This window comes from Dysidea avara, chromosome 9 (assembly GCF_963678975.1).
Source record: "Dysidea avara chromosome 9, odDysAvar1.4, whole genome shotgun sequence".
NCBI lineage: Eukaryota > Metazoa > Porifera > Demospongiae > Dictyoceratida > Dysideidae > Dysidea > Dysidea avara.
This window is the reverse complement of record NC_089280.1, coordinates 7339680-7483858: the sequence shown is the minus strand read 5'-3', so window position 1 is coordinate 7483858 and position 144179 is coordinate 7339680. Positions and strand designations below refer to the sequence as shown.

General features: G+C 38.1%; 10 protein-coding genes and 2 long non-coding RNA genes across 15 annotated transcripts; 7 read left to right on the top strand and 5 right to left on the bottom strand.

The window, feature by feature from the left end:
* Positions 1–1463: 1463 nt before the first annotated feature.
* Positions 1464–3709, bottom strand: LOC136267447 (uncharacterized). Its single transcript, XM_066062609.1, has 3 exons — positions 3454–3709; positions 3227–3394; positions 1464–2215 (listed from the first exon to the last, which is right to left on the bottom strand). Exons 1-3 carry the CDS (start codon positions 3707–3709, stop codon positions 1464–1466), a joined length of 1176 nt encoding a protein of 391 aa, XP_065918681.1.
* A 7340-nt stretch (positions 3710–11049) lies between these two features.
* On the top strand, positions 11050–21422 carry LOC136267446 (uncharacterized). Its single transcript, XM_066062608.1, has 16 exons — positions 11050–11304; positions 11577–11731; positions 12203–12367; positions 12864–13100; positions 13533–13672; positions 13781–13887; positions 14293–14363; positions 15090–15266; positions 15327–15482; positions 15527–15553; positions 16783–16927; positions 18253–18393; positions 18756–18962; positions 19368–19439; positions 20109–20328; positions 20896–21422. Exons 1-16 carry the CDS (start codon positions 11053–11055, stop codon positions 21036–21038), a joined length of 2415 nt encoding a protein of 804 aa, XP_065918680.1. The 5' UTR covers positions 11050–11052; the 3' UTR covers positions 21039–21422.
* Positions 21268–26458, bottom strand: LOC136265737 (large ribosomal subunit protein uL13m-like). 2 transcript variants are annotated; one of them, XM_066060646.1, is made up of 6 exons: positions 26302–26458; positions 24434–24557; positions 22689–22782; positions 22582–22642; positions 21562–21583; positions 21268–21501 (listed from the first exon to the last, which is right to left on the bottom strand). In XM_066060646.1, exons 1-6 carry the CDS (start codon positions 26320–26322, stop codon positions 21362–21364), a joined length of 462 nt encoding a protein of 153 aa, XP_065916718.1. In that variant the 5' UTR covers positions 26323–26458; the 3' UTR covers positions 21268–21361. The 2 variants fall into 2 exon arrangements, with proteins under 2 accessions (XP_065916718.1, XP_065916717.1); XM_066060645.1 differs by having other exon boundaries at positions 21268–21583.
* On the top strand, positions 26415–46594 carry LOC136265736 (WD repeat-containing protein 43-like). Its single transcript, XM_066060644.1, has 4 exons — positions 26415–26763; positions 28819–28923; positions 28975–29084; positions 46224–46594. The coding sequence occupies exons 1-4, from the start codon at positions 26578–26580 to the stop codon at positions 46453–46455; spliced, it is 633 nt and encodes a 210-aa protein (XP_065916716.1). The 5' UTR covers positions 26415–26577; the 3' UTR covers positions 46456–46594.
* Positions 46595–46835: 241 nt separating this feature from the next.
* Positions 46836–52804, top strand: LOC136265735 (WD repeat-containing protein 43-like). Its single transcript, XM_066060643.1, has 10 exons — positions 46836–46959; positions 47478–47532; positions 47586–47690; positions 47876–47968; positions 48020–48124; positions 48336–48440; positions 50961–51047; positions 51100–51309; positions 51361–51442; positions 52587–52804. The coding sequence occupies exons 1-10, from the start codon at positions 46901–46903 to the stop codon at positions 52661–52663; spliced, it is 978 nt and encodes a 325-aa protein (XP_065916715.1). The 5' UTR covers positions 46836–46900; the 3' UTR covers positions 52664–52804.
* A 22427-nt stretch (positions 52805–75231) lies between these two features.
* Positions 75232–76728, top strand: LOC136267445 (zinc finger BED domain-containing protein 4-like). Its single transcript, XM_066062607.1, has one exon. It carries the CDS (start codon positions 75232–75234, stop codon positions 76726–76728), a length of 1497 nt encoding a protein of 498 aa, XP_065918679.1.
* A 955-nt stretch (positions 76729–77683) lies between these two features.
* Positions 77684–81662, bottom strand: LOC136267194 (uncharacterized). The gene is made up of 5 exons (XM_066062277.1): positions 81145–81662; positions 81035–81089; positions 78631–79222; positions 77857–77952; positions 77684–77806 (listed from the first exon to the last, which is right to left on the bottom strand). The coding sequence occupies exons 1-5, from the start codon at positions 81269–81271 to the stop codon at positions 77699–77701; spliced, it is 978 nt and encodes a 325-aa protein (XP_065918349.1). The 5' UTR covers positions 81272–81662; the 3' UTR covers positions 77684–77698.
* A 1682-nt stretch (positions 81663–83344) lies between these two features.
* LOC136267193 (uncharacterized) lies at positions 83345–90474 on the bottom strand. Its single transcript, XR_010706568.1, has 3 exons — positions 90349–90474; positions 88177–88303; positions 83345–83407 (listed from the first exon to the last, which is right to left on the bottom strand). It is a non-coding gene; the product is annotated as an uncharacterized lncRNA (long non-coding RNA).
* Positions 90475–90779: 305 nt separating this feature from the next.
* Positions 90780–92957, bottom strand: LOC136267444 (uncharacterized). The gene is made up of 6 exons (XM_066062606.1): positions 92757–92957; positions 92521–92695; positions 92392–92465; positions 92259–92347; positions 92077–92208; positions 90780–90996 (listed from the first exon to the last, which is right to left on the bottom strand). Exons 1-6 carry the CDS (start codon positions 92940–92942, stop codon positions 90780–90782), a joined length of 873 nt encoding a protein of 290 aa, XP_065918678.1. The 5' UTR covers positions 92943–92957.
* A 37-nt stretch (positions 92958–92994) lies between these two features.
* Positions 92995–110457, top strand: LOC136266387 (uncharacterized). Its single transcript, XR_010706101.1, has 3 exons — positions 92995–93083; positions 102999–103114; positions 110324–110457. It is a non-coding gene; the product is annotated as an uncharacterized lncRNA (long non-coding RNA).
* Positions 110458–114151: 3694 nt separating this feature from the next.
* LOC136265609 (uncharacterized) lies at positions 114152–121039 on the top strand. Of its 2 annotated transcripts, XM_066060494.1 has the most exons (3): positions 114152–114415; positions 115698–115800; positions 117593–121039. In XM_066060494.1, exon 3 carries the CDS (start codon positions 117599–117601, stop codon positions 120863–120865), a length of 3267 nt encoding a protein of 1088 aa, XP_065916566.1. In that variant the 5' UTR covers positions 114152–114415; positions 115698–115800; positions 117593–117598; the 3' UTR covers positions 120866–121039. The 2 variants fall into 2 exon arrangements, with proteins under 2 accessions (XP_065916566.1, XP_065916565.1); XM_066060493.1 differs by lacking the exon at positions 115698–115800.
* A 4757-nt stretch (positions 121040–125796) lies between these two features.
* LOC136267129 (zinc finger SWIM domain-containing protein 1-like) lies at positions 125797–133360 on the top strand. Of its 2 annotated transcripts, XM_066062196.1 has the most exons (13): positions 125797–126014; positions 127820–128081; positions 128309–130732; positions 130784–130942; positions 131010–131107; positions 131163–131276; positions 131325–131372; positions 131421–131507; positions 131564–131632; positions 131681–131818; positions 131872–131928; positions 131983–132030; positions 133205–133360. In XM_066062196.1, the coding sequence occupies exons 3-13, from the start codon at positions 130453–130455 to the stop codon at positions 133274–133276; spliced, it is 1170 nt and encodes a 389-aa protein (XP_065918268.1). In that variant the 5' UTR covers positions 125797–126014; positions 127820–128081; positions 128309–130452; the 3' UTR covers positions 133277–133360. The 2 variants fall into 2 exon arrangements, with proteins under 2 accessions (XP_065918268.1, XP_065918267.1); XM_066062195.1 differs by lacking the exons at positions 130784–130942; positions 131010–131107; positions 131163–131276; ... (5 more) ...; positions 131983–132030; positions 133205–133360 and having other exon boundaries at positions 127820–127906; positions 127981–128081; positions 128309–130445.
* The last annotated feature ends 10819 nt before the right edge of the window (positions 133361–144179 follow it).

Here is a 144179-nt window from a genome sequence, read left to right as displayed (position 1 = left end):
ATTCTGTCTTTGCAGTCCTTCTAGTACACTGTTCAATAGCTGGTGTTATCTGGCTGTCCAGTGCTTGATAGTTGGTACTGGGGAGGCGGGCAAGAACATTCCATGTATTTTAAGATTCTTCCAGACTCCTGTGCAGTATTCCATCAGTAGGTTAAGTCAGATTTTGGCGAACGTATAGTTATTTCCATTCTTTCTGACACAGAGTTAATTTACATTGACTTTGAAATATGCACTCTTTTAAAATTTTAGTTTTTACCACTTCTACAAAAGTTTCAAAATTGATTTGTTACGTGGTATGTATGTGTTTTGCTGTGTATATCTTATATGTGTAATTGAAATATGTGTTTATTTAGCGAAAGGTACGCTCTGCAAAACCAGTTGAGTGGGTTGCCATAGGAACTGCTAGTGGAGATGTGGTAATATGGGATATACTACAGGCGGAGTCGCGTGCTACCATGGTAATTACATAATATTATGTTGTAAGATGGAAGATTGTGGTGCTTCAGACTAAAAGAAACAATCAGATTGCCTTTCTTAGACGAATACACAACAAGCAAGATTGCACACCCAGAGTGGAGGTAATTATTATATGTATACACACATATGTAATTAATGTCCTTTGGTAGTTAGTATAAAATATACTGTATGCAGTATATCCTAGTCACATACATCAATATTATTTAGTGTTCACTTACAAAATTGCAGGCACCCACAATCATAATTATTGCAATCTAAATGTGATCATGAAATTTGTTTTATAGGTTGTATCAAGTTACAGTGATCCTGATTATGCAGAGCTAAACTATCATGCAGGAGCAGACGCACATTCTAATATTGGGTGCCTGGAAACAATTCATATTGGAGTACAAAGTAGTAAGGACAATACGAAGGCTGAAATTTTAACAGCAATTTTGCTACTATACACTTGTAAACACCCAGATGCACACTTAGGAAAGCTACGCATCGATTTAGTGAAAGGGTTGCCACAGTTGGGTAAAGTGCTGCTCGGAGATAAAATTGATGGCATTTCAGTAGTTAAAAAGGATTATCGCAAGAGACTGGAAGATAAAGTTCAGCTTTACTGTTATTGCAAAACACCTTAGGTAGATGGTTCAACATCTGCTGCTTTGTATGGTAATTTACAGTGAGACTTCAACATGTACAACTGTTACATAACAGTTATACAATGTGCAATTGTGCTCTGCCTGTATAAACGCACTCGTGCCCATTGTATAACTATATAATATGGTATAAAAGAATTATTAATATTAAAATTATATAATTTAAAATTGCAAAGGCATCCAAGATATACTACATCAAAAAAAGCAAGCAGCAAACATACTGATACTGTAACATCCTATAGCTAGTGCAAAATATAAACAACTAATATTGAGTGTGCATGTGTGAAAGTGTTCAGTAGTTACACAGTCTGATTTGCTGAAAAGGTGAGTTTAACTGTCTATTCAATTAATACAGTAGCTTGGATTATGATGAAGCTTGCTAATTGAGGTGCGTATCAGATTCAATAAGGCATTGATATCTTTTATGTTAAGTATATCATTTGGATTGCCGTTGTTGCCTCTTATACATTTAAACTCTTTCCAGTTAATGTTATAGCCAAGAGCAATTGGAAATACACTGACATTAGCAATTGAGTCAAGACATTTGGTGGCAGTGCATACATCTTCACCTGTGTTGGAATGACCATCAGTAATGAAAATTACATCAACTATTGGTGGATTGTAGATATTCCTGGAAAATCCACATGGTGAATTCAGCATGTAGTCACAGGCACAACGTATTGCATCACCAGTAGCTCTTAAGCCACCACGGTATTTGATGTTTTTTATTGTGTTTCGAAGAGTTATTATTGAACCCTGGTAACAGTCATAGCAAAATTCTCGGTACACATCAGTGCTGTAGGTCATGACTGCAACTTTAGCATTACAGAGTAAAGTAACCAAGTCAGCTATTGCACTTGTCACTTTGTTGAAATTGCGTGCTCCGATACTGCCTGATGTATCCAACATAAAAAGAACAAACCTTTCTTTTCCTGAACTCTGACGTTTGTTTCGATGTGTTTTAACATTTGTAAGATATTCTTCCAAATTGAACATCTCAGGTGTATTGACATTGTCCACTATATCATTATCATTATTTTCTTCAATAGTTGCAGGTTCATTTACTTCTTCCTTGAATGGAATACTTCTGCGTCCTGCAATAGATATAAGTGACACACACGCACACAGAGTGACACACACGGCACACACACACAGAGTGACACACACGGCACAGACACATAGAGTGACACACACGGCACACACACACAGAGTGACACACACGGCACACACACACACATGGCACACACACATGGCACACACACACACATGGCACACACAGACACATGGCACACACACACATGGCACACACACACATGGCACACACACACATGGCACACACACACATGGCACACACACACACACACACACACACATGGCGCACACACACATGGCGCACACACACACACACACACACACACACACACATGGCGCACACACATATACACACACACATGGCACACATACACACACACATGGACAGACACATGGCACACACACAGCACACACACACACACACGTGGGCACACACACACACACACATGGCGCACACACACTCATGGCACACACACACATGGTACACACACACACACACACACGGCACACACACACACACACACACATGGGACACACACACACACTCATGGCACACACACACATGGCACACACACACACACACACACGGCACACACACACACACGGCACACACACACACACACACACACACATGGACAGACACACGGCGCACACACACGGCGCACACACACACAGCACACACACACGGCACACGATACACACACAGCACACACACATAGCACACACACACACACACACACGCAGTATACACACACGCGCGCTATACACACACACGCTATACACACACACGTTATATACAAACACACACAGTAAACGCACACACACACAACACACACACACATAATATATGTGGCATATATAAATGTACATGTGTGGATTATCTGTGAATTTAACTTGCACATAAGATTTTCAGCTCGATTTTATAAGATATAAGTTTATGGTATATAGCCTTTAACATGTACATGCAGTAGTTACAGAAAATGGTATGTGCAGTAAGTTGCCGTACGGCATACCTTGTTTGCATATCTGACCACTTGACAATGAGCAAATACTTTTGCGTCTTTTATGATTGAACAAAGTATTGCTATAAGCACTGTATGCTGATGACTTTCCAGCTACACGTGCTTTTAAGCCTAAGGCAGTAATCATGATCTTTGCTTTTTCTTCTAGTGTTGCCTCACCTGTATGCCATACAATGAAAGCAAATACACTACTTCGTATGTAGTACATAGTTACTTACAATAAGATTTTGTCTGAGTCTCATCCTTACAGTTTCCATTGTTGTCTTTTCTACTTCGCTGTGCATTATAATGATACCCACTAGCACAGTTGGTAGAAGATATTACACCACTAGTTCGTGACCAACTGCTCCATGAACCATATAAACACGAGCATTGTGTAAACAGGTCAGGTCGGTCTTTTCTTAGCACAGAGTTACAAGGTAATGCAGCATCCGATATAGATGCTGCAGCAATGATGAGGAGAGCTTTCCACATGATCAACTGCTTGTGATAAAGTAAGGGGGAATGAGAGTCCTTTTATATTGGCTGCTTGCTATTTTTGGTAGCAGCCATGTATCTTGAGGTTTGAGATATTGTTGATAAACAAGTTAGTGGTTGCTGTATAAATAAAAGTTTATGCCTCCACTGTATTATGTCCATGCAGTTTCTTTTATATACACAGACATTGACATGCATGTGTAATAATATGTTTCATTATGAAAGCCTGTGTAACTGCTTAGATAAAAGAAAAATATGACAAATCCTATTGCTCACTTCATCAGCTATGATTGACAATCATCACATCATATGTAGATCTAAGCATACCTTTAATAGGTATATGTAGATATGTGGTAGTAGTCTCATTAATTAATTTTAAAATAACACTTGATTATTTGTGTGTGTACTTGGGATTCCTGTTCTTCATAAAGCATTGGATAGTTTAAATTTTATACTTTTGCACTCTTGATATGTAAACATTCATAGAATGTTAATATTATGAATGAAGTTCAGTTATAATTACTAGACATTTCCCTATTAGTTAATATCTGAATAGGTCTATTCAGATATGAGTCAACAACACAATTAAATTCTCAATAATATTATGTTGCAAGAAGTGTTTTTGTAGTAGGCCTGTGACTTGTACAGACCTCTGGACTAGATACATGTTATACTTGTAATGTTGAAAATATTTCACACAAACATACAACATACACATTAGGTATGTTTTGCTGGCTATTCCTGCATCTACATACATCACAATGATTTGGCACTGCACATGTGTATTCTATCCTACACAAATAAATTCTTACATCTGTCAAAGCATTAACTATATAATATGTTAACAGAGATTTTGAATGCTGTATAGAGCCGCTTTATTGTAGCTAACACTAAGTATAAACAAATCCAGTTCATCACACAATGAAATGTAATGTGCTGTGCCTTGAATCTCCTTCCCTATGCATGCATTTTGAAGTGCTGGTTTTGAACCCTGGTTATAGTTATAACAAATTTCTTGGTAAACCATCACTGCAACTTTAGCATTACAGAGTATAAGAACCAAGTCAGCTGCATGCCATCTCATTCAAAAGTCATCTAATACTAGCTTTAGACAAAGAGAATACTTGCTGGGTGAAACAAGTTACGTCCTTGATTGCATGGACAGACTTAGGTTGAAAGTGACCCAAAACACTGACTTCTATACAGTTCTATAGCAGGTAGAAATATTCAAACAATCCAGCTCAGCCAAAAGTTGTTGATATTCTGGTTTAAACTGTTTGCGGTCACAGGCTGATTCGATGTGCTGAACTGAGTCGAGTGGACATGTGAGTTCTACAATACCCATCAATGAGGAATGAGCATTGTAGATAACAACATCAGGTCTATAGGGGGTGACTAAGACAGATGAAGGAATAGTTTCAGGTGGAGAATCATTGGAGTGAAGGTCAGCGTGGACCTTGACATCATGACAGTCAGCGAAGAAGGTTGTTAGCTTGGATGCCAGAATATGTAAAACTTTATTATGTCTATAGGTGTACCGTTGCTGCGATAGAGCGACTGGACAGCCGCCACCCAAAATGTGTGCTGTTGTTGGATGGTTGGAATCACACAATGTACACTTGGCACCACATTGGATATGCCAACGGTGCAAGTTGACTGCTGTGGGCAATGTGTCAGAAGAAGCTCTTAACAGGAAGGAAAGTTGCCCAGGGTGAAAACCAGTCAATAGCTTTATTGCAACTATTCCAGCAATTAAATGTCTTTAAATGAAATGCTTTGCTATTGCAGTGATCCCAGCAATTACTAGCAATCTGAAACACCTTTAATGACAACTTTTTACTACTAACTTTTATCTATTATACAGTTGTAGCTATATACTCCCCTAGCTACACTGTCCACCAAAGCCAATTAGACTCGAAGTCCGCCTTGGATACTAGCTGCCTGGTCACTATTACTAGTGTTACATCAGTCGGTAGCTAAATCGTTGGAGCACTTAAGGTAGTCCAAGCATCGAGTCAGAGTTCAATGTTCGTCAAGTGGAAGGGATCACGTGGGTGCCAAGTAATTGTCACAAACTTTTACTTGTGGGTTCTCTACTTCGAGGGGTTAATGTCTCCTGCAAGAAATGTCTAGTATATCAGAAAATCAGTTTGTCGGACAAACGTTGTGTCGTTGGGATGGATCAGAACACGATGGCCGGTGGGGAATGAAGAGGTGAGCCATTTTATGCATGGTGTTGATTGGCGCGAAGATTGGTAACTATGAAACACTACGCTTCACACCTTTTACTTCAAGACATGCCTGACAACCAAACATTTGAATATTGCTCGATGGGATATGCTTAGGCGGAAACTGAAGGACGATCACCTCTTAACGGATTATTTCAACGCGTTCTTGAGAGTAGCAGTATGTGTGACACTGTATTGCATGCACATGAAGCTGTATAGATCCTTTATTAATTGTATACATCAATGCTGTGTATTGGGGTGCGCTAGAATTATTATTATTAAATACAGAGAAAAAGGCATTATGCCTGTGAGTCCTGCTCATTACAATAAACAATTACATTCAGAATAAAAGTTATCAATCAAAATTTTAAAATTGTCAGTAGAATTAGACGACACTACATAATTGGGTAAATTATTCCATGAATTGATGGTTCTTACTGAAAAGAATTTACTGCGAACATTCTTTTGGGCATGAGGTTTAAAAAGTTTGAAGTCATGTCCCCTTGTGGCACTTGACAAATTCAGGTGGAAAAATAATTCAGGTTGAAGATTAACATTCCCTTGTAAGATATTATATAGCATAATCATGTCAGCACGGTGCCTTCGATATGACAATGTAGGAAGCTTGAGGGTAACCAGACGTTCATCATACTCTAAATTGGACAGATCCTGAACACATTTAGTGGCTCTTCTTTGCACTCTCTCCATCCTGTTACAATCTCCAATATAATTGGGTCCCCATACAACATTAGCATATTCAAGGTGAGGTCTTACCAGAGCCTTGTAGAGTATTGGAAGGGTCTTTCTATTTAGAGTGTTAAATGATTTTTTGATCAATCCCAATACACGATTGGCTTTGTTTATAGCAGAGGTTGCTTGGCTATGGAACTTTAAGCTGGAATCCACTATTATTCCTAAGTCTTTATGTTCTGATACTACCTGTAGGGGTTGTCCATCCATATAATATGTATGACATGAGTTAGAGTTACCCAGATGCATAACAAATGTCTTAACAATGTTGAAATTCAGCAACCACTTCATTGACCAATCTTTTAGTAATAAGAGATCTTGTTCCAATTGATGGACTGTAAGCCATGCAAGGATTGTGGTACTGTGATAATACGTACCTCTGGTAATACAAATCAAAGTGTGACTAACTGTATGTAATCATTAATGTGTGTATAAGGCCACTCCAAATAATTTCTCTGTTTTCCGTCCACCGCCTGCATCTGGTTACTATCAGCTTTAAATTATTCCATTATTTTCTGGTTATTCTTACATACTGACAGACTCAGTAAAACCTACCTTGAACAGTGTCAGCAGTGCTATCACGTTGGCACAGACTTCACGTTTGTGCTATTTTGCAACTTTAAAAGGAAAGAACAAGCTTAAGCATGCTTTTATGCAGCTTTTTATGCTTTTGCCAGGCAAATAATGGCTTGAAAAGCTGCCAATATTATAATGAAACAATGGAAATGGGCCGCCTGCCCGCATGCAAATATGCCTGAGTCCAGGACAGGAAACAGATTTGGAGTGGCCTAATATCATACAGTACGATAGTACTGTATAGTAGGGACATCGAAGGTGTGGGGGCGATCCGTGATATAATATAACCCAAAAACCTGCCGTGATTTTTCCTCACAACGACATGACAGTATTGGTTGGGTAAAAAGTATCTTCAGATTAACCCGAAACGTTTCCGTCAAGTTGCTACAGAATTTTTTTTTAAATTTAGTCAATGGAATTTTCTACTGCCTGCCTGCCTGCCTGCCTGCCTGCCTGCCTGCCTGCCTGCCTGCCTGCCTGCCTGCCTGCCTGCCTGCCTGCCTGCCTGCCTGCCTGCCTGCCTGCCTGCCTGCCTGCCTGCCTGCCTGCCTGCCTGCCTGCCTGCCTGCCTGCCTGCCTGCCTGCCTGCCTGCCTGCCTGCCTGCCTGCCTGACGCCTTCAGTCAAGCGTAGCGGAATACTGGCTACAGCTACAGCCTTAATTCTTTCGCAGAAACGTTTCTAGTTCACTTAAGAAAAAACCTTTGGTATATTGATAAACATCCAATGCTTGCGCTATTGTCTTACCCTTCTATCCTTCTTTACCATGGCCATCTGTCAAGGTTCTACCGCTGAGTGTTAATAGACTACTGTACAGCTTCCATCTACTAGTGTGTATTGCATCAAACTATTCGAATACATGTGGTCACCAGGTGCACCAAACTATTTTTGAACACACGTGTATGTGACATGCTGTTGAGTGAGAGCAACTTGTGGTGAACTATATAGCAATGTGTAAGTCAATAAATAAGTTTATTTAGTAACACAAGTTGGGTCATCCAGGTCCCGCTTTACAGATTATTCGGGTCTGACCCCACTTGCTAAACTAAATGTGGACGTGTTACTACACGTCATAGTGTAGCCCTGCTTCTTTCGTGAGCCACGTCCACTTACGTAAATTACTGTCTGTAGACATATGCTAAATTAAATGTGGACGTGTTACTACACGTAATAGCATATCCCTGCTTCTTTCGTGAGCCACGCCCACTTACGTAAATTACTGTCTGTAGACATATGGTAGCCACACCCATTTATCAGTCTGTAGGCATGCACAAATCCATGTCCATTATTGTCTGCAGGCTTATGTTGAGCCACACCCACTGATCAGTTGTTATTGTATGAGTCATAATCTAGTATAATAGTGCTGTGATTAACTCTTAAAGTATTGTGACTGGTTTTGTGAAAAGCAGGTTATTTTGTGGTCATGAGCTTGCAAAAAAACTTCACAAACAAGTGTAAGAAAAAATTAGAATTTTAAATTAGAGATGGACAGTGTATAGTGCTGCAATAAAAAGTACTGAAACAAGCTGGATTGGAGTAGTACGTAATGTCCAAATGCTGTAAAACAATAAGAAGTGAATATCCTTACTGTGCAACACTTTTAAATTAGAGTAGGGACAGTGTATAATGCTGCAATAAAAAGTACTGAAACAAGCTGGATTGGAGTAGTACGTAATGTCCAAATGCTGTAAAACAATAAGAAGTGAATATCCCTACTGTGCATTGAGTGTAGCACAGTAGGGATATTCACTTCTTATTGCTTTACAGTATTCGGACATTACGTACTACTCCAATCCAGCTTGTTTCAGTACTTTTTATTGCAGCATTATATACTGTCCCTACTCTAATTTAAAATTCCAAATTTTTTCTTATACTTGTATATATAACTCCTAAGGCCACTCTATAATAAATTTTGTTTTCTGTCCACCACCTGTGTCTGTTTACTGTCAGAAATAAAATGTTCCGTTGTTTTCCTCCTACTGTACAGGCTGAGTATAAAAAGTGAGGTATCAGGTCACACGTCAGTGTGCTATCAAGTCGGCACAAATTCACATATTCCTGCATGCTTTATGCAGCATTCTGTTAAATATATGGCTAGAAAAATTGCCAACATCATAATGGAAATGGACTGCCAGCCCGGCTCACATGCAAATATTCTTGGGTGCACAACAGGTAATTTATTTGGAGTGGAATCAGAATGGGAGTGTTTCCAGCAAGGTCCAATTAAATAAACCTTGTGTAGGTTGTTCCATCCCAGAGCTTGATCAAGGATACTAAAAGGATTAGGGTGTGTCCTATGCCTAGTACTGTAGGTTGACAAATCCCCTCTGGGTGGGGTGGTATATGCTTAACTTCAAGTGTTTTAACATATGCGTATGTGAACTTGTATCAGATAGTACAAGTCTGCTATAGATCTCAAGTTATAATAAATGTAATCACAACCATTCACAAATGGGTCATTTTGTTTACTTTTGTTTTTGTATACTATAGTTGCTCCTAACTTGTATATGTTGCAGGTTTTCCCAGACAATGTTGAAGATGATACCTTCCTACACTCCTGTGATACTGCTACTGGGTCATTGCTATGGCAACCACTGGTGCTTTCCCCCAGTCAAAAAGACGTCATGTTTCAGTGGCTGGAAAAAGAACGATATGAGCTGTTTAAAAAGTAGGCCATACACTTATCTAGTATGTACCTTGTATATGCATGGTGTAAACTTTATTATCAACTTTACCAGTTGCACACTGGAGGGTGAACACAGAAGGTACAGCCTGTACAAGGTGTTTACTAGGAGCCTAAGTGAAATCGTTGAGTAAAGTGTCCTATTGTGAGACAGGATAAATACGTACCTAGAAGGGCTGATATTCAGCTGTTTGTGTACTCGATGTATTTTTTAAACATGCACAGCTTTATATTGTGTAACTTACGTTTTGTGCACACTTTCAGGGTTCTGCCCACACTGGTCAGCAGTGGTTCAAAGAGACCAGCACCTCTAATATTCAACCAGTACCTCTATAATCCGACCAGTACAATTCTTACATATATCACTGATGTACATACAATATACTCTAATATAACACACAAGTATTCTAATACAACACATAGCTTATCAGTTCATGTTAACTTTAGGCCACCACTCAGGAATTCCTGGGTAGAACCCTGCACTTTTTAATTGTCCTTTTTAAAACATATTTTAAAATATTTGTGTCAAAAAAATTGTGATGTATGGTTTTCGGTGTTTTAAATGTTGTCATGGTTACTTTTACAGCTCTGACCTATACTGTGAGTACACACTGTGTACCCAGTTGACTTCAAGTGGTGTGACCAGACCTGATGAGGGATTAAATCAAGAACACCAAACGTCATTTTCAAACTTACCCACTTTACATGTACCTACAGAAAAACCTACCTCGGGTCATAACAAGACGTCAACTTTTTCACATCTCATGTATGAGTCAATGATTCCACCATCAAAACCTTTAATTGGTGAAGATGATGCCAATTGTTCTGGTAGGAGACCTTCCATTAAACGCTCACCATCTCTACCCAAGATTGAAGAAGAAGGCAGTACAATTAGTAGCCCGTCAGTGCACTTGGAAGATGCTAATCGCTTTGTAACCTTACAACTACCAGCAGTAATAACCACATCTCCTCCAGTAGATTTTTCGCATCATCATTTATCCCCTGTGCTATCAAAAATTGAAGAGGAAGACGAAAGAAGTTTAAACAGCTCTGCTTCTTCTTCAGAAAATACTAGCATGTCTTGTAGTCCCACTACAGGGTATAATGCAGGCATTGATGGATCAGAAAATTGAGCATGCCTCAAAAGACTTCAATGGTAACACTACACCACCTTGTGATGTCAACAGTGACCTCAATAGTGTATCACTGGATCCTGCTATTTGGAGTGACAGTGAAGGGGAGTTGACTGGTGGACTGGATGAGCCTGGTAGTGACTTGAGAGACAATAGCTCCTCCAAACAAAGGAGTAAACAGAGAGAAAAGGAGATCACTCCAGCCATGAGAGCCATCGAAAGTGTAAGTTATCTCTGTGTAAATGTACCTTTTATTTGTTGACATAGGAAGTTGTCTAGGCCAGCCACCTGCAGCCCATAATTTCTTGGCCTCTTTAGCACACAAATGCTGCATAATAATTGATTGTGTATAAGTTTTCCAATTTAGTTGATCTGTGGCCACTAAGACGGGTTCTGCTGTATGTAGGCCATGACATTAAATCTAATATCTACAATAGTTTTTTTTGTCTGAGTGACTGTATATGTGCTAATGTTATTTGTGTGCTTTGTAACTAGGTGCAGGGGATGTCAGAATTCAAGTCATTCCTATATTACACTAATGGAGCAATCCTGTTTCACTATTGGATGGATGCTGAACATCTCAAACATCACCTTAACCCCCACACTTCTAACACCTCTGATGGCCTATGGAGTATTTCATCTGTATTTAAGTTAGTGATCCATGTACGTACGCATTTGTAATAGACTATTTTAGTAACGCGAAATTTGTAGGTGTGAATGTCTAAAGCAACTTCTCCAATTTTAAAAGGATAGTATTATATAGGTCATAAGATAGCTTCATAGCTTTCCCATACATTATCTAGCAACAGTTGTCCCATCACATACAAATAATGTAAAATTCAGGTTGCTGGGAGTGACAGTAAACTTTTCCTTGGTATAAAATTTGTTGAACATTCTTGGTTTTGAAGTAAACAACACCAGAAAACAAAGTTTTTATAACTTGTGAAAGCTATAAACCACAATCTATAATGTTTTTAACCCTTAAAATTGCTTGGTAACTCACCTAGCTATTAAATACAGCCACCTACCAGTATTTAGTAAGGCCCAGCGTAATTTGTGTGATGAAGTGGTTTGGTATTATGTATTTATGCTTTATGTATGTGTAATTGTGTTTATTTCAGGGAATTCCAAAGTAAATACTCCAGTTTGTTGTGCAGTCTTGGCTATCCTTCACTAGTTACGGGTACACCAGATTACACTTGGTTGACTAGTTCTCAGGGAGATGTGTTGAGTAAGTTGAGATCATACTGGCTACCTCGCTTCATGATTGGTAAACCAACTAGAAGGTTAGTGTGTGTGCGTGTGCGTGTGCGTGCGTGTGTGTGTGTGTGTGCGTGCGTGTGTGTGTGTGCATGACATTACTGTGAGGCAGCATATATAGCCAAGTGGCTAGAGCATTTTCCTGGGGTTCCAGGTTCAATTTCCAGTTGCTGTTGCTGTTGTTTCCTAACTTTACTCACATTGCTTCAGTCTTTAAATGGGGACCTGGTGGCCTTCTGAAGCAGCCCACCCAGCTGTAAGTTTGCCTGGTGTTAAATGGAGAAGCAAGCAAATACCCAACTGTCCTTGTCTAGCTTAGTGGTGTTTGGGTCCTTGTGGAACTTTGGGTTCCATGGTCTCTCTTTGTAAGACCTTCTGTGGGTTACTATACTAGTCCTGCCCCTGGAGAATTTGCCTGCACAAGATATGAGTGCTTGCTGGAGGCTTAGTATGTTGCTTATGTTAGTGCACCCATGTGATCCAGTCCCTCCTTTCATTACTACCAAATTACATATTCTACAGGTCCATTACACCACTTCCTCAACACCCCACTGCTAGTTATGAGCAGACCTCTGCTTACAACAAGAAGGTGAAAAGCAGACCAGTATTTAAGCCATATGGCAAGTCCTCAGGATGTTTTGATGTCAGTGCAATGAGCACACCAGACAACTCCTATGAGAAGTCTTCACAGGATCCATTCTATGCAGGAATGATCACCAACAAAAATGCCGGCAACCCATTCCAGAAATATTTGGCAGTGTAGGTTACTTGTGTTGAGTATGTGCAACATTGATATTTTGCTAGACTAGATATACTTGTGGATTAACCAAGTTAGGCGGGCTCAAGCACTCAAAGATTTTAACAATTTTTTTAGAAGTCAAATTAACTGTACAGTACGAATCATTATGATGTTGAGTTTTCCGACGGTCAAATATCTTCACCCTTGCTTGTATGGAAAATGATTGTTCAATTAGAGTATTTTGGGATGTATGATATGTTCTATTAGAGTATTTGAATGAAGCTCCTTATAAGTGGGTTTTAATTAAAACAATTCACTTATTTTTTTATTTGAGAACCGGAGTTCAAAGAACTGAAGGTCTACCATATAGCAGATGTTTAATATTCAAAATCAGCTTACAGCTTTGCACTAAAGTATTTCACTATTGTAGCTGTGTTTTTGTTGTTGTGTAGTGCTGGACTTCAGAGAGAGTCGTGCCTGTTAGAGTTTTGGGAAGCCATAGAAGACTACACTGGATTACTAGAACAACATCCACCACATTTGGTTGCTATGCAGAAAGCATGGTTGCTATGGAGAACATTTCTAGTGGAAGGTACTCTATAAATATACTCAGTGAACAAGTATGGAATTTATTCATATAACAAGAGTGTACTACTAGTGCCTCTAACCATATTAAGTATCATGTACCATCACATCACAGGGAGTCCAAAATGGATACAGCTCACAAAGGTTGAGACACAGTTGATATATACTGCACTACAATCATCTGATGTTGAAGAAATCACCAGAGTGTTATCTGAACAACAAGTGTGTGTGTGTGTGTGTGTGTGTGTGTGTGTGTGTGTGTGTGTGTGTGTGTGTGTGTGTGTGTGTGTGTGTGTGTGTGTGTGTGTGTGTGTGTGTGTGTGTACATGTTTGTCACAGAGTGCGGTGTAATGTGTGGTATAGTGGTACGAATACAATCATGTGTGTAGCGGTGTGGCATGATGCATGTGTGTGTCTGTACATGTGTGTAGTGTGCGTGTGTGTGTGTGTGTGTGTGTGTGTGTATGTGTGTGTGTGTGTGTGGTGTGTGCGTGTAGTGTAGTGTTTGCGTGTGTGCGTGATGTGTGTGTGCGTGCATGCAATGTGTGTAGCGTGTGTGTGATGTGCGTGCAATGTGTGTATGTAATGTGTGCACTATGTAGTGACCTGTTTTCTTACTGTTCACAGTTGAAAGTCTATTCTGTACTGAAACAACACTGGAAGACATTCCTACATAGAGACTATGAGAGTCTTAAAGAGTAAGCTGTAGTATATTTTGTATAGCTACAGAGAAGTTGTACAAAGCAATGCTGTAGTGATCTATCATTACTTATTTGACAATTACATAGAAGAAAAAAAAATTAAATTATGGTCCACTGGTGACATTCAAAAATGTATGTCCCTACATTCATGCATGCCTGCCTTCTGTTGTAGACAATTTTATATATTTCATAGGCAGCTCCAGGATTTGTGGTGACTGGTTTCTGATCAAAAGCACAGCTAGATTTTAGGTGAAGACCAAAAAAAAAAGAAGGTCAACATCTCCTAAGAATGGCTAAATAATGTTTGTATCACTGCTAAAGCACATAAAAATCTTTATTCACAACTTCATAGTTTGTTATACTACTTCTCTGAATACTGTGACTGCTATATTAGAGTGCCTGCTCTATTAGAGTATCTCGATCTAAATGTGACCGGTCTTCGGAAACCTCAGAAACTCCCCTGGAGCCACTCCTGTATTTTACAATGAAATTATCAGGGGAGTGCACAATTCGGGTATCCTTTACCATTGATCCAACTAGTGTCTTTCTGTGCTTTTTGTTTATGAATATAAAATTAGAGGCCACTTCAATACTAATACCTTAAAGTGAACATGTCAAGTGTACAAATTAATGCCAGTTTCCTTGCATGAAGAAGGCAACCATATTTCACTAAGTGCTGTCTTATATTTTATTTATTGTCATGTTCATTTACCATTTCTGCAGTTGTGTTACTACTGGTGATCAGCCATTCCATCCTGTTGCTATGGAGGATGACCAGCCTAAACCAAAAGCCAAGAAACATGTACGTATTAAAGCAGTAGCTGTGAGACGTAGGATACGACGGAAACCTGCTGATCTAGATAGAGTGGTATCCTTGGATACACTGGCACGAAATCAAAGGTATGTCTATTTATGGCACACCATTAAAATATTGCATAAATGTTCCATTTTATTCTGTAGGGCTATTGCTTCATTTGAGTCTTATCTTATTTCCATATATGGTTCATCATCACGTGAACTACATAGCCTGCAGGCATGGAAGGCAATTGGTACTTACCGTCGAATACCTGAGTCAAAGGAATCACAACGTATTGCCAAGGGCATTAAACTACACAAGTGCGTAGTTATTGTTGTTGTCTTATTTAATGTTCTACCTGCAGGACGTTCATCTATCAAAGTGCTAAAAAGTAAGATAATTGTCTAGCTTGTCGAATAGAAACTTGGCTGTCTTAATGTTCACTATTTTACCTGGCACTCTGCTCCTTCTATATTTTCTATGTATGTATACTGTGCTACTGTTCTTTGCTCACAGTAGTACTGTGTATGTTTTGGCAGCTGATGACCCATGTGACAAAAATGCTAAGGACTCAGTTGAATGCAAACTAACTTTGTTGTGGTCGACCCTATATAAATGCAAATAATTTGTGAGAACTATTATGTATATAATCACATAGTGATTTAGTTTGCCATACATTAGTCTCAATAGTAGGAGTGCAATTAATCCCAAATCGCATGGCCTTGTTTCTGTAATTGCACTGTAAAGTAGCCAAAAGTGATATAGTGAATAGCCATTCAAATAAGCTGACAATAGAAGCCTTTCAAGTGCAACATGTGTAGACATTTTGAGTAGCCAATCAGAATTGCTGATATGTGAAGCCTTTTAAGTGCAACAACAAATGATGTAATACAAAGAAGGATGATGCAATCACTTGGTAGAAGTTTATGGCCACATAGAACTGGATAGATGTGTACTACAAACCATGAAGGGTGGTCACTATGTGATTAGCGGGCAATCACACACATTTTCGTGCAATTATGGAATGATTGTACTCGTAACAATCAAAATTGCACTCAGCTTTGCCTCATGCAATTTTGATTGTTACTTGTACAATTTTCCCTAATTGCACTCAAATGTGTGTGATTACCTATACTAATCCAACAAGTGAATGTGTCACAATATAATACTCTCAATAGCACCTTGATGTATTATTTTGAAATACGCCAAGTGATTAACCAATAGAATCAGTGTTATACTTGTTTGTCAAGTCCCTTGGCTAAAATTTATAATACTAATCCAGTTGGCTTAAATAGTGTGGTGTGTTCCTATTGGAAATAAATGTCTGATTTGAAAACTAGTGTTACCATAGTGATAGATACCCCATAGCACAGTTGCTCAGCAATGGTTGCTAGGTAAAGTTTGCTAAGGTAAATATCATTTTGGGACCATAGCAATGGTTGCTAAGTGTAGTTCGTCTTTTGCAGTGGTTACTTTTTGAATTTCTGTTACTTAGTAACAGTTGCTATGGTTGTCGGATTACATATACTAATACATACAAACTAGCTGTGCATATATAGTAGTAAATTGAGTGTGAAAGCATTTTCCATAATTATTTAAATTAATACTTTAATTGTTTAGGGCAGTGATGGTACCTGATGTGTTAAGAGACAGTCTCCAAGTAGTGAGGGAGTTTAATACCCCAACTGCTGACGATCTGGTGGAGCTACAGAAAGCTTTAGTGCCTCAGTTTGAAAATGTGCTACAGAAATATATCCAAGGATCGGTAATGTGTATATTATTTGTAGTGTATCTGTTGGTCTGTATGTTTGTGTGTATGCATACATTGTTTTATTCATTGCAGTAAAGCAATTGAAATGCATCTCTCATTCTCAGGGGCTAAGTCATATGAAGAAGTTTGCGGACATTTGTCCATGGCAAAATGCCAGCTGGAACAGGCATGTCCAATACATTTTGATTGAAAAACCATTAAAAATTAAATTAATTATCGTGTACCGCCTACCTTGAGTCTGTTTAACAACTTTCCGAATTTGATACATGTAGAGAAACTCGCTGCGAGTACAATGATACCAAAAGAAGTCAAATTCATGGAAATTTAGGTGCATCAAAATGGCCTAAACCGATCGGGTGTAGCAAATTTCCCCATACATTTTGTATTGGGCGTTTTGGGGGCCTGCAATTTAAGACGTAATAACCCGCGACACGTGATAGATACCTCGGATTCCGAACCAGATTTGGAAAGAGCAGTGAATAGCGATTAAGATGAGCTATAGCAGAAGGAAATCAGAGGAAATTTAAGCGCGTCATTTTAAGGTTGAAAATCACTTACTTTTTCTATGGCGAATTGAATGGAGGACATTTGGAAGGGAACACTACGAGGTATTTCAATGTCTTGACAGCCATTAACCTTCACTACATTAGTGTTACAATGAAACAAAAGTACTGTGAATTAGTTCTGCAGGTTAGTTTGCGAAAATTACAGTGTTCTGTGATTAAGTCAAATTATGTCCATTCCATGTAAAAACCTCTTCATATGATTAAGCTAAGGCTGTACAAGTTTCTTCCTGTAAAGTTCTAATGAATGTAACAGAACATACAGCTGATAATACTCTAATTGAATGGTCATGTCATTATTTGTAATTTCCTGATAATTTGATATCTTGAGGCTTATTGAGGAACCTAGTAACTGTGACTGCTGTAGTTGTCACCGAAAAAACACGTACTTTTACACTGAGCTTACTTTTTTGGTACAAGACAGACATCATTGTGGTTAATAGGATTGATGGAAACAGTAATGTCACCAAACAGTGCCATCACACAAAGTTTAATGGTGGATGCTAGTAGCTATGGTTGACCACCTACTCTCATCTCATCCTTAGCTTGTTTTTTATCTAATTTGGTATAAGAATTTTCAAAGATATAAAATGTGGTAATTGCAGTAATTTGTAGGTAGTTTCACCCACATTGTCCTTGAGTCTAGTAGAAACCATCAACAATTATTTTAACTTAGAGCATGTGTGTATACAAGCTTACTATTTTATGCTATAATCAGTTTTGGTAAATGACGATTATGTATTCAATACCTTACAGAAAGAAGTGGTGGTCAGTCAGTTTAACTCATTCCCTTCCATGGACTGGGGTGACTCTAGTGGTCAGTCACTCAGGGATGGGTCTACGAAAGGTTCAGTGTTTGGGAGCGTTGCCCTGCTGCGTCTGAAGAAGAATAAAAGGGTATGTTGTGTATGGTATTCTCTTCTTTTACTTGAGATGTGCCATTCTTGTTCCATATTTACTATAAGTGTATTTTCATGTTCTGGTCAATGGTGTACATTTCATCTTTGATTGCTGCTGTTGTGTAGCTACAGCAAATGTAGTCATTCAGAATTGCTGCAAGGACTACAAATAATACAGTTTTGAATTTTGAATCAGCAATTCCATAATACTAAGAGTAGTTATTTCTTACCAGTCTTAGCTGCTAAGAAATTATATTGATACATTGTTGGGGCTTTCATTATTCTTAGCGTGTGTATGTACTCTGACTTAACATCTCTCCTGTCACTATTGTTAATTGTGATGTCATTTTGTTGCCACAGAACTTAAGTGTTGACGGAGACTCAGCTGGTAGCTTACAGAATGCCCTCAGGCAATGTCTCGGTCCTCTTAGCAAGAAGATGGCATCTTTCCTGGAATTCCTGCATTCCTACGGTCCCCAAAAGTGTCGGCCATTGTTGTACAAGAACCTGTTATTCTGGTTTGAGGCAGAGAGGTACAAAGTGATGTTCAAGTCCGACCCTGACCAAGTTAGTGTAGTGACCTTATATAAGTCACATATTTGAAATACTTTTACTGTTAAATAACGGCTGTGTGTTACCGTACAACAGGAAATATTGATGAAAGGAAATTTGACAAATTCACAATCAATCTGACAAAAAGCAATAAATCATAGATCTTAACACTGACTTTTGAGGCTGCTTGAAGAATTAAAATTTGACGAATATAACCGATTCGTCAAAATTTTCTTTTGACAAAATTTCCTGTTGTACAGTATAGACAAAGAATCATTTATGAGGGATACTCTGATAGCAGTATGTCATGGATGGAATTTATGCTCATCTACTTTTAAGATGTGGTTTTTGTACATTCGTATAGTAACAATACAATGCTGACGATACTTTATTTATTTAATTCACACTTTATTTTTTCAGAACGTGTTGAAGAAAAAGATTGAGGCTATTGTCGATTGTTACCTGGATACTGCCAGTCCCCCATGGTTACAGGTGAGGGATGCTGTAAACTGTTGAATTGTAATGTACTATGTGAAATGATTTATCCAAAGATAATTCAGCTAATAAAATGCTCATACATATAATTATTAATATGGCTAGGCTATTTGCTTTATATGTGTATAACTTCTGTATATCGAAATGTCAATTATCTGAATATTCAATATGTATTTTTCCAAGAACACTCCTCGGATAGTGTAGTTGAATATTTGTTGGGGAAATTTAACTTCTTAATGCCATCCACAATGCTTATACCCCTTCCACTCAGAGGTACATATGATTTTCAAGCTTCAAGTTAACCTATTCACAGTGTATTATTACATTGCTGAAAATGTTTGTAACTAGATGTATTACATATGTTTGCATCTGTATGAAGTTTGTAGTTACAGCGAATAATATCTCTATTTTTGAAATACATACGGTAGCTGTTCTGTTAATTGTTCTAGTGTAATTGTGTACTGTATGCTCTATTAGAGTAGTTCTACAGGAGTTGGTCACATCACAGCAGCATTTTTTTATGAATGAACTAGCTTGTATGGACACTTTATTTGAGTGTATATACTTTTCAATTGTGCGGACACTGTTCCCCCACTCCTCTGTACTCACTAGCTTGTGTCATACAGTACCTGAGGCTATAACTACCATTACTACATGCTGTATTAGGTTGACATACCGACAACTTTAGCTGGTCAGATTGTGGACTTGACTAGATCGTACCTGGATGGGAGACCGAATCCCACTCACTCAGTCTTTGTCAGGGAGTCGGAGCTACTTGGTGATGCACAGGACTTCATCTTTCAAGAACTGTTGCCATTTTGGTCCACTTTCTGTCACAAGAATGACTACAACACCAGAAATGTGTCAGCATCCAGTAAACCATCTGGTATGTACAATGTGTGTAATAGTGTGCTACACTAAAACCCTAATTTGTACTTGTAATACGATGAATGGCTATGGCCTCAAAATGACATTACCTTAGCAACTGTTACCCCTTATTTTGCTATGCCTTGGGGGGGTATCTATCACTGGTGACACTAGTTGTCAAGTCGGACATTTACTTCTAATAGAAACACACTACACTATTTTAGCCAATCAAATTAGCATTACAGATTTTTGTCAAGGGACCTTGACAAACAAGTGTAATACTAATTCTATTGGCTAATACGTAGCTTGATGTATTTCAATATAATTCGTCAAGCTGCAGTAGATATGTGCAGCTATACCCTACACATCAATGTAAGGCTTTGCAAACAAAATGTTTGTCCAATAAGGGTGAATGGGCTGGGGGGGAGGGGGGGTGTGAATTAACATAATGTGTGACATGCATGAGCAGATCTATAGTCACATATTATGTATATTTACTACTTATCCACATACACACACACTACACATAATAATACATATATATTTATGAAATTTACTAGTTACCAATCCTCTTGTTCTACTCTAGTGTTTCGTTCAAGAGCCACCAGCCACACTAGTGAAGTATCCCTCCAACTACCACCGATTACCACACCGATGTTTGGTCAACAGATGCTCTCCTATTCCATCCTGCAGGGACTGAGGTGGAAAGTTAGTGTGTCCACCACATGACTTGTTGCTATTGACTACCGCTGACATCATCATAACCACTTCTAACCTTATTGTTAGGCTGATAATAGTACTAGAACTTTTTGTTATAGGTTTAAATTTTGTGAGAAAAACTGCAATATACCAGATCAAGAGTTCATAATATTAAAAAAAGAGCCTCTTTTTTTTATATTATGAACTCTTGACCAGATGCATTGTGGGAAGGAAAGAGTTTTTGTCTAAAACAAAAGGGTACCATTTAAGAACAAACCTGTATGACATTTATTAGAAAGAAATACCAGAAATTTTGTAGTTTTACAATGACATGTAATACAAGTTGCACACAACTATTCGTTCCATTCAATCAGTTTAGGATAATTGTTTATTTCTTCTTGTGTGTATTCCTCTAATGCTCGTGGTACAATAGTGACTCCTAATATTTCATGCGTCACATTCTGGTTGTATGGGTGATCCTTATCCATGTCATCTGGGAACAAGTATAGACGTTTCATCCGTCGTTGTCGTTGGCGATTCTTTGGCAACATACCGTAAATTGCTTTTTTAATTACCTGAGGAAAACAGATATTAGTACATACATAGAACAGAACTAGTGGGTTTCTGAAAAATAGGACAATGGGAGTTGTCCGGGGAATCCTAGACGTTTATGCTAGGAGGGAATACTGCTACAGTGTAGAAGGCTGGAGCTGAGTGCACAGGACGTTAGGCACCAATTTTAATGTTTTCATTATATAGGTTTTACAAATAAAGTAAAACTAATCGTGTTTTGCAGATTTTGTAATTGCACAAATATCTGCTAGCACTGGATGTAGTTAACACACAAACCTGATACACAATATATGTACAAAGAAATTTGACATTAAATTTTATTGATCTACGTACACACACACACCATTGAAGTTCGCTTTCCACCACGAATGGCTAGCCACATCAATATATTACACATTTACTCCACAGCTATATGCCACTATTTTTCTCAGGTTGTTTTTCACAGAGATGAGTGCCAACCACTGGGAATGCTGTGGCAATGGCACTGACCAGCTAGAACACAACACTATAGAAATGAACACTCTTGAAAAGTTTCCAGATGTATTCTACGTGCTGTAAGTGTGGCTATTTCTGGTCAGGTATGTCATGAGAGACCTATATTAAAGATGGAGACCCAAACAACCTGCTCAGCCAATTTCTGTCAATGCACCAATAACAGTTTGCCCACCCACCATCAAGGGTTGTGAAAACAACTTTACTCAAAGCCATTTTATGCCATTAGATAGCATTACTGTGGACTAAACTATAAATAATGATCATATCATGGGCCCAAGTGATACGTCACCTAAGTTCAAGAACTACAGGCCAAAGGATGTAAGTGTACATACTGTAGTGAGTTAAATACTATGGTTGGCTGCCTTCAGTCAAGACTGTAGCTTAGTGTTCCTAAGCTACATGTGTTGTGTACAGTACAATACTGGTTGAAATCCTTACCAAAGTGTAAGTGTGAGTATTGACAATTTCCAAAATGGTCACCATTGCAGAAGATTCAATAGCTTACCAGTGTTGGGTCTTTATCATGTAACTTCTCAGCAGTCATAGTGTGTAACCCCCCTGGGTACCTGTAACAAGCTTGTCTGTAAAATATTCTAGCCAATCAGATCTCACCCAGTATGATGTCGGTACAACTTGTCTTTCCACTTATTACCAGTGAATGCCACATGTCTTGTGTTTGTCAGGATCACATGATCTCCTACATCAACTAAAGGAACACACGAGGTCACATCATTAGCAGTTGGGCATGCACCAATAAACACTTCAAAGAAAATTTTAGTACAGTGGACCCTCATGATCAGTTATCTGAACCCCTTTGTTCTCAGGCAATGATAAAAAATGTTCAGATAAGTGAATTGTTTGGAAAGCTGAAGTCCGTACATTTATAATACAGAACTCTGTTGAAATACTCTAATAGAACAGTCATTTCCAATTTCGGATAAAAGAGTGTACAGATAAACAAGGGTTGGATGACTGAGGGTATACTGTACATACTTTAGGGCTGATACTGTGTAACTTCACATAGGCTATGTGAGTGGGTTGTCAAGGAAAATCTATAGAACAATGCACAACTAAAATACTTACATGGTGAAACCTCATTTACGTAGCAACAACATTATAAACAAGACCACTTCATTATATTTACCATATCATGTCATGTACATTAATTTACTTCGTTTTCTTTGTAAATTAATTTTTATATGCAATCTTTTACAAACCAAATGTATCTTAGAGTAGTAGCCAAAGTCTCCAATCATTGTGTGTCTTGCTGCCTTTAACACTGGAGGTATGTACTAAGACACTTTAGGCCACTACAACACGTAGTTTCCTGTCCAGGTATTTTCAAAATTCAGTATGGGTGGGAGGCATGTTGTCTACATTTATTATATCAGCCCAATATAACTGTTTTTGTTAAGTGACTCTTCTATTAGAGTATTTTATTGCAAAAGTCAGTTATTGTTCACAGCACCTGAAAGTTATATAGAGACTACTAAGTGCAAAGTTTCACAGAAAGCCTTCAATATGGCAGCACAGGAAAAGTTTTCAAGTTTAAAGGAGGGCACTTAGGTGTGACGCAGGCAGAAGATGGGAAGCTATAAATTATTCTCATTTGAAGTTATCTTAAATCTAGCTAGTTGTTACAGTGACTAGCTACCAGTACTATACAAGATGGAGATATTCTCATAGGGCAGTCAAGTAAAAAATTTACACAAAAAGTTTCATCATGAGTTATTTGCATGAAAATAAAGCAAATTACAGTAGGTGTACTTCATGACCTCATTAATAAGACCACCTCATTGTAGTGACCATGTCAAGTAGGTCCCAACACGGCTAAGGTGTACTTCATGATCTCACTAATAAGACCACCTCATTATAGTGACCATGTCAAGTAGGTCCCAAACACAGCTAAGGTGTACTTCATGACCTCATTAATAAGACCACCTCATTGTAGTGACCATGTCAAGTAGGTCCCAAACACAGCTAAGGTGTACTTCATGACCTCATTAATAAGACCACCTCATTGTAGTGACCATGTCAAGTAGGCCCCAAACATAGCTAAGGTGTACTTCATGATCTCACTAATAAGACCACCTCATTATAGTGACCATGTCAAGTAGGTCCCAAACACGGCTAAGGTGTACTTCATGACCTCATTAATAAGGCCACCTCATTGTAATGACCATGTCATGTAGGTCCCAAACACGGCTAAGGTGTACTTCATGACTTCAGTAATAAGACCACCTCGTTATAGTGGCCATGTACCTTAATAGTCCCAGAAACACGTTGCTACAAAAGAAATTCCACTGTAGTATACATTTGCAATACAAACTCTCATAGTTATGTACAAATACAATTACCAGCAGGATGATAGATTGGTTTGGTCTTTCCTTGTAGTAGTTGTGACGCTTGGATTGCCAACCTCCCCACCACCTGTCCTCTGCAATCTATTTTGTACCACAGTCTGGTGAACGTGTGTATGGACTATATGAGGGGGACAATGGAACAATATGAGGAAAATGTAATCCTGATCTTTAAGTCTTGTTCTAGAATTTATGTAAAAAATCATTAAATATTCCTGTCTACTTAGCAGAAGGAATCTTGTGTTGTGCAACTCCATGTTCATACTGGAGCAGTCATTGTAAAAGACGATTCTGTGTTCAGCCACTATATGCTATAATAACAATCTTGTGAAAAAGTCTATCTTGTTTTTTTATCCTATTATGTTCATAAGATTTAGCTCAGCATTAATCGTTAATTTGGGCACCTCCAGAAATGTAGTGACTGTTCTCTAATCTCTATCTCAATTGTTCTAAGCAAACTTTATGTTCTCCAGTGTTGACTACTTAAACTCAACCCACAATCAGTTCTAATATGATACTGTATAAGGAATATGTAGCAGTTTTACCTGAGACTACAACTTCACATGTCAATTTGGAAGAAGTCTTTCTCAAACTGGGGAGTGAATTCTAGATAACTAAATTTTAGCCATGTAGTGCCATCTGGTGGACATTTAGAGTTCCATAACTTTATGTGCTCTGTTCACTATATATTACAATAACTTTTAAAATGTAACGGCCACACTTAAACCAAAAACCACAATCAGTACTAATATGGTGAATAAAATCTAGGAAGACGTTGATTTCCTGTTGGAAGAAGTCTACTCAACAGAACAGTGGATTCTGTAGCTGACTACTACAATAATCTATACTCAATATTAATGTGATCTGTTGCTGTTATACCATCTCATTAAGGACCCACAATAAGACAATTTTGAAGGCACAAACAATGTTGACCATTCCGAATCACTTGGTGACTCAATTCCCAGAGACAACTTGAAATATTGTCAAGTGTTATTAAGAGCTAGCTTGGGATCTTGAATTCTTCATGCATTGATATTCATCAACATACAAGATAGAACATAGCGCCTAAACAAAACCATTTTTTAATCAGACAGTCGTTTAGACATTTTATCCTTGAAATATTGTCAACTCTGATATATGTTTTTTTGTCTGGGTGAATCTTTCTACCTACAGGTATTCTGTCTGACCATTACTTCAACCACTGATATAACGAATGAAGTGATCAGTTAAACCAATCAGCATTAATATGGTGTGCTGTATAAATAAAATCTGGGAATACAGAAGTTAGACGTTGATTTCCTATTGGAAAAAGCCGATCTCAACAGAACAGTGGACTCTATAGCTGACTACAATAACCTTTACTCAATATTATAAAATGTTGCTGTTATACCATCTCATGAGTGGTTTTCTTATGGCCGACACAAATGATTGCACTCGAAAGGTACATACCAAGTAATGGAATATAGTGAACAAACTGCAATGCCACCCACATGCAAGCTGCAGGTCGAGGAACAGTACTGGTGGCCTAAGCAATTTTACACACCATTAAATCAATAACCTGAGTGTCCATAACAGGAAGATATTAAGTCAAATTAACTGATGAAACAGTCTACACACTGCACACATGCAGTCTACACTACACATGTACATAGACACATAGACATTGTGACTATAGAGTGACTACTAGAGCAGGAGTCTGGTAGACGCTCAGTATTGTACTCCCCCTGCAGTCACCAAGCTTTCAGTATGTACTTTCAATTCTGTTAAGCAGTTAAATTGAAACTTAAGTTAACCTGAAGTGGTCACGTGTAGGATTGTCAATATACAGAGACCAGAATAACAAACGTTGCATAAGATAAACTCACGTTACTTAGCGGACTGGCCATCGGGAATCCAAGCAGCAGAAGCAATGCCGAATTAGCTGTTCTATTCTATGCGCACTCAGTAATAATTAAATTTTAATGCGCAATTACAACCCCGAATATCTTGAAAAGAAAACTTTTATCTACACAAAACGTGATTGTTAAGAAATATAGCAAAATATTCACGGCCAAATGGACAGCAAGCGTAATGATTTTGAGATTGATCACAGCAAAAGTTTAAGCGCCAGCGCTTCAGAGTAGTGCAACACGTGGTAGAAGATGACAGATATACGACACCCTCCTGTCTCATTCAACAAGGACGACAACTACCTGGCGGTGATTTATAATAGTCGTGTACACGTGTGGGACGTGAACACCTGCGAGCTACGCGAATCCCCCACACTGGTGCAGTGCACGTGCTTGACATGGATGAGTCCCCCAACCACTGCCACTCCAGGCAAAAAGGTAACGTGACTGTATAGTGTGTTGTTGCTGATCTGTGGAGGTACAGCTCCCGTGCAATATTGCCACCCCTTGATAGCTGCATGAATAGTGTGCATAATTGTCGCTAGGTATGCAGCAATGCTGATACTAGCACAACAGTTGTAGCCTTGACTGGCCAACTTTTACCTGGATTGTTTTGTTTTTTAACCTTGATTGTGATTTGGAGTCTTCCCCAGTGTTTGACTAATCAATATTAAGTGGGGAGTTGCAAAAGCTGCTCTCTTCTGTTTTGCTAATGTGTTTGCAATGCTTTTCTGCCCTGGAGATTTGTACTAGTACAACGTACAGGCTTTGCCTCCAGTGTTCGCCCTACAGTGCTGGACTGGTAAAGTAGATAAAAACATACAAAGTAAAAATTTTAATGGCATGGGTAAGCCTCCTTCAGGTGTATGAAGTAACCGATGTGTTGTTCTTTTCCAACTTGTTATAATGTATGGCCCTGATTGTATGTTTGTATTTCTTGTGCTAGTCCCAATGCTGCTGTGTGAGTAAATAGCATTTTAAAATCAAGAATATATTCCTAAAGTGCATTATGACTTGGTTCCATATTTGGTGTGGGTATGTATTAATACAGTACAGTACCTTTCAAGTGTAATTCTTTGTGATCATGGTAGTGTTCATTTCAAGTCAATAGCTGGTAAATGGTCATTCCAAAATTACTGTTGTTGACTGACTTAGAGGGATGTGTGGAGTTCTTGCAAGTTGGAAATTGTATACATTTGTATAATCATCTAAATAGCTGTTTTAAATTGTCTAACACACCCAGAGGAGGTTGGATGTGTTCACGTGAGCTGTACATTTTCATTGGAAAATCTTCATTTCATGACAATTTTATTAAAACTTAGTGCATTTGAAAGCTTATGTATTTCTAAATCTAACGGTGTGGTGAACCCCAGTGAACCCCGCTGATTTGGCTGGTAACAAAGTCAGAGTTTAAAGCGCCAATAAAATAAATTATGCAAAATCTGTTTTATTGAGGAGGGTAATACAGCAATCTCAGTATAATGCAGTGAAGGGTCGTTGTTTCATTATAGAAAATGTACATGACAAGTCTGGTGAAGTTGTATACATCAAATCGCAATTTATTAATTTCACCCCAAATCTCGAGTGCTTTTAGAAAACAAAGTACATAGCCTTGAAGCTTACGTGAAGGACGATTTGAATATCAAACGAACCCAGTGAACCCCATCGTTTTTCAGTTTAGTATTGTGACTATTGAGGGTCACGTGAAATACCAAACAAAAGAATGCAATTAAGAGCAATATATTTAAGTAGCGCTTAAAGTGCGTTCAACCTCCTTTGTAACACACTGGTGTTATTTTGAGAACCGCTGTTATTCGAAACAGTTGTGTGCATTACTTGAAATGCTAGGAAAGTAAGCAATACTTAAACAAAAAGGGATGTTATAGCCTTTCCAATTACATGTACTTGGCAATCCATAACTTGACTTGTGTGTATGGTACCGGCCTGAAATTTAGTTACTTTACACTCCTAACATGGCACTATCTTTAATTTTAAGGCAATAGGTTAAACACATGATGAATCATGACTTGTAAAACTTGGAAATTTAGAAAGGCTATAAGATACCTTTTTGCAAATCCGGTCACATATATTGTTTTAAGAACTCGTCAAACCCCTGTACTCTGAGGGACACATTAATTCTGTCTTTGCTGTCCTCTAATAAACTGTTCAATTGCTGGTGTTATCTGGCTGTCCAGTGCTTGATGGGGAGATTGGCAAGAACTTTCCATGTATTTTGAGATTTTCCCAGACTCCTGTGCAGTACACAGCATTTAACCATCAGTAGGTTAAGTCAGATTTTGGCAAACGTATACTAACTGTATATATCCATGCTTTCTGACACAGAATTAATTTCAATTGACTTTGAAATAAGCACTCTTTAGCTTTTAACACTTCTACAAAAGTTTCAGAGTTAACTTGCTACATGGTACGTATACTTTGTTGTATATACCTTATGTCTAATGACATGTATAATTGGATTATATGTTTATTTAGCGAAAGGTACGCTCTGCAAAACCAGTTGAGTGGGTTGCCATAGGAACTGCTAGTGGAGATGTGGTTATATGGGATATACTACAGGCTGAGTCACGTGCTACCATGGTAACTACATAATGTCATGTTGTAAGATGGTAATTATTATAAATGTAACAGACGTCAAGTGACCCAGTTGTGTGCTTGTGTTGCTATGGAGACAGCCTCTACTCTGGTCATGTTGGAGGTCATGTGAGAATATGGGATACTACATCAGCAGCCATGATAAAGTGAGGATTGAAGTTTGTGATGTCATTTTGTATGGTGGAAATTCTTCTGTGCATTTACAATTGCATTTTTAGTTTTGATTTTCAAGCCATTCATTTCAAGCACTTGGATAGAAAATATATTATATGGAGTACAATATAAGGGACATTGTAAATTGCTAAAACTATCCACACAAATCCTACCAGTTGGTTCTACAACTAGAAATAGATTACACGAACACTTCCTGATAGTCTGACATGCAACAACCCCACCACATGCATGACACTGTCAAATGCTACGTAAAACTAGCTAAACTAATCCTACCAAATTGTTCTACGACTACAAATAGACAACTTACTGGTAGTCTGATCACTGAAAATTGAAATGGTTTGGGTACCCTAGAAAATCATTCTAAGCAAGACGACTAGGAAGTACAATAATACTCTTAAAGTACCACCTATGCTCGTGTGTACAAAAAATACAGCATTCTGGGTGTCTCAAGGTAAATACAGCACTCGGCTTTGCCTCGTGCTGTATTCATGTGGAGGTGCTTTAACTATAACGTATGTTTTCAATGCATTGTTCCCTACTTCATTTTAAAAAGTTGAAGACTACTGTGTGCCCTCAAGCAATTTTGTGCATAACATACAATTATAACACAAAAGACATACTGTTATTGACTGTGTTAACATCAAAGAGAATTATTCATGTTGCTTTGTATATACCCACAGGGAGTGCGTAATGCCTAGGAGGTAGTTTTTACAAGTGAACTTTTATCAATACCAGTATGCTGCCCAGCTCTAAGAGCAAGCCTAGCTTTTTAGGATTGACATACATGCAGGTGTAATAGTCATACCATGGCTGTGTGTTGTTTATTTATTATTATACTGCATCTATGTAGCTACACCGAACTTAACCCTTAAACCTGCAGAGAACTTTTGGGGAATGCATGTTTACACAACATGGGCACGCATGGTGACACTAGGTGGGGTAACTTAATTCTTATAGCTTTCAACTACACATGTGCACTGATTAAAAGTCTGTTCAGTGGGATACTTGGAGAGGGCTAAATGAACACTGCAACTACAGTGGCTTACTTGTTATGAAGCGATGAATAAGATCGAGTTGCATCTCCGTGTTTCAAAATTCTTGCTACCTGTTTAATTTTGATTGTGGGATTACTCACAGGAATCATATATGGCCTGATAGAAAAAATCTATCTGCGAATTGGCGAATTGGCGAATTGAACGGAATTTGTTGCAAGGTGTTATGTAGGAGCAATCATCATCAAGTTATGGATCATTTTATAAAGGTATGTAAAGGGTTTGCGTGTTTCCTTACCAAAAGTTATTTTCACAGCTAGTTTTGGCCTCACCATTTATCGTTAGGGTAAAACCCTAGGTATCATTTTAATACTTGTTACATCACAAGTAGAATGACGTAAATTGCATAGCCATAGGATGTATGCTTCGAAAGTTAAAGCGCTTTGTGCAAGGCATGTATATTTATAAAGTTAAATCTGGGTTTAAGGATATATCAGTTATTACAGTAAATAAATGTTTGACCTGGTTGGGCATCAAAACCATGAGAAAACCACTTACCTAGTGGCTGGGACTATTGTTTGTACTGAAAATATGGATACAAAATTAATTAGTAAATAACAACTAAAACTCACAATCACTTGTTATATGGTAGTGTATATAAAGGAGTGTGAAAGCTTGAGAAAAGGCATATAGACAATGAAAGTGGTTTAGAATTTTTGGAAGGCCTTTTAGGTCCAAAAAAGGACAAATATGATGGTGGACCTTGTCTTTTCACCATTATAAACCTCACTGCCAAACTTGTAGGTGCATTAATCTACTTCTTCTAAAGTGTTATGTACCACTAGGTGGGAATAACACTTTACAGTATGGTCTACCTGTTACACAGCGTTACAAATCAAGAACAGTACAAGAAGCGTCTCTACAATCAATCCATTTGCTGCAGAAGATACGAGTGATGTTACCTAACACAACCACAGGGAAGCTGTATCGCGAATCAACATCTTTCATCGTCAGTGGAAGAACCGGAACCCAAAGGTGGACAAAGGCATGTCCATGATACGTGTATTGTATGTAGCACATCTTGGGACGAAGCAATGTTGAACAGTGAAGAAATCAAGCCCACAGAGCCTTATTCATTGTCAAGTTATGCTTGGCTGGAGGCATCAGTCAGTTAGTTAGTCAGTATAAAATTCTGATAAGTAGAAACTTTTTAAAATTCCATACTTGTGAAGGCTGATTATAGGGTGATATTTTTGGTTGGAAAACCCCAGTTCTTTGTGATCCCCAATATACAGTACAGTAATGACAAACATACTTATATATCTAACTAGTCTGGTGCCCAGATTAAACTGTACATGTGGTTTATCTTCTACAATGACTCTATAAAACTATTATATTCTAAATAATCTTCACCATTGCATTCATTTGTGGCAACAAATTTTTGTCTTGCCACCAGATTCGAGTTTAGCAAGTGTGAATAGTAAGAATTAGACTAGTATTATTTAGTAGTTAAGTTTTGTGTACTCAAACCATCTATTAACTGCTTTTTTTCGCTGGAGAATTATGGGCAATTGAGTGATCATGTATGCTATGCGTTACATGATGAGAACCAAATAGCGAATGCAGGTTAGTGCTATGGTCCATAGTATACTAGCTTTGGTCTAATGTAATATCTCGGGTGGCTAAGGTAGCGTAGAGGGAACATCACTGCAACATTTGGCTTGGTCACTCACATTCAATGTTATAGAAACCTGGCCTTTATAGAGGTGCTGCTGCTGTCCTGTGAGACTCTCTCCACCTATTAGGTGAGTGGTACACACATATCATTTATGCAACATACACTCTTGCACTGCCTGTATAAACACACTTGACTGCGGGCCTAGCTTGTGCGTATATATTAGGCAGACCACTCGTGCCCGTTGTATAACTACATGTACTAAACTATCACATCATTACCTTTCAATATATCAAGTGTAAAGTCTTTGTTTTACCGAACTCAACATGAGCTAGAACATTGCATCATGTGTTTGCCTCAATTATCGATTTTGTGGAACAGTTTTTGTTGTGAAGAAGCGAGCACCACATGAACAGCACTTCACTCAGGAGAAGAAGAGGAAATAAGTACACTGCAGTACCACTGAAATGTAACATCGTCTCACTAGCTAGAGCACGAGCGATTAAAAAATGAGCTAATTAAAGGGTGCGTCACCTGTTTTGCTGCGAGTATTCATCCAATTTCATTTGGGATGAATACTCGCGAGAAAAATGGGTGCCGTGCTCTTTAATTAGTTTGTTTTTTAATCACTCATGCTCTCGCAAGACCACATTACATTTGAGCGGTACCATATATTTATGAAGTAGAGGTATTATATTAAGTTTAAGATGCAGAATGTGAAACACTGTTGAGAGTGAAACATTATAAGTGTTCTGCATACTGTTAGTTTTGATCTAGTGCAATTTACAAGAGATTCTTTTGTAATTGCTACATCAATACAGAGGATTAGGCACAAAGAAGGCCTTCCAAAAATTATATTTGCCCAGATTGCAACTTATTTTTATGTCACGTTTGTGGATGGTATGTAATAGACTGTGACTTATGTACCCTACCTTGTAACATTGATTGTGGGTTTTAGTTGTTGCATTGTATCATCTTGCAACTGGCCAGCTTCTTTTATGGCCCATCTCCACTTATCGAACATTGTAAATCTTGATTAAATTTTTCAAGCTTAAAATTTTTGCATTTTGGTAAACGACAAAAATTTATTACGGGAAATTTAAAACACATTGTAAAATAAAACGATATCACGGCAATGTGTCAAAGACCGTGTATATTTAAAAGAGATAGCCACTAATCCATACCTCACGTGTGGATTTTGCTGAAGTGTGATGGATTTTAACTGAAACTGCATCATAACATTCTTCATTGGTGGTAGTAAAAAATTGTCTTTTTAATTTTTGTTGATATTGTCAATGACAAAAAGCAAAAGTTTCATTATGCCCATTTTCAGTAAGGTATGTTGAAGTTTGTAGGTATTCAGAAGCCATGCTCAATTTTAGGATTTCCTGTGGACTTGTATCAAACTACTCCCACTAACTGATCGTTAATTATAAATCTTACATTTTTTGTTATCATACTAGTATAAGGAAAATTAGGAATTGAATAAGGTATCATAGAAACAGTAGGGATACAAGGGAGATTGCTTACACCTGCAGATATACCAGTGAATGTTTAATCCCTACGTCAGATGAATTAGGGATTAAATGTTCACTAGTATATCTGAGGTGTAAAGGCGACCTCCCTTTTGTTTACCTATTTTTTTCTATGATCCCTTAATTTTCCTTATACAGTGAATCCTTACTAATCTGAACAGCTCTGTTCTCAAGTTGACAAAAGTCTGTTCAGATTATATAATGAAATTGTTCGGATTAGTGAACCCGTTGATTATATATTGAGCCCAGTTCAAGTACTTTAATAGAACATACACTTGTTGGCAAAATACTCTAATAGAACAGTCATTTCTACTGTTCAGATTAGCAAACGTTCGGATTACTGGAGTTCGGATTAGTGAGGATCCACTGTACTTGTTTGTTACTTTTTTTGTAACATTATTATAACTGGTGAACCTGCGCATACCACATAAAAAGAAAAGATGGCACCAGAATTGATTTTTTCATTTGAATGCGCATGCCAGCTATCAATTATTGACTTGAAAGTGAAGTGACTATTAAGCTTCACTTTCAGCCTATTACACGGTGTTACAAACAAAGACATCTCTGCAATCAACCCAGTCACCACAGAAAATACGGATGATTCCTGTTTAGAAATGGGAAGCCATGCATCATGCTACTGCAAATCGACACCTTGGACTGTCAACAAAAAGACATGGAACACAAAGGAGGGTCCATGATGCATGCATTTTATGTGCTGCAGTATGCCAAAAGCACATCTAGGGATAAAGCAACATCAAACAGTGAAAAAATCAAGACCATAGCCTTAGCTGTTAGGCGGGTTAGCAGGCAGGCAAATTTTCGTAGCACTTTTTACGCTTCCAACCTCCTCTGGTTCTGTCTATTCAGTTGAGAAGGTCATTAGTGGTTACTGTAGAACATGGAAATGCTGTTGATAGTGATAATAAGGTGCCTAATTATTATAAGTGTTCTGCATGGTAGAGATGAGTGATACGATACCAAAAGTAAAATAAGTATTGATACTTGATACCACAAGGACTGATACAGGTGGCTCACATGATCAATTTGTAAAATTTTATTGTAAATAATAGGAAGTGACTGCTATTTGAACATCTTTAAATGACACTGTAATGTTTTATCAAACTATCTAGAAGTACTGTTCACACTTGTGACAAGCAAAATTCCTTGCATTGTTTGCCAAAATACCTTCACTTCAGTAGCTTTTGAGCCACATCAGTATTGCATTGATACTGTGCAAGAAAGTATTGAATATCACAATAGGTTGTAGTGTAGTAAAGGGAACATTAGGGAGTGTAGTATTGTTAACATACAAAGCTCAGCCTGCACCGTAGGCATGTACTGCACACTATATTATAGTTTCTTTTCATTGTCAGTAAGTTAAATGTCATATCTATATGGCCTTAAAGTTGTCTTTGCTTATGTAGCAACGTATACATATGCACAGCTCTGCTGTTTATATGTATGCTCACATCATTCAGTGTGTACTTGCAGGATGGTCTCATGTTCTTTGAAAGTAGTATTCATTATACATGCAACAATGAATTTTAATGTATGGTTTCCATTACATTTTGTGCCCAACATATAGTATGCAATATGGCAAATTCTTCATTGCAGGGCAGGTACCAATAAATTAATGTCTTTTGTAGTCAATGTATTATCAAACGATGCTACATGTTGTTTTAAATTTATTATTGTATAGCCTGCATAATAGGACAGGTACTACTAGAACCATCCGCATTGTTCACACCTGTGTGTTATATAGCATACACATTACTACAGTAGTTGGTTTAGCTACTGCAATTCTGTAGTTTCAGGAGTACCTGCATGCTTCCAGTCATACAGTGTGTACTTTGCAAGATGTTGGTATTAAAAATTATATCACCATGCGTACTGTAGGGCATGAACGCATGGCACTGATGTTTAATGTTTGGTTGTTACTATAATGTGGCCCATGCACGTAGGGCAGGTACCAATGCTAGTAAGATATATCTTTAGAAGTAAACCTATGCAATACAATCTTGTTACCTCTTTAATCGGCTTGCAAACCACAAGGTCTTCATTATCTCCATACAATAGTTTATCATTGGCAGTGGCGGCTTTAGGGGGGTTTCTGAGGTTTCTGGAAACCAGTCACGTTCAGATCAAGATACTCTAATAGAGCAGTCAATCACTCTAATAAAGCAGTCACAGTATTCAGAGCAGCAGTGTAGCAAGCTATGTAGCTATGAATAAGAATTTTATGTAATGATATTAGTGGAGGGCATGCAGTTATTCTCAGCAGGCGGTTACCTATTTCTTTTTTGGTCTTCACCAAAAATCTAGCTATGCTCTTGATCAGAAACCAGTCAAGAAAAATCCTGGAGCTGCCTATAATTGGGATGACTAATTACATTCTCTTCATCCTATTATGTTCTCTTCATCTCTGTAGAATATATGTGACTGTAGCTATACTTGTAGCGGAAGAATAACTACTTACAATATCAAAGTGTAGGAACCTTCCCTATCCTGTTCTACCCTGTCACGTCCTCTCCCTGCAGTACAAAAAAGTATGAAAGAATGAATGGTCATTCTAATAAATTCACACATGTCAGCTACGTTAGCTGAGTGGTAATAGGTGAAACATACTAAATAAACATTATTACCCTTTCTGCATTATCTTTGATATTGTTATCCAGCATCGATCTTCACTTTGCTTCTACCAAGTCTCTCTCAAACTCCTGAGTCACATTCTGAATCTGAACTTATAACGATTGACATTTCGTTGGCTCCCACTCATTGTCACTCTAGTTATAGCAACAAACACTTGTGCTGGCCAACTTAAGCAAAAAACACTTTCAGTATCCAGTGCATCCAATACATGTGGCACCAAGCAAGCTAGCTCAGCACGTTTTGACACGTGATCAGCCTAAGCGTATGCAACTCAATATCACAGGATGCTTATCCTGTAATTTGTTTACTAAATACGCATAGCATTCCCTCGAGCGTTCCTATACTGTAGTTGCTGCAAGTGAACAGTCGATTATTGTGAATGCATTATGCTCTTCAGATAAGGTGAGGAGTGTGTAACAAATACTGTAAAACTCATCACGTGACTGACAACTATTTTATTAGCCTGCTGCATTTTGCAACTGAGAAATTGAGCTTTGGTCCAATCTGGTCCGGGTTTTATCCATTCCCAGAAAAAAAAGTAGGGAAACTAGGGAGGTTGCGTATACCTAAAAAATATGCCAGTAAACATTTAATCCCTTATTCAGTCACTAAAGTATAAGGATTAAATCAAATCGATTAAAACTATGCACCTTTGTATTTACCTGCTCATGAAAAGTTCAAAAACCATTGTTTTATTTTTGTAATGGTATGCATGTCACATACAATTGTTTTTAAATGTAAACAAGACTGTTGTTGTCGTTTGTTCAACTTCATACCAATATTACTGGGCTAAAACTATACCTTGGTTGATTTGCTAATCCATGGTGAACATATTAAGCCAAATTGCAACATTGTAGACTAATTGAAGTAGAAGTTATGGTTGTGCCTGTAGTTTATTTTCAGTATAGTCAATGTATGAATATTTTCCTATTCTTCCTACTCTCCAGTGCTTTACTGTAATTCCGAAATAATAAGCTGAAATGTTAGTGAACAATTTCTTGAAAGTTGTGAGAACGAACTTAGCGAGATAGTCACAACTGGTTGGGCATCAAAACTATGAGTAAGGCAATTTCCCAGGACTGAAATTATGAAAACACAACAAATTAGTAATTAACAACTAAAACCCACAATCACTTGTTATATGGTATTGTATATAATGGAGTGTGAAAGCTTGACCAACAGGATAAAGCATTATTTTAAATACATAATAATTTTTGGAAGGCCTTTTTATAGGCCCAAAGCTCAAAATAATAATTTAAGGGTGCTCGCTGATATTTGAAGCCGTTTAAGTGCCAGCCCAGAAACCACATGCGGCTATTGCATCATAATTGGCATTACTATGCATACTTGTAGTATCCATGTTAAGCGGACATGTTTTGTGCCAGAGAGCATGAGGAAGAATAGCATGTTTTTTCGCTTTAGAATCGTCACTGAAGTGTTAGCAAATGATTGTCTGATAGATCAACAGTTATGAATTAATCTAAAAGTAAGTGTTATTTAAGGCAACAAGTGTGAACGCACTTTTCGCTTGTAGGCAACATGCGTTCGTGCCTTGTTTTCTCGAGTGATAGGGTATGCTGGTAGTTAGTATTGTAATTGTAAGCTGCTTATGTAGGGGACAATGTTACCAGCTGGAATCACAAGGCGTTACAAGCTGCTGATGATGGCGTGCCTAGCGTAACTTATCCAAGAGTGACTTGGAGACTCCAGGCGGAGCAAGAAGCTGTTCCTGTGTGTGAAGAAGAGAAAAACAGAGTTTTTTGTGTTTAGAACAGCATTTATGACATGTTATTTTGAAAAGTTGGTGATTGCGGTCAATAGGAATTTGTGTGGTTATTGTATCAATAATGTTGGGCGCACGCAATCTTTGCACATGTTTACTAAAAATAAAACTAGTTTTTGAGTGATAGCCGTGGAGGCTTCAAATTTTGTAGGGAGATTCGCTGATAAATTCTCCAGAGGTCTATGTTTAGATTTTGTCCGTAGCGTTATGGCTTCATGAGTTACGGCACCGAGAACATGAGGTTTTGAATGGTGTAGCACACTTTTAGTACTAACTTAAGTTCTATGTACGCTGTGTACTAATACTAAACATAGAGTTGTGAGTTATAAGCTGAAGTTTGTTCAACGTGGTTTCCAGTGCGCTACTGTGAAAAATGGAGGACTAGTTTCGATTTAAGTGCTTCATATAGAACTACGCATAGTTATAAAATGGTATAGGCTAGAAGAATTCTGTTTGGTTTGTGTTGAAGAGAAAGAGAAGCACTTCCAACGTAAGTAGCATATGGATTCATTTTATACATTATGTGAGTGTTAGCAACAATACAAAAATTGCATGTTGTATGGCTTCAAATAGCCGCGAGCACCCTTAATGGTGAACCTTGTTTTTTTGCCATTAGTCCTCTAAGTGCCAAATCTGTAGAGGCAGTCTATGTTTATTTAATAGTTACAAGTATAAGAAAAAAATTGGAGTTTTAAATTAGATTAAGGACAGTGTATAATGCTGCAATAAAAAGCACTGAAACAAGCTGGATCAGAGTAGTACGTAATGTCCAAATACTGTGAAGTGAATGTCCCTACTGTACTTATACTTGTTTGTGAAGTTTTTTTGCAAGCTCATGACCACTAAATATCTGCTGAGTTACTCACAGCACTATTATACTAGAATATGACTCAAACAAAAGCAACTGATCAGTGGGCGTGGTTCTACATAAGCCTGCAGACAATATGGACAAGGATTCGTTCATACCTACGGACTGATGAATGGGCGTGGCTACCATGTCTACAGACAGTAGTTTACATAAGTGGGCATGGATTCGTGCATACCTACACACTGATGAATGGACGTGGCTACCATATGTCTACAGACTGTAATTTACGTAAGTGGGCGTGGCTCATGAAGAAGCAGAGCTACGCTATGACGTGTAGTAACATGTCCACATTTAGCACGTGGGGCTGACCCGAATAATCTGTAAAGCAGGACCTGGATAACCAGACTCGGTTTAACATTGTTACTAAATAAACTATATTATTGACTTACACATTGCTATATAGTGTTGCTCTCTGATCGATATCAACAGCGAGTCACGTACTCATGTGTTTTTGGTGCAACCGGCAACCACGTGTATTCGAATAGTTTGATGCAATATACACTGGTATGGAAGCCATACTGTAGTCTATTAACACTCAGCGGTAGAACCTTGACTGACGGCCATGGTAAAGAAGGATAAAAGGTAAGACAATAGCGTAAGCATTGTATGCTTATCAATATACCAAAGGTTTCTTCTTAAGCGAACTAGAAACATTTCTGCGAAAAAACTAGGGCTGTAGCTGTAACCACTTTTCCACTACACTTGACTGAAGGTGTCAGGCAGGCAGGCAGGCAGTAGAAAATTCTGTTGAATAAATTTTTTTCAAAATTCTGTAGCAACTTGACGCAAATGTTTCAGGTCGATCTGAAGACACTTTTGGGCTTGGTTTTACCCAACCAATACTGTCATGTCATTGTGAGGAAAAATTGTGGCAGGTTTTTGGGTTATATTATATCACGGATCGCCCCCACACCTTTGATGTCCCTAATATACAGTACTATCGTACTGTATGATACCACGGCTGCGAGGGATTTTGCTGATATATACACCCAAAGCCCAAGGGCCACAGGCCCGAGGGCTGTGGGTGTATATGTCAGCAAAATCCCAAGCAGCCGTCGTATAAGTGATATATATTGCTTGGGGCGCACTCACCTAATAGGTGAAAGAACTAATGGGAACTCATCCCATTTGTTTTATACAGTGGCATCTGAAGATCGATCATGATTTTAAAAGCGTGGGCTAATAGCCATCAAAACGTCCTTACATTATTAATACGTTACTGTGCTTCAACACGCTATGTTAGAAAACTTGCGATTGTGGGATTGACTTTATATTGTTATCATTTTTGTACTAATAGGCCAATTAACTTCGCTATTGGGACAGTAAATAAGTTATTATATTAAGTTAAATACTTAGGACTGTAAGTTACTAACTTATTTCAGCGTAGCAGTAGTAGTTTTTCCATTCTGTGGTCTGTTCAAAGGCTGATACGCAGTGGGTAGAAATACGCATCCACGATCGCCCAAACAGTAATTTTGTGCCTTCATTATCTTTTACTAACAACCAACTAGTCCATCTTAGAGTATATACTCAGTTTAGCAACCACTACATAATCGAGCCCCACAATGCTGCAAAGCTCTGTGTCGCTCAATATAATGAGTCAAAACGTATCATTTCTTTGAACTGGCTTGGTATCAAAGTCATTGGCAAACTGTTTTCCCATGATATTGCCTGGGCAATATGCGAGTTAAACACCAAGTGGCACCTTTGAATGCCCACGCTAAAGTGGTATATAAATGGTTATAACTGTTGACAGTTACAAAAAAAAATGGAATTTTAAGTTGGATTAAGCTTTTAAAAAAGCAGTGGAATAACTAGAAAAGGGGAAGTTGCCTATACCTGCAGATATACTAGTAGATATTTAATTCCTAAGTCATGGTTATAGACTGAAGTTTAAGGATTTAATGTCCATTGTCAACTCCTTCTCTCTGGCTTCTTCATAATTGCATTAACTGCTCTAAATTACCACCATTACGCAGAACCTTGAAGCAATGAAGAAACTTTTTGCTGTTCCAAACTTGGTAGAGGAAGCCAGGTAAATGACCAGTCAGTGTTTAGGCTGAGGCCAGAATATCTTTTCCAATGTTATCCATCTGTCATGAAATAACTGACTCTGAAATGACTGATTTTACATAGGTGTAAATCTCTTGGCAAGTTGCTCAACTAACAAGCTGTAGTCGTTACGTTGCACATGACTGTATCCTGCCAGAATATTTAGTTTTGTCAACTGCAGGTTAGCTAATGAATGATGGCCTAGGTGTTATTTGTGACTGGATTTTGCAAAATTAACCACAAAAGCCTAAATGAGATAATACGAGCATGAAGTTGCTGTACAATTACACTAAACTTTTCTTGTCGAGTCTGTTTTTGTCAGATGTTTGATGACATCATGAGAATAAAAATGGCCGTGATAGTTGGGGGACTGTCATACAGGCACCGATGGAGATAAATTTTTGATCGTTCATGTTTTAGCTAGGCATGGAGATATTGACCATTAGCCGACAGGTATGGTTTTAAAGTAACAAAAGCTATTGTAAACGTATGTTATTCAGAAAGAATTTTGAAATGTGACAAAACTCGTTTAATGTAATGTCTTATATAAAACTTAACTGTACCTGTTGTTTAGAGCTCGATATCTTCTTCTCTGGCAGAAATACGAGCAATTAAATTTTTTTTTGACCATAGGTGCTTGTATAACTCCCCCAACTATCGCAACCATTTTTATTTTTGTGATGTCATAAAACGTCATTGTGGATAAGGCTCATAGTACAAAACTACCACAAATTTAAATAACATCATGGTTTTTCTGAAGTAAAAGTAGTAGCTGTTAACTGGAACCTGGTTTTTTTGAAGTACGTTGTACTACATGGCTAGTCTGCATTATCTGCTGGTCAGTTCTGATGAGTGAAGGACTTCACATCAGGTTAAGTACAAATGTGGCAGTTGTATGTGGGGAGGGCACACAATGTGACTAAGCATCCTATTGACTTAGAAAAAAATGCGACACAAAAAGGTATAAGAAACAAAGAAAAAAAGTGCGATGTGACCAAGGCGCGAACCCACACATCCAGGTTTGGGCTACCCACGCCCTACCACTGTACAACACACATGGAAGAAGCCAGGAGCTATGTAACACTGCGAGTAAGATAGCAGCTGTAGTGTTTGTCCCCAAACCCAATATGCCAGTTAGGGTGATGAATGATGTAGGAAATGTCCCGTGGAAAGATTGCTGGACAGTGAAGATAGCACCATTGATTTAATTCAGCACATTGGTATGAAGAGGATAACAAAGTGCCCTAGTCCACATGCTAATGGAGGAGATACCACTTACACAGAATTGATCTTTCTCATTTACAGAAGTGGTCTCTCCTCGTAGGACTAGCTGATAGTGACCCTGTGTTGTTGGTGCACCCACAACTGACTAAATTTTTTTTATGGTCCTTTATCATTGACTGGTACAATTTTGCCGCATTCCTAAATTAATTCCTTTTACTTCTTTCAACAGAAAGGAAAATATAGGCAGCCGAATTACTATCCAATTAGGAGTTAAAAGAAAGTAATTAGGATGTAGCAAGATTGCACCGTCAATGATAAAAGACCAATGTTAGGTTTTTGTTAGTTGTATCAACATTCATTTCTTGGCCACACCAGATACATGTTGTTGGTGTGCAGTTATGTTCATGGAGTTCATCATAGGGTTGAACAATAATGGAGGGTGTAGATGGATGTTCAATACAACTCCATCACCTTGACTTTTCAGGGTCAACGGCTGCTTCACATATGAATACACTCTGAGTGGATGAACGTTCATTTGTTAGCCATACCATACATCATCTTATGCCTTTGGGATTACTCAACCATGTTCTGAAATTTAACAGAGCTTTCTACTGACTACCTAGTAATTTTTAAAGTAGTGATTAAATTAGTGAATACAATTATGTAGAACAGTAGGACCTCAATCTCGATTATCCGAACCCTCGATTATCCGAACACTCAAGTTACGTGTTAAAAAAAATGAAATTCCTCTCATGTGTCAAACCAAAAATGGCTTCATTAAGTAATTGTGAAGTGCCAGCAAAACGGAAGAAAGTCGTACTTACTGTTCAGAAAAAGTTAGAGATCATTAAACTATTGCATAAAAAAACCAGTTACATTGTTATAGCAGAAAAGTATGAAATTGGCTGATGTATCTGAATGGTTAGAAGTGGAATCGTGATGATTTAGGCTATGAACTTTTGAATGATGATGGTATCATTAGTTATGTGTCAGATGACTCCGTGGAGTCTGATGAGGAAACCAATGTTCCCACCTTACCAGTGGTTAGTCACAGGGATGCAATGTAAATGTTGGATAAGTGTCTCACTTGGTTGCATGCACAGCCTGAAACCACATCATACAACACTAATGTTTTGTTGTCATATAGCAGCCAACAAAAGATTATCAGCCCTGAAGCAGACCACTTTGACATCCTACTTTAGTAGAAACTCTGTAAATGAAAAATGATAGTACTGTATGTCTAAAAGTACACTGTATAAATTTTAATCATGTATTCATGTGAAAAGTACATGCATGTACAGTACTAATCTATAATTCACTTAACAAATTCAGTTATCTGAACAAATTCAGTTATCTGAACAGATCTTGAATTGAACGGCACAAAGCTGTTCAGATAATGGAGGTCCTACTGTATAATATTGTTGTAAAAGGAAAATTGTGATGGTAACTAAAAGCCACAATCACTTGTTATGTAGTAGTGTATATAAAGAATTTGAAAGCTTGACCAAAGGAGCAACAAATGAATGCTAGAAATATTATGAATTTTTGCAAGGCCTTTATTGGCCCAACAACACAAAACAGCAAAGTAGTTAGGTTTGATGGTGGATCTTGTCTTGATCTGTTCATCATTATACTACACGCTGTACTGTTATACTCTCATGGTAAGCTTCGAGTATAATCTTTCCGAAATTCCTGAACAAATTGTGAGAACTTTAAATGTAGGGGTTTGTGGTTTACATTACCATTGCAGCAATTCTTCATGTATTTCAGTGATCCCTATTTCCTCTTTCCATATTCCCATTATAAATCAGGCGCGTGCATGGTTTACTGAAATTGCTTTTGTAAAAGTGTGTAAGTACCTATCAACCTATCTGTCTACTAGTACTGGGCGGTATTGAATAATAGCAAACGGTATACCTTCCATAAAAAGTATCACGGTATTATTAAATATCACGGTATTAATGTAAAAGCCATTAGTATTAAAGTAACTGCCATTTACCTCAACAAAAGCACCAAATACCCATGGTAGGTCAGCAAACCTCAGGTACAAATTACCACAAGCAAACTTGTTTACATAGTTTGGTTAGCTGACTGGGTAGTTAGAAAAGGCGGATATGGTCGTGGACACAAACATTTTCCAAAAGCACTTTTACATTTATGTAACAGTTATTTTTCATACCTAACGCTGTTTTTACAGCTGTCTTCACTTCCAGACACACGCGTCAATCTTTTCATAGCACTTATCCATTTATAAGCGCACGTGCGAAGGACTAGACCAGCACTCCACAGCATGCCAAAGACCATAATAGTGTTATACACATGCTCTAAAGTCTAATACAGAGTTATATAGTTGTAGAGATTAGCTTGTATGCCCATGCAACTTAGCTTAGCAGGCCAAATCCACAATCGTACGCTTTTCAGTATAAGGCGCAGGCGCTTATACCGAGTGTTGAGAGTTTCAAGGACCTGGCCTACGAGATTACGTTGGGACATGCTAGATTAATCTCTGTGAAGATTAATCTCTGTGACTCTGAATTAGATTTCTAGAGCACATATACAACACTATAATAGTCTTTAGAGTGTTAGACTATCCTTCGCACGTGCACTTATAAATGGATAAGCGCTATGAAAAGATAGACGCCTGGGTATGGAAGTGAAGACTGCTGTAAAAACAGCGTTAGGTATGAGAAATAACTGTTATATAAATGTAAAAGTGCTTTTTGAAATGTCCGTGTCTGCGTCCGACCATATCCGTCTTTTCCAACTACCCTAGCTGGCTACATCAGCACCTGCCTACAAACATTGTCACATGTCTGGTTGCCTTCTAAATATGGGATGAAACAAGCCCACAGGGAGGCCATAGAGCCCAGACAGTATGGAGGTATCAAAATTGGTATGACTTAAATATCACAGATTACTAACAATACCAGTATATCGCCCAGTCTACTGTCTACCTATGTTTGTCTGTATACAACCGCAGGAGCAAAATCGTTAAATAGGTGTAAAAGCAGCTTGCATGTAAGAAGTAGAAGTCTGTATTAAACTTCTACAGATAAACTTTGCTCTGAGGTGGTTTCTTTTTGGCAGTCTGAAATATGGGTGTGGTGACTCTCCTCAGATTTTGTGAATTACCTTCCCTTCAGGTGGTTCAGGCGTTTAACAACTGAAAGACAATGGTATAGACCTCATAGATTACCAGGAATAACCTATCCCTTTGAGTTGAAAAGAGACGTGTCCCCTATGTACATGAATGAAAATGAAGAGCAGCTTTGAGACTTTGTCTAGAGAATTTGTGAGAAATATGCGATACTCAAACTATAAAACAGTTTAGAAAATACTTCTGTGCATAATAATATGTTGTTAAAAGTATGAATCCAAAATTACAATAAAATAATTAAGTATTATAACCAAAAACCTATTTGCATAAAAATTAAAAAAAAAAAAGTAGTTACTTCCAGATGAGTTAGCCAGCTGCAAAGTGCTTGGTTTTAAGAAGTTGTACAACATCAACTTGTTTTGTTTTTTATTGTATAATCATTTTCAATACCAATAAGTAAGAAAACTGCTATCGAGATTCTAATATCAGCCTAAGTGTATGCTTTGTAATCTCATTCAGAATGTTGTACAAGATATTTGTTGTGTGTTTCACTAGTGTATAGCTTGTGGTCGGTCACTTTAATATAACTGTTGTTAAATCAATTTCAACTCTGAAACTAAACCCCACAATTACTGCTTATGTGATGATGAGTTGAGACCTGTTGTCACACATATCTTTCAAATCAAAACACTTTCTCATACCATTATATAGAGGTCCCCTGATCCAGTACATAAACAGTATACAAAGCTCTCTTACCTCTCTTAATAAACTCCCCGAATTAACTAAAGGACACAATAGAAAAAACCTCCATATTAAGGACAAAAGTTTGGTCCCAACAGGTCTGGTTAATACATTTTTTACCTCTGAAAGAGGAAAACCTCTATATTACGGCAAAAAGTGGCCAAAAATTCTGGATCCCAAAATGTCTGTAATAGAGAAGTTTCACTGTAATTATAATAACATCATAATGCTTGAAGTACTATGTAAATCCAAGGGAACTCTTGGAAGGTATTCTTTGCTACACCCTGTCCTAAACTATCAGTGGACCTATAGCACAATGGACACCTACTCCATAGTCCGTAGTATTTAGATCAATTTAAGATTAGTAACAAGGTATGGACATCGAACACTTCTTATTTTGAATGTCATTTAATAGTTAGTAATTGTGTACATGGTCCATTATCTAATGATGTAATATCTTGTTAATGTGTCACTTATTTCTCATCACCTCACCAGATGCTGGTTAGCAGACAAACAACAGGTCACAGTGATATCCATCATTAGTGATGACTCCTTAGTAACTGGTAACCAAGTGATTAAACTGTGGTCAAGTGAAGGACCCTCCAGTGGGAACAAACCAGTCAGAAAGTTTCCTGGACACGGCAGTGAATTACGACACATCACATCACTTGATGAAATGTATTTTGTAACTTCTGCCACTGCAGACCGATTAGTAAATGTCTGGTGAGTTTTTCAGACTGATTGATGTGTTATCTTGTGAAAACTTCAATGAAAATCAGGAGCTGTGACTGTTTAGAAATTGTTTGTATGATACAATCCTTCTACAGGGAATTTGCATGTGTCCTTTAAACTGTTGATTGAAAGTATACAACTATATGTGACTGTGTGTTTGTATAGTTAGTGATAGTGGTTGTGTGTGCGTGCGTGTGTGTGTGTGTGTGTGCGTGCATGCATGTTTGGTTGTGTGTGTGTGTGTGTGCGCATGTGCGCGCGTGTGTGTGTGCGTGTGTGTGTGCATGCCAAAAGATTTATTGTCTATCTAGTATAGTTTGTAGGTACGTATCGATTACATATCCAGGAATGTCAAAGTAAAAGAAGCCCCTGCTGTCTCATTTGTATGTCCAGAGGCTGTGGTAGGGTTTAGTGTGAACAAAGAATCTAGCAGTGTTACCATGGTGATGTTATCTGATGAGGGAAGCTTGTATGTGTGTCAGTGGACTATCAATGAAAGGTGAGTAGTGTAGTGTAGTGTTGTCGTGTTCGTAACTGTATTAGTTTTATACTGCCACATCTCTAATAGTTGCTACATAGTGGTCACTCTGTGTTGTGAGCTGTGTTTGAATATAAACACAGTGACTATTTGGCTCTCTACTGAGTAGTTGTTATATGGAGTTACCTATATACTTACAACATGTCCTTCTTCTAGTAGTAAAGATAATAAGACAATCATGTATTATTATTGTTCAGTCACATGCGTAAAGATGGGCTATATACCACATTACAGTACCTTTAGATTATTCAGGATAGTAAACAAAAATTGCTAGCTGAAGTAGTAAAAGGATGAAGAATTAATCAGTTATAGCCAATAGTCATAATCCATAATCAATTGATATTTGGTACGGTATATAAAAGACAGTTGAGAACTATAGCCAAGTGTTTGCTTACCATTGTTGCCGTGTATTGAAAACTATTTACCCTGACATTTGTAAGGTTGCTGTCATTGTTACTTGTTATGTTCTCACTATGTAGTACCAAAAGTGACAAACCATTGTTACCTAGTCACCATATCACCATGGCTACTGAGGTATGTAATTGTCAGCTGTAGTGATGTAGTATGAAGTTGTATGATTATCACAGGATTCAGTTCCCAATCCAATTCCTATTTGGGCTGTGCAGTTAGTAAGCTCTGAGAATTTGATTTGTTGCTATGGCTACCATGTTAAACCTATAATAGAAAAAATAGTAAGTATATATATACTGTAGTTCGTGTGTTGTGTGTGTGTGTGCGTGCGTGCGTGCGTGCGTGCGTGCGTGCGTGCGTGCGTGCGTGCGTGCGTGCGTGCGTGCGTGCGTGTGTGTGCTAGGCAATGGTATGGTGATTGTTGTGTGATATGTTAACTTTCGCCATTTTGTTTGATCTTTTCTAGACTATACCAGCTGGACAAAAAGAAGTGTGCTTGTTTCGTAAAGTAACCATGGATACTGGTAAGAAGACTGGAAAACCACGAAAGTCTCTCCAGGTACTATCACAACATGCAATCTCATTAATAACATGTCACATATTATATTAGAGTAATCAAGACACTGTCACTCAGTTAGGACCTAGTAATATGGTGGAGACACTCCCACTAATGTCGCGTGATCCCAAGTTACAATCACATGATCCATCACAACAGGTTAGCATACAGTACTGTAGCTGTTAATTAATGTTCGTTAGAGAAATAATTTGTATATAATTTTTGTCTCATTGTACTATATTGGAACTTTCGTTTTTTTTTATGTATAATACTGGTATAATACTGGTATAATACTGGTATAATACTGGTTATATGTAGTTTTTCCTTCTTGTCATATGATATCATTGTGGTCTTCTTGCAATTTTGATAGGGAGGTTCAGTGTCATCAAAACGACAGAGGGAAATTCCCACAGCTCAATCACTTAGCAACATGTTAATACAAGCCATTCATAGTGATGATAAAAAGTTAATGAATGTAAGCAAGAGTTAATAACATAGCAGTGGGGGAGAGTGCTGCTGTCAATATAGTCTGTACAAACACACTGGGTTAAGTTTCTGTTTGATTAAATCAATACTTCCACTGGTGATAGAGAACTGTTGATTAGTGTTAATTGGTGCTGATAAGGTCAAATCTTTATTCTTTGAACAGACTCAGGTGTAACTTAACACAGTGTGTTCTATGGAAGTATTTCAGTTAGACACTCTCCTCCACTACTATATTATGAACTCTTGATGTAAGTAATCATCTGCCCCTTGTGATTGAATTGTTAGTGTATATGTGACTAGGATCTGTAATAATCTCACATGTTATTGCAAGCCTAATTTTATAGTAGAATGCAATAAATGCAATGGGTGAAATTTTTATGAAACCAAAAAATCTGTAAAAAAAATGTTATGAGCACTTGTTTAAGAAATGAGATAACAGCAAAACCCTTGGTAGTATCGTGATCCCCAAAGCAAGAGGAATTCGAAAATCTTTGTTTCGTATCAGTACTCCCAAGGATACTGAAGATACTTATGAGTGTTAGTCTACCTCGCGTTGAACGAGTGGTTCACTATCGTTTTTTCTCACGTTTTCATCGTCACCTTTGTAGGAAGGGCCTGGAAGACAAAACTTACCCAGCAATAGATTCACCTGTTTGTGGAGAACCCAATGGTGTAAGTTGCATCTTCGTAGAGTACTGCATTCGTAAGTTGTGACCATTTAATTAAGCGCCATTGTTAGTGTTAGTTCAGTGTTCGAAATATTTTCCATATTGTCACCGTACAAATTGATTTTTCTGTCATTGCCACTTAGTAGCTCTGTAATTTTCATAGCTTCTAGAGCTCAAACTTCAGTTGGCCATTCCTATGGCTATCTAGATTAAAGAAATGTGATAAAATGGAATTCGAAAAATGCACTAACGTGGGGTTTTTGCAGATCCAGTTACACATGTAGTAGTTGTTCTGTTTGTATATAGCTGTTCAGCCTGTTAGCTTCATTGTCAAATAAATACCATACGTATTTATATTAGGGCCCAAACGAACTTATGTGAATTCGAAGGTTCATTCGAACTAACGAACATTCGAATGCCGGTTGAACAGTATAGTTACTAATTAGATAGTGATACAGTTAAGCTATCCATTCTGCTTTGTTCCATAATGATGTGGGGGAGGCCAGACATATGGTATTAGGCATTTAATTAAGTTATGTGTTGATGGTTTAGTGGTGGTCACAGGCCATGCCTCTATAAGGTTTCTATGTGGTGTCATCACTTGTCTTAACTGTATAGCAGTAGTAAAATGTATTTAAAATCTAGTAATCACAAACATTTTTACTTGTGGTATTCGATAAGTTTTCTCAGTAAAACCGTTGAGTCAGTACAACTGCATGTGTGTGTTGCAAACTTTTGAGACATGCATTTAACATTTAACCCTTAAACGCGCAAAGGCCATTATAGTGGCCCTCACGCATGGCAGTAAACAAAGCGCTGTAACTTCCGAACCATTGTCCCTATGGCTATGCAACTGCCATCATTTAATTCGTGATGTAATAGCGAATGAAATGATATGTAGGGTTTTACCCTACACTGAAACACAGGGCCAAAACTCGCCATGAAACTAACTTTTTACGAAATGAACATGTAAAACTGTTTACATACCTTTGGAAAAAGACTCGTATCTCCTTCCCAGTTCATTCTATTATTCTGCAATAAACGCCGATTGATTCGCCATTCAATTATGCCTCAGGCCATATATGGGTCACGTGACTCAGCCAATTACAAATATGGCTGCCACCGGAAGGAATACAAAATCACGAAAAGTCAAGACGCTGTTCTTCATCGCTTCATAACAAGTGAGCGCCTGTTGTTACAGTGGTTATTTAAACTTCCCCTGATAGCCTATTGAATAAACTTTCTGTTTATATAAGGTGTTAAGCTAATTCAGTTTAGCAAACTCTCACCACTTTCAATATAAAACCAATTTTGGTAAACACGCATTTCTCAAAACCTGCGTGTGCGTTTAAGGGTTAATATGCTTTGACTTATAATTTGTAAACAGGAATCAGCTCCATTTAAAAGTTCGGAAGATTCGTGAACTTTAGTTGATGAACCCTGACAATCCAAGTTCGTTTGGGCCCTAATTTACATGGTTAAATGCCGCAGCTATTATGTTAGTACAGTGGATCCTCACTAATCCGAATAGCTCTGTTCTCAAGTTGACAAAAGTCTGTTCAGATTAGTGAAATTGTTCGGATTAGTGAACCCATTGATTATATACTGAGCCCAGTTCAAATACTCTAATAGAACATACACTTGTTGGTAAAATACTCTAATAGAACAGTCAGTTCTACTGTTCGGATTAGCGAGCGTTCGGATTACTGGAATTCGGATTAGTGAGGATCCACTGTATAGTGGTGTGGCTACAATTCAAGGGCAGCCAATGTTCGAAGGTGTTTGTAGTAAAAGCACCCTGCCCTTATGTTCCACTTGTATTCTATTGTATTCCCTCACAGACAGTACTAATGACTGCTAAGGAAAGCAGCATCAGTGAGACAGTACAACGGCTACCAACATCTAGTATAGTACCATTCTTACAACAGGTAAATGAAATAAATTATTATAGTTTATAACTGTTCTTGGAATATATTTTAGTTGCAGGTATTGGTGGATACACAACCTCAGTTGTTAGAGCGTTTGTTGCCATGGATACATGCTGTCATGGTAACACACATGAGTTACTTGTCCACCGTACCAGACGTGATTGGCTCGCTGAGTGTGTTACGCCACTTGTTGGACTTAAGAGTAAACCTGTTTGACAAGTTATGCAAATTACATGGCAAATTGGACCTCATATTAACTCAGGTGCTTGCAGAGTTGTGCAATTTTTATAATAATTTTACCATTTTTACACAGGCAGGGAGCCAAGATGTAACACATCAAGATATTGAGCCATACACTGAGGTTACCATGGGGATGGATGATGATAATGATGATGGTGAGCCATACATCCTACAGAAATTTTTTCATGAGCCTAATTGGCTACACATCACTACTGACTGATACAGTCTCTAGTTGAAATGTTTACTGTTCGGGAAAACCATCGATCTATTCACAATAGTACTTTTGTAATAAAACACATTTAAATACAGTAGGTAAAAAATGGAAGTTCCAGAAAAATATACAAATTTTATCACCTCACTGGTCCAGTGAATTAACACTCCAATGGATAAATCCTGGGCACCATCATGTTTGCCTGTTCATAAAGAGTTCAAAAATCTTTTTTTTTCATCCTTGCACGGAAGGGTTTGTGAGTTACAGATGTTTGTTTACATTGCAGTGATGAAAGAATTTACCAATGATCTTTCTTGAGTGAATTTGCCTTCTAACACAGAAGCATACCTTTCATAATTGGCAAAACTATACCTTGGTGGATTCACAAATTCATGGCGAATACAATGATCTGTATATCATTGTATCAGTAAGTTAAGATGGTTTGTGTAAGTGCCTATAGATTACTTTCTCGATGGCTTCTGTACATATTGATTTATATACTCGTCTGGTTGTCTAGTGCTGTGCTTCCCACAATGAAGCTGAAACTTAGCTTGTCCATTCCTCTGCCCCTATACAAAGAACCAATAAATGAATTTTGAAAAAATAACAGTTTTCTAAAATTAGGTTACAAAATTGATATTGTTACGTGGTTGTATGGCCACTCATTCATAATTGTGGCTGAGAATAGCTCAACACGTTCCTAAAACATGTGCATCCACAGAGGTTCCATTTTTGGGATAACTCATGAACTACATATGCATAATATAATAATAGTGATAGTTTGTTACTTTGTGAAAATTTTCTAGTGATAAAATTTATTACCACTTTGAATTGTTTGTAATTGACTGTTTATATCCTGTGTTTATGTCATTTTTCTTTGTTGTGTTTTAATTACATTGCAGTTTTTATGTAAACATAAATAAGCTAACTACTAAATTTGTAAGTGTATAGGCGAAACTAGTCATTTTTATTGTAGTTATTAACATGGTTCAGTACGACCTGTGTATGCATGTATGTATCTAGTCAGAAATTCAGTCGTGAATGGGTTTCATTGTTCATTAGTGAAGTTGTTGTGTTCATTTTTATAGTATCTGATGATGACTTATCATCACATGATTCAGATGAGGCATCACATGATCTGTCATTATCTTCAGACGAGTCTTAATAATATTGTGTAACATTGAATTGTCACTGATGTAATATTCTGTATATTGTATTGAATATATGTTTGTATTCCATCGAAAGGTTCTCCCTTTTCAGTTGGTGTTTTCACTTTTACCAGTCAGAAAAATGTGTATCATATCAAGACAAGAGATAGTATGTCACACAGTCCAAGAAGTCAACGTCCCACACCGGCGTGTTACTACCAGAAGCAACAATAGTGAAATTTTCATGTACATGGAGCTGTTACCTTTTTACATGAGATGATTTGTACTGTGGAAGTGCTTTCCATTTTTATTAGTTCATATATCAAAATTGAGCAAAATCCATCCCAGGTGTTTCCAAAATATGAACCCTCAAAGTCTGCTTTTTGTTTTTTGTTTGTTTTCTTCTACCACCAGTAGTAGTACCACTTACTTTGAAATTTAGTTTACTCAGGGAGGTGTTAAAGGACCAATTTTTCGTCATTTTTACAGGATTATCTATCTTATGTTAACTGTACAAAGTGTTGCTACCTTGTTTTCTAGTGTTACTCTCAGTGATGTATCCAGCAAAGTGGTTTCCATATTTGGTAGTGATGTACAAGTGTACTGGTCTGGGGGTAACAACCCTCAGGTGCTGACAGATTTTGAACATTGAAATGTTTCAACATTTACTAGAATTGTTACTTAATGAACATAAATAACTACAATAGCAACTGGCTCCCTTTACTGAAATATCAATGACTAGCTATTAAACTGTAGCTTATACTGCCTTGTCTTTTTTCCCAAAAATTCTGCGTATTTGTTCTGCTGTTGGAACTATGATAACCTGGCTTTCCTGCTTTAAATCCACAAGTAAAATTTTCAGAAGAAGTTTCTGGAACCCCAGGAAACCCCCTAAATACAGCAGCAGTTTTTGCTGGTTCCAAGTCAACAATAGTATTCCAGTGCCTCCAGCCATAATTATGCCAAACTATTATCATTGTTATAACTCATGTCATTCACATACAGTAATAGCTACTGCACTTTTGATAAGTTGTTTGTAAATTAAATGTATTTGGATGTCAAAGTTATTATAATTATTGTGATTTTTTTTTGCCTCTTGCGACCTCTCCCCATGCAAGAACAAATATCTGTTCTTATCTCCACATGAGAATTCACAGACAATTATATCCGAGGTCTTTCATGATCAGTTGCAGTAACACTAAAATAATTATAATGTCCTTGTTGAAATTGCTGTTCCACTTCCTATTAAACAAAAGCTCAGCAGGATCAATTCAAAGCAAGGGTAGTACTAGCACCTTCAAATTAAGAACAGTGCCAAATAGCAGTAATTTGTCATGTAGGATTGCATGGATACCTTTTATATAGCTACAGTAGTTCTAGTTTTATAACTAAAGATTCAAAAGGTTTTATATAGTTTAGATTTCTCATACTCCAAATGATCAATGCAGGATGGCAGATTTTTTATTAGTAAGATAGCTAAAATAGATAGCATTAAATAGTATTTTTATACTTTACTCTGACTGCTATTTCTTAAACTACTATCTACCAACATTAATTAAAGGGTAACGAATGATTGTATTCAGCCATCAATAAATTGATGCAGTAAGGGGACAAAACAGCAATGTGGGTGGGGATGAGAAACTAATATTAGTGTATGTGGCCTTAAGCTTAGCTATTGGACCAAACAGTTGCAAGAATGTATCTAATTTTTTTTTTGGTAACCACCATTTTCACAGCTTTATGAAGTGACTGCTCTATTAGAGTATCTTATAATTGTACTCTGCTTTAGTGACCATATAGTTGTTGCTTTATATCACTAAACCCATGTTGGGTAGACTATCCACACAGCACATGCACACACCAATTTCTACTTGGTCCCTTTAGGGGGTTGTTCTGTAGTCAGTGCATGTGACAGTCTAGATGTGACATGCTTGTTTACAGGCTTATAACTCTGTGGCTATTTTTCAGATTGCTTTCAATTCACAAAATTTAGGTTTGAGCCACAATGGTTAGCTTACCCACTAACCAATTTTCATCATGTTTACAAAAGTGGTCACCTTGTAGGCATTACAACTACTACAGTCCTATTACAAATTAATCTGACAAACATAGCAACTGTTACTAAGCAACAAAATTCAATACCAATCACACTTGAACAACTATTGCCTAGTAACATTGCTACAGTCCCAAAGTGACATTTACCTTAGTAATAGTTACCTAGAAACAATTGCTAAGCAACCATATTGTTGCTATACTATGCGGTATCTATCACTATGGCAACACTAGTTGTGACATGTGCTTCCAATCAAAACAGACCTACTATTTTAGCCAATCAGATTAGTATTACAGATGTGTTGATAGACCTTGACAAACAAGCATAATTCTCACTTTAACTAATACGTCAAGGTGCACTTGGTATTGAGAATATTGTATTGTAACACATTCACTTATATTTATGTAGAAGGTTTAATGTTTTTTTCTTGAAAAAATGCTGTTATACTATATGCACATATGGCACGTAGACTACTCAAGAAATAGTTTGTTAAAATCTAAGTGTACATAGACCACACAATTGCTGGACTAGTACATATGTATAAATGGCATATACTTACATGCGGACTACATGCTGCAGTACAATTACATATGTCTACCTTACTGATAAAAATAATTTTGTTGGATCCCACTGGAAGGAGTAGATTATTTCACACATCACAAAGTTGGAAGAATTGTGGAAAATGTTTACCCCAGCCTCAACATCAACAGATTCAAGGCAGTCTATATAGGCAGACTCTCTTTATGGAACACTAGACTATTATCTTCTAAAGACCATCTGGGATTCATCAACATTGGGTGACTACAAACTACACAAGTTTGCCTGTGATGATTTTTGTAGTCTGCATGAAGGATGCTGTTTCTAATTACTCCCAGGGGCGGATCTAGAGGGGGGAGGAGGCTAACTCAAGGTACTAATCTCTTGGGTGGAGGTGTGAAAATTCACTGAAAGCAGAATGCAATGAAGGGTACTAGTAGCTAATAGCTAGTCCACTGGAAATCCTTAGCAAAGTGCAGCTATATGGGGTTTCTGAATTTGCTGTTGTGATAGTCAACTTATTTCTAGATCTGCTGGGTTATGAAGACTGATCTATAGCTAGGCCTTATAAACTTGTAAAATACCAAAAGACTACAGTTTGCTAAATGGCTGAGTTGGTAGCTAACTACATTTAATTTATTTAATTTTTTCTTATTAAAGCTTTACAGCACAAGTGCTGAAGGTCTGTAGGACACCTGGTCCTACAGCCTGCTCAAAGACATTAGACACTAAGACATTAGCTACTTAAGGTGTGTTTGAAAAGTTGCAGAAAGGAGAAAAAATCCATGACTGGACCTGGGTGGCCTCGAACCTGCAGCCATCCGATTTACGCTCGAACGCTTACAGGAGTCTACCAGGTGGTCAGGATGTTTTCTCCTTGATATTTTCATGTAATTATATCCATAGGAATTCCAGAGAGTAACTCATTATCTCTAAGTACATATTATAGTGAAACTGATAACTCTAAAACCAAGTAAAACTTTTTGAATCAATTTATTTTAAAATATAAAAACCACCCTTATCACTTCTTATAGCCATAGTGGAAAACAATGGTAATTATCTGTTTCTATCTACAGTAAGTACCAAAGAAAAATATCTTTTCCAGGGGAAGCATACTCCAGCCATCATCATGGTTATGCACTATATGCAGTATTATGTATAATCAGGGGTGGATTTTTTTTTGGGGGGGGGACTAAGGGGGCTGTAGCCCCCTTTCCTTTCTAAATCAGTGCTTGACCAATAAACCCTAACTCTCTTCTATGCGTATCAAAAGCAAACTTATTTCAGGAACTATGCATCACTACCAACACATATAATGTCTTTTTTTAAAAATTTATTAAGGCTTTACAGCACAAGTGCTGAAGGTCTGTAGGACACCTGGTCCTACAGCCTGTTTAAAGTTGTTATAGAAAGTATGTTTGAAAAGGTGGAGAAAGGAGAAAAAATCCATGACTGGACCTGGGCAGCTTCAAACCTGCAGCCATCCGATTAACGCTCAAACGCATACAGGAGTCTGTCAGGCGGTCAGGATGTTTTCTCCTTGTCAATTTCATGTATATGTATCCAAGGAACTCTAGAGTGACTTATTATCTCAAAGTACCCCATGTAGAACCAAATGGATATTAGTTTATTTATTAAGGCTTTACAGCTATATAACTATATACCTATTCAACTCTGCTCCAGGAGCGTACATAGCTTTCTTTCCTCAAGAGTTTTTCAAGAAAAGGTTTCGATTGTGGGTTGCATCTTTAGTTACAAAAATTTTAATTGTGGGTTTTGCATACATAGTATTACATTTAGATACATATGCATTTACCTCTACTGATTGTAATTAAACCTACAACGTATGGAGCTATGATCATGTACTACAACTGAATTACCATGACTACTACTATAATTGTACTATATACAATGAAAATTGCCAACCTACAATTGTGCTATTGCATAATTATCATTCTATACACCTGTAGGTTAATGAATTGTACCAAATCTGTGACAGAATTTCTGAAAATTTTCTACACACTTCCAATTTATATACCAACTTTGATGTTTCTCAAACTTCAGATCAGAAAAGGCTTAAACATTGACTTGAAATTTGATCTGTACTTGCATGTGTGTGCATGTGTATCATAATTATATCTACTATTTGCATATATATGTAGGTCATGATCTTCCTACTACTGCTACTACCATCGCTATTACACAGTTACACTGGTAGCACTGCTTGAAGTATCTTAGTTTACTACAGTGGTATATCCCCAGTACATGGAACAGTTAATTGTTTGTTATTTTAGTAGTTTTTCAGTAAACCCGCATTCACTGATGTTTTACTGAGAGTTTAAAACTTAGTAAAATAATTATGTTCCATATACTTAAGTCTACTGACACTTTACTATCAGTATATCTACAGTAATGCATCTTAACAAATTAGTAAACTAAGAACCTTCAAGCAGTGTAGTGTCTACAATGTTACACCTGATGATCCCTATAATATACCATCGTAACACTACATGTCATCATTGTCATAACCTACATCACTACCTGCTCAATACCACCAAATACTTCACCTCTAATACTCAACTACTCTTCCTACCAGGACTACATCACCTTCACACTGATCTCATTATAGAAAATGTTTGCAACATTTCACTCATTGTTGTACAACTAATGATAGACGACCAGACACAGTCATCCAGTGTACAGTAACTCATTGGTTGGTATTGTACCGAACAGTATCACTAACTTGGTGGTGAAGAATGTGGTGATTAACAATTGCACAAAGCACCATTCTAATACCACCACTGATTTACTGCTTGTAGAATGCTACAGTGTTCAGTTAATTCATATAAAAGTATTTGGAGGGTTATATATACTCATTAAGCCATGATATAGTCCGGTAGATATAACTGAAAAAAGGGGTGAACCCGGAAAAAATTCGAAGAAAGATGAATTTGGTATCATTAGAAAGCAAATTTTTCATAGAATAACATTTCCAAAATCCTCTAAAATCCACTTTGGGGAAAATTTTTTATGACCAATTTAGTATTGAGGCATATATGACTGGATTCAGGAAAGTGGATCTTCCACGCATATCCAATTTACCAACTTTGACAACTCATAACTTCAGATTGGAAAATGGTATTGACTTGAAATTTGATCAGTAATGAGCACTAGCATCACTTATTAGGTGGAGAAAATTTCAGATTGATATTCAACTTGAACACTAAGTTGTGGTTTCTCAATCGGATGTATTTGCAGACCCATTTTTGCAAATCTGTTCATTTGTGACCAACACAAATGTGTTATCCTTAAATTATTTTTTCACAATAAACAGTTTCCTTAGCACTTCTGCAACTCTCTCCTCCACATTTTGCAACACACTAATAATCCATGTTTACAACAAGAGCATAATAGTGCTACCACATGGATTTGCAGTGGAAAGCTGGAATTTATATTGTACAAAATTAATTATATGATCTATGGGACTGGTCCCATGTCTATCATCATCGGTTGCAGCCTTAGTCCTTCTAGTTTCCAGCCCCATATTAAGTTCAATAACTTCTTGCATCAGCTAAAACCATTGATCCTGAAAGCTCCATCCAACTGCAAGGGTTAGCACACTTTCACAGTTATTCATTAGAAGGAACTTAATGACTAACTTGATCCATTACCATAATGGAGCTGGAAACTAGAAGGATCGAGGCTGTATGCAACTGATGATAACAGAAATGGGACTAACACCAGAAGTCCTAATTTAAATTTGTATAATATAAATGCAAGCGTTTTACTGTAAATCCATGTGGTAGCAACATTATGCTCTCAGTGTAATCATGGATTAAAGTATGTTGCAGCATGTGGCAGTTGCAGGGGAGAGAGTTGCAGAAGTGCTGTTTACAATAATCGTGACAAATATATTTGTTCAAAACTTACATGACAGGCACCTTTTTTATTTCTATAACTAGTCTTATCCTTATTTCATACAGCTAATATTGATTGCAATGAATTTCTTATGAGAAAATATTTTAAGGATAATATGCATTTTTGTTAGCCACAAATGACCAGATTTGCAAAAATAGGTCTACCAAATGCATTTAATAAAGAAACCACAACTTAGTGTACAAGGTGAATATCAACCTGAAATTTTCTGCAACTAATAAGTGATGCTGGTGATCACTACTGATCAAATTTCAAGTCAATACCATTTTCCAATCTGAAGTTATGAGTTGTCAAAGTTGGTAAATTGGATATGTGTGGAAGATCTACTTTCCTGAATCCAGTCACATATGCCTCAATACTGACCATAAAAAATTTTCCCCAAGGTGGATTTTGGATATGTTATTCTATGAAAAATTTGCTTTCTAATGATACCAAAATCAGCTTTCTTCGAATTTTTTCCGGGTCCAACCTTAAATCTACCGGACTAATAGATGTACATTGGAAGCAATATAGATGTGTTTGGTAATTCTGTATAATTTTACAGATTTAACAAGTAATTGGATATTATACTGTATGATAGTACTGTATAGTAGGGACCACAAAAGAGTAGGTGTGGTCCACAAAATAACATCATGCAAAAACCAGCCTCAGTTAAATCTGACAACAATGAGGTAGGTAAAACTAAGCACGAACAAGCTTTCAGATCAACCCGAAACACTTTCAACAAGTTGCTATGGAATTTTTGAAATTATTTATTTAACGGGCTGTAAAGTGTTATAATAATGGCATTTTCGACTGACTGACTGCCTGACTGACTGACTGACTGACTGACTGACTGACTGACTGACTGACTGACTGACTGACTGACTGACTGACTGACTGACTGACTGATGCCTTCAGACAAGCATAACTCAATAACAGCTAAGGCTACAGGTTTGATTTTTCACTGCTCAATGTCGCTTTGGCCCGAGAGGTGCCTTTTGGCATACCGTAGTATGTACAATGCATTCTTCATGGACTTACCAGTGTCCTCCTTTGTGTCCCATTCATCTTTGCTGACAGCAAAAAGTGTCGATTTGATGGTAGCACATGATGACTTCCCTTAGTAACGGAAATCGTTCATATTTTTCATAGTGGTTGTTTTGACTGCAGAGGTGCTTTTCAAACAGTTCTTGATTTATACTGCTGTGTAACAGGTTGAACACAGCCAACAATAAAGTGTAATGGATACTTCACTTTTCAGATGATGATTGATATAACTGGGGTGCATGGCACCACTTCTTTCGGTATGCATGGATTGCAGAGGTGCTTTTCAAACAGTTTTAGATCCGAATTAATGGGCTGAACATAGCTGACAACGAAGCCTAATGGATACTTCACTTTTCAGACGATAATCGATATAGCTGCAGTGTGCAGCATCATTTCAGATGTGGTATGTGTGGGTTCACCAGTCATAATAATAATATTTACAAAAAGTTAACAAACAAATACACAGAAAAATTTGGATTTTCAACTAGAGTAAGGACCATAACACATCAATAAAAAGTACTGAAACAAGCTGGAGTAGTGCACGATATTAAATCACAGTAAAGCAATAAGAAGCATTATATCCCTACTGTGCTCAAGATACCATATTGGAAATGCACAGTAGGGATATAACACTTCTATTGTTTTACTGTGATTTGATATCTTGCACTACTCCAGCTTGTTTCAGTACTTTTTATCAATGTTCTATAGCTAGTCCCTACTCAGTTGAAAATTCCAATTTTTTCTGTGTACTTAATGAGGTGAAAGTAAAAGGGAAACATCATGAACTATTGATAGAAGACTATATCACTTTGTATGTGATGAGAATGTATTTCATGATACAATCATTAATATATACTTATATCAAAAATCATACAAAGTGAAATGTGAAGTCTAACTACAACCAGTCAACTTTTAGTTTCATGAATGACAAAATATTGCTTGCGTCATTGGTGGCACTAAAACTTAATCCACATCAATCATTATAACATGATACCAGGGGCAGATCCAGGAGTTGGCAAGGGGAGGGGCACAAACAGACTAAGTTGTAAGTGGTTGGGGAGAGTCAGATTCTCTAGTTCAATGCTGCATTTTTGAAGCAACAAATAATCCCCTCGTAGTGTCTTACTGTTGATTTTTTTGCCATTTTGGCCTTTTCAGATGATTGTGAAGTCTTACCAAAAGCTGTTTAAAAGGGTCTGAATATCTCAAACAACAGCAACACGATAATTATTTTAGAGGCGCTTAATTTGCATTAAGGTGTTGAGTGTCAATTTCACAGTTAGTTTGACTTTGGTTCACTTTAGTTTCAGCTGAATTCATAATAAATTGCTAGTAAAATGTGCATATTTTCATGAGTTTCTTGGTCTGACATAAATGTTTAGTAGCTATTTTAATCAAGCTCTTCCACAAGCCAGTGAGGGGGAGGGGGAATTTGTCCCAAATGCCCTATCCTGGATCCACCATTGTGATGCACTTCACTCATTGAAACATGTTATTTTAATCAAAGAGAGATGTATATTTGTCACCTCATACAGGAAATAATCACCAAAGTCAATTTACTAACTGTAAATTCTATCACTACAGTGCAAGAAGCATGTAATTTTCTGCAGATGAGGTATTGATTTATATCAAAAGTAGTTCCATAGATATGGTAATGAAAAATTGCGCACTTGAAAATCGTACGTTTCAAGCTATTCATTCACGTAACAGTTTTGCAGAGACAAATTGCTTGCACAACAGTTTAGTAGTATTTGGGTGGCAGTGGAAGCTACCCAAACTAGGTCAGCTTAGGAATTCTGTTGTCAGGTATCCTGGCTATGTGACCGAGCCACTCTATATGACGCTTCATCAGTTTGATAGTAACTGTTTCTCATCTCATCTTCTACAAACATCTTCTGAAGTGATATGTTCCGTCCATTGCTGTTGGTTGGTGATGCCCAAAGCAGAATGTAAACAACGATGATGAAAAGCATCTAGCTACTTCAGGTGTCTTCTCAAAGGTGTCCAACATTCTGCTCCATACAATAAAATAGACAAGACACAAGCCTGATAAATTAGTCTCTTTGTGGTGATGGAAAGGTTGTGATCTCTGAATACAGCTTGACGCAGTTCACCAAAAGCTTTTGATGCATTTGCTATACATCTGTCTATTTCAGCATCAATCTGCCCATTAGGTGAAATGATTGATCCTAGGTACTGGAATTGGTTTACATGATCTATGGTACCACCTTCTACAGCAATAGGCTGCCTGTCCTCCTCAGTGATATTACATCCTGCAACCATAAACTTTGTCTTCACAATACTAACAGTAAGTCCAAAAGACTTTTCTATTCCCTGATACAGTCTAATGGCCTGCTCTGCTGCCTCTTGTATAACAGCAAACAAACCTACATCATCTGCAAACTGGCATCTGTGATGGAGGTCTGATCAGCACCTCTTGTGGATTGTCTACACAGTTGCATGTCAAGTTTATGCAGCACGTGCACACCAACCCCTTCAATCTCCTTTACTCTATCCAACCATTGCTCCATAACAGCACACATACATGTTAAACAGTGTTGGTTCCAAACTACGGCCTTGCCTCAAGCCATTATTAATCCTCTGCAAGCCTTTGATCTAGTTGTATTCTAGCTTTCATCCCTTCATGAAAAGACTTCACTATATCAATTAGTGCAGGTATACCTAACTTCCTTAGGACTATCCACAAAGTATTGCGTGGAACGGAATCATATGCTTTCTTTAGGTCAATAAAGTTTGGTGTTATGTTCAATGGATTTTTCTACTAATCATCTTACAGCAAATGACATGTTTGTACACCCACTCCCTCTTCTAAATCCACATAGGGACTCTCTTTTTCTGCCACTCACTGATTCTAGCTGTTAACTTACCTATACAGTCTCAAGCAATGAAATACCTCTCCATCCAGTTATCACAATTCTTCAAGTCACCCTTCTTTGGTATAGGCACTAGTATTGCATCAATCAACTCCTTTGGTACCTTTCTTTCTTTCCATATCGATTGGAGAAGGTTCACTATCAAACTCGCAAACTCAACATTGTCACTTCCCACCTTTAGCATTTCTGACAAAATGTTAGAGCTATGTACCTGGAGCCTTCCCCTTCTTCAGTGTACTCAGAGCTCCAGCCACGTCTTGTACTGTTGGACAATGACCCAAGATTCATCTGTTGCACATTAAACAGTATTGAAATGACTTCTAATGTTAAGGATTGATGTAAAATGTCTTCTCCAATGATCTTGCTGTTCACTACGTGTAACACCATCTTCATTATTGACAGTTATTACTCTGGTTGGAAAACAGCCCCTTCTGCCTAGCTGTAGATCGCTGATATTTTTCCAAACATACTTACCTCCAAAACATTGCCTTTCAGTTTACATTATAGTCTTCAACTGAAACCATTCATTCTTGGCCCTTCTGATAACTCTCCTAGCAGTAGATCTAGCTTGTTTGAACTTCATTAGGTCTTCTCTTCTAGAACTACTCAACCACTTTCTGTAAGCATCATTTCTTGCCATCAAATATGGCTTCAAAACACCAGAGGACTCAATAAATCATCAGGCTGTCTCTCTTAGAACAACCTAAAAGTTCCTCACTCACTTCAGTAATAGCAGATCGAAACTTCTCCCATTTGCACTCCACTGATCCATCTTGTGGCCACCCATCTCTTGCCTTGTCTATCACAGTGTCTATATACACATCCTTCAATATTTATTGATCTCCTCTGATGTTATCATCTCCTCTCAATAACTTTACTACATCATATCTACCATCTTTCTGTTTTTCCTTCCCTACATGGTAATGTCTATTCAATTTTAGTGTAGCACACAGAAAGTGGTGATCAGTATTACACTCAGCACCTCTTAAAGCAGAAACATCCAAACATACTTTCCTGTCACTTTGCCTCTCATAATAAAATAGTCTATACAACTCCATTGTTTTGATTTAGGGTGTTGCCATGTGGCCTTGTGAATAGCCTTCTTCTGGAACCGAGTATTACAAACAGTTGTCTGGTAAATACTAAGAAACGAAAGAAGTTTCTTCCCAGCATCATTGATAGCTTCATGACCATTAGGGCCCCTAACCTTGTCCTACTGTTCTCCATAAACTTCTCTTGATCCAACATGGAAATTAAAATCACCTTTTAACACATACTTTTCATCAGATAGAATAGAAGATAGTATCGCATTGAGATCATCAAAAAATTTGTCCTTGTCAACCCTTCTTGTAGATCTTGTTGGGACATAACAAGACACCACATGCGACTTCTCCTTCTCCAAATTTAAACAAACAGAAACAATCCTTGGAGTACCCCAAGCCTCCCTTCTAATATCCAAGCACCAATAGCCCAGTCTGTCAAAACCCTCTCCTCTCTGAAAGCTCTGACCATCTGCTGGTGTTGGTCTACTGGATGTCAAAACAATAGCTTCTGCCACATCGTAGCTAGCTACACCTCACTACCAAATCATTTTGTTTCTTGTACTGATCCAGCAATTTTCACATTATACCTCCTCAGTTCGCCAACAATCAAATCAACTACCCTTTCTTCTCTTCTTCGCCCATTTTGTTGTTTACTAACAATCTTGCAGAGGCAGATCCAGAGTTTGTAAAAGGGGGATGCACTTTGCTGAAAAGTTAAAGAGCAAAAAAAAAAAAAGGTCACAGCAATAATGGCTGTCCTTTACTAAATGTATATACTATAAAGTATATGAAAGGATCCTTAATCAGATTCTTATTCATAGCTTCATAGTTGTCACTGCCTCATGAACACTGTGACTGCTTTATTAGAGTGATTGACTGCTCTATTAGAATATCTCGATCTTGTATGAAAATTTTTTGAACAACACACCGGCACACACACACACACACACACACACACACACACACACACACACACACACACACACACACACACACACACACACACACACACACACACACACTACACACACGCATACTCACACAGACACACGCACACACACACACACACACACAACTAGCTACCAGGTCCCTCGCCAATTTTAACACCGTAGCTATAGGCTAAATATTTTGTCTCGAAAGGTAAATTCCGTATTTCGAGGTTGAGCAATGTTGCTAAAAATAAAATTTTCACGGATTTGCAAACACTCCCAAAATGTATTAGACTATATGGAGGTCTAAATATTTTAAGGCTAAAATTTTCGCTGATAACCTCCAAAACCGCGAAATTAAAAATCCCTACCCCGAAATATTTAGTAGTGTTTTAGACGCGTATAGTTAATATAAGCGCCATAAGAGAAAATAATTGCGGTTTCCCTGAAGATAACTGTGTAAACATAGATAATCTATGGTGTAATATTTTACTTACTAATCTATGCCTACCCTTCGTTTGTAGCAAAGAAGGAAAGAAAGTGGAAAGGCGTAACTCAGGTAAGTACAGGTGGTGTGTACGCATTTAATAGTTTCATCTAGCTAGCAGCGTGATCACGATTTCTCTTCGGGTAACTAGAAACACTGATACGTGACGGGACGGGGTATATACCAATCTCCCTGACCATGAATAATTAGCGGCTTGAGCGTATATTCCGACCTACTGTACAGAGGCGGTGGAGCCAGTTTAAGAGTTGGGGGGATAACTTCCGAGTTGAGACCTTCACAATTGTGGGCATTTCATACCATTTTAGGGGGTCTTGGGCGAGGTCTTGGGGCATGGCCCCCACCTCCCAGGAAAATTTGAGCTTTTTAACATTTTAATGGCATTTTAGACCACTTTTGGTTAATAATTATAAGTAACTTTTAGCTAGATTAAAGAGATCCGGTTGATCAGTTTTAGTTTTGTGTAGCAATGTTTAGAATTATCACATCGTTTAGCTAAGTCTGACTCATTGTAGAATGTAAATATGCCTTCAAATGGTGTAAAGTAGAAAAGGATCTTTCAGCCACAGCAGTGGTCGCTGGAATAGTGAGTGTAAGATGAAGCAGTTTGAAGACCTCACTAAACATTGTCTCACTATAAGTGATTTCATTGAAGATTTCACAAACAGTTCTAAGGTTAGCTTTTTAAATGACTGTTCGAGGATTTTTGTTGTTATAGGCAAGCTGAAGATCTGGCAACATAGGCAATTGTGCTGATAACTGTAAAATGTCCATGTCTTTTTCATATAAATTTAATTCATCTGGCAAATCCTCACTTTGTGTGTCATTTTGTATAGCACAAAGGGCAAGCTTTTCCAAAGCAGCAGCAATTGACACAGCTCGTTTCTGTTGAAATCCTGTATTTATTTGTGTAAGAATACCATCCATTGCTTCAAAATGCTGCTTTCTATAATTGTAGTTTAGGTGTATCGAAACTGTGAGGTGCTGCTGTGCCGTATATTCTTCTTGGTGGTTTTCTAGTATGTGCCAATACAAGTTCATCTGTAATATTCCTGGATGCTAAGACAACAGAAGAAGAAAATGAATCAAATGCACTATCATTTCTTTGTCTTCTATAATAAATTGAGCAGCAAGATTAACAGCCATAACTACCTCTTGTATGGTGGTGTCTTTGTCTTGAGTGTGATAGACAGCTGTTCAATTACTGAAAACACAAGGTAAGAAACTTATCCCAAAGTATGTGGAACATTGAGTTGATAAAACCTGTGGCCTTTGTAGCATATTCATCTGAACCTTGTTGAATTTTCTTAAGTGTCTCCAATAATATGGAATAATTAGCAATCACTGCATTAAAAGCACTAGTATGAGCTGTCCAGCGTGTGGGACACAAAGGCTTTAAAGATGGGGTAGATGCTACTACTTGAACTTTGGGAGAATTGGAAAATAAAGCTGATTGCTTCGGTGAATGACGAATCAAATTACTTATACCTTTCACTACATCTAAAGTTTCCCTTACATAGATAACTTTTGTGCTCACAGAGGTTGGTACAATGAGCTAAACAATGGACCTATGGTTGCAGTTACTCGATACATGCAGCAACACCTTGCAAGTGTCCACTCATGTTTGCTGCCTCATCATATGCCTGACCTTGGCACTAAGAGATAGGCAGGATATGTTGTTCTAAGCATTCCTGAAATTGTTTCTACATCAGTTTTTGGGACATGTATTAGCTCTGTTGGAGTCTTGTGAATTCAAAGTCATGATCTACCCACCTGATGGATACACATAACTGCTCTTTATGACTGATGTCAGTGTTTCATCAGCTATTATGGCAAACATGCCTGCTTTCCTAATTTCGGCCAGAAACTCATCTATGACTGCTGTGCCCATGAATCCCATCATTTCATCATTGATTGTGCTATATATTATAGAAAGATAGTGATTATCTTTTATACAAGTACACAGAAAAATGTGGAATTTTCAACTAGAGTAGGGACCATAGCACATCGATAAAAAGTACTGAAACAAGCTGGAGTAGTGCACGATATTAAATCACAGTAAAACAATAAGAAGTGTTATATCCCTACTGTGCTCAAGATACCATAATGGAGATGCATAGTAGGGATATAACACTCCTTATTGTTTTACTGTGATTTAATATTGTGCACTACAGCTATTTTCAATACTTTTTATCAATGTGCTATGGTCCCTACTCTATCAATTATTGTCTGAAAAGTGAAGTATCTATTACGCTTTGTTGTCGGCTGTGTTACAGCAGTACGAATTGAGAACTGTTTGAAAAGCACCTCTGCAATCAAAGCAGCCACTTTGAAAATATGGACGATTTCCATTGCGAAAGGAAGCCATCATGTCCTATTGCAAAATTGACACTTTTTGCTGTCAGCAAAGGTGAATGGGACACAAAGGAGGATACTGGTAAGTCCATGAAGAATGCATCGTACATACTGCGGTATGCCAAAAGGCACCTGTCGGGCTGAAGCGACATCGAACAGTGAAAAAATCAAGCTCATAGCCTTAGTCATTGTTAAGTTATGCTTGTCTGAAGGCATCAAGCAGTCAGTCAGTCAGTAGAAAATTCTGTTAAATAAATTATATTTAAAATTCTGTAGCAACTTGTTGAAAGTGTTTCAGGTTGATCTGAAAGCTTGTTTGGGCTTAGTTTTACCTAACCAATACTGCATGCCTCATTGTCGTTGGAAACTTGAGGCTGGTTTTTGGGTGATGTTATTCGTGGGCCATGCCTACTCCTTTGTGGTCCCTACTATACAGTATGATGATACCGCCTTAATTTATCACAACGATTGGCTTGTAATAAAAGTAATTGTATCAAGTTTCCCTCTATTTCTTCGTGTCCTCTAATAGCTAGACCTTGCCTTAGAAGATACCTTAGAGAATTTAAAACTACCAACAACATATCTCTATGGGTTTCCTGAGCTTTTTTGACTTGTGTGTCCATATGTGCATCAATGGGAGTTTGCTTACTAAGCTCAATTTTGAGTAAAGCTTCCGTGTGCATATTTGACTGTGCATGCTGATTAAAACATTCCACAGCCTTCTTTCAGCATTCAAATCCAATTTCAACAAATGTTGATTCATCCAATTTGTCAGTCAAAAGCCCTCTAGTGTGGCAATATTGGCAAACTGCACAAAAAGCTTTTAATCGTGTTGTACATAACACCAACCAGTAGTAGTTCTTGTACCGATCTGCACAAAATTGATCACCATGTCCTTGGATTCTTTTAGTTCTTGACAGAACATTAATATTCTTCATTAAAAAAAACATTTAACTATCTTCACAACATCTCTAGCATCACATGATAGAGTGTTAATAGCTCCGTCCATTGATATTGAAGTTACATCTGCTGTCTCTTCCTGATCAGAAGAACTGTATGATTAAATGAAAGATCCAGATCATGAATAACCAAAAAACTACGATACACAACACACCTAACAGCTGCCTAAATATTTTATATATTCATGCAATATATGGTAATCCTGCATAGCTATTGCTTCAAGACAGACACAATCTTGATCAGCATGCCATCACCCCTGTGCATATGGTGTCATAAGTTTATTGTGCCATGTTTACGCAATTTAGGAATGATAACCAGCTAAAGTAAGTCTGGCTTGCTAGGTGTAGTTACTGGCTAGTACAGCTATTGGAAAGGCAAAACTGTAGCTAAAAATTTTTGCTGCTTATGAATTTACCACATGACAAAAAATCTTAACTACAACTATTGTTGACAGCCTTTCTTTTTGGGACAGACGTAAAAGCATCCAAACGAGGTTGCTTGGACATGTTGCCATTAATCACATGAAGCACTCTAATTAAAGTACACCTTACTATGTAGTTCTAACTGAATACCGTCATCTTCTTGCTACTCTGAAGTGTAGTGGTATGTTTATATTATATATTCATCACAATAGTTTTATTAATGTATAATATGTGGCTACACACATGTTTTTATGGCATGATTTAGTTCCAAAAAGGCTCCACTGCCTATGCTACTGTAACTAGCTAGCATTAAAAGACAATGTCACTCGAAATCTAGTATGCAGCTGCAGGTGTTCAAACTGAAGCTCCAATGAATGATTCTTTGGAGTGTTCACCATCAACCAGCTTACTTTGATGTTTGTGTCTTTAATCCTTCAGCCACAAATCGCTGCACTTCTTTAGCCAGCTGTTGCCAATCATATTACCGAGACTTATGAATAAGATGTTTGTGAAATAGAGGTACACCTCTTGTATTTTCAGTGTTAGGTAGAATGAGCAAACCACATACTAACAACTAGCCTCACTTCTTGCCACAAAGCACAGCCAGAAATGTAATTGTCATCTCGTATTTGTTGCAGAGTGTCATTCTCCTTGTTTAATACGCTCATTCATCAGTATGTGTCTGTTCCACTGCTGGTTGGTGAGATCTAGTTGGGCCAGTGAAATCTCACTGACTTCCCCCTGTCCGGTTGACTCGTGTTGAAAATCTATGTGTGCATATTATAGTGAAGGTCTGTATAGTGCGTTCTCTGTGGCTACCATCAATTCCTTGCTTCTTGTTTCGATCTTCTGTCTTCCTGATGCATTAGCTACCGAGTGTCTCATGTGCCAGACAATGGAGCTTGGATAAGCTGTAAAGGTTTCTCCCTGTCTCAGTTGATTAAGTAGAACACGCAGTAGTGCTAATATCGCCATGTAGGTGCTATAGCAATGATATCTCAGTGCATAGCATTACATGGTTAGGAGGGAAATGACAGCTGACAGTGTGCAGAGCTTGCAGGAGAGCATGTACATTTCGGTTATATCCCAAGTAATCATGTTATAAATGCTACATTCCACACCCCAGTAGATGAAGCGATCTGAGATCGCATTTTATAGTGACCCTTAAACCCGCAGTATCCAGAAACTGGATTTAAACATAATAAATACGTGTTCCTTGCACAAAGCACTGTTACTTTTGAAGCATTGTCCCATGGCTATGTAATGTACATCATTCTACTCATGATGTAACAAGGATTAAAACGATACCTAGGGTTGCTAAACAGTGAGGCCAAAACTAGCTATGTACGTAAGTAACTTTTTGGTAGGGAAACACATAAGCCCTTTACATACCTTTATAAAATGATCCATAACTCAATTTTGAAACATGGAGATGTGACCTGCTGTTGTTCATTGCTTCATAACAAGTAAGCCACGTGTTCCTGTAAGTAGCCCAGTAAATAGACTTTTAATCAATGTGTAGTTGTAGGAATTAAGTTACCCCACCTAGTGTGCCCATATTGTGTAAACATGCATTTTTCCAAATTTTTTGTGGGTTTAAGGGTTATAGTGAAACAGTACAGCAATCAAAATTGATCAGGTGTTTAGCAATGCCACACCCAACTTATTTTGATTAGTGAGTTATTCACAAAGGAGACAAGACAACAGCTGTGCATAGCCCGTGTGCTTCTATGAACATGATAGCATTATTAAATTCATGATCACCATATCTTGCTACAGGTTATGACCTCACTCATGAATATGATTAAAACTTGAAACTGTTGCCAAGAATGGTAAGAAGCCACAGTCATTGTAGAGAAATTGTATCAATTTGAAAATGCTGCAATCTAATGGTAGTGCATCTATTCTTGCAGTTTTCACAAGTGGTAGTATAGAGGATATGTGCCTATTATTATTTCAACGATAATACCATACCTGTTTCACTGCCCATACAAAAGTCTCAATAGTAGCAGTGAAATTTATCCCGTATTTCACTGGTAGCAGTGAAAAAGTTGTAATTGCAATTTCATTGGCTAGAATTTATGTTAACAATGTAGTGCCAATTAGTGTTGACGCGTGTTTAGTACATAGTGACAAATTGCGTACATGGCAACACTAATGCACAGCATGCGTATATGTAGCGAGTATGGTATTAACTGGAAATAGCATGGGTAGCAGTGAAATTTGGGATAAATACCACTCTTGTTGTATTGGAAATGGTAAATTTCACTCGGCTTCGCCTCGTGAAATTTATCCCCATCTCCAATACAACAATTGTGGTATTTATCCCAAATTTCACTGCTACCCATGCTATTACTAGTACAAATTGATCAATATGATAAGATTAGCAATGTGCCCATTTTTGCCTGTTTTTGATGGTGAATACCTATCGTGAATCCCATAGAAAAGTGCAGGTGGCAAATGCAGCTTGAACTATTATAACTCACCACATGAACTACGTATGGGGCTCCTCCTTTCAGTTACTCTGTTATACACATAAAGGAATCTATCGCTCTGGAAAAACTCTCGTAACTGGTCTACTTTTTACAATTTGCACTTTCTATGTATAGCTACAATACATTCATTCACCGTCGTGACGTAAGAAAACATCACATTTTTATTAGAATGTTTTCGGCCATTAAGTTAGCGCATATCCTCTATTGATACAGACCAGACCCTCGCGGAGCAAAGGTCTGGCTATGCCAGACTAGCTTATGGGTGTGGTATATATTTGTGACTAAATTTGACGTAACCTGGCTTCTACACACATCTGATTCACCAGCTGTAACTTGACCACTTATGAAATTGATCTAAACTTTTCACATAATTTTTTTGGAGTTTTTAAAACAAGGAATATGGAATAACTGAATAGCGGAATAATGAAACCTATCTTTTGCAAGTTATAGTGATTTACCTTGTAAAAGCTCTGCATGGCATACCTCGGCAATGCATACACAGCTGGGCGACCAATATATCAATTAAGGAGTGTATAGATAAGCAAGTTTAGTGAAGGTACTGTAGATTGTTCTAGAATGATTGGTTGTGTACTCATCCTATTTAATGCTCTAAGACTAAGACCTAATTCTATTCTTAGAGCAAACTAGCTGGCCTTCATGTGTATTTGACCAAATATATTAGAGTCACACAATCGAGTTAGTGGAGTCCAGTAGTTGTGTTCTTTAAAATGGATTTCAAAACTTTTCAGCTTTGAATCAAGGAGTAGTAAGTTTAGTGAAGGTAGATTGTTCTAGGACGAATGATTGTGTGCTTGTCCTATTTAATGCTTGTCCAGCTGCTGTTTATCCATTGCTATGGCATGCCATGCAGAGTTGTTACAAGGTAAATAAAGAAAATTTACTAGCTACAGGGTATATAACTGTTTGTATAATTTGCAAAAGATAAGCTTTGCTTATACTGTTATTCTGCTACCATGACTAGTTAATCAGTAAACACCATATAACATCATTCATTTAAATTATATGTACTACTTTTCCAGTAATGTATTAGATGTATCACATTCACATCATTGTTATACAACCACAGGATAACTAGTATGTACATGGATAATGAAGAAGACACCATTGTGATGGATCAACATCCTTGCAGCACTGGTATAAATCATCCATCAAATTGTCTAACTAGTAAGAATGATATAGTCTGTGATTTTCCTAAACAGAACTGGCCCAATGTGTATTTAAACTATATAGTGCTAGTATAACTAACCCACCAAGTTTCATATATCCTTTGTGTATACCAAGCACAAGTCTTTGTTTAAAATAGAATATATCAGCTATGTCAAACCAGAACAATCAGAGGTGATTTATTACATCACACTTGTCTATACAACAGCAACTATTGTTCATGCAGTCATAGTATATTTGCTTCTCCAAGCCTGTTATAATGTAGAGTTGTGCAATACTATATTCTATATACGTAATTCCCACCCCACAAGCTTAGGTTGCTAAATGATTTTATGGGCATGCAGGATAAGGTTGTATTTAAGGTTGTCATGACATACATATGGCTGTTAGGAGATGGTACAGTATTGCCATCTAAAAGGTTGATGGGTGATTGCACTGTTATTACTATGAAGTTGTTTCTCTAATCCACAATCTCGAGATTGTTGGGGTTGTTCACGGTTCATACTCATTATAGAGTATACTTTTGTAGTAACAAAACTAATCACATTTAACTACAATAGGGTTGAAGCCTTGGTAATCACAGCCCAAGCCCTAGTTACTGGAGCTCAGCTTGGCCATGCAATTAACTCTAAATAGGATCCCTGAAAGCCTTGATATTCATAAACTGCTGGCTGTACCACTGATCAATTTAAATACATACATGTACGTATGTGCAGGTACCTGTTTAATTATGGCATGTTGCTTGTTTCTTATTGTTATACTGCATTCAAACTCGTGCTTTTCACTGCCTCATGTGTGATGCATGCAGATGCATGTAGTCTGAACTGCTCTAAAAGTGCATCTCAATATTCTTTTAAAGTTTTGTTTGTATTGTATTGCTTTTTTTGGGAGAAGGGAGGAGGGTTACTTGTTTCCAACTAAACTCTCTCATATGTGGCATGATATGCTCAGCTATGATTTAACTAACCTCTGGTGCAACAGTTGCACATTTGCATAAAATCTATCACATTTAATTGTAATTAAGAAAACACCAAGTGGCTATATAATGTCATCTGTATGCTACACTAAGACTGCTATGGGAGTGCAGTTGTGTCAATGTACCATTTGTAAAAAAGTATTATTGCAGAAAAGAATTTGTGTACCTTGTTACGGTGTTAGCTATAGTGTTACGGTGTTGTGGTGTTGCATTGTTGCAGTGTTGCGGTGTTGCAGTGTTGCGGTGTTGCATTGTTGCAGTGTTGCGGTGTTGCAGTGTTGTGGTGTTGTGGTGTTGCTTTGTTGCAGTATTGCAGTGTTTCGGTGTTGCATTGTTGCGGTGTTTCAGTGTTGCATTGTTGCGGTGTTGCATTGTTGCAGTGTTGCGGTGTTGTGGTGTTGCATTGTTGCAGTGTTGCGGTGTTGCAGTATTGCAGTGCTGCGGTGTTGCATTGTTGCAGTGTTTTGGTGTTGCGGTGTTGCAGTGTTTCGGTGTTGCATTGTTGCGGTGTTGCATTGTTGCATTGTTGCAGTGCTGCAGTGTTGCGGTGTTGCATTGTTGCAGTGCTGCAGTGTTGCGGTGTTGCATTGTTGCGGTGCTGCAGTGTTGTGGTGTTGCAGTGTTGTGGTGAACTTGAAAGATATATAGAGAGAGAGCCTCCCAAGAATCACTAGGAAGTGTGACTGATATGTAGATCAAGAAAGACAGATTTTGTTTATACCATACAGTGTACATTACTACTACTAGTTTGTACCCATTGTCTGCTGTACTAACAGCTTCATTCAGACTATAATACAAATGTTTACAAAATATAGCCACTACAGTCAGAAGTCGTTGGAGCTACATGGTGGTATTCAGAGTTGGGGCTAACGCGTTACAATTGTAACGCGTTATGTAATATATTACTTTTGAAGTAGCGAAGTAATATAACGCGTTACATCCTTTGTAACTAGTAACTAGTAACTGATTACTAATGTCTGGAAAGAAACTACGTTACTTCGTTAGCGAGTTACTCCGTTATGGTATCGATGCGTTAATCAGTATTTGCGTTACACTAATAATGCATTACTGTAGCGCGTTACAATACAGTATAGCCATTCAGTAACTTAAACAAATTTTGTTGAGCGATCAGCTTTTAAACCCGATTCTTATTAATGCACATCTTATTGTCTCGTGATCCAACTCGTGGCATACAGTTGCTGACTCAGCTCGTTCATGACTCAGCTCAATCAGGCGTGATTCAGCTCAATCAGGCGTGACTCAGCGATGGAGAATGATAGTGACTCTAATAGTGACTCTAGCAACCCTGGGATGATGGTGGAAGATAATTCTACACAGTTAGTACGAGATTTTGATAGTGCTAGTTCCACTGAAGTAGCGAAGGCTGGACCAAGAGTTGCTACATTTCATGGGTGGATGTACAAGCACTATTTTCACGTTGTTAGCGAAGATTCAAAGAATTTAAGGGTGCGTTGTATCTTATGTGGTGGTGGCAAGACACTTTCTTCTGCTAGAAACACAACTTCTAATTTCAAGAAACACTTGACTGCTATACATAAGAATGTTAAATTGGTTGCAAAAGAAGTAGACAAACCTGAAACTGAAAAGAGGCGGCAAAGAAGTGATACTGACGATAGTGAACCAAAGAGGCAGTGCACATTGCCAGATGTATTAGCCAGAAACTCCATCCCTGCACAGAAAATGCGAAGTTTGCTCTCTGAGTATATAATAGAGGATATGCAGCCTTTGTCAACTGTAGAGTCACCAAGTTTTCGTAAATTAATCAATAACATTTGCTCCACCCAAATTCCAGACAGAAAATCTTTCACCCTACATCTTGACAAAGTTTACGACTTGATGCTCAGTAAGATTAAGCAGATATTGGAAAAACTTGATGTTGTTTGCACTACTGTTGATGTGTGGACAGCTCATCACAGGAGCTATTTAGGGATGACTGTCCACTGGATAGATCCACAGATGTTAAAACGGCATAAAGCAGCCATAGCATGTACAAGGATGACAGGAAGACACACCTATGATGTTCTGGCATGCAAAATAGAACAAATCCATACAAGCTATAGCTTAGCTGGAAAAGTTTGTGCTACGATCACAGATAATGGATCCAACTTTGTTAAAGCTTTTACAGTGTTCTCAGATTCTGCTAATTGTACTACTGAAGAACGTGAAGACGTCGAGGAAGAAGGAGAGGATGTGGCCTTTGAAAACGTTGATGAACTGCTATCAGTGGACCCAGAAGAAACTAACATTGATGATGATTTAACTCAAGTGCAGTATGACTTACCACCACACTATAGGTGTGCTGCACACACACTTAATCTGGTTGCCAGTAAAGATGTTGACAAATTCCTTTCATCTTCCACTACATCGAAGACTGTGTACCGCAACTCATTTGCTAAGAGTTCTGCCTTATGGAATAAGGCAAGTAGATCTACAGTAGCTTCAGATACTGTACAAGAAGTAACTAAGAGAAAGCTGATTGTGCCCACTGCCACAAGGTGGAACTCTTATTATGATGCAATAGTTAGAGTAACAGAGAATTCTTTAGTAGAATTAAATGAGCTCTGTACGAAATTGAAGTTGCGTTGTTTCAGTGAACGAGAGTTTAAGTTTCTGAAGGAGTATTGTGTTGTTCTAAAGCCTCTTTCAAGAGGTTTAGACATTTTGCAAGGAGAAGACAACTGTTTTTTTGGTACTGTATTGCCAACCTTAGAAGCTATTATCAAGAAAGTGGTGGCTCTTTGACCTGATCTTTCATCAATGACCATTGGGCTTGCTGGTGCAGTAGAAGATGCCATCAGAGATCGTTTCCAGAAGGTTTTCCAAAATGATAATGCCATCATAGCAGCCATAACTTTGCCAAAGTTTAAGCTCAAGTGGGTAGAATCACAAAGCAAAAAGGATCTGTATAAGCAAATGCTCATCCAAGAAATGCGATCACATGCTACAGATGAAGTTGTGGCTGTGCAAAAATCACAGGATCAGCCAACTAAAAAGAATAAAGATGATTTCTATGACTTTAAATCAGATGAGGAATCAGAGTCACAGAGCAATGTGGAAATTGAAGCAAATGATTATTTAAATAATACAAAGACTATTGAGAGTCTCCACAGATATCCTGTAGTAAAAAGGCTTTTCCTTTTGTACAATACGGCATTGCCTTCCAGTGCCCCAGTTGAACGACTATTCAGTCTAGGTGGATTAGTGTTAACACCAAAACGGAACTGATTGATTGATGACAGATTTGAAAAATTACTTCTCATGAGATACAACAAGGACTTTTTACATATTTAGTTTTATGTGGACTGTGCTGTAATTTAATTGTATTATTGTCTCACATGATTACATTGCAAATTTATTATCACTTAATTCACTTTATGTCTACTGTCTTGAAATGATATTGCTAGTAAGAAGTAACTAGTAACGTAACTACTAGTTACTTGGTAAAAAGTAACTGTAATGTAACTGAGTTACATGAGATGAAAGTAACTGGTAACTAGTAACTGATTACTTTTTTGAAGTAACGACCCCAACTCTGGTAGCTACATAAAAACATTAAATATGAAGAGCTTCACCTTAATTTAAAACTTTTCACGCTGCTAGACTGGTTTTATGGGCTTCTCAAAAAGTATCGATAGGCATTCAAATTTTTGAATGATTGCCTGTGACTATACCATAACCTTAAACAAACAAAAAAAGTTTCAGCAGCATTAAGCTATGCACAGTATTCAGAATAGCAAGCAGGGTGTTCCTGTATATGTATATATAACTCACCAGGATTGGAGCCTCCCATGTGACTGACTACACTAGCCAACTGGTAGATCTAGAGAGATAACAGGCATCATGTGATATTACATCATGTGACATCATCACCTGTGATGTGATGGCACTGTTGTTATCCAGTAATGGTACTGGCTTCATCCTCTGTGGAGTGGTTAGAAGGTTGACACTGTTACCATTGTATCTCTCCTACAACGTGAAAAAGCAAGTCCTCTATACAAAGCAGAGGCTTTCAAAATATAAGACTTAAAAAAAATTAAAAAGAAGAGAAACTATTGCTCAACATGGGGGTCAACCCCACAACCCTGAGATTAAGAATCTCATGTTGAGCTAGCTGGGACACACTAACAAAATCGTTAGCAAAGTGGTTTTACACTAGACATGAATAGATAAATGCAGAGCAATACATTGTGTCTATAGCAACCACTAGGTTGTCTATCACATGTCATAACTCTTGACATGTGTGATAAGACAAGCAAGCAATACACCAGCTGTAACTACTACTGATGATTGATAATATTTTGCCACATTCACAAGAAGCATAGATAGCATTGTGCCATTTTCTTAGCTACAAAAGCCACAAAAATCTTCCCAACTCAGTGAACTCACACCTCCATCTATAGACTGAACTAGACGGTGATACATTGTAATTACACGGTGATTTTGACAGTGCCATTAGCCCAACATAGCTAGTCATTCAGGGAGGGCTTTTCATGCTGCAACCACTTGATCATATGACATCAACCACAAAGTAATCAAACATGTCTTCAATTACTCCATTTGTTGATTGCAACCACACTCGTATATTTACCGCAATCTAGCCCCCAATCACAGCCCTGGTTACAACCCGCTCACATTGATACCCACCTTGTGCTGCAGAAGATCATCATTAGTGAGGTCAATATTGTTACTAAAATAACCTGAGTCTGTAGTGACATTGTTATCACACAATAGTGAAGGACTTGCACTGGAGGAAGGGGTATGCCTGCTGATGCCATTATTGTTGTTTTGCTGCTCAAACAACAATCTGCTCTCTTCCAGCACCCTAGTCAGCTCAGGATCATCTTCATCATCACTTTCCACTTGTACAGGTTTGTGGTCATCCATCATAGCCTTTCTTGCATTTAATGCCCACTTCAGTTGCTCTTCTTCAGAGGGAATATCATTATCAACATGATCACTGGTTGACAGAATGTTAGCCAGATTCTGTGGCTCCATTTTGTGGTCAGCAACAGGGGTCTTGGGTTTGTTGAATTTAAATAATGATGAAAATGGAGTTGTTGGTATTATAGAAGGAGCATCGCTCTTGCCATTGCTCCTAAAGCTGTCAAGCAGCAAGGGATGACGTGATGGTTTATTAGTGGCACTGCGTAGTGGAGTGGTGAGTAACTTGTTAACAGTGGCAGATTGTGATAACGATGATGATGGTGTACAATTGGTCTTAGTAGCAGCACTAGACCTGAAATATACACATATTTGAGACCCTTGATTTAAAAATGAAATTACTATTTATGCATTTCGGTACTAATTCTATGTAAGTATTGAACCACTGCCTATATGCCAACATGGTTATTACAGCATCACAGCCATGAGCAAACTGCATTCCCATGTATTACCAAGCAGTGGAACCTCAGTTATCTGGACCCCACTTATCCGGATTCTCAACTACGGAAATGACTGCTCTATTAGAGTAGTGACTGTTCTATTAGGGTAGTTGATAATGGTAAAATTTTTAAAAATGTTCTTATGCTATTTTATACACAGTTTCAGAGATACTGACTTTTCAGACTTATGGTCCTAAGGGGTTCGGATAACCGAGGTTCCACTGTTAAATGCTAATACAGTTGGACTTTTGTAATACATCAGGTGGATTTTTTTATTGGAATTGCTATCCTGAGAGAAGTGTGTGTGTGTGTGTGTGTGCGTGTTTAAAGTAGTTTGCATGGGGAAGATCAAATAAAAAGTGTGCTTTATTTTCTGTAACACATTCAAGTGTGATATATTTTCCATTTGTGTCACACTAAAGTACAGTTATGCATTGGTTTATACATGTGGTTTGAGGGCTATATGCCTAAATATAAACTTGAATTCCCTGGGCTGTAGTACCTGAGCACAGCGAGGGTGCTACTAAGGGCCTGAGGGTTTTCTAAATCCTGTAGAACCCATTGGTTCTTGGTATCCAACTTACTTAGGACTACACAAATCGTAATCGAATCTTGAGTTGACAGCTGCTTTTAAGCAAGAAATGTAATTGTCAATTAGTAGAAACAAGCTCTAATTCATCAGTTGTTGCTCTATCCTATTCAATGCCCATGCATTGCCAATGTTACAGGAGCATGCTTGCCGTGTTATGTTTTGGAAGTATATTAATTGGACTACAATTCATTGTTATGCCGTGACAGCCAGCTGCTTGTAAACAAGAAATGTAGTGTTGATTAGTACAAACAAGCCCATCTCTTTTCCACGTAGCTATTACTATCCCATTTAAACAGCCACCCATTGCTAATATTACAGGTGCATAATTGTCGTGTTTAGGAGCGTGGTCTCTATAGGAACTATGGAATTTAGAGACCTGGTTTTCAGTGAATCAAATTTCAGTATCAAACTTGTTAAAGGCTATATATATATATGAGGGGGCTATCCAACATTTACTAATTCCTTGTTTTCCATCACCTGCCCGCATCAGTAATTATTAAGATTTAGAAATACAAATGATTTCTGTGTTAAAGATCGAGATACTCTAATAGAGCACTCAGCAACTTTACTCAGTTATCCTATTACAGCAATCATAACTATTACTTACTTACTGGGAGGCATTTTAATAGATTCAAATAGTATTATTCTGTTATTAAATTTCTTGAAAAGTGCTTCACTTTGTTACACTTATGAAAAGCTAACAATCCTTTGAAACATCCATTAATTGTAGTTACTCTGATGTTTGAAACAAGTTAGCTGGTGGACAGTGTATTGTCATTTTGAAGAATCACCAAAATAATGAAATTTTAGTTATTAATAACCACCTTCCCTTGCTCTCAAAATAACGGGAAACAAAGAATCTTATTAAGCTGGCCTAAAGTGGAAATTTGACACCAATAATTACCTGTACAATATACATACACAAAGACCACAGCCAATGTTAATAGCTTTTATTTGGAAAATTCCTGACCACCAGATATTTTGACATGGCCTAACATGAGTTTTTAATAGACGAAAGGCAAGTGTATGTTATATATTTTTGAGTATTGACACCAATATGTACAATACCACTTACTGAGGTTTCAATGGCAATGGTGGACACTGCACAACTTCATCTGCACACAAAGTGCCTACAGGAGTGTATAAGTACACTTACAGTACACCATTAGTGAAATTTCTTCCTACCTATATTTAGATACTTAGGAATATAAATATGATTACTGTTCTTGTAGTAACTCAGGTGGGTGTTACCGAGTGGATAACGCTTCACGTGAATAATTAAAACACTGTGGATAAAATACAGATTACACATACAGCTTATCCTGTTGTAATATGGATACTTTGGAACCAAGCAATAGTTTCCTGATTATCCAGGTGTTCTGATTTTCCAATACGGGACCTTAACTAAGTGTCTGGATTATGTAGGTCCCACAAATGTTCACATTAACTGGTTACACTGCAAGTACACAACTAAGTTACCGTGGTAACTGTAGAAAGCAATGTGTCAACTTTGCTGTTTTGCTTTGACAACTGCTGCAAGCATACTGCACCTCCTCTTCCTATTAACGGAACCAATCAAATTGAAGCAAAAACATTACAAATTTAACTGACATTAAAGAAATTATCAAGCAGTCCTTGTAGTGCGAGGTGATCCCCAGGAACATCACTTTGTTGCCTGTAATGTATAGGGTACAAATATGAAAGAAGCTATAACGTGAAGTCTTATTATATACACCCCACGACAATATGGACAGTATCTATATAACACCAAGACCAAGGGAACTAAGCAATTTAGTAACCCTGATGACCTATGCTGTAGCATCCTAAGCACAGCAAAGGTGCTACTAAGGGCCTGAGGGGTTACTAAATTGCTTAGTAACCATTGGTCGCGGTGCCTAACTTATTTAGACTATGGTTTAAAGTATGTACCTTTATAGCCAGAGCATGAGTGTGGGGTGAAAGAGCAATGCAGAACAGTGGAACGGTTTCTTCCTGAAGTCCTTACAGCGCTCACAAAAATAGTTATTTGACCGGTAACCAAAGTAACGGCTAGAGCTTCAGTGCATACGCCACTTAGTCTACTATTTGTCCAGAATTATTTGCGGAACACAGAGAAGAAGAGTATTACAGTATTATCAAGTACTGCAGTGTGCCTTTCATGTTATAATTATTTATCATGTACAAAATTGTGGGTTACTAAGTGAACATGTGTAAGGGATTTTAGGTGACTAAGTGAGCATGTCAGGTGACTAAGTGATTTAGTGAATCTGTAAATGAGCCATATCATAGTCTAAATAAGGACATCACAATATGAACCAGTATAAATAAGGATTGCTCAAGCAAAGCAGCTTGCTAGTACTAACCGGTCTGTAACCACATTACAGAATACAGCACTGTCCGTCTATGTTTTAGCAAGAGTTAACTAGTACATTAAAAATTATAAATTTAAAAATGAAGTAGGGATCCAAGCGATAAAACGTAGTGAAACAATAGATGAATGATGATAGCTATTACAGCATAACTTGGTGAGAAACCCTATGGTATAACAATTATTTTGTGCTCAATGCAAAGTAGGGATTTCCCACCAAGCTATGCTGTAATAGCTACCATCGTTTCGCTACTTTTTATTGCTTGGATCCCTACTTAATTTTTAAATTTATGTGACAATTTAAAAAAAAAATTCTATATCTGGCCACCTTTAAGTGTTTTCTTGCTTTTAGTACTACATTTAATGTTAGATAGACTAACATTATTCTGTAGAGGTGATTTTCATTGCATAGTACATTTCTAGGCTGGTTTTAAAAGGCAGCATTATTTGGTTGTGCATCATTTTTGGCAATCCGTACTTAACAGTACTACCGTACTGTATGATAAGGAAGACTCAATCCACAAAAATGGATATCTAATTATAGCTCCTATATAAACCTATAAGCCCTATAAAAGCATTTCCACTAGAGTATTGTGTGCATGGCCTTACTGGTCTGGGATGGTGACAGAGAAGGTTTGGAATATTTCCTGCTTCTTGACACTTTCACCACAACTGTGAGATAAATATTTGATGCAATCAGTAACACAAACACACTACACTATATACCACACACACTACACTATACCACATTGCATGCACACACACACACACACACACACACACACACACACACACACACACACACACACACACACACACACACACACACACACACACACACACACACACACACACACACTACACACACTACACACACTACACACATGCCTTAAACAAGTAGTAGTGTGTTCCACAGTACATTCAAAGTTCTGGGACACAGGACAAGGATCCTCCACCTTCTACAGTTAACAAAACCCTCACTAACACCTCAGCAACCTCACACCACACTGAACTCACTGGCACAGATAAACAATCCTCCTTCAGCTGATCAAGACACTGGGCCAGAAACTCATGAGCATCCTGTAGATCATCATACAATGTAAACCATCTAATCTGACACATTAGAAAACTTCTCAAGAGTAGCTTTGCACATATGCAACAGGTTATATGGTTAAACTTGACACATGCTACGTGTTGTATTTGAAATATTGAAAACGTTGCATATTTATAGGAGTGTATAAACAGTGGAATGGACTACTGGAGTGGTGGAATACTGGAGTGGAATACTGGAATGAAATTTTTTTAAAGTTCAATAAACATTCTTTACATCTAAATAAGTACAACTCCTTCCCTTAAGTAAGCAAATAAATAGTACTCCCCTTGAAGTCAGCTCTTTTAGCATACTTTTCCTTACCACAACACTTGTATGACTTATATATAACTCAATAATTGTCTGAAAATAACTGTCTTAATGAAGGTTCAGTTCAGTGTGCAATGTAGTACTACCACAACAAACTTCGGCTTAAATCAAGACATATGGTAGGTGTCGTGCAGCCAAGAAAGCTGGCGCACCACACCGTGATTATATTGACAGGAAGAAAGAAAACAGCCTTTTCATGCATACATAGCTCCATGGCCCCTTCTCAATTTGCAATGGCCATTTGCGAGATATAGGTGTTCAAGGTTTCATTTTAATTTCTTCATTTTTTCTTCTTATGTCATAAGGGGGCTACAGGGGCTTCAATTTTTCTTTTTGCACACTTTGCAAAAATTGCTATAAAATGCAAACGTGTAACTTGATTGCCTTGATCTTTGGCACAAATGAGGAGCATGTAACGGCGGATTCACGTACCAAGTTTGCTGTGAATCTGAGGAATATCCAAGGAGTTATGAGCATTTATTCACGTAAAAAAATATCAAACTTCTGTCACGGCTAAAGGGTAAACTGAGTATATATAGGAATAACTTGAAAATTGGTGTGTAGATAGGTAGCAGTGCCTTTTGATAGTTTGAATAGTAATAGAGAGAGTTACAGTGACAAAGTTATAAAGCATAAATCAAACAAATATAAAATCGAGGGATCGAGATACTCTAATAGAGCAGTCACCACGGGGTAAAAAGGTGTACAAAAAAGTTGGAACAAAAAAACCTTACCAGAGTTTGAACCAGGGACCTCCATACCTAACACCTGCATCCTTAACCACTGCTACCTTGGTTGGTCATCTCACTTTATTTCTACTTTATAAATGAAACTTCTAGTTGAAATCTGCTTAGCTATAATCAAATGTTTGTAATTTCATCAAGACACATTCATCAAGACACACAATAGTGTGTCGTGCGGCCAAGTATAGCTAGTGCAGGCGTGTGACAGACAAGTGTGTATTTTACAGGAACCAAGAAAACGCCATTTTCACACATCCGTAGCCCGATAATGGCGGGACAGAAATTAACCATTTTTGTTGTGAAAATTCCCTCAGGGTAGGGAACCTCCCATTCCAAATTTGATGTGAATCCGCCCATCTATCACTGAGATACGTGCCTTCAAAGTGTGTCTTATTTTCTTCGTATTTTTCTTTCTTCGTCTCGCACACTTTAGAAAAATTGTAATAACTTGCACTTCCTTTGTTAGATTTTCTTAAAAATTGGAGGAACGTAATACTTCACATTTACAGCCCAATTATGGTACAAATCAGACAAAGAACAAGGGAGTTCTGCACAATTTTTCAAAAATCTAAAGGCGATTTGTTGTCATGCCTCCGGGGTGAACCAATTGACAGAATTACTTGAAAATCAGTCTGTATATGGAGTAACTATCATAGTGCAAACCTTTTGTGGTTTGAAAGAAATATCGTTAACAGTCATGGAGTTATAACAAAAATGCCAACTATGTGTAAAAAACGCATGATTGAGTTTTGTTAATAAAAAAGTATTACCTGTCACACCTACTAGGCAAACTAGTTTATGGAATCAGCCGAAAATAGGTTCAGAGGTAGATTAATTATTTTAGAATGATCTTTCAGTGGTTTACAAGGAATCAGATTAAAAACCACTGAGTTGCACTACGAAAGTCAACTAGGTGTAACAAGTGCACAATCGAGATATTCTAATAGTGCAGTCACCCTAATAGAACATTCAGCTTCATAATCACCATGTAGAGAGTTCAGCTAACAACAAGTTACCCAAAAGAGAGTTCAACTACAATCAAGTCACCCTGGAGAGTGTTAACTACAAAAAAAATCACCCTGTAGAGAATTCAGTTACAAACAATTCACCTGTAGAGGGTTTAAAGTCACCCTCAAGAGGGTTCAGTAATAAACAAGTCACCCTGTAGACTTCAGCTACAAACAAATCACCTTAAAGCGAGTTCAGTTACAAATAAGTCACCCTGTAGGGAGTTCAACTACACCCTGTAGTGAGTTCAGTTACAAATAAGTCACCCTACATAGAGTTCAGCCACAAACAAGTTGCCCTGTAGAGAGTTCAGCAACAAACAAGTCAATCCTGTAGACTTCAGCTACAAACAAATCACCCTGTAGAGAGTTCAGTTACAAATAAGTCACCATGTAGAGAGTTCAACTACACCCTGTAGTGAGTTCAGTTACAAATAAGTCACCCTGCATAGAGTTCAGCCACAAACAAGTCACCCTATAGAGAGTTCAGCCACAAACAAGTCACCCTATAGAGAGTTCAGCAACAAACAAGTCAACCCTGTATACTTCAGCTACAAACAAGTTACCTTGTGGAGATTTCTGCTACAAAGTAGTCTACCTGTAGGAGAGAGGACATGTGATAATTTTCTGTAAAAAAATGCATCATTATAAAAAAAGTATTCATAGAATTCAGGTCTTGATGTCTTCTCCTTTCTGCAGAAAAAGACAAGTGAAAGAACTACAAAGCTGGCCGCAGGCTGGATTCGGAGTATACAAATACAAAAAGAAGTGATATCTATACATACAAAAGCAGCTAAGCTGTGAAAAAAGGGTGTGACCAACCAAAAAATCCAGGGTGAAAAAAGATGTGAAATCTAAGGTGGCGGCCAAGAATGGCTGCAATGATGCTAATGATAAAAATTTTTAATACTTGCTGTGTGCATTGTTAAAATTTATTAACATTAACATCATTGCAGCCATTTCTTGGCAGCCACCTTTGATTTCACAACCTTTTCATTTTTCACCCAGGTTTTTTAAGGCGGTACCATTTTTTTTCACAGTTTGGTTGTTTTTGTGTGGATTTTGTTTTCTGTAAATGCTTACAAGATAGTCCTGTTTCACTTTACCCAAAGATTTTCACTTAGGCTTCTAGGTTAGTGGTAAACACCTCGTAGAAGCTCTGCCTTCTGTGTTCACCCTCCAGTGCCTAACTGGTAAAGTTGATAATAAATAAATGAATTCTTCATTATATATTGAATGTACTTTTACAATGCATACATGTAATCAGCTAGCTAGTTAACTTTTTATCATTTGGGAACAAGGGTTAAGTCAGGAGTCTTCTTGGTATTCCCAATAAACTGCTTTTGCAACTTTGTCTATGGTGAGGTGAATTATGCTAGAAGAGTTGACTTCAAGGGGAATCCTATTTATTTGCGGACATGACTAAAACACAGAACGGACTGGGAAAACGGACTAGCAAACGTACTGGAAGGAACTTCCCTGAAAATATTTTTTTGCCATAGAAACTCACTGTATCATGGCTACGAAGAATATAACATGTAACAACGGTCTTAAACAAACCTCTTAATGCATGCTTGAGCCGCCATAAAACCCTGGGATAATTTACAAAGCACCAGTCTGCCAGTGTGAGTGCCTGTGACAGCAAAGTTGTTGGTTAGTGTTGTAAACAAGTTTAAACAAACAAAATAACACAGACTATTTGTAGTAGCCAGTGCCTTACCAGCTGATTAAATACAACATGGTCCCACCAAACCTACCTGTCATGAGCTGTCACCTGTAAAACTGAAGATCAGCCGTCAAACTAATTGCAGCAATTAACCAGACCACAAAATCCAAGTAACATAGTGTCTTAACTTGCGTCTTGTCTTGTTTACACATGTGAAACGAAAGTGTGCTCTTCATTAAACACAAAATGAACTTAATTTCAGACTACCTTTAAGTGCAGGGCTTAATATCGGCTTGAGCACAGAGGTTTGCTTCAGGTCGTTGTTGCATGTTATATTCATTCTAGCAGCTGGACAGTGAATTTCTATGGCCAAACAACATTTTCAGGCAAGTTCTACCCAGTCTGCTAGTCCGTTTCCCAGTCCGTTCCGTGTTTTATAGTATGTTCACGTTGAGCTGAATCCTCAAAAACATTTAATAACTCATGGATGCAATTACACATGATCTTGAAATTTGGCTAATTTGTAGTACTGCTTGACCCGCTAAAAGCATTTCAAAATCTTTTTGTTCAAATGTTTGACATAATATTCACAGCCAATCAAATTTTCACAATACATTTCCTGTGGGGAAGCCATATAAGTACAGTGTCCATTACAGCCCTTTCCCGGAGCCAAACTGTAGTACTTGTCTGTTGTTGACACCTTTGCTGTTACCAATAATCATCTGGTTGGCTGAAATGTTAACTCTGTTGAGAAAAAAATCCACTGTTAATTTTTAGCTGTTTTTCAGGATTGAGCTCAACGTGAACATACTATAGTCATGTCCTTAATTTGCTTACCGAAGGGGGAAGGGTTGTACTTATTTGGATGTAAAAAAAAACTGATATTGTACTTTAAAAAAATCCATTCCACTGTTCCCCAAATCTTAAATGCACAACACACACACAGTCATAAGTTTGGATCACATGTACAACACACAACACAACACACACACACACATTCTTAAGTCACATACATGTTGAGAGTAGTCAGAGAAGCGAGGAGCAGCGGTTGAAATTGACTTCTTGAAACTGTTCAACATGGTAATCTGAACTTCAGAAGAAAGGTTCCCATGTTTACCTTTCAGTAGCAGGTAAATCATGCTATAGTGAAGGAGGATGCATTATGATACCTAGGTATATTATGGAGGTTGGCCACAGAAGATTTTATAACCCCTTGGTATTCAAGACAATTGCTTCAAGCAAGACGACCAGAAAGCACAATGTATAACACTTGAACACTGCCTACACTTGTGTGTATGAAAAATACAGTACTTGAGGGGTGTCTCGAGGCTAATACAGCACTCTAAAGCAATCACTTGCTTAATAGAGGTGTACCGATATACCAATAAATATCGTACTGATGGTCAATATGGAGATTTTTGCCAATATCGGTTGGTCCTGATATAGCCACCAAAATCGATACAATATACAGATACAAAACTGAATAGTCTTTGTCATGGTGGAGCCACATTATACCCTCTGTTATACAGCAACAAGGCTAGGTAAACCAGTGTCAGAAATAAGAATTTGTCATTGACTGGTCAAATGTCCTAAAGTTGGTAGGCTGTTTCCAGATTTGATTGGCCATCTTGTCTCCTGTGAATAGCAAGTGATATGTAGCTGATGTGAATCAGAGGACAGGGTCACAGGATATAATACTATTGGACACCATGAGCAATCCTTCACAGGTCACCAGCACATGGAACACCTAGAAACACTACTGACTCCACCACATTCATTTTAGGAGCCCATTTTCATATGGGCTCCTGTTAAATCTGTTAATCAAAAATGTATTCATTAACTAACTATTCTAATGTGTATGACTAGCTACCTTACAGCATGATGACTAATGTGAGCTACGAATATTTACCAGGTTAAATGCCACAGCTTTGATAATAGCCAAACCTCATCTAAGAAACATGCTCCAATACATAGATTAAACGTACTAACCACCGCATAACAATAATTCAGCTACAGCCAGCAGCAACCGCTACCATCTTTTAAGTTATCCATGTCGAGCCAGCTTACCCTTGGCCATGATTAATGTCTAATATTGCTGGTGTACACTGTTTTGCTTCAAGATTAATCGCCAAGTATATCCATGTCAGTATCACTCCCAGCCTGAATGTGGCTCAACTGGATCCTGCCAAAAACTAGACACAAGTCGCTCCAAATCCCTTTGCTCAGTAGACTTGAATATCCTCAAATGTAGATAGTCTAAAAGCTTCCACTCTTTCGAAGTCTTCACCAAACACCTTAAGTTTAAATCCACCAATATGTGAACCAAAATATTAGAACAAGTCTCCTGTCGGAACAAGTCTCCTGTCATCTGTATGGTGATCACATGGTAACATCCTATGGGTCGCATCATCACTGGGACCGCTGTGAGGTACGCTATCAACTTGATGTGACATTATCCCATGACATCCGCTATAGCTTGCTTGATTTTTAATTTTTGAGCTTTACCAACTGTGTCTTGCTGCTTGTCAGACATTTGACCAACAATAGTTTTCTATACACTTGAAAAGAAGCACTACGCTATGAGAAGCCATAGAAATATGCACATAGCAAACATTCATTGTTACAATACTTACTAACTATACAACAAATGATCATAGTAGAGAGCTATAAAAAGCAACCATGGGATGAATAAACTAGAAACACAGCTTGAAAACAACCAGCCATCTTTACAAGCCATTAAATACGGAGTAATGCAGACTCATCTTGGTGGGAGTATGCATTAGAATATTTTGTGGTGCCTCACTGTCTGGGTTGTTAATTGAGGCCACACCACCACAAGCAATCAAGCATTGTCAGTGATTGTTAGCACTTTGGAACTGTTTACTAAGCGTATCTTATGGCAAGAAAATAAATGTTAAAGTCCCCAGTTTCCTCCAATCTAAATGGATAGCTACATCAGTATATCGAATCAATATTGGTGCTCAGACTCAGTATATTGGATTGGTTCAAAATTTCTCTATCGGTACACCTCTATTGCTTAATATTTAAAATCAAAATATCTCTGCGTGAAGTGGGCTGAGAAAGGCTCCTTGTACATACCAAATACATTGTGATACCGAGGTTGAGTAAACTATATGATACTCTTTCAGAGATATACATCATGCAACACACATACACACACTTACAGGAAGAGACATTTTGGCGGTAGTTGTTTGATGTTCTTATAGTGGAGTAGATCATCAGCAAAACTGTCCAGTCCCAGCAGTGACTGGAGTATGGCATTCATGTAACAGGTGTTACCCAGGTTGGGAAACCTGTTAAATAAAGTACCAATAAAACTGCATACGTATACAGCTAGTGTGCGTACACACACGCATGTGCACAACAGTGTTTTACCATCACCAGTAGTTTGATCAAAAATAAACTTTTATGCAGTGTTTTTGGACAGGCAGTTAGGTAATATATGAACTCAACCATATCACAATGTTCACTATAGACTAAAGAATGTGATTGGGTGTTCAAAATTGTAATTTAAACAATATAATCGGCTATGAACCATATCATGACCATAAAATATTATGAACTCTTGACCATCAATATATAGTTTTGCTATTTCTCACCCTTTCAGGTCAAATGACGGCTGGGGATCATCAAGTATCAAATTAGAACTAGTCTTACAGTTGCTTCCCTCCTTCATTGACCTAAACGTGGAGTAGGTCATAGGTGGTGAGTTGCACGCCTTCTTCACTGGAGGTTCATGTTGCTTCCTTTCCAGCAGTGAAGTGGACCAGGAGAGGACTGACATTACTGGTGGATACTTGTGGTTGAATGGCCTATAAATACTTAAAAGAACAAACAAACAAAACAAGTTGATGCTGTACTACTTCTAAAAACCAGGTGTTATGCAGCTAGCTAACTATGTTATTGTTTTAGCTAATAGGTCTAAGTTTCACAAATACAATTAAGTTTCAGATTTCATAATGTTTATAATTCTTCAATTACATTGCTATGCACTGCGCTTGTTTAACAAACCACTTTTACCAACATATATAATGTATAAAAGTAATCTTCTAAACTGTTGTATAGTAAGGGATAGGCTATTCCTGGTAGTCTGAGGCCTGCAGGTGTCTTTCAGTTGCTGAACGCCTGAAAAACCAAAAGGGAAGGTAATTCACAAAATCTGAGGAGAGTCGCCACACCCATATTTCAGACCGCTGAAAATAAACCACCTTAGAGCACAGTTTAGTTTAACACGGACTTTTCACTTCGCTTTTTCTTCTTATGGTCAAGCTGCTTTTACCATTTAACAATTTTGCTCAAGTGGGTGAGTATGGTCAAACATAACTGTAGGTAGGTACAGACAGACATACAGAGACAACACACACACACACTTTTTATGAAAACGATTCCAGTAAACCAGGCATGCACCCATAGTCGGCCTTTGGTCAGCTGTAGGCTTACACCTGGTTTTAAAAAACAATTTTTTAAAAAAACGAAGTACAGTAAGACCTTGATTATCCAAACAGTATATGTGACTGCTCTATTAGAGTATTTAACCATTAGGTGAATGTTCTATTAGAATAAGTGTATGCTCTATTAGAGTAGTTGAACAGGACTCTGTACATAAATGAATGGGCTTTATTTATCTGAACAAATTCAACACTTCTATGATTGAACTGGCAAATAGGTGTTTGGATAATGGAGGTCCTACTGTACTCCAATGGTAAAGAACTTATTGGAAGCATTTCATGTTGCATGTATGGGGTTGAATGTATTAAACCAATACTTCCGAGTTATTGTACTGCACTAGAAGCAGTGCTAATTTATACTGGATAGAATTGCCACCTTAGTTTAATTAACAGACAGTTAAATTCTAAAGTACCTACTGTAAATATTATACCAGTAGCATTTACTTGACTAGAGGTGACTCTGATGCAAAGCTGTAACTAGGACAACTGTCACCAAAGTAAAAACTAGAGCCCTTAGATTCTGACTTGTCCTTGCTAGCTGCTAGCATTCTACTACCAAAGGAACCAGTGGACTTACTGAAATACATACTAAAAACACAATTACTCTACTTGCTATCATTCATTACCTAAATAACTTCTTTGACGCAATATTTGAGAACAGATCAAAGTCATCCATGTCATGAGACAGTGGTGGCAGTGATTTCAAATTTGGTTTCTACAAAAGCATATACTCAACGATTATCAATGGTACATCTATACCTCCAATCTTTGTTGTAAGTCTGCTAAAATACTCTGAGGAATTCGGTTGCAGTATACATTATTTTGTAAGAACTCTAAAATTGAAATAAAACGAGCACCATAAATTTTGGTGACATTATAGTAATGTACCATTCACTGTTAGTCCATTGATAATCTTTTTCAGAAACCCAGCACATTCTGCCAAAGATGCTGTCATTGTTGCGTCAGAAACGTCCAGCCGGCGCAGTGATCCCCTGGCAAACGTTATCGTCAATTTGCCGTTCTGGCATTCCGTGTCTTTAACCGAATGTAATGCGTTATGGAGCTGTGTACGTGTGTGTGTGTGTAATATGGCATCATAATAATGGCTTTAAATAGGTTCTTACGAGGTAGTATCTTCTGTTTATGTCAGCTTCACCCTTCAAAGCGATGAAGAAATTTGCTTCTCTCCGTTTAATACCAACAGCGAAGTCCCCTTCATACCTATGAGGTTTTTTCAGGTCTTCAGAGAAGAAACTTGTCTCTATCGCACACAGGAAACTAAAGAGGGGCACCAACTCGCTGTCATCCATTCGCGCCAAAACGAACTTAATTTTCCCGCAATAAGCTTAAGTCACGTGATTAATAATTCCCATATTTCTTAAGCGCTTCTTTAATTCACCTGGTGCGCCCATGGATAATAATCTAATCCAGCCGCCTTATGACTATTTTCAGTGAGTTATAATCAGTACTGGTTATAATTATGTGTTTCACACTCGTACCGTATTGCTGTGGGCACCATAGATAATACAGACCTCTCAACTCTCACGGTTTCACCGTGAGACTCATGTTTTTGGGCCTCTTCTCAAGGTCTCACGGTCAGGTGCTAATTTCTCAAGGTCACGCTCCAGATCTCAAGAATTCTCAAGGTTTTCGCCTATAAATAAAACTCAAACTCACAATCGAAACTTTTCGTCAACTCGATATAAGAAATGGTACTTACGTAATAAATATTTAAAATTTATGGCGCTCACATCTATAAAAGACTGGAGCCAACCTGCGACCCAAGGCTGTATTACAGCATGGTAATGTGACTTCTCGTTTTTGTTTAGTAGTAATTTAAAAAAAAAAGTTATTCTAACATGAATGGACTTGGTTACTAAGATAGATGGTGGGAAATATATCACGTGCCAGAGCAGAGGCCAGATTCGGATCTAGTGAAAGGATTAGTAATACCTACAATCATCACAAAGATAGGCATAAAGCTGAATAAGTAGACTTATGATTCACGTGATGCTACGCCATGCTTGGAATTCCAGGTTGCTTAGATTCTATGTGTAGATTAACATCATAGAGCATAGAAATAAGCTGCGAATAACAGTAGTATGCATGCAGTATAGCTAGCTCATGCTTGTTGACATTCTTTATTAATAAAATGTGTGTGCGCGTGAACCCCACTGTTGCATGTGGCCATGCACTTGGGGTGTCTCGAGGTTAACTCCAGTTCCAAATTGAGAGGTCTGATAATAGAGGTCCTTTATCTATGTAAGCAGTTATCAATGTCATGGCCCCACCCGGTCAAGGATGGGACAACACTGGCAAATTCTAGTAACTCCCCTGTACTGGAGCAAAGAATGTCCTTTCTCCTAAGAGGTACAGTAATTCGCTTTATTTTCATATGATTTTACGTGAATGACTGCTCTATTAGAGTAGTTCAATCTTGTATAAAAATTTTGCATACGAAAATTATTTTACAACAAAAAAAACCAAACTATGGTATTTGATGAACCTATAAAATCACTTTGAACTGTCATTGTCCCATGGGTGGAGTAGTCTCACCCTAGACCACAAGGGTCTGGTGGCATGTAATGCAAAATCTTGCACATACAACTAAGTTCTGATCAGATTCTAGACTGTGTCTCACGAGGGGTCCGCAACTTCCTTGAAATCTCATACGCCACATTTGAAATCTTGAAATCCTTAGCACCTTTGTTACCATATATTTTAGATTATGTTGGTAATCTATGATGTAGTCTTACATAACGGACGGTAACATCCGTATTCAATAGATATATATTATCCGTATTACCTCACGTCAATCTCGAACTGTTCCTACATTGTAGTTATGATGACAGTTCTTTTATCTGTTTCTGTAAGAATTTTCCTGGGCTTTGTAGCTAATTACTTAGTAAAGTAGCTCGAAAGTTGCTTACCGTACAATAGAAAATTTGACAGAAGAAATCCTGATGGGCACCTTTAAAAGTGATCATGAGTGTCAGATCTCTCTCGTCAAAGTGTGGATTTGTCAGCTTTTATTTTCATCAAATTTCCTGTTGTACAGTAGCTGGCAACTTGGTGGTTTACTAAGCTGGCCAGTATACAGGTAGACACCAAGACAGGTTCCACTGCACTGCCTGGCTGCCATGACTAGGGGCCACAAAGTACTGCCAGATGTGCATATGGAAAACACAGCATTAGGGGTGTGTTGAGAGACTAATACAGCATGGGGCAAAGCTGACTTCTATATTACTGTAGTCTTGAGACACTCCCAAGTGCTGTAGTTTTGTACATGCATGTGATTAATCATACTGTCCTTGTTTTTGTAGCATTCTTGTACTGTATTTTCCCAATTATCCACATAATGTTGGCAATGGTTGCAAAGGAATTGTAGATGTTGTCATGGGATACTATTAGATGGTGCATCTATGGTATGACGGTCCAATAGATGAATTTCATAATAAGGAATTTTAAACTGTTGCCCCTAGCAACCTGTATTTTGTAGGTGTAAATGTCAAAAGTAACATCTCCAATTTTTAAAAGGATAGCATATTATAGGTCACGAGCTATGACATTTTTAAGTTCACAGTTTTCCCATACATCAAGACACACGGTAGTGTGTCGTGCGGCCCAAGAAGCCGGCGCGCCACACCGTGAGTATATTGACAGGAAGAACGCAAACGTCATTTTCACACCTTTGTATCTCGGTGATCACTTATCTGATTGGAACCAAATTTGCTACACAGTTGCCCGCCAGCCAAGGGAGTCTACATTCCGAATTTGAAGGAAATTGCTCCAGCCATTTCCGAGATACGAGCTGCCAAAGTTTCGTTTTTTTTTCTTCGTTTTTTTTTTCTTCGTCTTTTCGCACACTTGCAAAAATTGCTATAACAAGCAAACGCGTACTCCGATCGCCTTGAAATTTGGCACACAGAAAGGGAGTCCACAGGCGAATCCTAGCATCAAATTTGGTACAAATCCGATGAATGGTTCAGGAGTTATGACCGATTATTCGCGTAAAACAAGATCGATTTGTTGTCACGCATACAGGGTAAACCGCTTCATGGAATGAGTTGAAAATTGCTATGTAGATGGAGTAACCATCGTAGGAGTGCCTTTTGGTGGTTTGAAAGGAATCGAGATAAAGACCACGGAGATATGACACAAAACCCAACCTGTGTCACAATTACGCGATCGATTTTTATGAATAAAAAAGTATTAGTTTTCACGCCTACTAGGCAAACCGCTTAGAGCAATGAGCTGAAAATCGGTGTATAGCTGGAATAATCTTCATAGAAAGTCCTTGCTGTAGTACAGAAGAATAGGATTACAAACCACTGAGTTATGATTCGAAAGCCAACTCCGTGTAGCAAATGCGAGATCCAGATACTCTAATAGAACAGTCACCCTAATAGAGCATTCGGCTAATTTATTTACTCCATTATAGAATTTTATTACATCACAAGTTATTCTGTAGGGAGTTCAGTTGCAAACAGTTAATCTTATAGACAGTTCAGCAAGAAGACAGTCACCATGTGGAGAGTTAAGCAAATATACCACTATAGAGATTCAGAACATTACAAGTCACACTGAAGAAAGTTCAGCTATAAACAAGTCATGCACTGTGTAGAGAATTCAGCTACAATTAAGTCACTCTCTAGAGAATTCAGTTACACAGAATTCAGCTACACACAAGTCACTGTGGAGAGAGTTCAGCTACAAACAAATTACCCTTTAGAGTGATCAGCTACAAACAAAACACTTTGCAGGGTGTTCAACTGCAACAAATCAATTACCTTTAGAGCGATCAGCAATGAACAAATCAACACAAATCTACCTGTAGAGAGATCAGCTAGAAACAAACCACCCTGAAGAGAGTTCAGCTACAAAAAATCACCCTGTAGAGACATCAGCTAGAAACTAGACACAATGTAAGGAGTTCAGCTACAAGCAATCACCCTGTAGAGAGTTCAGCTAAAACAAATCAACCTGCAGAGAGATCAGCTACAAACAAATCACCTTATAGAGAGTTCAGCTACAAACAGATTACCTGTAGAGAGATCGGCTACAAACAAATCAACCTGCAGAGAGATCAGCTATATACACACAAATCAACTTGTAGAGAGATCAGCTACAAACAAATTACCCTGTAGAGAGATCGGCTACAAACAAATCAGCCTGTAGAGAGTTCAGCTAAAACAAATCAACCTGCAGAGAGATTAACTACAAACAAATCACCTTATAGAGAGTTCAGCTACAAACAAATTAACAAATTACCTTGTAGAGAGATCGGCTGCAAATTAATCAACCTGCAGAGAGATCAGCTACACACAAATCAACTTGTAGAGAGATCAGCTACAAACAAATCACCCTGTAGAGAGATCAGCTAGAAACTAGATACAATGCAAGGAGTTCAGCTACAAGCAAAATCACCCTTTAGTGAGTTCAGCTACAAACAAATCAACCTGCAGTGAGATCACCCACAAAAACGCACTTGTACAGAGTTCAGTTACAAACAAATCACCCTGTAGAGAGATCAGGTAGAAACAAATTACCCTGAAGAGAGGTCAGCTACAAAAAATCACCCTGTAGAGATATCAGCTAGAAACAAATCACCCTGAAGAGAGGTCAGCTACAAAAAATCACCTTGTAGAGAAATCAACTACAAACAAAACACTTTGCAGAGAGTTCAGCTACAAACAAATCAACCTTTAGAGCGATCAGCAACAAACAAATCAACCTGTAGAGAGATAAGCTAGAAACAAATCACCCTGTAGAGAGTTCAGCTAAAACAAATCAATCTGCAGAGAGATCAGCTACGTACAAATCACCTTATAGATAGTTCAGCTACAAACAAATTACCTTGTAGAGAGATCGGCTACAAACAAATCAAACTGCAGAGAGATCAGCTACACACAAATCAACTTGTATAGAGATCAGCTACAAACAAATCACCCTGTAGAGAGATCAGCTAGAAACTACACACAATGTAAGGAGTTCAGCTACAAACAAATCACCCTGTAGAGAGATCAGCTACAAACTAGACACAAAGTAAGGAGTTCAGCTACAAGCAAGTTACCCTGTAGAGAGTTCATCTACAAGCAAATCAACCTGTAGAGAGTGCAGCTAGAAACAAATCACCCCGTAGAGAGATCAGCTGGACGAAGTCACCTTGTAGAGAGTTCAGCTACAAAGAAACCATCATGTAGAGAGTTCGGCTACAAAAAATCACCCTGTAGAGAGTTCAGCTAGACGAAGTCACCTTATAGAGAGTTCAGCTACAAAGAAACCATCATGTAGAGAGTTCGGCTACAAAGACACCACCATGTAGAGAGTTTAGCTGCAAACAAATCACCTGTAGAGAGTTCAGCTAGAAACAAAATACCCTGTAGAGAGACCAGCTAGAAGAGGTTACCTTGTAGAGAGTTCAGCTACAAAGAAACCATCCTGTATATAGTTCAGCTACATTTCAAGTCACCCAGTAGAGAGATCAGCTGCAAAAAAATATCCTGTGGGGAATAATGGGCATGTAATAAATATATGTATATAATTTGTATAATTACTAATAAAATCCAAAATAATTGAAGTACTAAAATTCTTCTTTAAGTTCTTTTCTTCTTCCTGTAGTAAAGAAAAAAGCGCATGGGTTAAAAAAGCCCCAAAGCCAGCCATAGACCGGCTTTGCAGTATACAAATACAAAAAGAAGTGATATCTAATCAAAAACAGCCAAGCTGTAAAAAAAGGTGCGGCCCCCAAAAAGGCCATGGTGAAAAAAGATGTGAAATCCAAGGTGGCGGCCAAGAAATGGCTGTGATGGTAGGTTAATGGTTACATTTTAATAACAACAATTCAGGTAAATTTGGTGCCAAGACCAAGCGGCACAAAATTCACCTGAATTGTCGTTATTAAAATGTAACCATTAACCTACCATCACAGCCATTTCTTGGCCGCCACCTTGGATTTCACATCTTTTTTCACCATGGCCTTTTTGGGGGCCGCACCTTTTTTTACAGCTTGGCTGTTTTTGATTAGATTATATATGAGAGGAGGTAACAGTTGCCCTTTCTGGGAAATCCCATTGGTGATGTATGGGAAAACCATAGATTTCATATCTCATGATCCATATACTCTATCGTTTTAAAATTTGGAGCGGTTAATTGTGAGATTCTCACCTACAAATAATGTTAAATTGAGAAATGACATTAATTGAACCTGTTGTTTTCCCACACATTATTTATGTGATTGCCCAGAAGGGGCAACTGTTGCCCCCTCTCATAGACAATGTATGGAAAATGACAAACTTTAAAATGTTACATCTCATGACCTATATATGCTATCCTTTTAAAATTTGGAGATATTACTATAGACATTCACCCCTTAAAATTTAGGTTGCTAGGGCAACTTTTGTTATTATGAAATTCATCCATTGTTTTATACCACCCTATGGGCAGCAGTACAAAATGCGTACCTTATGTATATTGCAAAAAAAAGCTTGATATTACGTAGTCATAGTAATAATGGAGTGCCATTGGGTTCATATAGTACTGTAGTGTTTGACTTCAGTTTCAAGTTAAAACATTCCATCATTTCAGACTCTGTGGGTTGAACATAGCCGACAACGAAGTGTAATGGATACTTCACTTTTCAGACAATAATTGATATAACTGGGGCGCATGGTGCCATTTCAGATGCGGTATGCATGGGCTCACCAGTCATAATAATTATTAACAAATAAAGTTAACAAACAAATACACAATGGAATTTTCAACTAGAATAGGGACCATAGCAGAGTGATAAAAAGTACTGAAACAAGTTGGAGTAGTCCATGATATTAAATCATAGTAAAACAATAAGAAGTGTTATATCCCTACTGTGCTTAAGATACCATAACGGAAACGTACAGTAGGGTATAACACTTCTTATTGTTTTACTATGATTTAATATCATGGACTACTCCAGCTTGTTTCAGTACTTTTTATCGATGTGCTATGGTCCCTACTCTAATTGAAAATTCCAAATTTTTTTTGTGCACTTGTAGAGTATATGTACAATCCTCTTTTTACTGACAGTAGCCAGACTGGAAGCTGCATGTCCAATAATATAGTAGTGTAGCAGTAGCAACAGCCCAAGTACATACATACATTTTATATGTATGTGCGTACCACAGAAAAGCAGCAAATACAGTTACATGTATTTATTTAGAAATACGTACATGTTCATAGTGTTTACAAATGCATAGCATTCATTCTCCTACATTACAATGTTGTTATTACTGCCTAATTGTACTGTTAGCTACTGGCATTACAAGCAAGCTACGTTAATTGGTTCTTTATAATTAAACTTCTAGTAAAATTTGCTGAAAGACAGGCATTTAGTACTGTATCGGATCAGCTATGTCCGAAAATATGATGCAATATCGGTTATCAGCAAAATGTCATTGGTGCAACACTAACGTGCTTATGAGTGTACACTGTTATTATTACTGCTAGCACTGGTACCTGCCCTACATGCAGGACTCTATTACCCTGATTACGTTATACATGTACAGTAACATACTGGTCACTGGACTAAATAACTATGTGCTGGGACTTGGAATCAATTTGAAGCAATGCTTGTCGTGCTGGCTATTTGGACGCAGTGTAATATGATATCCAATGCAAGCACATCCAACCTGAAGTTATGTAATTATATTTACTGTAAGCACACATACACTCCTGCAGTACCACAACAGTTAATTAATCCTGCCTTGTATGTGCTGGATTTCATTTTCCTATGTGTAGGACTTCATTGCCCCATAGTTACACTACTTCTGTTAGTGATGTAATACCGAAACAATGTCTATAGCTCTGCCCAATAAATGAAGAACTTCCCTGCATGGAAATACTATATTTCAGTACACCTATAGACGTACAGTGTAACTAAATTAATGTTGGAAAAAAGACAACTAAATGGTAGTCATTTTAAAGCAATATTTGTCTTGCTGGCTATTTGGACACAGCATAATATCCCATGAAAGCACTTTCAACTGTATGTTACTAAAGTTGGTAATGTATTGCAAGTACACCTACACTCCAGCAGTACCTATAGTGTATCAGTTAGTTAGGCCTGTCCTATATGTGCAGGATTTCATTGCCCTGTATATATATATATATATATTATATAGTTATACAACGGCCACAAGTGCTCTGCCTGATATAAACGCATGAGCCTGAGGGCCATTAGGCCCGAAGGCAAGTGCGTTTATACAGGTAGAGCACGAGTGCACGTTGTATAACTGTTATGTACCACTCACCTAATAGGTGGGGAGAGTCTCACAAGACAGCTGTAACACTTATAAAGGCCAGGTTTCTAACATCGATTGTGGGTAACCAAGCCGGACGTTGCGATGACGTCCCCCCTGCAGTACTGCAGCCACCTGAGACATTGAAAGCTAGTACGCTATGGGTTATATCACTAACCTGCATTCGCTGTTCGACTCTCATTATGTAGTGCTCAACATGCCAGCGTGATCACTCAATCGCCATATAGACTAAGCGCCAGACTAATCGCCATAGTGATTCCCTCGAGTGAAAAAAAGTAGCTAAATAGACGTTTTAAGTAAACAAAACCCAACTACTAAACGATACTAGTCTAATTCTTACTATTCACACTGGCTAAACTCGAATCTGGTGGCATGACAAAACTGGTTACCACAATCGAACGTAAAGGTTAGTATTATTTAGAATATATTTGTTTTATTAAGTCATTGTCGAAGTGGACTACAGTTTAATCTGGGCTAAGATGGCACCAGACTAGTAAGGTGTATAAGTACGTTGATATATATGTAGACTAGAGTTGTGGCCACCCGTGTTGGCTTTTTCGATCGCCATTGGCTGCTTGTAAACATTATACGTATTGGTGACGTTATGGCCCACAATCGACCTTTACATGTCAGGCTATAAAAGAATTCGAGTGATCTGTGAAGTGTCCTTCCACCTATTAGGTGAGGTGTCGTAGTGGTCTTCGCCACCGGCACTTGTGCTATGCTGCACAAAACCGCAGCCAGTGCAATATCTGTATATTGCACTGCGGTCGGTGCATTATACCTTATAATGCACTCGTTGTGGTCTACAAAACCGCAACCAGTGCGTTATAAGTTATAATGCACTCGCTGCGGTCTGCAGCAGTGCAATATACAAATTATGGCACTGGCGGTGCCTTTGAACTGCCCACGCAGAGTGGTACATATATATATATATACTTTAGTTAGTGACAATGGTAAGGATACTCATTCAATGTTGAAGCAATCCCTACTCTATATAATTTCCAGCAATGGCTCATTGCAAAATCCTTATTTCTATACAAAAGCATTATAAGTTGATGCCAAAGTGTTTATACTGAGAGAGTGAGAGTTAAATAAAATGGCACACATTCACCAATAAGGTTTAGAATCAGAGAAAATAAATACGTATGTGGAAAGTTTCCTGTAACAGAAAAAGATAACACTAAAATAGTTGTAAGAGCGGGAAAAAAATTATCCTAACTTGGATTTGAACTTACCTCGGGACCCTAGGTTTAGGAAGCACATGTCCTGACCACTAAGCCAATTGTCTAACATCAAGAGTAACCGCTTAAAAACTGTCTTGTGAAGGCATGCATAAGTTGACTGGCACAGTCTTTACATGTGGTTTGCATGCAGTTTATAGGCTTATAGAAAGAATCCGAGCAAGTTTTTTGTCTACACCCTTGCACTAATTGCACTGTAAACGACGAATCACAGCAGTTTAGAAATCGTTTAAAAGCAAGGTAATTAAAGATTATGAATGCTTTGTTAGGCACAAAAAGTGTTTCGATATGTGCATCAGCTGGCAAGAAATTGTTGGATGCCAGACAGACACGGACAGCTTTTCAGCTTTATATATGTATAGATTACTGCTTTACAGTGACCAGCACTGAAGGTCTGACAACAACGTAATTGTGGTGCAGCCTTAGGATTATCTAACCCAATCAATAGACTTGGAGACTTAACAATAAGGTGAAACAGAAAATGGGCCTAAGAAAGGCAACCTCAGGATTCAAATTTTGTGTATGTTTTATATAGGTATAGGCATATGTGTACATAACTACTATGTGCAGGGACTCTATACTATACGTATGTATTCATAAATTCTGCTGAAATATCACCACTGTGTGTGTGTGTGTGTGTGTGTGTGTGTGTGTGTGTGTGTGTGTGTGTGTGTGTGTGTGTGTGTGTGTGTGTGTGTGTGTGTGTGTGTGTGTGTGTGTGTGTGTGTGTGTGTGTTTAAGTGTGTGTGTGTGTACATGACATGCTTTATACATGTTTTGTCACTGATGCACAACCTTTTCAAGAATCACATACTGCTTGCATTAGAGAATTACATATTTGAGAAGGAGACAATTCCTGAAGATGATCTGGGAAATTGTTGAAAAATTGCAAAACTACCAAGTTTCACTGAAGGAGTACAGAAATGTGGCAAAAGAGCTAAAGTAAGCATTCATTGCTATGTTTAAGCTGGGATAAAAGATGCTCCTTGTAATAAAGCATAGAATACAGAGTACTTTACTATAAAAGGGATAGGATAGGGTTGGGCGATATACCGGTATGACAGTAACAAGACGATATTGCAGCTGGCAATAACCAATACCGCCTTGTTTTTGAAAAACCACCATACTGGTATAAATAGTTATTGCGGGGAATACAGCTGCAACCACACACTTACACCTGTTAGCAATGCCACATTGTACTTGTCAATCAGTATTACAGCTAGTAAACAAGCCTAACCCATGCACTAGTACTACTACACGAAGCAACGCACTAATTATTAGAATACACGCAAGGCGAGGCACGTGTACTGGATACAGCAATTTTGTGATTATGGGATAAAAATTCTGGCTTCACATTAGTAAGCCTTAGTAAATTATCTGCTAGCTATATACATAGATAGAAACTAGCTATCTCTTTAAAATTTATGCACTGCATTGTAAGTTTTTCCAAACTCCTAGCTGGTATGAAACAAAGTTCACCCATGCAAATATACTGTGTGAACAGTTTTGAGTGTACTTGCTATAGTTAATTTCAATACCATGATATTTGCAATAATCGTGATAATAAGCTCCACAATAACCGTGGGAGAAAATTTTCAATATCGCTCAACCCTAGGATAGGAAATGGAAGCAAATTCCAATTTGGTTTACTTTAAGCGTGACTGAAAGGGCAACGCCCAAGTATGGGAAATAGTGTTCCAAACAGGAATATACTAACAGATTATACAGCAAATGATTAAGAGTTTAAACCATTGATTATGTTATTGCATTAATTTTGGCTGTTGCACGCTGTTGTATTTTGCTCATACCTCCTCATCTGTGCCACTTCTTTTATAGCCAGCTCCACTTTCAAGACTTTGGTATACAAGCCAGGCATGTCACCATTATGGTCTTTTACCCCTGCATTGTAGAGGAATAAACTTTTTAGTACATAATAATAATATACTGTAGTGAAATGGGCAAATCTTTAAGCAACTACTCCCACTTTGCCCTTGTAATCTCTCTTGTATTCCATGTAAGAAAGAAGCTGTACCCGAAAGTGCAAGTTACTGTTGGACATTAAGCGGCATCACTGGATATTTGTGGTTGAGTGATGGATTGGATGAAGGAAGTGACAGTGATGATAACAAGAGCTCCTATGTTCACTATTCAACGAAGAGGATATGTTGTTAGTACTAAGAGCTTATAATGTTTGTACAGAGTAGGAGAGTATCTAAAGTAACTCAGTAAAAATGTTATTACAAGCAACACCTCAGCCTTTAAATTCTCTTACCCAATCATCAGTTCTCTATAGACATGCATACATGTGATAGTAGTAGTAATAGGGATGATGAATTTTTAGGCTTTCCTACTCAGGGACAAAGTAAAACGTGTGGATAATGTAAAGTGTACATGGCATCATCACTTTGTTAAAAGAATGCATACCTGGTTAGTATTGGAATGTTACATATGAAAAAAGTGTTTATAGATTAATTCACCCAAGTGGATTTTTACAAAACAAAACACATCGATTATTTAGCTGCTGACACAAAGTGCAGTCCAAATATCCAACAACCCCTGTCAACACCACAGCTTGCTAGTTTTTGTATTGCAGCTATTGGGGTTCACACGAAATTCCATGGAGTGTTTATAAAGATCCCTCCTCTGGCATAGGGATCTTTATATTGTGTTGTTGTTACTATGTAAACAAGTATGGTGAAGGTTATATATGATTGGCAAACAGATGTATGATGCATGCATATACATGGACTTGCCCTGTACAGCATACTTGTGCCCTCTAGGTAGTTATATATAAGCACTTGATGTTATAAGTTTTAGGAGCAAATTAAGGAAAAAATAATAAAGCCACCAACAGCAGACTCTAATAATCTATATTTGAAACCAGGCATTTATTTTCTGGGACCCCCTGGCTTATAATTGAGACCAGCACTTATTCAAATGCAGCTTTTATACAAGGAAATACAGTTAAGTTTGGTGTAAAATGTAGTTGAAATTAAGGTACTTGTTTTTAATGCTGTAACCTGTAATACCAAGAGTTAATGATAGAAATTAATACTTACTATAATTTACATACAAAATCCATTTTGTCATTTGCATTCTTATAACTGCTTCTGTGTCCATCTCATAGTTTACATAAGTTTTAAATTCAATATGTATTTGTGGTTGGTGTGAATTCAAACAATCACTTGTTGTGATAACTAAAACCCACAATGATTTGTTTTATGGCAGTGTATATAAAGGAGTGTGAGAGCTTGATCAATTATCTTGTGGAAGAAGAGAACTCCTAAGGAATATATATCTAAAATTTTTGGAAGGCCTTTTTGGCCTGAAACACAAAGTAAATGCACTTGACTGTCTGTATATCAATTTCTTATTGCTAGTACCCCCATTCTCTTTATGGCATAAAGTCAAATTATGTTTTCAGTATGCCTGTATCAATGAAACAAGGGAGGTGGCCTAAATATACTTACAGTAAACATTAATTCAAACTAAAAAATGAAGCAAATACAATTATTACAGATGGGTCAGTACAGGGGCTCCTTTAATAGCATCCAGGCCTTGGTATAATTATTTCCTGATAAGACAATATCAGACACTATAACAACACAAATATCTTGATTCTTTTGTGGAAGACCAGTAAAAATGATGGCCGTTTTGGCATGTTCCATTAATGTACAGCTAGCAGTCACTTCATAGCACACTTCATAACTACAATTACAATCTGGCTCATACCACTTCCTGTTTGCTAACTGCATTAGCAGTTTGATTGAGTGCATTACCCACTGGCTTATGAAAAACTACATACTGTCTGGTCAGTGTCACGAGGTTGTTCAGTGTCCTCCTTCTCCTCAGTGTCTACTCAGTATCACTGTCATGGATGTAACAAAATGTTTCACAGTTGTGATATACCTACCTACCTGTTGGACTTATCAGAATCTGAAGATTCTGCCCATAGCATACTCATAGCATTGAGTATCCTATCAGTATAAACGTTACCATGTAAACCTTGTCTGTCCTCATGACAAATGCTTATTGTCTCGTCATCGCTGTTGCAAAGAAATTGATCGCCACTTGTTCCATGATCTGCTCAATGGCTGGCGTGTGGTGGGTTGAAATACACATCCACATGTTAAACATATTCCAAACTAAATAAGAAATCATAATTTTGAGGTAAAGTGCTGGAAGAAATTTTACACTTGTGTAGGAAGCATGGTTCCTACATGTGTAGTGCTTTATTGAGAATTTTGTAGGAAATATTCCCACACTGTTGAATTTTGTAAGAAAGATTCCTACACTTGGCACAAAGTGTAAGACTCTTCTTGCAGTGTAGGAATTATTCCTACACATTATGTCATTATTATTATTATGTATAATTGGTCAAAAAGAAGACAGAGTCTTATAAAACCAATCTCAATTAAATCATACGAATGAAAAACGTTGATTATACAAAAAATGATCTAAATTAGTCTTAAAACTTAGTACATTGGGAGAAGTGGCAATTTCATAGGGTAAGGAATTCCAGTTATTGATTATTCTCTGTGAAAAGGCAAAGCGTCGTGTCGAAGTCTTATTAAATTTCTTATAAATCTTAAATCCATTAGATCTAGTACTGTAACTGGTGTTCATTGTAAAAAAATATTCTTTATCTACTAATACTGCTCCATTCAAAATTTTATATGTCATAATTAAGTCCATACGATTTCGACGGTAAGATAAACTAGGTAAATTAAGGCTTTGTAGTCAGTCAGAATAGGTCATGTGTAGGAATCTTTCTTACAAAACTCAACAGTGCAGGAATATTTCCTACAAAATTTCTTAATGTTGCCCTACACGTGTAGGAACCATGCTTCCTACACAAGGATAAATTTTGGTACATCACAGAAAATTTGCTCCATATTCCAAACTCCAATATTTATTACCCAAATGATTATTTTACTGATCATTCGTGTGCCCAGTGCATCCTTCACTAAAGTACTAATCAAATACCAGGACGATTGGTGCATCATCAAACCTTGTATCTTTAAAAGTGCATGAATCTTCTTTTGTATAATTTAGTCCATGCTGGCTTGTGGTGTTGACGCTAACACCAGTGATGTTGGCAGAAATTCACTCTATTACTAAAACTAGTTACTATATTATATGTGCAGAGGAATCCATTTTACAAGCCCTTCCCTATCTATTGTACTTCCCTTTTGCTTTTTGCAGGCCTCAATAACTTGCTCTGCCATAGCCAGAAGAAAATGTGCCATTCCATAATCGTTTCTGATATTTAATGTATTCCTTAACTTTTTCATTTTCCAAACATTTCATTTGTAATACATATCATCTGCATTTCCCATCCACCTACCTACCTGCCTACGTGAATATTGTGCCAAACTAGTCATCATCTTAGCTGAGGTACTGTAAATTTATGAGTTTCACCTTATTTCAACAGTGAAATAATGCAAGAAATGGTCCCTTTAATTAGTGCAATGTTGTGATAACTAAAACCTACAATCACTTGTTATATGGTAGTGTATATAAAGGAGTGTGAAAGATTGACCAACAGACTGTTTTGTTTTGGAGTTACCATAGAGATGTATAAATTTTTGGAAGGCCTTTTTTGGCCCAAAGCAATACAGTGAGTTCTCCATTATCCGAACACCTATGTACCAGCTAAATTGCATTCATTTATATATAGTCTGTTCAGCTACTCTAATAGAGCAATCAATAAATGTAAAATACTCTAATAGAACAGTCATTTGTACTGTTTGGATAATGAAGAGTTCTATAGGGAGGTTTTCATAGACGCAGTTACATTTTCATGTATTGAATGAATTAGTGAACTGTGTGTAGAGTCATTCTATTACTAAATATTGATGATGAGGATGGCTACTTCAGTGACACCTTCAACCTGAAAGATAATGAAGAGTGGACACATTATGCAGAACATTCGGAATACTACTACCTCACAAATGGAATCCAGGCAGCCATTTAAAACAAGCTATACTGATTTGTGTAATGGGCCATTGCAGACTGGTGGAAATCAGCTTATAGCCTTAACCATGCATGTGATTGGATGAAGGTATCAATTAGCCAGAACACTGAGAACAGTGCAGCTAAAAGGCACATACATTTGGTATTACAGTAGGTACTCGTTTGAATACGGCAGGTGAAATACTTGCATATTATGAATGCTTTGTTCTAAAGAAAGGATCCAACAATAAAAACTTAGATATTATCTTATCTGCCTATGCAATAGGAGCTCGAAATCTTTGTTTCATTGGGTAGACCCAAGGATACACAGGTTATGGGCATTTGTTTATGTCACATCAAAACAATAGTATGTGATTGATCTTTCTTCACTAATTTTAGCCTTTGTATATAGTGAAGAAGAAATATGCCTAACAATTGATTCTCCTATTCATGGCGAACACGATAGTACAAATTTCAACTCCTTTCTGTTTGTAAGTTGTAATCGTTTTGGTAAGCACCTAGGTCCATGAAGTATGCATTGTACATACTGCGGTATGCCAAAAGACACCAGTTGGGCTGAAGTGATGTTGAACAGTGAAAAAATCAAGCCCATAGCCTTAGCTGTTATTGAGTTACGCTTGTCTGAAGGCATCAGTCAGTCAGGGAGTCCGTCATTAGAAAATTGTACTAAATTTTAAAATAATAAAATTTAGTAACAACTTTTTGGAAGTGTTTTGGGTTACACTGAAGACACTTTTGGGCTAACCCATGAAGGTATTGTGAGGCTGGTTTTAGGGTGATATTTTTGGCATGAAAAGCCCAAAGTTCTGTGGTTAGGGTTAACCTATCTATGTATAGGGTATTATTTTTGGGAGTGGGCCTGGACTTTTTTGCGTTTGTGTTATTAATTATTTATTTGGGGGCCATTATGGTTTTATTTATTTATTTATTTATTATTATGACGTTATATTTGAAGTGAGAACAAAAATTTAATTGAAAAGTATTATGATTTTTATTTTGGTTTGCTTTTGTGCTTTAAATTTCCAGTAATTTCTCAATCTGGGGTGCGAGATATTGTTAGTTGAGGAGCTCCCATATAAATCATTAGTAATACAGGAACAAGAGTGATATATATATATACACAACAAAGTCCGCTTTTAGTCTGAAGAAGCCACCAACCAGTGCACAATATGCGTGGGGTCATTTTTAACAGAGTGCAGGATCATGTGAGAGTACAGCAGAAGTACAGTGCCATATGGAAAAGATTTCCCGGATGACAAACAACAACCTGATCAAGAACAGTGACTGATGGTGACTGTTATGATATTGGTTATTAAATATTTATAACCTGCTTAGCCAAGTGTATGCTTTTGCAAAGTTTCAGCCTCATATGCCAATAATTTTGGGAGATACAGCCCTACGAAGTAGCAACAACAGAAAGATTTATTTGTACAGCAAGAAAAGGGAAAATAAACTATACCTGTGTCCTCCTTTGTGTCCCATTTATCTTTGCTGACACAGTATTGATACGGAAAATTAACACCTCAATATGTTTTTGATACTTGAAGAAGAAGACAACCAACCTGATTGAAGATAAAAGGAAAGACAAGGCGCAGACAAAGCACACTCGCCGGAACCCCAAAAGGCACATTCCACCACTGAGTTTGTTATTGTGGTGCAAAAAATGGTGGCCATGGGCTGCTTTGTTTGGTCTCTAGGCTTGTGACCGTGGTAGTGAGTGAGGCAGACCAAATTTTGAGTTTTGGTGATTTAAAAAAAAATTCTATTTCTAGCTGCCTGAAAGTGTTTTCTTGTTTTTAATACTGTATTTCATGTTAGATGGATTAGTATTATTCCATAATGGTAGTCTTCGTCATGTAAGATGCCTCAAGGATGATTTTTAAAGGCGGCATTTTTGGCAGCACGCATCACTTTTGATGCGATCCCTACTTAAACAGTACTGCTGTGCTGTTTGATATTAGCCATTTATATGTTTAGCTGGCAACCACAACACACAATAACATCACTACTGATTAGCCACTGAAATATAGATATGTCTAATATCCATATATACATTAGTACTTGATATATCAACTTGTATGATCAATACAATATCATGACTACAATGAATCACAATAGCTATATCATTGCGTCTCTAATAGTATGTATTCATACATGTTTCTTTGGTTGGTGTAGGGCACCACCTGCCACCAGTGTCATCAGAAGACTAGAAACCTAAACATATAGGCATGGAAGCATCTCATGGTTGGGGAAGGGGCAATGCTAAGATAGGACTAGGAGGGTCTGTGGGCATGCCCCCCCCCCCTCCCCCATGAAAATAACTTATGCTCTGAATTGAATTTCATGCAGAGTATTTTTAAAACATGCTTGAATCATGCCATCAAATATAACAGTGTATACTTGCTTCTGTAGTTTACCTCTGTGTCAGTCACACACAACATTCCTAATGATACAACAATTAATTTTAGAGGCGCATACTACAATTGTCATTCTGAAATGTTGCTGAGAAGTCAGGTGTACAAGCAGATAGTTTCATAAATGTTTTGTAGATTGTTAATTACTTAAAGGTGAATTGTAGTATAATCCTTTAACTAGCAAGACTTAACCATAAAAATCTGTAAAAACCTCAGTTGTTCCAGTCAAGTCCAGTGAATAGTAACACCCATAACTGCTGACGCTCTCCTTGTTTTGGATTATGAGACGCATGGACTCCTCCATCCTCAGTGTTTACCAGTTGATTATTTTTACCAGGTGATTATCTGACTGCCAACCCTGGTTGCACGAGTTGTATCTTGAAGTAATAGAATCTGGATCACATACCCATTATGCAAAATAATTTTATATCAATGCGTTTGATAATTTGATTAACAAAAATAAGTGAAATCCTCCATGAAAAACAGCTTTGCTGTGAAAAAAAGCCACATCCAACAAAATTAACTGGCAACTGTAAGAGCTGATAGCTACCTGGATGAAGAATGTTATAGTCGGTATGCATTCACCTGAGCCCCTCCAAATAGCTATAGTATTAATATCAAAATGGTGAACATGTGTTCACTCCCAATGGTTTTGTACTGAAACAAGCATGTTTTCATGTTGTAAACATGTTTTCCCACCTGAATCGTCCATACTAAATGTATGGGATATTTTTAAAGCCTCATAACTCACTTGTTCTTGCCCATATCAAAGCACTTTTAAAATAAACAGTTCTGGCATTTGAAGGGCTTCACAGTGCTACTAAATGTTTGAGCAGCTGGCCCTTTAAGAATTATTAACAAGAAAGGAGGGCTCAGGTGTACGCAAACAGACTATAGTACAACTAACTAAAGTTGTAACATTTAGCCTAAATCCTTGACTTATGTTCTACATTGTATAGTCTTGCTGCATTCCTAATTAATTTGTTTGAATTCTAAAGGCTAGCAGTTTGACTGCTTTTTGTCAAGCTGTTTTACATGGAGAATCATAAGTTACTGAACATGCAGCATAATATGCTGCAGATGATTGTCTTACAAAGCGTGCAGTCTGACTCAGCCTTTTGCTTGACTAATTAATTGTAGTATTTGATCATGACTGATCTAATGAAGTGAAAGCAGTAAGAATCTAAAGTTCTTGGGAGTTTCACCCATGCTAAATACCTTTTCTGAACTCCTATTAGCAGATTAAATCAACTGCACAAAATACACCATCACACTTGCTCCACAGGATGGAATTACCATCTACCAACACAATATCCAATAAGGTACATAGTTACTTTTATTCATCCCACTTCAGTGTACCAGATTTTTCCTTAATTGTAAGAGAATAGAATGATCTATCAAACAAAATAATTGAGGACCTAGCTATCTAGTAACAATAATGTATTGACGTGGAGAATGTGTGTACTTAACTACCTGGATCACTTACCAGCCTGGCTATTGACCCATGCAGTATTCAATCATAATCGTATATAGAATATGATTATACAAAAAGGATAGCTAAGAGAAGATCGCTTACATAGTTATGTTGTACCATTATAGGTATTGAAGCTTATGAATCAGAATTAGAAACTGACAGTGTTACTTAACATGTTATGGGCAGCTGGTTAGCACTGTTCTATTGGTTAAGACACTGCATGTGACAGTGACAGGAAAACTGTTGGACATTTCAACTATGTAATTATTGTCTGTTTATTCATGTGAGAGTAATAGCTTGTGGACTGAAGTGCTGCATTGTGTCATACTTACACAATTGTTCCAGATATTGCATGGTTCAACAATATCCATAGCTACGTAGATTATAATTCTGACTCACTCTTATAATGACACGTGTATGGATATTTCTGGCTTGAAATAAAGTAATGTTTTAAAGATGAACCAATAATGATATCAAACAAATTAAATTACAATTATAATCAAGCAAATGAAATTACAATTAATCAATGAATTATAAATTCGCTGTCTGTCAGTTACCTAAATCCTGGGCTTGCTAACTACCTGGGATCCCGGAGGTGAAGAAAGTACACACCCCTCATAAAAACATGATTAAGGTTTGTAACTCAAACTGTACAGCAAAGCCAATGGGTTGTTTGACTATAAGACTAGTACTGATGTATCTTATCTGGTAAAACAATCCATGTAGCAACTTGGCAGTTAGTTAGGTGTTTTTTTCCTGTAGAACTTCTCATACATGGTGACAGCTTTGTGAAAATATGTACAATTGTAAAATTAATTTGCATTTATTTATTATCATGCACGGAGGAGTATCCAACACATGCAGTATATAGGGTCTCAAATGATTCTGAGTAAGTCAAAGTGATGTGTTATATAATGCATGTTCACACTGACAGAACAAGGAAATGTGATGATTGAAACAATCTTTGAATACTAGGTAGAATTCAAATCACAGTACAGTATACGTGTTTGTGTTAGCTAACAAATTCTAATGGGGGATCGGATTTGAAGCAGGAATTATGTAAGGTTGATCACATGATGAAAATGCTCTATACATACTCCTGCAGAAATGTATCCTTACAGGAGCTGCTTAATTTTGTTAATTGCATGCTTTAAACAGGCTAGACCCAGGTGTCCTATACAGACCTTAAGCACTGTAAAGCCTTAATAAAACTAAAAATAATAAATTAATATTGATGTTTTGCCATCTTGCATGAAATTTCTTCCCTCTCCTATATGGTAGTCCCAAGTATCAAGCATATAATTATTGTGATATTCTACAAAGGTAGTATACATGGAATGGTGAACATTTGACATTAACTGTAAATTAGAACAACGTAAGCAATTATTGTACATTTTATCATTATGATTTTATATAATAAGTTGTTGTCTTCCCATATCTTCTCTGCTTTTACACCTCATTGACACAAGCAGCAGCCAGCAGAATATAGCACATTCAAGCTGTATGTTTCACCTCACAAGATGGTAATTGCTGATAACAGACTTATCTCAGCAGTATCTTACGAGGATTTGACATGACTTCAACCAATAAAAATCTGCTTGCTTCCAGCACCTAAAAAAGCTAAAAACCACTTGAGACACCAGTTGTTTACCTAAACCTATATATGCTAAACATCTGTACATAGGTGTAAATAACACTCGAAATAACACATACCACTGGGATATCATGTCTTATGTTTGCCTATCATAATTAGCTATATTCACCTATGACTTTGCCTATCAATTTAGCCTTTAATGTTAATTGCCATCAAATGTTAATCTGTGCTGGGCGTTACTACCGATTGTTGGCTTTGAAGTTTACAATCAAAAAGTTAGTGATGTTAGAGCTTTTTAGTTTCTGTTGTTTCTGCCTTGTCGGGCCTATCAATTGTTAGGCTTCAAGCCTTCAACTTTGCTATCAAATTAATGTAGCTTTGCTTATCAATTATGCAAATTTTAGCTATGTCTGTTGCCTACCATCTTATCGTATTTTCGAGTGTACTGAGTTTTGTGTAAGTTTTCAAAAGTTTGCCATAGTATCCAAAGCGATTCGTGAAATTACGGAAAAGTCGGAAGCTTGACAGCTTGGTTTCCAACTTTTTAATGCACAGGCAAGGTTATACCGAGGGTTATACTGTGCTCGAGTAGACTGTGCTAGGTCCGAGAGTTCGTAGTAATCAGCAAGATAATCAGTGCTCCCAGTCTCCGATCGTAGTGATCGCATATCCGTCTAGCTACTGATAGATCTTCCTTGTCGTTTAAACGGAGAGTTGAACCAGAGCTGACTCCATAGTACCGTAGGTTGAAACTCGTCTCGTCTCACAAGCAGTGTGGTCACAGGGTATGTCACGTAGCTTTTTGTCTAGTGATCTTTTGTGTTTGTGTCGTTGCCGCGCCAGACTAGTGCACCTATCCCGACCTATCAATGTTAAGCCCTTTTTTGTATGATTGGTAGAGAGTTCCACACCCTGGGTAAGCGATAAAAATATGATTTCATATTGGCGTTGATGTGGGCTGTCTTGGGGTAGAGCTTTGTGCTAGCAAATCTTGTAGTACCGGTAGTAAAATTAACCACGAATACACATTATTGATGACCTTAACAGTGAAAAGCTTAGACAGCAGCGTAGCCAGAGAGTAAGAGGTGTTCCTTCGGATGGCAGTGCCCTCAACATACATAATTAATTAGACTCATACATCTACGTACACACGCAGTTAGTACAATGACTGATACAGTTTTGAATTGCTGAAGCTTCCTTGTTACAGAGCTTCGGATCTGTGTTCCTTAGAAAAAGAAACTATTTTTGGCTAAAGTAGTTCGCACTTTCGGCTGCAGAAAAAACACGGGGCTGGCCCTACTTCCCCAGTACAGGCAAAGTGGGGATTTGACAATTCCATGAAGCAAATTCCCTCTGAAAGAAAGCACTGTTATGAACAATGCATTATTTCAAGTCCTTTTTGTAGTTGTAGCTTGGTCCCACCAATCATTTAAAAAAGATTGTCAACAATCATTGTTTTCCATGAGTACTGATTAAGAATGCACCCAAATAAGTGCTTAACTGGCCATTTTACAAAGATAAATCGCAAAACATACGGGAGAGAAGTTTTTCACAGTACTTTTTTGTACCTTGATGTGTAGAATTCCCCATACGCCTCTTTTTCCATTGGTCGTTGTACAAAATGTTGCATACTACCCGATGCACATTTTATCAAACATTCTGATAAACTAAACACCATCTCCATAAACTGAATTATGCAGAAGTTATGGTGCAGACAGTGTTATTTTCTGTAATTCATAAAAAAAACTAATGTACAATGAATGCGTCAACGTTTTCGACATACTATCGCCATTATCCGAGGTACAAACTGAAAGGATATTTTTGAATGCCCACACCTAGAGGATATTTTGCTGGTAAATCTCCTATACTTCCTCTATATATCCCGTATGTACTGGGGGTTATGAATTATAAGTGCATAGTCACAGTAAAGAGTTCATAATACGTGACTGAATTTAATCCAGCTTTGAAGCACAAAGCAGATTTGGTCATTGTGTTGTAACTTCATAGTGAACTTCTCACAGCGTCTGTTCGAAGTATTGATTTACTGTATAAATCTGTATTTATTAGGACCAAAACCCATATCTTTTTTGAGGTCATGTGACTCTGCTCATGTGATATGTTTGCCATCAAGAAGTGACACAGTGAAGGCTATGGAGATTAAAGTTGAGGGGTTTGTTGCACTTTGTTTGTCGGGAGCACATGGTATGGCTACAAGTAGCTAGTATTTGTGAGTGCTCGATTGTCAACACTAGATAGTACTCAAATAGTAAAACCCATCATCGTTTTCAGCCCTAATTTTCAGTGGTGCAAATAGGATAGTCCTACGTATCTTTAAGATACTTTACAAGTAAATACATCAGTAAATGAAACCATTGTAAATAGACTTATGCACTTGGTTATGTATCATGCAGTACAATAGTACTGTGTAGTAGGACCACAAAGATGTGGGCGTGGCCCATGAAAAAACATTGGCCAAAAATCAGCCTCACTTCCCTGATAACAGTGAAACAGTATTGGTTAGGTAAAACTCCAAGCCTTCAGATCGATCCTAAACGCTTTCAATAAGTTGCTATGAAAATTATTAAATGGAATTTTCTACTGACTGTGTAGGTAACTGGCTGATGCCTTCAGACAAGCGTAACTCGGACTAAGGCTACTGGCTTGATTTTTTCACTGTTCATCGTTACTTCGGCCCGAGAGGTACTTTTTGGCACACCGCAGTATGTACAATACATTCTTCATGGACTTACCAGTGTTCTCCTTTGTGTTCCATTCATCTTTGCTGACAGTGAAAAGTGTCAATTTGGCGGTAACATGTGATGGCTACCCTTTGTAACAGAAATTATTCGTATTTTTCATAGTGGCTACTTTGATCAAGAGTTCATAATATTTGTATGGGGAGAGTGTCTAACTGGAGTGCATTCAGCAAAGGCACTGCTGCAAGTAACACCCCAGGCTTCTCTTAGAAGAAAGGCTTGACCTTATCAACGCCAATCATCACCTATCAACAGTTCTTTGTCATCAGTAGAATCAGGCTAGAGGTGTACAAATGATCAAAAGTGAACTTGCAGCAGTGTGTTTGTACAGGCCAAACTGGCAGTTAGACACTCTCCCCATACAAATATTATGAGCTCTTGCTTTGATTACAAAGTTGGTTTTCAAATAGTTCTTGATTTGTAATGCTGTGTAATGGGTTGAACATAGCTGACAACGAAGTGTAATGGATACTTCACTTTTCAGACAAGCTGGGGCGCATGGTACCATTTCTTTCTTTTGATGCAGTATGCGTGGGTTCACCGGTCATTAAAAAAAAAAAAACAGTTAACAAACAAGTACAAAAAAAATTTGAAATTTTCAACTAGAGTAGGGATCATAGCACATTGATAGTACTGAAACAAGCTGGAGTAGTGCACGATATTAAATCACAGTAAAACAGTGACTTATTGTTTTACTGTGATTTAATATCATGTGCTACTGCAGCTTGTCTATAAGTCACTGTTTTACTGTGATTTAATATCATGTGCTACTGCAGCTTGTCTCAGTACCTTTTATCAATGTGCTATGATCCCTACTCTAATTAAAAATTCCAATTTTTTTGTGTACTTGTAGATAGTTAGATACATCTGTTGGGAGACAGATTGAATAAATTGTACGGCAGAATGTTCTATTAAGGTAGTTAGGTAACTGCTCTATTAAAGTATCTTGATCTGGCTAAAAAGATAGCTACGATAGTTGCTGTGCTATAGCAACTGGGCATTGGGAAAAGTCAGTGAGGGAGTACTGCCCCTCCACTTTCAAAGTGTGGAGGGGAGGGGGACAGTTAATCCCTCTGTCCCCCTTATTTCTCTGTGCCTGATTGTATGAACTTTGAAACTGAAAATGTGTAACATGGTCAACCTGCATGTAAGGCAGGGCCCTGTGCTAGTATATTTAACAATACTATTTTTTTTTTTTGCTTTTAGACAAGGATGAGCCTGTCAAAGTGCTTTCCTGTCACTCGTCTAATTGATTACAACAACTTTAACTACTACTATGCTTATGGCAACACTCTACCAGAAGATTTTCTACAGAGTGTCACAACAGATGTCAGTGAGCCAGCCATCCTATCACTAGGATGTGGTGACATTCGATCATGTTTCTACACTTTGTGGAATAATTTTGACCAGAGACACTCACGGAGCTTCAAGGGCATCCATTTTGTATTGAACGATAACAGTGCAGCAGTGTTAGCTCGTAACATCATCTTCCTCTACTTGTGTACTAAAATCCCCAGAGATAAAGATGACGTGATGAATTGGGTGGCATCTTTTTGGTCTATCTGGTACTGCCTTGAGTTGCTACCACAACACAAGCAAGTATTGGTGGATGCTCTATCACAACTTCTTCAGTGGTCAAAGAGTATCAAGTTGTGGTCAGAACAAGTGGATAATCCTTTAAGAACACTAGTCCGGTTTACCACACCCACCAGCCTCTCAAAGATCCGTCATCTGTGGCATATGTGGTACAGTGACACTCGTCCTGTGGAACAAGTCAGATCTGCACGAGTAAAATTCCTTAAAGATACTAGAGCAGATGAGCACCATGACTTGACTCAAACTCATTTGGTGCAACTGTATGGTACTTATTTGTCTAATAAATTATCAGAATTAGATATCAAACCCATAAAAGATGAACTTGATGATCATTATCAGCATGGTAGTGTTTTTGCTGAAAAAGTATTGGGATTACCTGTTAATCCATCCAGGGAAATAAACAGCACTTTCTTTGAACACCCAGATGGTGTATACACTTTACACTGTAATGCATTCCCATATAGATGCTTTTTCCACACATTTAAATATTCTCCAAAAGAAATGAAAAGACTTGGATATACTGGGCTACCACTCATGGTGCAGGACAGCATGTTTACTCAGCATTCATTACTTGCAAATTGTGTTCAGCAATTTTCCATATGGGTAAGATCTTGTGCTGAAATATTATCTACTTCTCAGAACATTTTATTCACTTTTGATTGCTCTGATGCTCTGGAATTTTGCCACGGTGTGCAGAGTAACTCTATAGCACTCTCTGATTCCCTTCCAAGTTTGTTTGATGCCATTTATGCATCCAATTTGATTGACTACATTGCTCCTCCCAGCTTTGTGATAGTTGCTATGTCCATTTTGAAGCAAAAGGGGCTACTATTTACTGATACATTCCGTCACACATTTGTAATGTACACCTCAAAGTACATAGAATCAGTGTTTGGCTTTGATGAATCATATCTTCCTTTGATCTGCGGGATCAGGTGCATTGACCATGACAGTGAGTACAGTAGTCAAGTATCGGTAAAACCTGTTCCTTGTTTTGCTGAACTGGATGTTTTACATAGTGTTATGAGAAAATCTTTTATCTGGCAGCATGTTGATATCATGCTACTAAAGCAGATTACAGAGAAGGACTATACAGCCATACTACACTTGTTGTGTAGTTCTATCAAGCACATATTAACTTGCTGCATACAAGTTACCAGAGGTTTAATGGTTGAGTCTCTACTGTGTACAGAGACGGTGGTACTTCTGCTGCAGTCATTTGTTTCATGCCTGGACAGTCAGGAATACAATTATACCAGTTGCAAGTTTTGGGTGCCTTTGTGTAGCCTGCTCCTAGGTCAAAAGTGTCTTAAGCCTTTCATTATGTCTCTTCAAACTCAAGCATTGCTACATGGACTTCATCTTCATTTAAATTTATCTGATAGCAGTTGTCCTGTGTGCAACCAGAGGCCAATTTCAGATTTAATTAGCCAGTGCTCAATAACAGTGCAACAACATATTGACACTGATGAACCCAGGGTAGTTGCTTTAATCCACAATGTTTCTCCAATAGATTCCCTTGTTATGAAGGCTTGGGAAGCTGGAAGCAGTGAAGATTTTCATGTAATAGACACCATAGCAAGGAGAGAAAATGATGGCAGCAAACCAATGATCACCCTCGATTTTTTTGCTCCTACTTACTTAAAGAAGGAAAAATACAATCTTACTATTGTTTTTACTAGCATAGCTGTCAATAGGTCTGTGGTGATGGTACACAAAAGATTAGCTGACTGTGAGTTCACTGATGTATGCTATTCCTTTTATAAATGCATCATGCCTTTGCCCAAGGCAGGTGACTCATTGCTAGGTACATTGCTACAACATTCTGGTAATGTTGGTAACTTTGAGTCTGTAATATCTTTAAGTGACCAAGCCATGTCTGTTCTAGAGTGTAGTCATCTTGCTACTGAACAACCAACTAATAAAACAGTCCGGATCAAAATAAAAGATCTTCATACTGATATCTTCTACCCCTATCCTGTAGACTATAATAAAGTCTCCATCAAATTTTCTCGAAAGAGCAAAAAAATCACAGTGCTAGCTCATCGAAAGTGTCACCAGGTATACGAGGAAGAGGCAGTATACATTGTCAACCCAGCCAACATTTTATCACTTCCTGAAATGCCTATTAGTAAAAAGGATCTTGTTACTTATTCTGCACTTCAGTATAGCGAGGTAGAGCGTGGGATATCAAAGAATAAGCCTCCTGAAGTCAATGTTAAAATAACGTTGGCAACTCTTCTGCAAAAATCTGATGAAAGACATTTTTTTCAATTAGTGTATGCTGGTCAACCTATTACAATGGACCACCTCTATCATAAGTGCCAATGCTTTTTGATGGTTGAGGGTTTAAAGTTTGATCTCCAGAACAAGACACCTGTAATTGATATGCATTTTTGTTTTTTAACACCTGAAAAGTGTGAGGCGATGTACACACAATGGGTAGCCGTCTACAGTAGTGAAATGAGTGAAATGAAGCATTTCACCATTGATGCAATGGAACGTGATTTGCTGCATAAAATATTTACATATTTTGCACAACGCACAGTACCTACATCAAAGCAACCCAGCAAGATATACCAGCTGCTTGTTAAAAAGAAGATTGATCATTTCTTTACCAGAGCAGTAGTCTATCCTTTGTATACGAACATCAATAAAGTTGGTATTTTACCACCTGACCGGCTTCTATCTACTATGCTTAATGCATCCAGTGCTAACAAATCAACTGCTAGCAAACCCTCAGCACCTGAGAATAAATGCAATTATTGTGGAAAATGTTCTGAAAATCTTAAAAAGTGTTCCCGTTGTCGTGCAGTGCAATACTGTAACCAAGACTGCCAAAAGAAGCACTGGACCATTCACAAATTTGCTTGTCATTCCTAAAGATAACTTTTACATAGATGCTAAACTTTTTAGGAGTTCTCTGATTTTATGGTGTTGTGCATTAACTCGGTTGACTTTTCTCATTTTTGAAATTGTATCTTGCTTTATTTGCTGACAAAGTATGCATCTTATGTCCCCATGCATTGTATTACTGACTCTATATAGTAGTGTGAGTACAAGCACCATGCATATGTAGGGGGTATATATAGCATGGTCCTGTGTCATTATATACAGCTTTGTCTGTTGTACACCATGGTCATTACAAAGTACACAGATGTAGTGGCACTATTGTACAAACTTTAGAAACAGGCAAACATACCCAGTGTTTGGCACCTCTTATAGTATATTCTTAAGGCATTAATACTCTTGCAGTATTGCATGTACTACTAGCCTAGGAAATGTTCAGCTTTGTATGGCATGGCAAGAAAATAACACGAAGCATGCATATTGCCAGTGCTATACAGCATTGATGTTGTTTTGTTCCAAGGCCACAGGAGCAATTGTACATCTACAGTAGCTCTGCAGCAGTATAGTACATGCTTGGAGTTTCACGAGAGCACTTTGTAAGGGAGCATGCTGTACATGCAGCATATAGGTGTACTATATTATTGTGAGGACTAACCGTTAATGGTAATCATGATTGTGAGTCTTGTGAACAAGGGCTGCATGAAGACCTCAGATTTACATGATAAACTTGTAATTGTGTTTTCAGCAGGCCTGTAGGGAAGTCAGCAAAAAGGTCCTCATTTTCAGTAAAAAGGTCCACAATTTCAGTACTTTTAGTGACTGAAAATCTGAAATGTCACTAAATTTAGCCTTTTTGGTATCTATTTCAAAATATTTCCTGGGGAAAGCCACATAGCCTCAGATCCTTCTTTAGCACACCTCAATGTAATTCTGTATCATATCACACAAAAGGTCCACCTTTTTGTTTAAAGAACCTATCCAGGTAAAAGTCTGGCTACGGCCCTGTTCAATTACCTTTCCTATGAGTTTCAGGTCTATTATGAGCTGACGTTATTTGTAAGAAAGGTGGCAAAAAGCTATGCAAGGGATTGGCACTCACTGGAATGTACAGCTCGATGTCTGTGAGACAGTTTTAGCAAGTTGTGCCATTGTGTATCACCCCCTTTGTATCAATAATTACATTTTTATTACTATTTATACAATAATTATCGTATAGCCTAAATATTTCGAAGTTGAGCGATGTTGCTGAAAATAAAATTTTCACAGATTTGCAAACACTCCCAAAATGTATTAGACTATATGGAGGTCAAGGCTAAAATTTTCGCTGATAACCCCCAAAACCGTGAAATCAGCAAAAATTCACCCCCTCAAAATATTTAGGCTATATGGTATGATATTATTATAAAGTATTTGATTGTTCATTTCGCTATTTATATTGCTAAACATCTTAATAGTTTATGACTAACATCTTTGCAATTATAGAAAAGTAAAGGGGGCATGGTCATCCAATATCCAGATTTGTTACCTTTCTCTACTTCTGTGCCAAATTTGGTGTTTTTATCACAAAATGCACAATTGTTATGTATATTTTGCTAAGCCACTGCACTACTGTATATACTTGCAGACAAATAATACACATATGATGCTAAGACATATAGGCTTTGCAGTGCAAAGACACTGATTTTCCCTTCTCCAAGCTCTTGTACTTGTAATTAAGTTGTAGCTATTGGGGTAATTTGTATTCATGTTATCTTTGTTTTAGCTAGTTGTCATATCGGTGCTAGTTTTATGTTAAAAAATTATTTTATCCCTGCTTCAGTCTATATAAACCATAATAACTAAATTGGGTAAATGTCCTCTCTTGTTTCACTACTTTTTTTGGTATTCCCTTGTTTCACTACTTGATCCGTAATCCAACTTAAAATTTATATTACTTGTACAGTATATACAGAGTGTTCTTACAAAATCTTTGGTGTTCAGAAAGGAGAGGTGCCTGGAGGGCTAAACCACCTCCTTAAAGCATAGCCGTGAGTGCTATATGAAAAATAAAGCACAAGGTGCTTGGCCAAGATGCTAATAAAGCACAAGGCGAAGCCGAGTACTTTATTAGCATCAAGGCCAAGTGCCGAGTGCTTTATTTTTCATATAGCACGAGCAAGGCTATGCTTTAAATGATTTATGGAACTTTCTAGTACACTAGGGCTCGTAATTAACATGCGTTGCATGAACTATTGGCAGGTTATATAGAGCCGGTACCGGTTACACTGTTTTGCCGGCTATTTTGCCGGCAGTGGAGGGTATAATACTAGAATGTTACGTGCATTAAAAAAAAAAACTTGTACAAAAAACCTAAGAAAGCGAAAAAAAAAGTTGTCTAAGCGAGGGTTCGAACCCGGGCATCCGTACTCATAAGCAATGTTTGTAACGATTATACCACCGGTGCTGCACGCAGCAGCTAGTCATATTATTTAGTTTCTACGTTATAAACATCCGACTGAAGTGAACAAGAGTGAAGAAGAAACCAAAGCTGAACCCTAGCCTACTCCTAACGCTAAGGAACTACTTTTCGCATCCCCTAAAGTTGAATGCTCGGGACAACCTACTAGACGCGTGCCCTAAAGTTGAATGCTCGGGGCAACCTACTAGTGCCGGCACAATAGCCGTTAGTGTTTGCAAACCGGTACCGGCTAAATATACACTTCGTGAACGATTAGCAGCCTGAATGCACAAACTTTTTTTTTTTTCCCGGGCTTGATGGACTGCCCTTGCCTACCACCCCCAGCACATAAATGGCCTGTGCTGGACAAACCGGGACTTTCTTAGTCCACGGCAAACTGAGACTCTGCCCGAATCAGCTCCACAATTGGGGGAGTCTTAACATAGTGACCGATGGATGAGCGGGCTCCGCGGATGCATTGTATGGAGGACCGCAAGAGAGAAAAAGATAGACAGCACCTTAACCACCCCATGACAACAGAGTAATCATCGCCCCACTTAATTGAAAGTTGATGAGCCAAGCGTTGATAAAAAACAGAAGCCTCATGAGCCAGACCACCAGAGGCAGACATTACCAGGGGGTAAAAGAGGCATGCTCCTCCTCACGAATTCTCTGAGCATACGCGCGTTTCTTAATGTTCTCGTGCCTCCGATAACAGGAGGCCAGTGATGAGGACGCATTAGAAGCAGCCAGAGGGTTGAACACCCGCACATCCACAAAACATCTTTCACTTCTTCCACCCCAAAAACCATTCATGGCGATGTCAAGACGGGCACCATCTTGGATATTGGCAGAAGCAGGGTAGTCCTGCTGTGAAACTGGCTGGAGCTCTACAGCTACCTGAGAGCATACTTCAGTCAACAGGGTAGCAGTTAGACCTCTGATCTCATTGTGTCGGATAGAAGGTAAGCCACCCTTGGGACAGGATAAAGCATGCTCCACTGAAAAGGAAGTCCCACATGCACAGTGAGCAGGAGTCCGCTGAGGAGACCACCCATAACGTAGTGCCACGGCATCGTGAAACGCGGACTTATGCAGTGCAAAGCCATGTTCCTGTAGGGGCCGGGTGGTAAGCCAGTTGGAGGCCCCTTTGGCTGAGGCTAGATCTAAAGCGCGTTGAGAGGAGGAATCTAAGTGGGTACGCAAACTGGAAGATCTATCCGAACACAAACTAGTTTAACAAAGTAACTCACGCGTATTTCACCATAGTCTGGCATGGAAGACGTTCATCGCGTATTTTGGCAGGTTTTGCTTGCAACCCACAGTCAATTCTATTGTGAGTCAGATGGTGAAATATTTCCGTAATATCTCCAGGACTTGTCCGTTTACATTAACAAACGTAACAGCGACGTTACCTTCTCCCACCCATCATTGCAGCATTTAGGTATGTCTATAAAAGCAATCCAGTGATAGAACTCATATTGGCTGGGGTGATTGATTACTCAGCATGGCGAGGCTATCAGCCTTCACCAGCGTGGGTGATTAGTCGTACTGGCGTGAGCCCTGCAGGCTATTAGCCTGCGCTAAGGCACGTGGGCAACTGTGCTTTATTGCCCACAAAGAGTGCTTTATTTGTTCAATAAAGCACTCTTTGTGGTCATGAAGCACTGTTGGCTGGCCGGCTGAGAGTGTACTTTTTGAAATTTATTGTACACTTTTTCTTTTGATCTCGCCCACGCAAAGTTCTATAATCAAGACACACGGTAGTGTGTCGTGCGGCCCAAGTAGCCCGCGCGTCACACCGTGAGTATATTTACAGGAAGAAAGTAAACGCGATTTTCACACCTTTGTAGCTCCGTGATTCCTTATCCTATTAAAACCAAAGTTGCTACAGAAGTGCCGGCGAGGTAGGGGAGTCCACATACCAAATTTGAAGAAAATCGCTCCAGCCATTTTCGAGATACGAGCGGCCAAAGTTTGGGTTTTTTTTCTTCGTTTTTTTCTTCTTCTACTACTTCTTTTCGCACACTTTGCAAAATCCGCAATAAAACACGAATGCGTGCTTGGATCGGGCTGAAATTTGGCACACTTAAAGGGCTCATTAAGGCGAATCTCAGTACCAAGTTTGGTAGGAATCCGATGAACATTCACGGAGTTATGACCGATTATCTGCGTAAAATAAGGTCGAAGGTCTGTCACGCCCACAGGGTAAACCGCTTGAAGCAATGAGCTGAAAATTGCTATGTAGATGGAGTAACTATCGTAGGAGTGCCTTTTTGTGGTTTGAAAGGAATCCAGTTAAAGGCCATCGAGATATGACACAAAACCCAACCTATGTCACAATTACGCGATCGACTTTTATGAAATAAAAAGGCTTTTGCTATTGACACCAATTGGTTGGTGGCGCTAAGGGCCACCAATACGCTATCGACACCAATCGAGTCACGTGACCTGATCAGATGGTATCGATACTGTGTCTGCCTCGTGGCACGATGTGATGCGGAAAGTTTACAGAGATATTGAGTAATTGTTCGTGGCCATGGATATGGCTGAAATAGCTGTTGGTAGAGGATTCGAGACTTATGAAGAAATTGAGGAGGCTGTGAAACGGCTAGAAAATGAGCATTACCATCCATTTCGACGTTTCAACTCTCAGTCTGTAAAAGAGTACAACCAACGATGGGAGAACACTGGCAGTAATTTGAGACTTGCTGAGAGCTTGAAATTTGCCTTTGTATCATATAGGTTAGTAATCACAGTGTTTATTCTAGGATTTTTGCTTGACTGGATACGAAAATTCTCACTTTTTGTTATAAGCTGAGAACAAAACAAACCTACAATATCAGAAAGTTGAAGTTCACTCTTAGTATCTGAGATCAAGCCTGAGACAGTAAGGTGTATCTTCCAAATAATGCACCTATCAATATTAAGCCCCACTGCCCCCCTCCCGGGTGTACGTGTAGATTTGATTAAACATAATGACTGTTATAGTACTACTGTTAGTGATGATGTTGACCGGTTTTGCATGCCTGACAGTTTGTGTGGGCCAGAGGCGGAAAATAAACCATCTGGTCACTGTTGCACACTTTCCATGAACACCAGAATACGTAGTGGCATTGTTTTGCACCAAGGATGATGTAATAGTCTTGCTATTCACCTCTGTGAACAGACTGAGGCTAATGTTGTACTAGTAACGTCTTGGTAATTTATCTGAGGCATTGTTGAAAGTCTTTCTCTACAGTTTTGCCATTTCACGAAGTCGTAGCAAACCATATCCTTTTCCTGTAGTAGGGAAACTAAGATCCTAAGCCCATATTGCTCATAAACAACAGCCTGTAGAGAAAGCCAGATTCAGCACTAAGAATTTGAATAATTGGTGTTTGTTTCATCATAAAGTGCATGAAGTGATCTGACTGGCCTTGCCAACATTCTGGTAATGGTCCGTAATAGTGCTCAGCGATATACCGTTTATCGTGATAAATTTGCATAACTGATTATGAGGTATTTCAATACCGATGTATCGAAATACCGGTTTTTTGACCAATATATCAAAATACCAGTATTGCTTTTAACCTAAACTGTTGATGGCTTCAAGCGTTTGCTAAACAAACATTGAGGTTGCACACTACAAGCATCTGCCTACTTACACCAAGCTACATTCTTTGGTTTTTTGAATGCATACCACTTCATATTAAGCCTAAGCTATGATGCAATACTTAAAATAGCAGGCTAACTATATACCGATATACCGCGATATTTTCTTACTACTAATTCAAATTTCAATACGGCTGACCACTAGTCTGTAATGTGTGCAACAGACACCAGACGATTTATTTGCTGCCCCCACATAAACCATGTGGTATGCAAGACTAGATGTTAACTATCATCAGAAATTCAAGCAGTTAAAATAATCATATATCACTACCTTATTATATTTGTTTATTAGCTTTTCAGCTACCTTTTTAATGTCACTTACCCTGTAAAAGCACAACCTTGCAGGCTTGAATGTCACAACTTAAAACAATGCCACATGTTTCTCATCCGGTAGTATTATGGTCTATATAATAATATTCTGTGCCTTGCAAACGTGCTTATAAACGAATAATTTCTACACGATGACAAGATGTCTGAGTCTGGAAACAAACGCTAAAATGTCAGCTGTGAAAATTAGCTGCGTAAATTGTCTTAGTGACAATGTCTTAACCCTTTTTCCAACTCCTGCACAGAAGACACTTTTGGACTTGTCTCACCAATATTGCCAAGGTGCTGTGAAGTATTGTGAGGTTGTTTTCTGATCAATATTGTTGTAAGAATGTGCGAACCTTCATAATCCCTGATATACAGTACTACCCACACTTGATTATAAAAACTATCTATAGGTATTGTGCATATTATGTAGTGCAAACAGTGTACTCAGTTGGGTATGTATAACTGTACTGTACCCTAGTTTGCCATGTCAGTACCTTCAAAACAAGTAGCATACATACAAAGATTTGTAAGCAATATATTATATACAATAAAATTAACAATAGCTGTATTTTTTTGCATAGGTGTGTACACTATGGGGAGCCAAGAAAAAGAGGCAAAGGAGTTAGGCCAACTCAACATCATTTTGCTCTGAAGTGCCAAGCTGAGTTGTATGTTTCATATAATCACCATGCTAGGAAGTTTGAAGTGCGGAAATGCAATTTGGAGCACTGTCATCCAATAGGGCCAGAAGTTTTGCCTCATTATCCATTTAAACGACGACTGGCTGGTGATGAGTTGAAGGAGATAGAAGATTTGGTTACACTTGCCCCAAAATTGAAATTGGTGAGACAATATATCTTAAAGCAGTTCGGGAAGCAAGTTATATTAAAAGATATTCAAAATGTACGCACTAAGGTTAAAATTCAAGCTAAAGGTGGTCGTGATGAGGCACAGGTTACAATTGACCGGCTAGAAGAGGAAATGCAAAGAGATCAGGGTAGTAAAGGAGGCATAATTGTCAATGAAAATAGCGAATTGTCTCATTTACTTTGCATCTTCTCACTTGCTAGGTTTGTATGAAAAGTTCCCAGAGGTGCTTATGATTGATGGAACTTACAATGTGAATAAGTCTCGTATGCCTTTATGCTCCTTTATGATAGAGGATGGCAATGGTCATGGGAGAACTGTGTTTTATGCTGCTACCACAGACGAGAGTGCACAACATTTGAGAGCCATTGTCCAAGCATTTAAGAATAGCAATCCATGCTATGGAAATACTAAGGTTATTGTAATAGACAAAGATTTCACTGAGATAGCTGTACTTAAGGATGAAATTCCAACTGCTACAATTTTGTTTTGCCAGTTTCATGTGATTAAGTGCTTTTACAAAGCTGTGTCAGATGCAGAAGTTCCCAAAGAACAAAGGGACAGCTTAAGGAAAGTTTTACATGATATTGTCTATAGTGAAAGCATGGATGATTATGAAGACTACTTAGCTGAAATTGTACGCCTGGGAAATCCCAGTTTTGAGAAATACTTTTTTGACAACTGGAATAGCTGCTTGGAGATGTGGGCTTCCTTTCAACGTGATTCTAGTGTTCACTTTGGAAACACAACAAATAACCGTTTAGAATGTAGCCATAGCAAGCTTAAAGATTTAATTGGTCGTACATCCTCACTTTCTGAGATGTTTGAAGGGGTACTCAGCTTTATGAACTTCATCAACCAAGAGAGTAGCCACAATGCTTTCGTAGAGCAATTTACTTCTATATCAACTAAACTTGACCATGTTGCTGGAATGCAAGAAATTTCTGCGATCTGTACAGGATATGCCACTAAACTTCTACAGAATCAGGTAGAAGTAGCTCAGAAAGTTGATTACGAGTTTGTAGACACAGGTGATTCTGCAGTAACAGTAAAGTATAAAGACCACACTCACAGTGTGGACATAGAAGCTGGTGTTTGTTCTTGCTCATTCTGGAACACTATGTTGCTTCCTTGTAGGCACATAATTGGTACTCGTTTGCACAAGGGTCTTTCTGTTGTAGATCTCTCTATGATAAATCAGCGTTGGCTGAAATCTTATCAAATCGACTTTGTCACAGAAAGCACCCATCATGATGACCCAGCCTGTACTAGCAATTGTGCACTTGAGTATGATCTTTTGCCAGAACCACTCATGCAGAAAACACTTAATCAAGCTCAAAAGTATAAGAAAATGTTGAATTTGTGCCAAAAGATTGCAGCTCAGGCTAGCATGGTTGGTATGCCACAGTTTCGAGAGATGTACAACACAGTTGAAACGCTGGTAAAGAACTGGGACTCAGGTTCAAAATGTGTTGTTGTAAGCTGTGATGATGAATGTGAAAAATGCACAAGCGATCATGAGGAATCAACACTAGATGGGCAGGTTGCCAGTGATGAAGCTGTTAAGGAGTGTTCATGGGAAACCATAGAATATGAAGTCGAGTGTGATATTGATGATGAAACCACACAGTACAGTGATACCACATGGTATGTTGATTTCACACAGCACAGTGATGTCACACAACACGGTGATATCACAAGCCAAGATGATGTCACACAGCACGGTGATACCACAAGCCACGATGATGTCACACAGCACGATGATACCACAAGGCACAGTGATGTCACACAGCACGGTGATGTCACACAGTATGGTGATACCACAGGGCATGGTGATACTACAAGGCATAGCGATGTCACACAGCATGGTGATACCACAAGGCATGGTGATGTCACACAGCACGGTGATACCACAAGGCACGGTGATGTCACACAGCACGGTGATACTACAAGGCATTGTGATGTCACACAGCATGGTGATACCACAAGGCATGGTGATGTCACATAGCACGGTGATACCACACAGCACGGTGATACCACAAGGCACAGTGATGTCACACAGCACGGTGATACCACAGGGCATGGTGATACTACAAGGCATTGTGATGTCACACAGCATGGTGATACCACAAGGCATGGTGATGTCACACAGCACGGTGATACCACAAGGCACGGTGATGTCACACGGCACAGTGATACCACAAGGCACGGTGATGTCACACAGTACGGTGATACCACAGGGCACGGTGATGTCACACAGCACAGTGATACCACAAGGCATGGTGATGTCACGCAACAGAGTGATACCACAAGGCATGATGATACTGCACAGCTTGAAAAACAGATTATGAAACCAGCCAAGAGGGCTACCATGCAACAAAATACCATTCTACACAGCAGTATCGAGGAGATTATTGACGGTAATGGAGCTGGTCAGCAAACACAACTGAAAAACTTAGCAGTCACATCCATTAAAAAAAGCTCAATACACCTGAAGCCTAGTATAAAAGCTCGAGGTCGTCCAAAATACTCTTCCAAACTGTGGCCATCAAAATCAAAGAAAAGACAACACAGTGAAGACAGGTGTAAAGAGAATATTCAGCCAAGTGTGCAAGTTGGCAAAACAAGTAAGTGATTTAGTGTAAAGCAAAATAACGTATGTTTAAAACTTTTTAAAGGTAATAATACACAAAGAAAGAGATCCCGTCGATGTGGAGAGTGTATTGGATGCACATCTGTGGATTGTCAGAAGTGCTCAGCATGCCAGGATATGGTCAAGTATGGTGGCCCAGGAAAGAAGAAGCAGTGCTGTGTAAATAGGCGATGTGTTGTTACAGGTTAGTAAGCTAAGCAATGGATATATATGCATTGTATATATATAAGTATAATTTCTTTTCTACACAGAGCAACATAAATGTAGCTACAATTCAGGTACCAGCCATACTTGGGTTGATCTTTGTAAACCTGAATGGTGGACACTTAAGCCAGAAGTTAGCAAAGTGGTATGTTGTTTCTATGTCATTCATGACTTACTGTATTTAATGTGCACACATACAGGTACTTGATATTTGGCAGGAAGCAAGTCAAGGTATATTTGGGAAAATGGGATCATCTGATATGATGGACATCGATGTATATGCTTTGTTCCCTGGCAACTGGCTAACAGATAAGGTACTTATTGGTAAACAATACATAATGTACAATCTTGTTATACGCTAGGGAATCACTACGTTTCTAAAGGTTGCTGCAAAACGCTGCCTACAAATGGTATGAAATTAACTTTTAGCACTGTACATTAACAAAATAACATTACAGAAGGGACTGAATACATTTGTTGCATCCACTTTTCTATACAACAGTATGTGCCGTAATATGAATTTAGCAAAAAGATGGTACCAAGATGTAAGTAATAAGTAAACTTTTAATTATATCTTAATTTGTAATGTCACTTGATTAAGGTCAACATTTGTGACTATGAGCTGTGGGTAATTCCTGTCAACATCAACGAGTCACACTGGATACTTGTGGTAAAATATCTTCTGATTGACTGTTATACATAACAGCCATGTATCCAGGTGTTACAGACCACAAAGAAAGAACTGTGGCTATTTGACTCAACTGCAAATCTGTATGTCAGTTGCATCAGTGTCTTTAAGGAATGGTTGGTTTCGAAGACAGCGACAACCTGGAGAGATATTAATGCAGCATCAGTGGTGTGCATAATTAGAATTATAGTAAACTAAACGTATAATTATACCTAATTTAGATCTCAAATATGCCACTACAGTCAAATAGCAGTGATTGCGGTGTCTTTGTTTGTTTGGTAAGTAATACAGTATGTACAACCAGACATGTGTGATATCAATTTATTTACTAGTATGCATTACATGAAATGATGGGAGAGCGATCATACCAATTTTCACAGGTACTGTAGTTCTCATTACTTAATATGCAGTGCTTGAAATAGTGGTTAGACGTGTGACATTTTCTGACTAAAATTCATGCTTGTCTGCTATGATGTGCTCACTATTGATTAAACACTTTCACCAGATAAAATGCACGGTACAGCTTAGATGCAACTTAATGCTAGCAAGCATATAACTCTCGGGTGCTAGTACAGTGGAACCCCTCTAAAAGGACACCCCTGAACTGAGGACAACCTCTTTATAAAGGACATCTGTGAAGGTCCCAAATTAATGAAAGCAGTACTTTATACACCCCTTAACAAAGGACACCTCTTTACAAGGGACAAAAAATAATTCCCCAATGGTGTCCTTCTTAGAGAGGTTCCACTGTAGTTTACTCCTAAGTGTGAGTAACCTACCCGAGAATATGAGTAGTCTACCTGCAGGTGCGAGTAAACTAGGTGCAAGCATTAAAACTTTCTATGGAGTTCCGAGAGCTTACTCTTGAGTTCCAGTAATATATGCTCTGTTCATACTTTCCAGACTGAGAACACTCAAATTTACGTGGCTACAGTATTTGTGTACCTACTCAGATTAACGACTGATCCCTCGATTCATTCCATTTTCCAAGTCAATATTCAGAATCAAGCGCATCAGCCATGAAAATATTGGCCAAAATATTAAAAGTACTGAATAGTCCTTGAGGCTCGAATCATGAATAGCTCTATGAATAGTCTACTGTAGCTTCACAACCAGGCCAGGTACATATACGTAGCTAGTACGTACATTTAACATTCGATGAGTTTATCAGTGAGCTCAAATGTTTTACTCGAGCCTCCAGTGGTCCTGTAGGTACTCACGAGTGCAAGTAAACCACTCTAGAGTGTGAGTAAATTCCTCGCAAGTAAATGCTAAGTAAATTCCTCACAAGTAAATGCTAAGTTGCATCTAATCTGTACTGTATGATCAGACTTGACAGTGTTCCAAGAAAAAAATATTTCCAAGCACAAGCTTGTACAAGTATTCATTCAGACATGATAAATTCATTTCAAACACCGAGTATGTGCCATACAGTCTTAGGTATTTGCAGTGATATTAAAAAAACTATCTTTACTCAACCTCAGAATTTCCCTTTAAATTAATAGTATATTTAGGATACATGTATCATTCATTAGTTACAATATATTCACACAGGGAAACACACATCGGATAAGAGAGTGGATAACATGGAAGATCACAGAAACTTGTTTGAAGGAAAATCTCTAAACTGAATTTAATACTCCATGTGCATTATTTAGAACAATACATTAATTTATATGCATCATACAATCTAATAAACTACTATCTTCATCGTTCCGTTCTTTGGAATGGATTGCTGTCAGACCTTCAGTGCTGGTCACTGTAAAGCATTAATACAATAAATACTTTAGGATTAAGGAAGAAAATCCATCCCTCCTGGAGGAGACTGAGTGTGGCCCCAACTAGACATTGGGTGACCTGCAGTTCGATTCCTGGGGTTGGAGGGATTTTTTCCTTACTTTGGCCCCTTTTCTGTTACACCTTTTCAGCTATAAGTCACTAAGTCTAAGTCCTTGAAATTAGGTTAGGTAATCCTAAGGCTGCAGCACATGTTGCTGTCAGACTTTCAGTGCTGGTCACTGTAAAGCATTAATACAATAAATACTTTAGGATTAAGGAAGAAAATCCATCCCTCCTGGAGGAGACTGAGTGTGGCCCCAACTAGACATTGGGTGACCTGCAGTTCGATTCCTGGGGTTGGAGGGATTTTTTTCCTTACTTTGGCCCCTTTTCTGTTACACCTTTTCAGCTATAAGTCACTAAGTCTAAGTCCTTGAAATTAGGTTAGGTAATCCTAAGGCTGCAGCACATGTTGCTGTCAGACCTTCAGTGCTGGTCACTGTAAAGCATTAATACAATAAATACTTTAGGATTAAGGAAGAAAATCCATCCCTCCTGGAGGAGACTGAGTGTGGTCCCGACTAGACATTGGGTGACCTGCAGTTCGATTCCTGGGGTTGGAGGAATTTTTTTCCTTACTTTGGCCCCTTTTCTGTTACACCTTTTCAGCTATAAGTCACTAAGTCTAAGTCCTTGAAATTAGGTTAGGTAATCCTAAGGCTGCAGCACATGTTGCTGTCAGACCTTCAGTGCTGGTCACTGTAAAGCCGAGTGTAAAGCATTAATACAATACAATACAATTGTTTTCCATCTCCAGCGAAGGGGCGGCCGCACCTGACCGATGACTCGGAATAGCAGCCTCCTCAATTTCCTCATAAGTCTCGAATCCTCTACGCTAGTAATACCATGGCCACGGGCGTTGTGTTCAATATCTCTGTAAATTTTCCGCATCACATCGTGCCACGAAGCAGACACAATATCGATACCATCTGATCAGGTCACGTGACTCGATTGGTGTCAATAGCGTATTGGTGGCCCTTAACGCCACCAACCAATTGGTGTCAATAGCAAAAGCCAAATAAAAAACTATTAGTTTTCACGCCTACCAGCCAAACCGCTTAGAACAGTGAGCTGAAAATCGGTGTGTAGCTGGAATAATTATCATAGAAATTCCTTGCAGTAGTACAGAAGAATCGGATTACAAACCACTGAGTTATGATTCCAAAGCCAACTACGTGTAGCATATGCGAGATCGAGATACTCTAATAGAACAGTCACTCTTATAAAGCATTCAGCTACGTTTATAACTTACTCCATTATAGAATTTCTTTGGCATTGCAAGTTATTCTGTAGGGAGTTCAGCTACAAACAGTTAATCTTATAGACAATTCAGCTATAAGCAAGTCATCCTGTAGAGAGTTCAGCTACAAATATGTTGCTGTAGAGATTCAGAACATTATAAGTCACACTGAAGAGAATTCAACTATAAACAAGTCACCTTGTAGAGAGTTCAGCTACAACAAGTCACTCTGTACAGAATTCAGCTACAAACAAGTCACTACGTAAAGGGTTCAGCTACAAAAAAAAATACCTAGTAGAGAATTCATCTAGATCAGCTACAAACAAGTTACTTTATGCAATGTTCAGCTACAAGTAAGTCACTCTGTAGAGAGTTCAGCTACAAACAAGTCACTCTGTAGTACAAACAAGTCACCGTGGAGAGAGAGTTCACTCAGTTCAGCAACCAATCAAAAAACCACTATGTAAAAGAGTTCAGCTATACAAACAAGATATAACTCTATAGAGAGATCAGGTAGAAACTTAACAGATCACACTGTAGAGAGTTCAGCTAGAAACAAGTCATCCAGACTGAGTAGAGAGATCAACTAGAAAACATCACCTTGTAGAGAGTTCAAATCACCCTGCAGATAGTTCAGCTACAAACAAATCACCCTATAGAGAGATCAGCTAGAAGAAGTCACCTTGTAAAGAGTTTAGCTACAAAGAAACTACCATGTAGAGAATTCAGCTATGAACAGATCATCCTGTCGAGAGTTCAGCTAGAAACAAGTCATCCTGTAGAGAGATCAACTAGAAGAAGTTACCTTGTAGAGAATTCAGCTACAAAGAAACAACCATGTAGAAAGTTCAACTGCAAACAAATCAAACTGTACAGAGTTCAGCTACAAACAATTCACCCTGTAGAGAGATCAGCTAGAAACAAGTCACCCTGTAGAGAAATCAACTAGAAGAAGTTACCTTGTAGAGAGTTCAGCTGCAAACAAACCATCATGTAGAGACTTCAGCTGCAAACAAATCACCCTGTAGAGAGTTCAGCTACGAAAGGATCACCCTGTAGAGAGTTCAGCTAGAAACAAGTCATCCTGTAGAGAGATCAGCTAGAAGAAGGTACCTTGTAGAGAGTTCAGCTACAAAGAACCACCATGTAGAGAGTTCAGCTGCAAACAAATCGAATTGTAGAGAGTTTAGCTACCAACAAATCACCATGTAGAGAGTTCAGCTAGAAACAAGTTATCCTGTAAAGAGATAAGCTAGAAGAGGTTACCTTGTAGAGTGTTCAGTTATGAACAAACCATCATGTAGAAAGTTCAGCTGCAAACGAATCACCCTGCAGAGAGTTCAGCTACGAGAAGATCACCCTATAGAGAGTTCAGCTAGAAGAAGTCACCTTGTAGAGAATTCAGCTGCAAAGAAACCACCATGTAGATAGTTCAGCTGTAAACAAATCATCCTGTAGAGAGTTCAGCTATGAACAGATCACCCGGTAGAGTTCAGCTAGAAACAAGTCACCCTACAGAGAGATCAGCTAGAAACAAGTCATCCTGTAGAGAGACCAGCTAGAACAAGTCACTTTGTATGTAGAAAGTTCAGCTACAAAAAAAAATCACCCTGTAGAGAGGTCAGCTACAAACAAATCTCCCTGTATAGAGATCAGCTAGAAGAAGTTACCTTGTAGAGAGTTCAGCTACAGATATCTTGGGAATTGCAATCTGTACTGCCTTTCGCTGCCTATTGATATCTTGGGAATTGCAACCCGTACTGCCTTTCGCCATGCTGCATATAAACACTTCTGTGGCATTTTCTAAGTAATTTATTGTTAATGTTGTATTGCTTTCATGTATTGGTATTTTGTTGTGTAATGTTGTCTTTGTTTTGTAATGTTGTATTTTGTAGTTATTTTTGTATTCTGGACAGTACCTTGTACAGGCTTACACCTTTTGTACTTGTCCTTCCCGGTCTGTGGTAAATTGATAATAAGCTACAAAGAAACCATCATGTAGAGAGTTCAGCTGCAAAAAAATCACCTGTAGAGAGTTCAGCTACAAACAAATCACCCTCTAGAAAGATCAGCTAAAAGAAGTCACCCTGTAGAGAGTTCAGTTACAAAGAAACCACCATGTAGAGAGTTCAGCTACAAACTAGTGACCTTGTAGAGACATCAGTTACCTTGTAGAGAGTTCAGCTACAAAGAAACCATCATGTAGAGAGTTCAGCTGCAAACAAATCACCTGTAGAGAGTTCAACTACAAAAAAATCTCCCTGTAGAAAGGTCAGCTAGAAGAAGTCACCTTGTAGAGAGTTCAGCTACAAAGAACCATCATGTAGAGAGTTCAGCTGCAAACAAATCACCTGTATAGAGTTCAGCTACAAACAAATCTCCCTGTAGAGAGATCAGCTAGAAGAAGTTACCTTGTAGAGAGTTCAGCTACAAAGAAACCATCATGTAAAGAGTTCAGCTGCAAACAAATCACCTGTAGAGAGTTCAGCTACAAACAAATCTCCCTGTAGAAAGGTCAGCTAGAAGAAGTCACCTTGTAGAGAGTTCAGCTACAAAGAACCATCATGTAGAGAGTTCAGCTGCAAACAAATCACCTATATAGAGTTCAGCTACAAACAAATCTCTCTGTAGAGAGATCAGCTAGAAGAAGTTACCTTGTAGAGAGTTCAGCTACAAAGAAACCATCATGTAAAGAGTTCAGCTGCAAACAAATCACCTGTAATAGAGTTCAGCTACAAACAAATCTCCCTGTAGAGAGATCAGCTAGAAGAAGTTTCCTTGTAGAGAGTTCAGCTACAACAAATCACCCTGTAGAAAGATCAGCTAGAAGAAGTCACCTTGTAGAGAGTTCAGCTACAAAGAAACCATCATGTAGAGAGTTCAGCTGCAAACAAATCACCTGTAGAGAGTTCAGCTACAAACAAATCTCCCTGTAGAGAGATCAGCTAGAAGAAATTACCTTGTAGAGAGTTCAGTTACAAAGAAACCACCATGTAGAGAGTTCAGCTGCAAAGAAATCACCCTGTAGAAAATTCAGCCACAAACAAATTGCCCTGTATAAAGATCAGTTAGAAGAAGTTACCTTGTAGAGAGTTCAGCTACAAAGAAACCATTCTGTAAAGAGCTCAGCTGCAAACAAATCACCTGCACAGAATTCAGCTACAAACAAACCACCCTGTAGAGAGATTAGCTAGAAGAAGTGACTTGTATATTGTTCAGCTACAAACAATTCATCTTATATAGAGAGAGCAGCAAGAAGAAGTCACTTTGTAGAGTGTTCAGTTACAAAGAAACCACCATGGAGAGTTCTGTAATAAATATATGTATTATATATATAATTTGTACATTTACTGATAAAATCAGAAATATTTAAAGTACATCTACTTCATCTTTTCTTCTTCCTGTGGAAAAGAAAGAAAGACAGGTTAAAAAAGTCCCAAAGCCGGCCTATGGCCGGATAGGCCGGCTTTGGGGTATACAAATACAAAAAGAAGTGAAATCTAATCCAAAATAGCCAGCTGTAAAAAAAAGTGTGCGGCCCTCAAAAAGGCTATGGTGAAAAAAGATGTGAAATCCAAGGTGGCGGCCAAGAAATGGCTGTGATGATAGGTTAATGGTAAAAATGTTAATAACGGCAATTTAGATGAATTTTTTGCCAAGACCAAGCGGCACAAAAATTCACCTGAATTGTTGTTATTAAAATTATTACCATTAACCTACCATCACAGCCATTTCTTGGCCGCCACCTTGGGTTTCACATCTTTTTTCACCATAGCCTTTTTGAGGGCCGCACACTTTTTTTACAGCTGGCTGTTTTGGATTAGATATATGTTAGCTAGAAAGATAGTAGAAGCTACATACAGTACAGGTACTATTATATTTAAAGCATACATGGAGATGGTAAGAGTGCATGTGAGAAGACAACTAGGAATCCACAATAGGGGCCACATCTATGTTTCAGGGGTAAAAGTTTAATTAAATTAATGCTGATAGAACTGTCAACTACTTTAATAAAATATCCATTATTAAAACTATAAAGAACAAAGACCTACCCATTTAACTTCAACTTTGAACTCTAACCATACTGCAGCATTTATGCTGTATCCTTTTTAAATACAAGTAGAAGGAAAAATTAGGAATTGTAAGCTGGATTAGGGATCAAAGAACAAAAAGGCAGGGAAACAAGGGAACAGCTGAAAGTTGTGAAACAAGGGAGGTTGCCTATACCTGCAGATATACTAGTGGACATCTAATCCCTACTCTTCAGTCTATAACCATGACCGAATTAGGGATTACATGTCCACTACTATATCTGCAGGTATAAGCAACCTCTCTTGTTTCACAACTGTCAGCTGTTCCCTTGTTTCCAAGCTTGTTTCCCAGCTGTGACGAGTCTAGCGGTAAGTGAACAGGTTCTTGTTTCTCGGACCACCAGGAGGAATCGCACCTTACTTACTCACGTGACACACAATGAACAATGGTACAAAAACCCCACAATCTTAAGTTCTAAACCTAATACTACATTCAACTCTAATATAATAGTTCAGTTCAATCTGCAACATTCTCCGGGGGCACGCGAATTATGTCTGCCCACTGCTTCAATCTCTTGTGTGCTGCAACAGTAGCCTCCCTGGTAGGTCTATCTCGCAACATTGTATTCTCTGTGTTGACATCAGCTTCTGGTGGTTGAACTTGCTGAACTTCCTTTGAAGATTCATCCTCCTTGACCTCCAGTGGGAACAATCTGGTTATAGGACGGTTGGTCCTTCCATTTGCGGTTCTTATCTCAGCAGCTCTGGTGATCCCATCTAATCCAGTGATCAGCTTCTCCACAGCAGCTAGCTTCCAGGTGGTCCTCGGAGTGTCATCATGTATAATAACCACATCTCCAACTTGAATTTCCTGTTTGGTTTTCCCAGATGTCTTGTGGTGCTCACAAAGAGATGTTAAATACTCTTTCCTCCACCTGGATTGGAAATGCTGAATCAATTGGCTTTGTCTCTTCACTGTTTCCCTGACTGAAGGTACTCCATATGTAGAATCACTTATCTCATCATCCATGATTGTGTGTGGTAAGGAGGTGACACGTTGACCACAAAGAAGGTGAGATGGCGTGAGGGGTTCTGGGTCTCTTAAGTCTGCAGATACAGAAGTCAGTGACCTGTCATTGAGTACGGCTTTGACTTCCACGATCACTGTCTGTAACACGGGTAGGGTTACAAGGGCTTTCCCCAACACTTTCCTCAAGGTGGTTTTCGTAAGGCCTATCAGACGTTCCCAGAACCCCCCATACCATGGGGCTCTCTTGGGTATGAATCGCCACTGGGTTCCAAGTGTACATAATGACTCCCCCATCCTGTCAGAGGTAATGAGATGCCCTAACTCATCTGCTGCAGCTTCATATTTAGAAGCATTATCTGAGAGCATAACATGGTAAGGACCTGCGGGCAGCAAACCTTCGAATATCTAAACAAAACTATACTTCATTGGGTTGGACTAAAAACCAATGTGTATATATATTGCCCAATATAGTAGCCAAAAAAACATGGTCCTAATAGCTTTTCAACTAAAATATCATTGGAAACTGAACCATTTATTCTCAATGTGCATATGTGAATTGTACTTCTTCCCACTATATCAAGTGCTTCATAGTATCTTAAGAGCTGTTTTGTATTACTTATAAATACTGCGTAATACCGTATGATTTGCAGAAGAAAACATTCGCAAATTTTGCAATTATATAGATAGATGTATTCATGAATGTTTTCTTGCAAAATTTTCCTACAATTAAAAAACTTTTTTCATGGGTCAGTTGATGCAGCATTCATATAACGAGTGCATAAGCATGCAGGTATTTACTCTCCTTGCTACTTGCTAAACTGCTATATATGTGTGATGGTATAGCCAGTGAGGCACAAGATCATGTGATTCGAATTCAAACAGATACGTAAACTTCAGTGACAGTAAGTACTACTCATGCAAGAGAAATGGGACAAATTATAATTGCAGCCAAGCGATTCACTGTGCCAGAACGGTGTGTCTTAGCCTCGGTTTTAGTGCCGCCCCCAAGGCTAGGTGTGCCTATCGTCCGCGCTCATTATCATACTTACTTCTCCAGTGAAGCATCGATCATGCATGGCCACTAGTATGCATAGTACACAAGATGTCAGAGTTGAGCCATATAGTCAAGCATTCCCTATCCATGATTAATCTGTTGTATAGGCACACCCAATTTTTAAAATCGTAAACATTTTCTTGCAAATGAGGAAATAGTAGATCATTTATGAATGTTTTCTTCCACGAATCATTCCCGTTATACGGTATTAACCTTTACATAGCACTAAACACTTTATCAATAATATTACCACACAAAAACAACCAAGCTGTGAAAAAATGACACGGCCTTAAAAATCCTGGGTGAAAAAAGTTGTGAAATCAATGATGGTGGCCAAGAAATGGCTTGAATGATATTAATGCTAAAAATTTTAATAATGGCTGTGTTCATTGTTAAAATTTATTAGCAGTAACATCATTGCAGCCATGTCTTGGCCACCACCTTTGATTTCACAAATTTTTTCACCCAGGCTTTTTAAGGCCACACCATATTTTCACTGCTTGACTGTTTTTGTGTGGATTTCACTTTTTTTTGTACTTTATAAGGCCCCAAAACCAGCCTATGGCTGACTTTGAGGTTTGTTTTTACTCACATTTCTTCTTTTCTATGTAGACACAATGGTGATTATTGAAGACAGTGTCCCGAAGATATGAACATTAACTACATAGTAACTCTTATTGTTTTGTGTATGCTCACGTGTATGCATATATGTTGTGCATTATTAAGAACTGTAGTGAACACGTGTTATATGCTCCTTCTCGCTCCGGCTCTCTGACGCGAATTCGATGCTGTAACCAGGATTGTACACCTTACAGGTAACTGCTATATCCGTCAGACAGACTTATAAATGTATTTCATTGCATGATTTAATTCAATATTTGATATTATTGTAATACTCTAATAGAGCGCACATTTTTTGAGGACTTTAACAGAACATACATAGAATGTTCTACAACAATCTAGAATGTGTATCTATTGGTAGATCTATGAAATTACTAACATTTGATTATAAGTAGGTTTCAACTAGAAACTTCCTTTATAAAGCAGAAATTAAGTGAGGTGATCAGCCAAGGTAGCAGTGGTTACGGATGCAAGTGTTAGGTATGGAGGTCCCTGGTTCGAACTCTGGTAAGAATTTTTTCCGACATTTTTGAACACCCGCTTTTTTACGCTGTGGTGACTGCTCTATTAGAGTATCTCGATCCCACGATTTTACACTTGCTTGGTTTTTGCTTTATAACATTGTCGCTGTAACTCTATTGCTCTTCAAACTATCAAAACGCATTTCTACGATGATCAGCCTATCTACACACCAATTTTCAAGTTATTTATAGACTCGGTTTACCCTGTAGCCGTGACAGAAGTTTGATCTTTTTTTCATGAATAAACGCTCATAGCTAACTCCTTGAATATTCCTCAGATTCACAACAAACTTGGTATGTGAATCCACCATTACACGGTCTTCATTTGTGGCAAAGATCGAGGCAATCGAGTTGCACGTTAGCAATTTTTACAACGAGTGTGAAAATAAATCGAAGCCCCTGTAGCCCCCCGTACAGCATAAGAATAAGAAAAAACAAAGAAATTACCATAGTTTGCTTTTTTCGTTGTAAAATAATTTTTGTATACAAAATTTGTACGAAAATTTCTTGCACGAAAAAAGATTATTATTTTTAGGAGTTAAACCTAATTTAATTTATGAAAGACAAAAAGTAGCTAAACCTACAGAGCCTACGCAGACCTACAAAAACACCGCATGGACTGCCAGCATACACACAGCAAAACCCCCAGACAGGGACTTTAAGAAGAAAGCCCTGCAGACTATACTGACCAAACTGCAGGGAGTGGGAGCATGAAACAGAGTTCAACTCCCACAAAGGACTGCCAGTAGGCATTCCAGCCCGATTTTTTAATCTTGGAAAAATAGGCTTTTTATATGCTCAATAGATAGAGTAGTGATTGCCGATCTCAGAAATATATAGTCTGTTGGGCTGGAATTAGCTACTTTGGCATGCACAGAGCTTAAACACTGAAAAAGGTACATTTTTTTCTCTGGGACTCCCCATACAGTTTAAAGGGGAAATAGCACAATTAAATCAGGAAGCCATCTAGCAATCTGGACTATCTTGAAACTGCAGTTGCTTCTAGTTGCAAGTTTGTACATGTAACAAGAGTATTTTCAGATTGTATCAGATCTCAGCGATCTTTGTATGCTTTGTGGTGAGCAAATATGTTTCACCTACTACACACTTCTCAATACAATGGTGTATACCCATAGGCAAGAGGCTATGTCAAGTAAGCAAAAACATCAAGTTAACAACTTATAAAGGTAAACAACTAAAGTGGAGTTGCCACAATCAACGTTGAAACCGGGTCACTACTGCTGACCCGGATGACCCACTGACCCGGATAGCAATGCGGGTCAGACCCGGATGTGACCCGGATTAATTAAAGCCGAGACGTGTTTCGGCTAGTCTCGAGCGAGTCTACATTTTGAGCGTTCGATTCGTGTTAAGTAAATATTGCAACTTCAGCCTAGCTGTAGGTTGAAGACCAAAAATGTCCTGATGGTGCGGTGACGGCAGTCAAACCCAAACAGTAAGAACGATGGCTTCTCACCAGTTGAGGAATGCGGTGTATTGCAGTAGGCCCATAACACACCAGATAAATATGTGTCCCATTGCATTCCATGTTGAGAAACATTGTCTTCAAGGTCCGGTTGAACGTCTCAACCATTCAATTGCACAGTGAATGGTGAGCAGTGGTGTTGAGTTTCTTGACTCCTAACAGCTACAAATGTCTTGCATTAAGTACGACAATAAATTAGTACCACGATCAGATAATAAAGCTCCTGGTATGCCAAACATGGGAACTATCTCCTCTGCTAGCAGTTTAGCTATTCTCACCACTTTCTGATCAGGTGCAGCATACACCATCGGCCACTTAGTAAAAAGATCTTGAAATACGATAGCATACCTGTTTCCACTGGTAGTCACTGGCAACTCCATAATGTCTACACCAATGATCTGAAACGGATGGTCTACTGGTATTGATTTCATTGGGGGTGATTGTCTTCTCCCAGCACCTGTTACTATTGCACATTGTGGACAACTACAAGTATAGTCAATAATGTCTTGGTACATGTGATCCCACCACCATTGACGTGACATTGTCTTGTAAATCTTGGGACCAGAAAAATGTCCTGACATGATTCCTGAATGGTACTCCTCTATTAATCTCCTCTTGTACTCAGAGGGCACAACTACCCATGGACTACTGTCACTCTTTTGACCAATGTAGTACAATATTCCATCCACCATTGTATACAATGAAGT

What these genes read in the sequence shown, in the direction of transcription:
- LOC136267447 (XM_066062609.1), bottom strand. Translation starts at nt 3,709, where the DNA reads ATGTGGAAAGCTCTCCTCATCATTGCTGCAGCATCTATATCGGATGCT. An exon ending in GACTCAGACAAAATCTTATT is followed by an intron (nt 3,395 to 3,453) that starts GTAAGTAACTAT and finishes TATGGCATACAG; the next exon opens with GTGAGGCAACACTAGAAGAA. An exon ending in TGGTCAGATATGCAAACAAG is followed by an intron (nt 2,216 to 3,226) that starts GTATGCCGTACG and finishes TATCTATTGCAG; the next exon opens with GACGCAGAAGTATTCCATTC.
- LOC136267444 (XM_066062606.1), bottom strand. Translation starts at nt 92,942, where the DNA reads ATGGATGACAGCGAGTTGGTGCCCCTCTTTAGTTTCCTGTGTGCGATA. An exon ending in CAATGGACTAACAGTGAATG is followed by an intron (nt 92,466 to 92,520) that starts GTACATTACTAT and finishes TTTCAATTTTAG; the next exon opens with AGTTCTTACAAAATAATGTA. An exon ending in TCAGAGTCACCTCTAGTCAA is followed by an intron (nt 90,997 to 92,076) that starts GTAAATGCTACT and finishes AAGTATTTATAG; the next exon opens with GCCATTCAACCACAAGTATC.
- LOC136265736 (XM_066060644.1), top strand. Translation starts at nt 26,578, where the DNA reads ATGACAGATATACGACACCCTCCTGTCTCATTCAACAAGGACGACAAC. An exon ending in CTGAGTCACGTGCTACCATG is followed by an intron (nt 28,924 to 28,974) that starts GTAACTACATAA and finishes TAAATGTAACAG; the next exon opens with ACGTCAAGTGACCCAGTTGT. An exon ending in ACATCAGCAGCCATGATAAA is followed by an intron (nt 29,085 to 46,223) that starts GTGAGGATTGAA and finishes TCACCTCACCAG; the next exon opens with ATGCTGGTTAGCAGACAAAC.
- LOC136265609 (XM_066060493.1), top strand. Translation starts at nt 117,599, where the DNA reads ATGAGCCTGTCAAAGTGCTTTCCTGTCACTCGTCTAATTGATTACAAC.
- LOC136267194 (XM_066062277.1), bottom strand. Translation starts at nt 81,271, where the DNA reads ATGTGTAATCTGTATTTTATCCACAGTGTTTTAATTATTCACGTGAAG. An exon ending in TCCTAAGTATCTAAATATAG is followed by an intron (nt 81,090 to 81,144) that starts GTAGGAAGAAAT and finishes ACACTCCTGTAG; the next exon opens with GCACTTTGTGTGCAGATGAA. An exon ending in ATGATCTTCTGCAGCACAAG is followed by an intron (nt 77,953 to 78,630) that starts GTGGGTATCAAT and finishes TTCACGTTGTAG; the next exon opens with GAGAGATACAATGGTAACAG.
- LOC136267446 (XM_066062608.1), top strand. Translation starts at nt 11,053, where the DNA reads ATGCAGGCATTGATGGATCAGAAAATTGAGCATGCCTCAAAAGACTTC. An exon ending in GTCTGAAGAAGAATAAAAGG is followed by an intron (nt 18,394 to 18,755) that starts GTATGTTGTGTA and finishes TTGTTGCCACAG; the next exon opens with AACTTAAGTGTTGACGGAGA. An exon ending in TCAAGTCCGACCCTGACCAA is followed by an intron (nt 18,963 to 19,367) that starts GTTAGTGTAGTG and finishes TTATTTTTTCAG; the next exon opens with AACGTGTTGAAGAAAAAGAT.
- LOC136267129 (XM_066062195.1), top strand. Translation starts at nt 128,338, where the DNA reads ATGATTGATGGAACTTACAATGTGAATAAGTCTCGTATGCCTTTATGC.
- LOC136265737 (XM_066060645.1), bottom strand. Translation starts at nt 26,322, where the DNA reads ATGGCCAGTCCGCTAAGTAAC. An exon ending in TGGCCAGTCCGCTAAGTAAC is followed by an intron (nt 24,558 to 26,301) that starts GTGAGTTTATCT and finishes CCCCTCATATAG; the next exon opens with TCCATACACACGTTCACCAG. An exon ending in ACCAATCTATCATCCTGCTG is followed by an intron (nt 22,783 to 24,433) that starts GTAATTGTATTT and finishes GTGTTCCTTTAG; the next exon opens with TTGATGTAGGAGATCATGTG.
- LOC136265735 (XM_066060643.1), top strand. Translation starts at nt 46,901, where the DNA reads ATGGTGATGTTATCTGATGAGGGAAGCTTGTATGTGTGTCAGTGGACT. An exon ending in CACATGATCCATCACAACAG is followed by an intron (nt 48,125 to 48,335) that starts GTTAGCATACAG and finishes CAATTTTGATAG; the next exon opens with GGAGGTTCAGTGTCATCAAA. An exon ending in GGATGATGATAATGATGATG is followed by an intron (nt 51,443 to 52,586) that starts GTGAGCCATACA and finishes TCATTTTTATAG; the next exon opens with TATCTGATGATGACTTATCA.
- LOC136267445 (XM_066062607.1), top strand. Translation starts at nt 75,232, where the DNA reads ATGGAGAATGATAGTGACTCTAATAGTGACTCTAGCAACCCTGGGATG.